General features: G+C 37.4%; 2 protein-coding genes across 4 annotated transcripts; both read left to right on the top strand.

The window, feature by feature from the left end:
* Positions 1-8,774: 8,774 nt before the first annotated feature.
* DUSP19 (dual specificity phosphatase 19) lies at positions 8,775-27,054 on the top strand (the record flags this gene model as incomplete). Of its 3 annotated transcripts, XM_079710287.1 has the most annotated exons (4): positions 8,775-9,000; positions 13,975-14,021; positions 21,069-21,221; positions 26,759-27,054. In XM_079710287.1, the coding sequence occupies 4 exons, from the start codon at positions 8,775-8,777 to the stop codon at positions 27,011-27,013; spliced, it is 681 nt and encodes a 226-aa protein (XP_079566413.1). The 3 variants fall into 3 exon arrangements, with proteins under 3 accessions (XP_079566413.1, XP_079566414.1, XP_079566415.1); XM_079710288.1 differs by lacking the exon at positions 21,069-21,221; XM_079710289.1 differs by lacking the exon at positions 26,759-27,054 and having other exon boundaries at positions 21,187-21,219.
* Positions 27,055-48,960: 21,906 nt separating this feature from the next.
* Positions 48,961-85,059, top strand: NUP35 (nucleoporin 35; the record flags this gene model as incomplete). The annotated part of the gene is made up of 9 exons (XM_079710125.1): positions 48,961-49,006; positions 52,101-52,271; positions 54,262-54,389; positions 57,197-57,257; positions 78,229-78,370; positions 81,410-81,479; positions 82,665-82,793; positions 83,848-84,012; positions 84,982-85,059. Exons 1-9 carry the CDS (start codon positions 48,967-48,969, stop codon positions 85,057-85,059), a joined length of 984 nt encoding a protein of 327 aa, XP_079566251.1. The 5' UTR covers positions 48,961-48,966.
* Between the last annotated feature and the right edge of the window lie 37,851 nt (positions 85,060-122,910).

Below are 122,910 nucleotides of genomic sequence, written 5' to 3'. Positions count from 1 at the left end.
CACAGTTTTTTCATAAAAATAATCATGTAAAGCTTCTTAATTTTTTTTTAAAAATGCTGCCGTTTTCCAACTGAAGTATCATGTAGTTTTAGAGCTGGGATAAGTTCTTCAGCTGAAAAGCAATAAAATCAAAAACTGATATCAGCAAAAAAGCTGGTAATATAATCTTTATTCCCTGACTTTCACTTTAGTGCTCTTCTCACACTGCTTTCTTGAATTTCAGTACTGAAAGATTTGTGAAATTTGTATTTTCCCCTCAAATTCACCAATTGAATATGCCTTATTGCTCATGTTAAATACTTATTTATAATGTATTAAATCCAAGTCTTTACATCTTGATCTTTTAAACCAAAAAGTAACAGGACTTAACTATCATAGAATGAGATACCTCTCCAAGAACAGAAAAAAATCCTTTCACTCTATGTAGTCTCATCCTAAAGTAATTAACATAGTTTTGAATACACATTGTTTACAAAGAATGAGCGCTTTCTCCTATGTGCATAGGTGTAGTGATTCTAGTTTCTACTATTCATCATCATAGAATATCTGTAGGGATATTCCCAGAGAAATATTTATTCTTTTTTTTAATATAAATTGATTGATTGATTGATTTTTGGCTGCGTTGGGTCTTCGTTGCTGCACGCGGGTTAATTGATTAGCAGCGAGCAGGGGCTACTCTTGGTTGCGGTGCTCGGGCTTCTCATTGCGGCGACTGCTCTTCTTGCAGAGCACGGACTCTACGCGCATGGGCTTCAGTAGTTGTGGCACGTGGGCTCAGTAGTTGTAGCACGTGGGCTTAGTTGCTCTGTGGCATGTGGGATCATCCTGGACCAGGACTTGAACCTGTGTCCCCTCCATTGGCAGGCGGATTCTTAACCACTGCGCCACCAGGGAAGTCCCCAGAGAAATATTCTTTAGGAACATTTCTAGGGGAAAAAAAGTTATGTGGAACTCCTGACTCAATTGAGAGAGGATTGAAGATAAAAATATGACATGTCATTTTGCTTTGGACCAATTCGTCGTCCAGCTAAATGTTGACACTAAGATTCATTTTTAGGGGAAGTACTATGGCTTTGTAATTCATCCATCTAAAAATCCAGGAAAATAGATGGTTTCCTTAATAAACTGGATCATGTAACGTAAGATCCAAATGTTTTATAAACTTCTTGACCATTTTTCTGTTGTTTGCTTATTCCAGTGCTTTGGAAAACATATTCAGTTAGCTTTATCACTGATCATGTTTTTTTGGTTGACATAAAATTACTTATTTCATTTTATTTTATTTATTTACTTTTTTGGCCATGCTATGTGGCTTGTGGGATCTTAATTCCCCTACCAGGGATCAAATCCAGGCCCTGGCAGTGAAAGCTCCAAGTCCTAACCACTGGACCACCAGGGAGTTCTCAATGTTACTTCTTTTAAATTTCAAGATAGACTCTTTTGTATTTTTATTTTTGTAAATATTTATTTATTTTATTATTTATTTCTTTAGGCTGCTCTGGGTCTTAGTTGTGGCATGCAGGCGGGATCTAGCTCCCCAACCAGAGATGGAACCCGGGCCCCCTACATTGGAAGTGCAGAGTCTCACCCACTGGACCACCAGGGAAGTCCCTTTAGTATTTTAAATGTTCTAGGATTTTATTAACTTAGTTGACATGATCCATATTATTCCTGATTTAAAATAATTTGGTCATGTTTCTTCTCAGTTTTTTATCATTTTAAATAAAATGCCACATATATTTTATTTTTTCCCTTTTTTATAATTAATGTAGTTAAAGATGTTTAAAGAAGAATAACTTCCTGACAGAAAGTGAGGAGGTCAACATTCCTTGAGGTTACACCCTGGAATGGAATTTTCTGTCATTGACAACCTAGCACTTTCTGAATATGACCTCTGTCTGCCCCCACTTCCAATCTATTAAATCCCTTTAATCTCTCTAATTTGACAGCTGTCCCTACCACTTTATTGAGGCTCTTCTATGTAAAATCATCATGATTTCATTTTATTGTGTCAAATTATCTCGTCTTGGTTCTCTGTATCCTGGCTTCTCTGTAATTTTTTTTTTTTTTTTTTTGCGGTACGCGGGCCTCTCACCGTTGTGGCCTCTCACCGTTGTGTCCTCTCCCGTTGCCGAGCAACAGGCTCCGGACGCTCAGGCCCAGCGTCCATGGCCCACGAGCCCAGCCGCCCCGCGGTGTGTGGGATCCTCCCGGACCGGGTCACGAACCCGTATCCCGTGCATCGGCAGGCGGACTCTCAACCACTGCGCCACCAGGGAATCCCTCTGCAATTTTTTATACATTTTTTAAACTCTATTTAGCCTTTGATTATATGGCCCAGGTTTTCTACGGGCTCCTATAACTTCTCCTTATGTGATTTTTTTTTTTCATGTTTCACTTGCTTTTTAGGTCCCCAAGATTTGTCCCCCAGGATGTTGTCCTTGGCTGGGCTTTCTCTAAACTGACTCCTTTGAGAAATTCATTTCTTCTCTTTAAGCCATCACCTGTACATGAATGATCTCAACTCAACTCAGATATTCTGGCTTCACTCACTCACTCACTCATCCGTCTGTGAAATATTTATTAAATTCTTACATTGTGGCAGGCTCTAAGTAAATAAATTGTGTTCCTCAACACTCTGTAAAAATACAACTCATAACCCTCTAGAGAGGTTATGAGACTAACTAGAAACTGTGACTAGCTAGAAACTGTGAAGTCATCTTTGATGAGCCTCTTTCTTCAATTCCTATATTCATTCTTTCATTAACTTTCATTTATTTTTAAAAAGTACCTTTTGAGAGATCAGTTTTTCTTATGGGCTTCAACATAATCCAAGTTGCCACGTCCCTTATACCTTGGTTGTTATCTTTGCTTCCTAATTGGTCCCCTATTTTCTTCAGCTTGTACAGTAATATTTCTTATTGTATCACTCTTACTGTTCATAAACATTACAAGCTCAAACATCTCCACCTGGTTTTTGAGGCTTACATAATCTAGACCTAGCATACCATGTAAATTGTATTCCCAAGAAGCACCTTTCTTAAACAGCCAGAAAGTTTCCCCCAAAATATGTATTATTTTCACTTCTATGTTCTTGCTAATACTGGTTTTCTTATTCTGTGATTTATTTTTTTCTCTGTTGATGTTTTTCCCCTCCCAAATGGAACTATAAGCTCTTAGAAATCAGGATATATTTTTAACTGTTATTGAATTTTATCTATTCCAAAATGCACATTTTTTTCACACTATTAACTTCCCTGAAGTCAAGATGCATCTTAATTAACATCAATGATGTCAAACATTGTAACAATGTAATTGGCAGTACTTCCTCTTTCCTGGTGTTACATAAAATAATGGTGTGTCTTATAATCAATGGTATCTTAAATTTAATGAAATACCATTTTTTGGTAACTTCACAGCCGTTGGTGTAGTATTAAGCTCATTGCAGATACTCCATAAATGGTTGTTGCTTAATTTAGTTCCTGGTTATATGGTTTTGAACCACAGACATGGCTGCAATAAAGATAACCTGCATATCCAGCATGTTACTAATTTCAAAAATGAAAGCAAAAATAGGTTTTTTTTTTCGGAGTGGAGGTAGAAAATATAAAAAGGAATTAGACAAGTGTGTGGCACCTACTTTTTAAAAAATGTATATCACAAAAGATTGAACTTTGAATTTCTGAATTATATCCTAAGCTCTTTTGCTCCAGACTTTGGAAAAGACCTCACTTGTTTTGGGCTATATGAGATCCTTAAATATCATCACAGACATACAAATAATTAATATTTGGAAGGAAATACAGAAAGTTCTTGCTTCTGTTTTGTTGCTTCTTTTGTATTATTACTATAACCATGCATACATAAGCAAACTATGTTTTGTAATCAAAATGCTCCAGTAACAAATTCATATGAGACATTGTATTCATAAAGAAAATTTGCATTCAAACTTGTTTTAACTGAACTAATTTTTTTAAAAGATGTCTTTAAAAAGACTGCAAAGGGAGCAGTGTTATAACCATGCAAGGAATTTGGTTTTTTTCTGTATTCATTTCAGGCTGTGTCTGTGTTCTCAGTAAAATGCAGAATTGAGACTACTAACTCAGCCAAAAATTGCAATGCAAAATGGATTTTTAATTATTTATAAATATTTTTTACCCATATAAATCATATCTGAGATGATAAAGATTAAATATTTCCATGGTGATTTTATTATGTGATATGTCAGAATGTGTAAATGTAGTGGGATGAACGTGGGCCTTGGGATCCAACACATCTGAGATTGAGTACAAGAGTCACTGCTTACTAGCTCTTTGCATTTCAATTACAGTTGACCCTTGAACAATGCAAGGTTAGGAGTACTGAGCCACCAAGTAGTCAATAATCTGAGTGTAACTTTACAGTTGGCCCTCCGTATCCATAGTTCCATATCCAGGGATTCAACCAACCTTGAATTGTATAGTACTATAGTACAGTATTCATTGACAAAAATCTGTGTATAAGGGGGCCCTTGTAATTCAAAGCTGTATTGTTCAACAGTCAACTATACTTTATCCAAAAGTGAGATTCTTGTGATGCTTAGAGATACTAGGAAAATGCATAGCATTTGGCATAGACACTTTAAATCTGTTAAGAGAGAGAAATTATATGGTGGGCATGGGAACAAATTCCAGGATATATTCAATTCACACGTTCCCCTTTTCCCTAGACCCCTTAGTCCTTGTAAGGATGTGCTCCCTCTTCCAGGACAATCCTTTACCAAACCTGTCCCAGGATAAGCAATGCCTCTCCCATGGGTGGGCTCCTACCCTCTTCCTCTGGCCTGGGTCTCCTAATGGTTTGTTTCTTCTATTTCTCCTGCCAGAACTCCAACTCTTCTGCACTCAGGCTAGCTTAATGAAAAGGAATTTTTCCCTTAAAGGACTTTTTAGATAACCATATAATGCAGTAGAACAAGCATTAGATACTAAGTTAAGAGACCAGGGACAATGAGTGATGTGACATTGGGCAAATCAGTTTACTTCTCTGGACCTTGGCTCCTCTTCTGTAAAATGAACAGCTGAGTGGGATAGAGTCTAAGAATCAGCATGTTAGTATCCAATGCTATTGCAGGCATGTTAGTATTACAGTATTATAAGCAGGGACTGCAGCTATCAATCTGTAATCAACAATTCTACTCATCCATTACAGAGATGTGGTGCAAAGAACATGGCTTTTTGAGTAAGATGGAACTGTGTTCAACCATCTTTGCTACTAGAACCTAACAAACAAATATAAACTCTGTGTCCAAAAATGAAACTAACTTGCACATTAAATGCCCTGCTCTGTAAAAATGTGGTAGATATTACTGCCCTCACTGGGTTGTCATGAAGATTGAATCAAATAATGTTTGTTTAGTGCTGGGACATAGCATCTGGTCGCGCTGAGGAGGCCTTTAATCTAGTGTAAGAGCTCAGTCTCCATCTCACCCATCACTATCAGCAGCATATGACACAGCTGATCACACTGTCCTTCTTGAAACACTTTATTTATACCCTCAAACTTCTCTTTCTTTTCCTCCTACTTCCCAGATCTCTCCTTCTTTGTCTCCTTTGCTGGATCCTTCTCACCTTCCTGACCCCTAAATGAGGGCACATATCAGGCTTCTCTATCAACCTTCACTACTAGATCATCTCATTCAGAGTCATGGCTTTAATTGGCATCTTTAAGCTGATTACTCCAGAACTTACATCTCCAGCAGAGATCTCTTCTATGAAGTCCAGATTCATAAGTATAGCTTCCCACTTGACATTTCCATTTGGTAGACTAATAGGCATATTAAACTTAACATGTCCCAAACTGAACTTTTCATCTCCACACCATTCCTTTCTTGGTAAATGGAAAATCTACTTTTCAGTTGCTCAGGCCAAAAAACTTTGGAATTATCCTAATTTTCCCCACATCTGTCTACTAACAAATCCTCTTGGCTTGGCTCTCATATATATCTAGCACCTGACTATGTCTTCCCTCCCCCTCTACAGCCATTCTAGCCCAAGTAACTGCTGTCTTCCATCTGGGCCAATGTAATAGCCTCCTGACAAATCTCCCTGTTTCCATTTTCCCCCCTCTCCTCACAGCAGCCAGGAAGATCCTTTTGAAGCATAAGCATAGTACCATGTCACTTATCACAGATTGGGTATCTCTAGAAGTGACTGAGGTCGTGTTTAGCGTGCAAGACTTTTTCAAGGAGTGCTTTTGGGATCAACATTTGTAGAAGGGAATGGAAGGGTCAGGAGTGGACAGAAGTCGAGAGGCTATGCAGGCCCAATGACAGTCTTGGCCAACCACAAGTTGCCCTTTGAAGCTGGAAGGGCCCTTTAAAGTTGTCTCAAGTTGGGCTAAGATAGCCAGGCCTTTATATTCCCTCATCAATCAGTCTTGGTTATGGTCTGTTCCATGAAGGGTACTACCTCAGGCAAGGCAGCCCTCTGTAGCCGAGGCAGTCCCTGAAGGGATCATTACCAGTCAGCCAGCAGCACTCCCAGACAGCAGGTATTCATTGAAGGGGGAAATGGGTAGCACAACACAGGATCCACCACTCCTCTGTTCTCTCTGGTGGCTTCCGATCTCACTCAGAATAAAATCCAAAGTCTTTACCATTTCTCTCTGACCTCCTCCTCTCCCACTACTCTTCCCTTCAGTCACCCTCTGAAGCCACATTTGCCACCTGGCAGTTTCTTAAACCTCCCCAACTCTTACCTCTCACCAGTATACTCCTGTCTTAGCACTTGTGATTCCTTCCACTTGCAAAGCTCTTCTCCCAGGTATCTACAGAGCTGGCTCCTGCACTTCATTCAAGTCTCTGTTCAAATTTCACTTTATCAGAGGAGACTTCTCTCACCAACCTATAGTAAATAGCACACTGCCCTTTCACTCTATTACCTTATTTCACTTAGTTTTTCTTTTTAGCTCTTATTTCATGACCTAACATAGTTATATTATATTTGATTTATTTATTGACCATCCATGTCCTCCCTCCATTTGGATATAAGTTCCAGAAGAGAAGGGACTTTGTTTTTATTCATTGTTGTATCACCAGGGACTGTAACAGTGCCTGGCACATGGTAGATGCTCAATAAATATTTGTTAACTACAACTATTTTGGGGGCAGGGAGTATTCCATAGTAAACAAGAGCTAAGGCATTGGATGGAAACAAACCTAAATTTTACCTGTGGGTCTAAACTTATGATCTGTGAAATGTAAGATATGTTATTTGCACTCTCTGCATTTGAGTTCCCTCAGCTATAAAATGTAGATGATGTAATACTATATACATAATAAATTTGTGGTGAGAGCAAATGGGATAATGTGTGTAAAACATCATTAAGCACCTGACATATAACGCTAAGAATCTAAAAACTGCTTATAAGCACAGGACCTAGCATGTAGTATGTGCTCAATAGCTGGTAAATTTTTTGATCATTTTATGATCAAAATTTATCATTTTGTGATAAATACATGGAATGATATATGAGAGTTAGAGTTGTTTTTGATGAACACGTGATGGTTTAAATGATGCAAAAAAGTTCTTCAGTTCTTCATTTTAGAATGCTCTGTAGCTAGTCTGGGCTGATTTATCACTCTTTTCAATATGGAGAAATTTGGTTTATTTTAAGTCAGTTTCAGCAACAACAAAAATTTTAATAAATTGTTGTGAATAAGTGTTCTCTAAGTGCAGCTTCACTTTATACATGTGTTTATACATTGTGTCTAAGCCCATATAAAATTGCATTTTATTTTAAGTGGGGTAAGAAAATTTTCTATTTAAAGGAATCTTGTGACTTCTTTGGTAAAACACATCATCCTTTTCTAATAAAAATCGTTCTATAATTGATCTATTTTGTAAACTTGGATGTTTGCACCCCCAATTTCTGAAACTATTTATGAAAAGACTTGCGGCCAATGCCTCTCATAAAGAGTGTATATTTATTGCATGAAGACTTCTTCTGCAGTTTTACTGATAATGAAAATGTAGGCGAGAAGTCAGGGGAAAAAATGTACTAAGCTCTTATTAACCTGCAATATAGGAACATAATTAGAAAATTACTTTCGCAGGTTTTATTTAAATTGTTACCTTACAAGCCTGCACAACAGTTTTTTGTTTATGTTTTTAATCTAGTAAATGTTCCTCTTGGCAGTAACATCAGAAAGAAAGAGTGTGAAACACATAGGAAGCGAGGAATAACTTTCAAAGTCTTCTGTAGCCCCCCGGATTAGCCTAAAAGCAGGCGGGCAAGCACGGTTCTGCACCGTAGGAAGGTTTGCATTGTGACTCCGCAGCTGTACTAGAGCGGGAGGGATACCCAGGTCACCACAAGCAACACCGATCGAACATATCCAGAAAACCACTGCTTTTAAGGAGAGAGGAAATATCAGGCTTCTCTCCCATTAAGTCTTATATTTTATCATTGGGTGTGAATAATAAAGCTAGCTTTAAATAGCAACAGTAAGAAAACTCTTTGAAGGGTAATTAATTTTCGACCAACCGGAAGGAGAAACAGCATCCAATCGGCGCCCGTTTCTCAGTGGCCAATCAGATTTCCCCTTACATTGCGGCGCTGGGAAAAACGTAGCTGGACCCTCGTGACTCCCGGCGTGTGGCTGATACAGTTACCTGCAGGACAGTGAACCACTGAGGCTGCATTTGTTACTTGAACATTAAGAGACTAGAAGTTCGGTCGTTCACTGTGCTGGCTGGATTTGCTTGTGTTTGTTCTTAGCCACTGCTCATGTAATGCACTCCCTTAACCAGGAAATTAAGGCATTCTCCCGGAATAATCTCAGGAAGCAATGCACCAGGGTGACAACGCTAACTGGAAAGAAAATTATAGAAACATGGAAAGATGCCAGAATTCATGTTGTGGAAGAAGTAGAGCCGAGCAGTGGGGAAGGATGTGGTTATGTGCAGGACCTTAGCTTGGACCTGCAAGTTGGTGTTATTAAGCCATGGTTGCTCCTGGGTGAGTATATTGATTTGCCACTAAGTTATTGAGTTCATTTAACTATATTAGTTAACGTTTTCTTCCCTAATAATAATAGTCTGTACTATCAGCTAAACTGCTGGAAAATTGAAATGTTTCCTTTTGGAAACATTTCCTTTTGGAAATGGAATATGGATATGGAACTTACACAGGCTAGCTACACTAGCTAGTCAGGGATGTTTCTGCTCCACTAAATAAATAAGAGGCATAGATTCTAGTAACACAAAGCACCTGATATTTGAATTTTCTAAAAGCTTTCTTCCTGTTTTAATAACTTCTCTGGAGGGTAACACATTGATGTTGTATTTTCTTGGATAATAAAAGGATATAGCCTTAAAGATTATCAAAGTAAAAAGAATGCTTTTATTAGGCAAAACTACAAGTGACAGGGGTTGAAGTTATAGAAAAGTTAATACTTCAAAAGGCAAATGTTTTTTTCCCTGCTCTGGGGTTGCAAACCATATGGAGTGCTTGCCTCCTGTGGCCACATCTGTTCATGGTGTCTGTTTTTGGAGTGTTAAGGAGAAGGTGGACTGATATTTTATAGCTATGAATCTGATGGTTTATGGTTTCTTGTATTATGGAAAATACAGATTCCCTACACAAAGCATAATCCACAAATAACAAATGAAGCACAGTTATAAAAGTACAAACTTGTTAGCTTGGCAAGAATATGATATGGTATTCTTAAAAAATAGTCAACAGTATTTTAAGTAGGTTTGAATTATTTTTCATTGTGAATAGAGAAATTAAGACTTGGAAAAATCAGTGATTTGTTAGTATTTATACAGCCAAGCCCCTCCTGAGTAAAAAGAGCACTGAATTGGGTGTTAGAAATGACCAGGTATTATGTGGAGTGCACATAGCATCTCACTCCTTTTAAAAACTCTGTGAAGCAGGGATCATCAGCTCCATTTTACAGATGGGAACTGGACTTAAGATTGGTTAAGTAACTTGCACAAGCTCAAGTCTGATACACTCCTGCTCTCCACTGTTACATAGACTGACTCAGGGAGTCCAGGCTTTTAGCCATGCTCTACGTATAACTAGATGAGCTAGTGAAAGTCATTTATTCTCTTTGGTCCTCCAAAAAAACCATCTGTAAAGCTGAAGTAACAGTATGTGCTTATCTTATAGGGTTGTCCTGAAGTTGGAAAAGGTTTTTGAAACATATCAATTGCAGTATACATATGAGTTGTTATTGTATTATGTATTATATGAATTGTTACATGACCTGTCTTTTCACCAAATAAATATATCCAATTAGTTTCTGCAGCCCCGTGAAAAAATGAAGTGGGTCATTTAGCTAGTCTGGAAGGTGCACCCAGGATTTGCACAACATTTCTAGAAGAGGAAATATATCAAGGCACATGTTTTGGTTATTTGGCTTCCATTGTAGTAATAATGGTTTAAAATAATTATGGTAGAATTTAAAAATATCATTCACCCTTTCAGAGTTTTCATGAACTTCGCTTATTTTTTTATCTAGACTTATGCAAAGTGAGCTGATCAAGGTAGTGTTCTCAGATTGGCATTGGAGCCCTTCCAGGATCTTGAGCGAGTGCTGGGAGGGACTTCTGAGACTAGTCCTTATATGGTCGCCTCTTTGGACCAGGAAATGGGATAATTTCATCAGGTACAACCTCCTTTCTTCTGAGAGGTAGATAGACCTTCTTCTGCCCAGTTACAAGCGACTTATTCCGAGGGCCCTATGGATGGTTACATCTAAAGTTCTTCCACGTGAATGATGCAGGGGTTGTTTCTAGGTTGCTTCAAAGAGCTTCCTTCATCTGTTCAAAGCAACACTGCTCCCACCTAGCACTACATGAAATTAAATTTTGTTTTGGGTGGGAAATAAAGAAAATAGAAAGCTGTCAAAATATAATGTCTTTTTTAGTTAGCTCATAAATTCACCCAAGCTTTTGCATTTCAAAAATCTTACATAGGCCCTTGAACTACCTAACAAGTTGATAAAAGACCTTAGTCAGTGAATATTTTTGTCCTAGGTTTTGCAAATTATATTTTTACAACAAAAATCACTAGGACTTTTCTTATATCCAACTTGATCTGTAAAAGTGAAAAATTCCATTTCTCTTGGGTAAAAAGGTACAATTATTTCTTGTTGTATCCATCCTGTTAAGAAGTCCCAACTGGTGACATTTTGAGATCTTTGCTTCAATTCTAGGTGAAAATCTTGGGATCCTTTATAAGGTTGTAGAGGATTTCTGATATCCTGGAAGCCCAGTATTTTTAGGAGGCAAATAATACATTAAATTTGTAAAGCTCTTTATTTTGTAAATTTCTTTCACAAATATTATTTTACCTTATCCTTATAGGAATTTATGCTCCTATTTCTATCCATTTATGAATTTTCCTACAAATTTTTCCTACAAATTTTTTCCTAAAAATTCCTACAAATTTTCTCAAAACATTTCTCTTTGGAATATTATTTATTTCCCTTTTCAGTAATGTAATAATATCTTTTTGGCTTATTTCGGTAATAATTTTTTTGTTTAATTTTTTGATGATGAAAATAGAGATTTGTAAATCAGGACATGCTGTACCAGAATTTATGCAGTATTTAGTATTTTCATAAAAAAAGATCTCTTAAAATAGAAACAGGATTCTGGAGATCTTACGTAGCCTGTTTTTTATGATACATATATTATGATTGAACTTGTTAGAAGTCCCAACTCCAGTAGCACGTAATATACTTTCTAAATCAGTTACTTCATCTGTAATATTTCCTTAATAATTCTTGGCCAAGGTCTTGAATATTAGTGGTTTGTGTCAACGTAAAATATAACTGTAATTTATTATTATTATTAGACTTCTTTCTTTAGTTGTAGTCCTATTCATCAACTTCTTTTTCTGTTATTTAAAAAATTGCCATACTGTTAAAATTGATTTGCTATTCAGTTTTATTAAGTTTAACACAATTATAGGTTCATGTTGCCACTGTTAAAATCATAAAATTATTAAAATTGATATTTGTTTTAAAATCTCGATTAAGATAGTTTATAAAAGGATAACATCCTACTTTTTCAAAACAAAGGTTTAAATAACACATTGTTATAATGATTTATTTCTTTTAATGATGTGTTTTTCCAACAAAATTTTAACGCAAGACTGCAACACAAAGCAATCATTTAAAATTGGAGAAAAGTTGATATTTATATCTAGAATTTAGAGAGAATTAATGTGAATTAATTGAATACTACCAAGTATTAGATGAAACATACAAGCCAATTACCTGAAGTCCATTTGTGCTGACTAAAATTATTCCCCCACACTATTAACACTCATGTAATTTTCCTATTGTTTGAAAAGGCAGTGATACAAGTTGATTTTTGGTCTCAAGAACACTAAATTTGTATCAATATGTTCATATTCTGGAAGTCATTTTCAAAATATAGCAGCCAATTCTGGAATATAACCAACCTGTTCTGTTTGGTGTGTGTGTGTATTTAATGGAAATAATGAAAGTATACAGGTTTGATAAATATAATAATGACAGTTTTGGGTAAAAAAAGAAAGAATTTCATTCATGCATGTTTCTTTTTCTTTTTTTTTTGCTATTTTAAGAAATAGGCAGTGTAGAATTATTCTTTAAAAGATAATATGCATATTAAACCACCAAATTTCAGTTAACTGATTTGAACCCATTTCTCCTCCTGGAGATGAATAGGACTTCCTACAGAAAACTGATAAATTATTTTTAAATTATGAAGTATTTCAAATGTGTAAAAAATTACAGACTACACTATAACAGACAATTACATATCCACCATCCAGCTTTAACAAATGTTAATATTTTGATAGGCTAACTTTTAAGTAAAGTTGAATGTTGACTCAGTAAGGAGCCTGTGAGCTTCGTATTACCAAGAGAATATTGGCCAACCAGCATACTTGCTGGCCTTCCACCTACCTAAAATCACATAATAGAAGCTGGCAGATTTCCCAGGTGGATAAGGTGAGAGAACTGTTGTTTATAGAAATGGAATCTAATTCAAGAAAGTAAAATACTTGAAATCTTAATATAATAAATGCCCTATTTTTTCAGTTGTGTCACTCACTTTATTTTAACTAGTTGTTCTCATGTATAATAACCTTGCTTATTACCTAGAGTCATTTGCTAAGCGTGAGAGATCTAGAAAGCCAACTTTGACAGGAAGAAACTGGAAAAGGATACAGCCCTAGTGGTACACAGAACGTGGGTGGAATTCAATAGACCAGCAGTGTTTTCTCTAAGCTACTGGGTGTTCCCAGACCAGCTCGCACTAAATCATTTTGTGGGTGTCTTTTTTAAAATATCCTTTTTTAAGTTACAAAATAAATAGATATTTATTGTAAAAAGTACACATGAGCATAAAGAAAAAAGTCACCTATAATCCTACTGTTAACATTTTATTCTGTATACTTCCTGTCCATTTTTAAGCATATACATAGTTTTTGTTTTTACAAAAATGGTTGATGTTTTGTAACCTGCTTTTATCACATAATATATTGAGAATATATTTCCATGCCATAAATATTCTTCTGTGTTTCTCATTTCAAAGGGCTGTATATATTTTCACTACATAATTGTACTGTCTTTAATATAACCCAACCCCCATCATTGGGTTTGGTTGGTTTTTTTGTTTATTTTGTTTTTATAGAGTTTATTTTGTATTACAGACAACACTGTGAAGAACATCCTGATAGCTAATCTTTGCAATATCCAGGACTTGTAGGAAGAATTCCTAGAAGTCGGATTTCAGAGTCTAAGAGTATATACAAAATGAATATTTTTTGATGAATATTCCTGAATTATATTTCAGAAAGTTGGACTGAGGTCCTCCCAAGTTGCATTTCTTAAAATAAATGAATAGTTAACAGAGTTGTTGCAAAAATCAGATTAAAAGTCAGAATGATTATTTTTATATTCAAGGTGATGTTATTTATTTCTTATAGGGTCACAAGATGCTGCTCATGATCTGGATACACTGAAAAAGCACAAGGTAAAAAGAAATGCTTCAGGTCTGGCACTGTGCATAGGAAGTATTTTAATTGTTACATTTATTTAGGAAAAACTGCATAGGTCCATTTCAGAGTTGGATTGGTGAGATTTGGCTATCATTTTAATAAAGTTACAAAAATTATTGCACTTAATTCAAATATGTGGATTTGTAATCCATCTTTCCAGTTTTATTTTCTCTCAATCTCCCTTTACATTTCCTCATGAACCTGACTTTGGAGGCACTTCTTCCCGCCTCTGCTTATGTAGTTCCTCTGTGTGGAACAGACCTTCCCCTCTTCTCTTCTTGTCCAAGATCTACCCATGCCTTGAGTCCCAACTCACATACCACTTCTTCCCCAATGCTATCTCTTCCCACATTCCCCCACACAACTGTTGTGATTTATTACTTATTTCAATATTTACTGAAAAAAAAATTTATCCATCTACTATTTTGTTAAGCACGATTTCAGGGTCATGGAATTGCTGTGGTTTGAGGAATGCAACAGGTTCTTGTTCACATGAAGTTTATGATTTGAGGGGCAGAGAGGGAAGAAAGACAAATAAGCAGCTACAGTAAAGTGTATTGTATGTGTTGATGGGGATGTGCAGGTGCTGTTGGAGAGCAAAGGAGATGATGCCCTGAACCCATGTTTGTCTGGGTTGGGTTGGCGATTGTAAGATCAGGGAAGTCTTCCTGGAGGAAATAATACTGAAGTTTTTCTCTGAAGGGGGTGAGGAGGGAACAGACAGAAAAGTGTTCAGATAGAAGAAATGGCTCTGTGAAGGCCCAGAGACAAGGGAAAGGCTGATGCTTTCAGGAACAGAAAAGAAGTTTAGTAACCCTAGAATAGAGAGTGTGAGAAAGAAGGGTACCAAGAGACAAGGCCAGAGAAGTAAGCATGAGTCAGATCACAAAAGTCCTTGTAAGCCAGAGTAAACTGTTTGGAATTGATACAAAAGACAGTGGAAAGCCTTTGAAAAGCTTTATGGAGGGAAATAACAGGATCAAATTTGCATTTTAGAAAGATGGCTGGTTAGAGGCAGTGTGGAAAATAGGTTGGAAGGTTGCTCAAGCTAGAGATGGGAAGACTAGTTTTGAGGCTGTTGCAGCAATCTGAAAAAAGATGATGGTAGCTTAGGTTAGGATTCAGTGGGGGTAGGGAGAAGTGGATGGATTTGAGGGTTTTTTAAGAGGGTAGAATTCTCAAAAGTTAATGATTGACTACTTGCAGGACAGAGTAGAATGGGGGGTGAAGTTGAGAAAGAAGGAGGAGTCAGAGGTGATATTCAGCTTTCTTGGGTTACTAAGTAGGGTCGGTGTCGTCCCATGAGATAGGGAACAAAGCAGGGAGGAGCAGGTTTTGCAGGAAAAATAATGAGCTTAATTTTGAATAATTTAAGTTTCAGATGCCGTGGATAATCTCAGTAATGTTATTCAATAGACAGTGTGGGTATATGGGGTCTGAAGTTCAGGAGAGAGGTAAAAATAGAGATTCACGAATCTTCAGCTTATAAGTAGTGATTTAAGTTGTTGGAGTAGATGAAATCACCTGGGGCAAGGTGAGCAGAGAAGAAGGCCTACACCAGAACCCTGAGTAATACCGACCTATAGGGAATAGTCAAAGGAAGAAGAATCTGCAGTGGGAAAGGAGGTACTGTAAGAGTTTGTAGGAAAGTAAAAAAATTGTGGTGTCATGGAAGCCAAAGCAGAGAGTCCTGTGGAGGATAGAGTCAGCGGTGTCAGATGCTGCCGAAAGTTTAAGTATTGTTGGGACTGAATTACAACAGTTGGACTTTGAAACAAAGAAGTTGTTAGTGACTTTAGTGGGAACAGTTTCATTTGAATTGGAGGCCCAAGCCAGATTTCTAAAGATTGAGAGGTGGAGGAAATGATCACACCAAAACAGGGGAGAAGAGCGCAGGAAGACCCATAGGTGATGAGATCAAAAGAGGGAGATGGGAGAGTTTTGAGCGTGTATAAAGCTGATGGTAGAGAAAGGAATTGAAAATACAGGAAAGCAAGAATTGTGGCTAGAGGGCCAAGAAAGTAGGAGGCAGTGTGACCCCAAACACAGGTGCCAGAATGAGCCTCGTAAAGGATGTGGGAGCACATCATGCTCTGTATTAAGAAGGTAGAAGGAAAGGGTGAATGCAGGTGTAGGCAAAGTTGTTAAATTTGAGGATAAGATTTGATGGAAAGGGTTCCTATGTGATGACTTGTCTCTTACTGTAAAATGGAAAGTGAGGTGATCTACTGGGAGTTGGGAAGAGATGGTAGGATTGAAAGTTATTAGGAGAGTAGGGAAGGTTTGAAAGAGCTGATACGGGGAATGCGGGAGAGAGCCTACTTGGGAAATATAGTTGCTAAGCATCACTAAGCTTCAGGAGAGGTTGGCTCCGTGAACTAGTGGTGGCATGAACTGCAGTATTGTGTGCATTTTTTCCAGCAGTGCCTAGCAGTCTGGGTATAGAGGGGACTTTACCAGTCAGGTGCAGGGGAGGTAGACCATGGACTATAATCTGAATAACAAAGGAAGGGAAGGCAAGAGGGGGCTGATAGATAAAAATAGAAAGATCAAGGAGTTGATGGTTTTTGTGAGGTGTAGAGGGAATAACTGAGTGGAAGATGGAAGGATAAGAGTGGGATACCTGAGTTAATGGTATCAGAGCTGGATCAGTCCTGGGCATTGGTCTTGCAGAGGTGGTGAAGGAGAGTGGTGATGAAGGTCATTGGCGATGAGGTCGTCAGGGACCTGTTAAACCCAAGTGGAAATTGATGTCACCCAGGATAATGGTAGGACATGGGGTAGGACTCAGAAAACTGAGGGTCAGGTGCCCAAGGAATGCAGGGTATAAGGTGGAATAATCAACCTGTATGAATCTCAGAGAGCAAGGAGTTTTACTGGAGGGTGGAAAAGGAGTGATTTGAAAGAGGCAGGGAGCAGCCAAAAGAATGCAACCCTGCCTCTCACCTGCGATGTAAGTGGGCTGCTAGGCCCCTTTCTAGTTGCAGGAGACATAGAAATGAACAAGCAGTAGGGTCCTTAATTTTAAAATATATTTTCAGATGAGAATAAATTTTCTGAAAGATCTGAAACAAGGCAGTGAGAGGAGGGGCGGGGGGATAGGCCTCTGAGGGTATTATATTTCAGCTGAGACCTTAGGACACAGTCCGCTGTGCTTAAATCAGGGAAAGAGCCCTTAAGGCTGAAAGAACAGCAAACATGGAGGCTCTTGCAAGGAACAAGTTCAGTATGTGTTCCTCCCTTCTGGTCTCATAACACTTTGTTCTTCTCCTGTAGCTCTTAGCACCTCTACTTTTTATTATTACTGTCAGTGAACATGTTTTCCCCTCTATTATTCAGCAGACTTCTAGAGGATTAGAGACCCTGTTCTATTCACCTTTCATCCCACAGCTCTGAGAAAAAAATTTGATTAAATTGAGGCTGAAAATTTTATGTGATAAACACTTGCAATTAATTTCTTCAAGGAAATAAATACTAACCAATTCATTAACTAATTTGATATGTTTACTTGTCAGTGTACTTATTTGTGTTTAAACCGGACTCCCCTTGTTTTATTATAATAATAACTGCCTGACAATAAGAGACAATGGCCTGAAATTGCATAAGGATATGAGAATGACTGTATATCCTGATAGGAACCCTCTTAGATCAATATTTCAATATAAGTAGAACATGTTTTAGAGTCTTGCTTACATGAATAAATTAATATTTCTCAGGGTAAAAATGAAAATTAGAAAAACTGATAATTTTTTCATTGGCAAGTGTTTTATTATCTAGCCCCTGTTATGATACACTAGTTCAAATTCACTTTCATCCTGGTGATGTGAACCCAGCTGCTGTTTAAAAGATCATTCTGTCTTTGTATAAAAGATCCTGTTAGATGTCTGGAAGAAGCAAAAGTAAGCTGAGCAGCTGAATAGAGGGTTTCTACAAAAACTTAAGGATGCTGTAAAACAAAATTATTGATTTAAATGCATGACACATTTCAAAAGGATTTCTTGGGGTTTAAGTAGAGTGCAATAACTAATAGAAAATCTCTTGTGGCAGATCATTTCAGAAATTTCTATAGGAATTTCATTATAATGTTTAGATACGGTAATAATAGTTGTTTTATTAGTAAGGTACTCATTGAGTGCCTGGTGTATGCCCAATAAAGCGTGAAGGAGGATAGAAAACTAAGTGTAACGTAAAATGTTCCATGTTGTTGACTGCAGCACTGTTTATAGTAGCAAATCTATTGAAAACAACCCATATTTCCATAAGTAGGGAATTGGTTAAATGACCAATAGTCCACCCTCATGATGGAATACTATATAGCTTTTTAAAAGAACAAAAAAAAAAAGGTCTCTAGATACTGATATGAAAAGATCTCTAGGACATTTTAAAAAATTAATTAATTAACTTATGGCTGTGTTGGGCCTTCATTGTTGCACGTGGGCTTTCTCTAGTTGTGGCGAGTGGGGGCTACTCTTCGTTGCGGTGCGCGGGCTTCTCATTGCGCTGGCTTCTCTTGTTGCAGAGCACGGGCTCTAGGTGCGCAGGCTTCAGTAGTTGTGATGTGTGGGCTCAGTAGTTGTGGCTCGCAGGCTCTAGAGCACAGGCTCAGTAGTTGTGGCACACGGCCTTATTGCTCCGAGGCATGTGGGATCTTCCCGGACCAAGGCTTGAACCCATGTCCCCCTGCATTGGCAGGTCCAGGACATTTTTAAATGGGGGAAAAAACCCAAGGTGTTGCCTTTGTGTAAGAAAGGGAGTACATAAAATATTTGCATAAAGATACTCTAAAAGAATATACAAGAAACCAACAAAGATGGTTACCATATGGGTGGGAGATGGTGCAGTGGAAAGAGACAGGGTGAGAGCAAGACTTCTTAATGTTTCTTTTTTTTTTAATAATGTTGTGATTTTTGAACTAGTTCAAAAGATACTTTTTTGATAATGCCTAAATGTGAGGATTAAGTGAGTTAACCTGTATGCCTAGCACATACTACGTACACAGTAAAGGGGTATTCTTATTATCCCTATTATAAAGGGCCTCACAAGGTCAACCATTGTTAAGACCTCTGTAACTGCATTTTGGAAATATGCTTGATTACTAGAAGGGTTTTAGGCTAGGTCCCCATCACCACCACCACCATGACCTGAGACTCAGTACAGTTCTTTTCAAGCATGATCATTCAATCAATATATATGTAAGTTGCATTTCCAAGCAGCTAAACTACCTAGATATTGGGTAGTTTAATGATCCACAATATTTGTAAAGCACTTTTACCTTTCAATAAGTTTTCCCAAGATTCTCATTGGGTCGTCTTTGTAATCCTGTGATGTATAGGGAAGCTATATAGATACAGATATATTCTGTAAGTGGTCAGACCTCATTTTTGGTCTTTTGGGAATGCAGAATATAGTTCTAAAGGTAAGGCAAACACATCAATATTATAAAACATTGGCACATCTATTAATTCAGGGCAGAATCATGTAGTCCTGGCCAGAAGTCCACTTGGAGTGAGAGAGTAGCTTGGCACAGTCAGGTGGGACTTCACTGGGGAAAGCAGAAGGACATTTCAGACTGTATCTTCTAAAACTGTTCTTCCCTTCTTTCTAGGTTCTTCCATCTCCTCTCTAAGATTCTCTCTTGAGAAGATTTGAGGTTTTTTTCTGTTGTCTTCTTTCCACAAGGCAGTTAAGTTAGTAAATAGCCTGTGGCCTTCTCTTCATGAGGCCTAGTTCCCTGAGTGTCTTAATCAATACTCTTTTGACTGTGGACCACAGAAACCTGAGCAAGGAAAGAGAATGTGTGTGATGGTTTAGGGGGCTCTCTGGAACCTGAGGGAAGAGAGTGGCCATGCCAGAGAATAGAAGGCCATCCAGGACAGCCTCTCTCTCCCACTGGCACGTGGCCCCTATCTGCACATCTGTGTTGTTCTCTTTTGGGAGCAGAGATCTTTCAGCTTCCCTGAGCACTTAATAGAAAACGGCTGTTCTTAAATCTCCCGAGTTTGTGGATCATTCTAGCTGTCTCACACACCTATTTTTTAAATTCCTTGAGATAATCTGCTCAGTCTAGCTTAAGTCAGGTGTCCACCCGAAACCAGTTAGCTGTGCTGAGGGAAGGAGTGGGACACGGCCAGAGTCATAGCTGGGAGGGTAATGGGGGCAAGAGAGGCAGGCTGGACAAGTACTCTAAAATATGGTGAGATACAAGAAAATACCAAAGTCAGGCAAACCCTAAGATCCAAACTAAGAGAGAGAATAAGTTCAGTGAGAAGCATGTCCTGATAAGAAACAGGGACTTATATTTCTGGTCTATTTAGCCTTTGGATTCTCTTAATAGACTTTCCACGTGGCTCCTTCCATTTGCTTGGTGGACTCCAGGAAAGGAGCCTGAATGTATAGATGGATGAGGAGGTTGCTTATGTGTGCCATTTAAAAGAAAATCTTTCATGACCATCCCACCTTTCAACCAGACTAATTCATCAGAATTTCTGGGTTTGAGACCCTGTGGCATTGATATTTTTAAAAAGCTTACTGGTGGTTCTAATGTGCAGCCACACTTGAGAACCACTGTACTTACAAAGAATACAAGAGGAAAATAGGGAAATAATTATTGAAAGGGATGCACTTCCCTTACGTAAGTTTTTATATGGACATTAATTGATTTATTCAATAAATATTTTAAGTACTTTCTGTGCTAAGGTCACAGCTCACTCACAGTGCTTACTTACAATAGTGAGTAAGCTAAACCTGGTCCCTGCCCTCATGGAGTTTCTAGTACAGTGAGGGAGATAAACAGTCTCTCAGTGGTAAGGGCTATAATGAAGCAAGTAGAGGGTGCTTTGGGGGTATATAGAAATAGCACTTCTGGTAAGGCATGAGGCAGTCAGAAAAGGCTTCCTGAAGGAAGTGTTATTGAGTCATGCTTAAATTGTTTATTCTTGTTACAGCTCTCAACATCTCAGTCTCTGTTTAATTAACCTAATTCATGAGAATTTAAAAAAATCATCCTTTTTTTTCTCTTTAAGGTGACTCATATTCTCAATGTTGCATATGGAGTTGAAAATGCTTTCCTCAGTGACTTTGTATATAAGAGTATTTCTATATTGGATCTACCTGAGACCAATATCCTGTCTTATTTTCCAGAATGTTTTGAATTTATTGAACAAGCAAAAATGAAGGTAAGTTTTTTTTTTTAAATTAATTAATTTATTATTTATTTTTAGTTGCATTGGGCCTTTGTTGCTGTGCACAGGCTTTCTCTGTTTGCGGCGAGTGAGGGCTACTCTTCATTGTGGTGCACGGGCTTCTCATTGCAGTGGCTTCTCTTGCTGTGGAGCACGGGCTCTAGGTGCATGGGCTTCAGCATTTATGGCACACGGGCTCAGTAGTTGTGGCTCGCGGACTCAGTAGTTGTGGCTCGCGGGCTCCATAGTGCAGGCTCAGTAGTTGTGGTGCACGGGCTTAGCTGCTCCGTCACATGTGGGATCTTCCCGGACCAGGGCTCGAACCCGTGTTCCCTGCATTGGCAGGCGGGTTCTTAACCACTATGCCACCAGGGAAGTCCGTAAGTTTTGTTTTGATCCACAGTTCTTCGAAAGCAGATATTTAAAAATATGGGTCCATTATCCAATATTTATTCTTTCTGTAATGAATATGTAAAGAACAATTATGAAATTTCCCCTTCAACAATATTTCATTAATTCCTAGTTTTCCAGTTGCTCTTTTTTCAGTGAAATATTTACTTTTAACTTTAATTTCTCATCTTCCTATGCCTTCCTGAGAAATATTCGGATTTCAAATTTTCTGCTTACTGAATTTCCCTGTGTACATAGGTATTGCATTGGCCCAAAAGTTCTTTCCAGTTTTTTGTAAGATGTTATGGAAAAACCCGAACTAACTTTTTGGCCAGCCCAGTACTCAGGTTTCCTTTGATAGTTTCTAACCACCTGCCCTCTGACCACTTTGCAAGGTAATCAGGTGGACTGTGGGATAGAGGCTGCTCTAGTCCTGTTAGTGTATTTATGAAGATTAATATTCCTGAGATTGTATAAAAATGCTGATCAGAAGCTGTCCATTGGTTCTCTGACTTTAGAAGACCAACAGAAAATACAATACTTCAATCTTGGTACTGATCCAAGGCAGGGCTTCTAGGCTGGCTGTTACCAATAATTATACCTTGAAATGACATCATTTTTAGTCAGTATATAATTCTTACAAAATTTATGTTAGATAAATAGATGGGAATGTAGAAGCACTTACAGAGAAAAGTTAACTGTCCTGGAGCACCTGACAATTAATGACAGTTAATAGAATCCAGCTTAATTAAATTCTGATGGTCTCCCTTCTACCTTATCTCTTTCCCTCTCTCTCTTCCTTCCTTTCATTTAGTAATATTTATTGAGTGCCTTAGGTGCCCAGCACTCTTCTCGATACCTTCCTCTAGATTACCGGAAAAATGTAACACTATTCTACCTTATTTAATAGCAGATATTTGGATGAAAGAAAAGGAGGAGGTTTTCTAATTCAGAGCCTAGTATTGGCCAGTCTGTTCTCTTGTGAAAAATTTTACAAACTCTAGATTGTCACATTCCAGTGTGCCAGCTAACAGTGTTAGAAATAAAAGTGACAATGTTTCTGTATTAGCTGCTTTCCTAAAGAGATGTAGAATATACATTAGATGGTAAAGGAAAAATGTAGACATCATCCATATTCATATTAGAAGATATGCACATGTTGCAAGTAAAAAGTGAAATGGGTAATAGTTAATAAAAATGGTCCTTAGTTTGGGTTTCCCAAAAAACAGAACCTGAGCCAAGGATTAAGAGCTGATGCTTCATCTGAGAGGTGCAATCCCTAGGCAGTGAGAGGGAGAAGAAAAGGAAGTGACTCAGGTAAGGATGAGAAGCAGTGTAAGATGATGCATTTACCTTGCTGAGCACAACTGCACAATGAGCTGACAGCGAAATAGCTGGGTACTTGGTAGGGTGGTACCCAAGACATCCCCAGGCAGGGAGTCCAAAGAAACTGCACCTCAGTACAGATTTTGGGAGGGAGGGAAGAGAGAGAATTTATCTGCCTGGCCATCTGTCAGCTCCTGTTTCCTATTGGTCAAAGTTTACCCATGGACAGGTAACTAACCTCACAATTCCAGGTTGTAGCACCCCACCCCTTCAGTGGCCACCTTGAAGCCAAACCCAATGCCCTGCGGTGTGACTTGCCATCCAAGTTCAGAAGAAGCAAGAGAATCCAGACCTCAGGGTGTACCTGTCTATGCAGAGCCTGCCATCGGGGAAGAGCCAGGTGTTCTTAGGCAAGCAGAACTTAATAGGCCTAAAGGCACAGTAGGCAGTCAGCCACAGAAGTTGTAGTGGAGGTGGAGCAAGCTGAGGGTGAGATGATGGCATCAAAGGAATCCGAAGAGATGCATAAAATGTTTCTGCTACAAGATGTATTTGAATTCTGTAATATGTTCTAATTTCTCAAGCCTTATGTTTTTTACTGAAATCTTAACCTCAGCCAATATTTCCTTACCCTGAAAACTCTTTATTGTTTAGATTAATACATATTTAGTTTTAGCAATAGAATTCTTGAATTTTCTTCATTTTTTTCTTGAAGAGATCTCTTCATGATTTGCCTATTATATATGCATGTATTATTAAATGTGATTACTCAGTGAATTGCATATTTCAAAACTACCTTTCTAGGTCCTAGTTTGTTGTTTCCATCTTTTTATATACAGCTGCCAGATGGAATGTCTTCCATTTTCCCATGTCTTTCCTCATTTCTCTCTGTACTTATAAAACCCTGTTTGTTTGGTTTCTCTGTCCTTCCTCTATCTCTGCCTAATGCATGATTTGTCAGGTTTATGCCCAAAGGGACAGAAATACACATGAGAGGGAAGTAGTAAGGTAACCTCCATAGCCTCAAGAGTTCTTTTAGGAATATTTACTTGACCCCCTTTTTTTATGTGCAAAAGGTTTTGTTTGTTAGTATGAAAATGTGTATTTGATATTCCATGTTTACTTTGTTATTTATAAGATGTGATTTTAAAAACATGTAATTTATAACATTGTAGAAAAATTGGAAAATATAGATAGGTAAAAATTAAGGTCACCCACTTCCACCATATAGATATAACCACTGTTAGTATTTTAATATATTTTTCTATATATCAAAAGACCTGAACTTGACTAAGTTCATCTGTCAAAAAATATGAATTACTTACTCTGAGAAGATACAAGGGATGTATATTGCTGCCCTTAAGGAGCTGGCAATCTAATTGAAAGGCTATTCATAACAACACGAGAACAAAGCAAGCTGCGTAAAATGGAAATACTATAACATAATTCCTATCTGCCCATAGCAAAATGGTGATTTGATTTTTTTAAGAGAACGTTTTCTCAGAAATGCAGAACGAAATTAATTTGTTTGCTTAGCAAACATTTATGGAATACCTACTATGTGCCCAAAATTGTACTAAGTATTAGGCATACAAAGATGGATGGATATTCCTCCTGCCCTCCTCTCACGCAGAGAGAGACAGCCTTCTTAGAACAGAAGCCAAAGTTAGCTGGACCAAGGAAGGAGCAAAGGCCTTTCAAGCAGAGGACAACAGCAAGTGCAAAAGAAAAAATTTCTTTATAAATGATTTAATTGTCACTACTTTGAGTTCTGGACAGGGGATATGAAGCTAGTAGCTTGTTTGGAAATACTTTCAAGGGCAATATGATACCCAAGGAATAATAAAAGATAAATAGGTAAATTCAAAGGCTGTAGAAACTAACAGAAAAGTAGCTGTTATATAAAGAATGTAAGAGGGAGGAAAATACTAACATTTTTAAACATTAGCTAAAACTGATTGCACCGTGTATAAGATTGAAAATAAAGCTAGTTTCATTTTCAAAAGCGTATGTAAGGATCATAAAATAGAGATAACTAGTATAGAGTCAGGAAACATTAAAAATGACATGAGGGCACCTCTTATTAAGCTTATGATTCCAAGTTTCTTTGGAATATCTAATTTGTTTTGAGTTAAAAGAAGTTCATTAATAGTTTTCATTGGTTACTGTAATATGATTTTAAAATGTCTTAAGTCTCATAAAAAAGCCATTGTACAAAGTGAGAAAAATTCTGTATATGTAGAGTGAATATTTGCGTTTTGCTTTTCTTGTACAGGAAGTTAATATCTGGAAATGACTCTGAAATATATAAATATAAATAGACAATCTTATTTACAAGGCAGAAATAGAGACAGACGTAGAGAACAAACGTATGGATACCAAGGGGGGAGCATGGTTGGGATGAATTGGGAGATTGGTATTGACATATATACACTATTGATACTATGTGTAAAATAGATAACTAATGAGAACCTACTGTATAGCACAGGGAACTCTACTCAGTGCTCTGTGGTGACCTAAATGGGAGGGAAATCCAAAAAAGAGGGGATATATATATATACATATAGCTGATTTCACTGGTGCAGTAGAAACCAACACAACATTGTAAAGCAATTATACTCCAATAAAAATTTTTTTAAAAAAGGAAAAAAGAAAAAAATATATAAAAACAATTGAAATTGTCTTTTTGATATGAGGATTTAAAATATTAACTAATTTTCTTGTGAATCATCTGTGTTTCTTGAAATGAATTACACTTGCAAATTTGTTACAATAGACCTAGGAAAGGAATTTTGCAATAGATTTATGCATCTAAGAAAACTACCTTGTAAAAGTAAAATAATCCAATAAGCCATAAACATAGCATTGTTAATGTGTGCTTTGGACAGAGAATTTTCAGTTGTAAGGTTTTTTCCCCCTTTCCCTGTTCCCATCTTTCTTGTGTCGTAAGAAAAGAAGAATCAAGAAATGAAGTAATTAAAATGTTTGGTTCTGTTGGGTGTGCTCACTGTTCTCTACATTTCATTTAGATCATTAACTTTTTAAAGGCCTGAGATAAGCTAACCTGTATCAATGCTGATCCATCAGATCTATCACATTCATTATTAACGCAATATTACCCCCATCAGCATTGGCCTTGCACTGTGTCCCTTTTCACTTGTGAAGTATCATTTGCAAGTTACCTGAAACGTTTTTCATTTATTGACCTCATGCTGGTGTCTCATTACCTTTTCCACTTCACATTGTCGTGAGCTATTTGTGTCACCATTTTACTACCTCATAAGTTTAACTATTTTTTAAGTCACTTCCCTCCAGAATAAAATATATCCAAGGGAAGAAAATTTTTTCTTTACTGATCATTTTACACATAGATTTCTAAGCCAGTGATACTAGTTTCTTCATGGGAGCACCTAGAATGTCTCGAGCTTTCTGTTTAGTTTACGATTATGGTTTTATTTATATTTCCACATATATTCCCTATGATTTTTCTCTTATTTATAGACTTGTGGCTACTAAGTTACTAGGCTTTTATGTGTACTTTACTAGATTACTTCAGTTTAATAAAAGATAGTTTCAGAATTCCAAATATATCATCAAAGCATTTCAATTCTGGGAGGTGGGAAGAGAAGGTGTTGGTTAATTGATTGATTTTTCCCATTCATTCCCTACAATGAATTGTATTTTGATGATTGAATAGATTGAATCAAATAAATCGATGAAGTGAATATTTTTATTTTATAATTTTCAGTAGTATAAGATTATATTATAGTCTCTCTTAAATGAATAATGAAGATTTTTGTTTGGTTTTATTATAGGATGGAGTGGTTCTTGTTCACTGTAATGCAGGAGTTTCCAGGGCTGCTGCAATTATAATAGGCTTCCTAATGAATTCTGAAGAAATCTCATTTACCAGTGCTTTTTCTTTGGTGAAAAATGCAAGACCTTCCATATGTCCAAATGCTGGTTTTGTGGAGCAGCTTCATACATATCAAGAGGGCAAAGAAAGCAATAAGTGTGATAAAATACAGGAATTAGAAGAAACAACAGTGCCTGAGTTACATTCTAGCTGATGATGGACAACTGTAATTTCTGAGTTGGTCTCTAGAGCCACCTTTCCCCTTTTTGAGAGTAAACTAGTAGAAACTTCCTTTTCTCATGTTTTTTTTCAAGTGGAAATAGAGGTCAATTGATTGTCCTAAGTTAGGGTATAAATAAATTTTTAAAATTCTATCATGTTTTCTTTAGTATTATAATGTGTGATTAAATGCTGCTTTGATTTGCTAAGGGAAAATAACAATGTATTACCAATAATTCATTTCTGTAGAAAGAAAAGGTTTAAATTTAAAATTTATATTAAAGCATGAAAGATTAAATTAGTTGATTAAAACTTTTGGTAGGTTTCTATTCCAGCAACTGTTTCCATGAAGGAAAAAACTTGAAGTGCTACTTGACTTACTATTTCAGAGGGAGGTAAATTTCTTTGTGAAGAATTTAAGATTAAAAAACAATACCTTAAACCTCCCAAAAGAGGTAACCAAAATCTGAAGGTTTACACAATATTTATATAGTAGTTACGATATTCACAAGATTTTTATGTCCTTTTATGAAAATGTACCCACTTTTCATTTTGATTCTTTAATTTAACTGTATTCCCTGTGTTTATTTTTAAAGTTTTTTGTATAGCTATTCTCTCTTACTTTATTGTGAGCTTATGGTTCTTTTATTAGGTGATTAGTCTCTTACATTGTATGCTTTTTATTCTGGGTCCCTAGCATTCTATTTTTGGGTCTGACATCATAATTTTCTGATCTCCTTGGATCTGTGGGAAAGTGTTTTATACTAAAAAATCATTTTTAAAATGTGGTTTGATTAATGATCTGTTTTCTAGTTCAGTATTCTACTAGGGAACATATTTTTAAGGAAAGAACAGTTATGGTTTTGTAAGAAATTTTACATACATTTTTAAAAAGCCCAAAATCATTTACAATTTTATTTCTGGCCAGAGGCTTTGATTAGTTTTTTTTTTTTTTTACTAAGTCTCCATATTAGCAAGGCTGAACTCTGTACATTATGAATTTGCTTAAAGATATTCTTTTAATTATTCAAAATAAAATGTACTTAAAATTAATTATAATAATTAAGGTAGAATTTATTTAATAGCTTTCAAGTAGACTTTCAAGACTTAGAAAATATCATTGCCCTCTAGATTTTATTAAGAAAGTCCTGAGCTCTTCTTAATTACACATTATAGAGAGCAAGCATTTTCCTATACATAATTTGGAAAGTGCACACTGAGCACATCTGTGCATTTGAGAAAGCAGGCTTTCTTATGCTGCCAGGAGCAAAAAGTAGAGGTGATAAATGCAAATTATGTTTCAAGATTGCTTATAGTCTGACAAGATGCCATCATATGCAAAGCTATGAACTTTGCTTCTATTAAGAAGCAGCATAAATGTAATCAACCTTCTGTGAGCTGTTTGAAACCTAACAAGGCAGACAGAATCCTCTTAAATATGAAACTGGTGTATAATACTGTCTTTATGGTCAATATTGCTGAGGGTTTGCTGGGTGAACCTTTTTCATTCACATGAAAGCATTTATTTAAATACATTTTCCTTTGTTATTGGTATTTAGTTTTCAGCCATTAAATGTTGTGAATATGAAGCCTTAAATTGAACTTATTCCTTCTGGATAGTTTATTATTTTTGTCTGTAGTTTGCATAGTTTTTTCCTGTAGTGATCTGGTTACAGTACAATCATGTATCTTCTGTATCATCTACAGAAGTGCTTTGAGCATCAATTTTGTTTTCTCTTAAATCATAATAGTTTGCTGTATGTAAAATAAATCAGTAAAGGTAATTGTCTTTTAAATTAGGGGTACTATGTAAGGCAATGATGGGTCATACATGGAGCATGTTTATTGGGCTTCTCATGGATATGTCACTGTGTCATACCTAGTTATTTATAAAAAGGGACTTTATCATTATGATTCTCTGTCTCACATATTATAAACACATCTCAAATATACATCTGTTTCAAGGGAGTGGAACAAGTATTTCAAGGATTTTTGGCCTCTATTTTAAAATAGATTTTCCTATTTTAGAAAGTCCCCCTCAACGGTAATTTCTCCAAAGATTCTGGAATGTAACAAGTATAAATCAGAGTATTGTCTTAAAACCTTACCCAGTGAATTAACTCAATGAATTAACACCTTTATAAGCAAAACCACAATACATTAAAAAAAAAAAAAACAGAAATGTAGCACAGTGAATTAATTGATTTTGCCAGGTGACTTTAACTAGTTGCTTTTTCTGCCCAAATCATCCTGAACATATTTAGTCACCCTGTAGTTATTTAAGAATTTAAAGCAGAAGATTTTAAAGTTTTATATTCTTGTGATACATACAATGGCATTTTATGATTAACACATTTATGGTTCGTTTCCTTTGATATAATTTTAAAAAAGCTTATAGTTAAGCTTTTCTACTTCAAGTGAAACTTTGACTTACCGTTTTGTATCCATATTTATAACGTGCCCCTTATTGTTTCTAGGTATTGATATACTTTAATAAAAATAATAAATTTACTATTTCTCCCATTAATATCTTTAATTCTTTGAGGTTATTTGTTTTAAAAGACTTAACAATTATTTGATGTCAAATCCTGGATTAAACAAATCTGTTGGCAAAACACAAAATTATACATTTTGGAATTTAGTTTAAGGTCTGTGGAAATTTGATCCTCCAGCCACCTCAAGAAGTGAAAAGCTAAAGTTAGATCTTCTAATTGGAATTACTGTAGATAAATTGGCAGTGAAAATTCAATAGAATATTCTAGTAGTTTAAGTCAAGAGATACTGAATTACTCTCAGATTAAACTGAGATTTACTATCTTAGTAAAGCCTTCCCTGACCACCTTATTTCAAATTGCTCCCATCCCTAACACTTATATCTACCTTTCCTGTTTTATTTACTGCATATCCCTAATTATCACCAAAATTATATATATATATATATATATATATACATTTTTTTTTTTTTTTTTTTTGCAGTACGCAGGCCTCTCACTGTTGTGGCCTCTCCCGTTGTGGAGCACAGGCTCTAGACGCGCAGGCTCAGCGGCCATGGCTCACGGGCCTAGCCGCTCCGCGGCATGTGGGATCTTCCTGGACCGGGGCACGAACCCATGTCCCCTGCCTTGGCAGGTGGACTCTCAACCACTGCGCCACCAGGGAAGCCCCAAAATTATATATTTTATTTATTTTGTTGCTTTTCCCATCAAAACTTGGGCTCCCCATGAGGGCAGAGATTTTTACTATGTTGTTTATCTATGCTAGTGTGTATCCCATAACAGGCATTCAAAAATTGCTTGTTAGAAGGAAGGGAGGGAGGGGGGAAGGAAGGGAAAAACATTGATGCATGTTGTTGTGCCAGCTTAATGGTACCTACTGCAGATCACAGTTCATGCTCCAGCAAATGAACCACAATGTACATCTGTAGCCATGTCTGACAGCGCATGAGGGTGACAGCAGGGAATATTAGGTCTGAAACAGGATCCAAATAGGACCCTACGCAGCAGAAAACACGAGTACCCTTTTTAATTTCTGAATAATTTTCTTCCTCCCTTCCTTTCTTTCCTTCTTTCTTTCTTTCTTTTTCTTTTTTTTTTTTTTTGCAACACCGCACAGCTTGCAGGATCTTAGTTCCTCGACTAGGGATTGAACCTGTGCCCCTGGCAGTGGAAGCATGGAGTCCTAACCACTACACCACTAGGGAAGTCCCTCTGAATAATTTTCTACCAGAATTATTTCAAAATTAAAAAGCTGATCAAACAACCAGCAAGAGTATTCAGTATATGGTATTTTGCTTTCACTCAGATATGAAAGAATAATGGCTTATGTGCCAATTATCCATTCATTGTCTCAGCTCCAAATCCACTCTTCATTGTGTCTATGAAAAGGAAGATGGGCCATTTAAATATCTTTCCTTCAACAGCCGGTGTGATGTTGAGCTTTGTCAGTAGAAGGTGCTGTGTGTTGGAGAGCCCTTTCAGGAGGAAGGAGCATTTCCACTGGCTTGGTGTGCTCTCGAGGCAGGCTCCTGCAGTTCAGACAGCCTCCTACAGTGCTCACAGCTTCTCCACCACCTAGTCCTGGGAGCCAGGCTTCTTCAGCACTTGGCTCCTATAGCACCCAGTGGGAGCAGCTTTCCTGGATAATGCCCTGGGGTGGTTTTATAGCAGAGTGCCTATGATGAGACACCTCCCTGTCAACAGTTTTGCCTGGCATCCTAGAGGGTGGATTTCCAGCAAGTTCTTCCATATCTCTGCCATTCAGTGAACCATAGCTTCACTCTGCAACAACATCCAGATTTCAACCCTGGGAGTCTTCTTCCTTGAACACACATCCCCAGGGGTGGTGGCTGCTCCTTATATCTGCTATTCCTATTTTGTTTACTTCTTCCTTTCTTACCAATCCCTCATTACTCCAATCCTATTATGGTTAATAAACTTTTATATCAAGCTTTTCTGGCCCAAGTTATTGTGTGGTTTATCTCTCCTGATGGACCCAGACTGTCTAGCCTATAATTTACAGTCAAATTTTTTAATAATTGTCCTTGTGGAGTGTTTCTGTTAGCAGGTCAAGCTATGTTACAGCCATGCAGATTATGTAATAAAAGCTGAAATGGCAACTGATGTTGTCGGTAATTTTTTGAGAGTCTAATTCTATCAATATAAACAGTGTTCAGTGTAAAGTATAAACACAATGACCTGATTTTGTTAATGCTTCTTGTCTACAGAGTGATGAATTTTTCAAAGTTAAAAAAAACCACACAAATGTGCAATTTGCTATTGTTCTTGTGTTTTCACCCACTCTTCCCATTTGTATATCATACCAGCAGGAGAGGAAATTGCTTTCATTGCTTGCAAGGAGTTCCCACTCCCCTCTTTCCACAGTTCAGTTATTCTACTAAATTTGTGAATCTACTTAATAATAGTTGTAATTAGTGCTAATGCAACTTCATGAACTCTTGGGGGTAAATGAAGACAGCTAATGTCTCACCACTAGAGATTTGTTTATATTTACCTTTTATAAAAGCAAATGCAAGCTTTTATAAGTGCTCACAAACAAAAAGTTCCCTATATTTTCCCCAGGATTGGCATACAGCTTGCTGTGTATAATTTATAGCATTCTCCCTTTCCCCTTTAAAAAGTCTGGTATAATAATTGCCTATCTTCAGTTTTATGACACTCTAACAGAATGTCTTTTTTTTTTTTTTTTTTTTTTTTTTTTTTTTTGCGGTACGCGGGCCTCTCACTGTTGTGGCCACTCCCATTGCAGAGCACAGGCTCCGGACGCGCAGGCTCAGCGGCCATGGCTCACGGGCCCAGCCGCTCCGCGGCATGTAGGATCTTCCCAGACCGGGGCACGAACCCGTATCCCCTGCATCGGCAGGCGGACTCTCAACCACTGCGCCACCAGGGAAGCCCCCAGAATGTCTTAAATATGACTGATCTTGCTTTGGGAATATCATTAGCAGTTTTCCTCAGTATTTCTTCAACGCATAAAAAGAACTTTTTTTCATACTCAGGGGCTCCCCTGAAGACTCTACTTTTTTATGCAACAACTATTTTTTTAACATCTTTATTGGAGTATAACTGCTTTATAATGTTGTGTTAGTTTCTGCTGTATAACAAAATGAATCAGCTATACATATACATACATCCCCATATCTCCTCCCTCTTGCTTCTCCCTCCCACCCTCCCTATCCCACACCTTTAGGTGGTCACAAATAAGCAACAACTATTTATTGATCATCTACTACATGTCAGACACTGTGCTAGGTGCTGGGGATATGATGATAAGCAAAAACAGTAAAAAATCCCTGCCCCCATGGATCTTGCATTCAAAGTAACACCACAGTGTAATAACCAGACATATCTGCATTGCTCTCTCAGTCTTCTGCTGGTTAGATTTTACCCTGTTTTAAAATGTCTGAACCACGGAGGGCTTTCTTAGGAGAGATGGGCAAATGACCAAGGGCAGAGTTTTCTAAGGATCTCCCAACACGACTGCTCCTCGTTCTACTGAAGTAAATAGCAGCCGTAAGAAGAAGTGCAAAAACTCCTCCTCACTAGCATCTACCTACAATGATACAATAAATACCAAAGTTTAAAGAAAACAATTTCCTAGAAATCACTAGAAAAAATGTTGTCTACAGATACCAATTGTATATTCTTTTTGTTATATGACAGAGCCCTAAAATCATATTTTAAAAACTTCCTTCCCCAACGTGCAGCCTATTTTTTTTAGTTTTCATCAAGCTACACACACACACACACACACATTCCTTTTATAAGTGATTTTCAAAAGACCTTTATTCTTTTTTTTTTCCTTTTTGGCCGCGTCACGTGGCATGTGGGTTATTAGTTCCCCAGCCAGGGATTGAACCTGCACCCCCTGCATTGGAAGCACAGAGTCTTAACCACTGGACCACCAGGGAAGTCCCAAAAGACCTTTATACTTTAAAAATATTAATCAAGCTGATATTTAAGGAAATAATTTATACTCTTTTCTGTTCTGTCAAGGTATAGAGTCCTTGGATGACTGTATCTGTATGGGTAAACTGTTAACTATCCTCACAAGAAAGTTGAAAGAATTAGCAATTGAATGTTTATAAAGTTTTTTGTTTCTTTGAAAGTTGTTGCAATTATTATTACAATAGGATTAAGTTGCAAATATTGAAGAAGTTACAGTGATAGCACCTAGCTTAGTAGTGGGCACTTGATTTAAATAAAAAATTGATGTACATTTCCAAATGATGAGTAGCTTAGGGATAAAATTTTCTCACTATATAGTCCATATCCTCGGAATAGGTTAAGCACTTATTTGTATTTCAAGAAGACTCTTTTTTTTTTCAGTAAGCGTTACAATTCTCATTAATTCCAGACAAAAGAAGCATTCATTGAAACTTTACTTAAGAAGTAAATTTCCTTTTCAGTAGAGTTAAGAAATTGGGAAATCACTAGAATTCAATTCTGTGATCTCTCCATTCTGCAAGGATGGACAGCTGTGGACCTTGTTCACAAATAATACAACAAGCTGGCCAAATGCCACAAGTGTATGGCTCCTTGACATTGCAAATTCATGGTCAAGTTGAGGCTCAACTCCACTCAGACCAGTCAGTGATTGGTCTTCCCATTGCAATACTTTGGTCAGAGGAACCTGGAGCAATTAAAGTCATTCTCTTTTATTATCTGTTAACTTGATATCATCTCTCCTAATCAATGGCTCTACAACTGAACTGTATGAAAATGTGTTTTCTAAAACTGTATAGTGCTATACTAATAATATTATTATTTTGTTATTCTAAATTGGTCAGGAAAAACCTTTTAGTCATTCTGTACATACTTCGGAAACTTCTCTGCTTTTGTAAAATATATGTTGACAGCACAGGATGTGTTAGTCCTCCCCTGTAACACAGAATGTACCAGCCTTTCCTGATTCTGTAGCACAGAGTGTACTAGGTTTCTCCTAGCCCATAGCACAGGGTGTATCAGTCTTCCCTCAGTCTATAGTATGGAGTATTCTAATCCTCCCCCAGTCTATAGGATAGTCCCTTGAATTATCTTTACTTTAAATAATAAAGTGTTAAATTGTATAATATAATTCATAGTTAATGAACATGCAGATATTCCAAACAACAAAAAAGTTTTTTGTTATTAGTGTTAGAATTTTATTTTCTCTTGTAATTTATAGACGCTCATACAATGCAACCCAAAGTAGACTTAGAGCTAATACTCTTAATAAATGCTCTTAATAAATATTGGGCTTCTTAGGACTATTGGGTTATGCTTAGTACTACATACATACTATTTGAATGGATCTCAAATAGGATAAACTGAAAGAAATACACACCAGGACACATCATAATTAATCTTCTGACAACTAAAGGCAAAGAAAAATCCTTGAAAGCAGACAGAGAAAACACCTTTGTTATAATAGAAAAGCAATTTGAATGACAACAAATTTCTCTTCATAAGTCATGGAGGCCAGAAGGACATGGCATCATATTTTTCAAAAGCTGAAAGAGAAAAACTGTCAACCTCAAATCCCATAGCCACCAAAAACATCCTCTAAGAAGAGAAAATCAAGACATTCTCAGATGAAGGAAAACTAAGAAGTTTTGACCAACTGAACTACCCTAAAAGATTGGCTTAAAATGATTTCTCTGAACAGAAACAAAATGATAAAAGAAGAAACCTCAGGAAAAAAGAATATGATAAAAATATGAGTGAATACAATAAACTTCCCTTCTCCTCTTGAGTTTCTACATTATATTTCATGGTCAAAGACAAAATTATATCAAAATCTGATATGCTTCTAAATATATGTAGAGAAACAATTTAAAACAATTATATTATAAATGGGTGAGGGTAATAGCTACTTTTGCCTGATAAAATGGTGGACTTTACTGATTGATTTTCAAATGTTGAGCCAAGGCATAAAGGTTTCTATAGTTCATTTAAAATGGTAAATTATGACAAAATTTAACACCCATTTAGCATACTCCCAGAAAAATTTTAAAAAAAGAGAAAACGTTCTCAACTTGGTAAAGAGCAGCCATAAAAAAAACCCCTATGGCTAACATTATACTTAACGGTGAAGGGCTAAATGCTTTCCTGCTAAGACTGGCAACAAGGCAAGGATGTGCATTCTCACTATTTCTTCAACATATTGCTGCAATTTCTAGCCAGAGCAATAAATCAAAAAGAGGAAATTAAAGGTATACAGATCAGAGAGGAAGAAATAAAAGTGTTCCTTTTGCAGACAGCACTATTGTCTACATAGAAAGTTCCTAGGAATCTACAAAAATCTATAATTAATAAGTGACTTCAGGAAGGTTGCAGGATACCAGATACATATAGTAAAGTCAATTATTTTTCTACATACTAGCAATGAACACTTGGTCACCAAAATTAAAAATACAATATTAGTTACAATCACTCCAGGGTGGGGAGAGGGAGAGAGAGAGAGGGAATGTGATAGAGGAGAAATACTTAGTTGTAAATGTAACAAAACATGTATAGGACTTATATGCCCAAAACTATAGAATGCTGATGAAAGAAATCAAAGATCTAAATAAATGGAGAAATACACTGTCTTCGTGAATTGAAAACTCACCATAGTAAAGATGTCAATTGTCCCCAAGTTAATATACAAGTTTAATGCAATTCCTGTCAAAATTCCAGCAAAAATTTTTATAGATATAGATAAGATTATTCTAAAATGTATATGGAAAGGCAAAGAACAAGAATAGCTACAACAGGGCCTCCCTGGTGGCGCAGTGGTTGAGAGTCCGCCTGCCGATGCAGGGGACACGGGTTCGTGCCCCGGTCCGGGAAGATCCCACATGCTGCGGAGCGGCTGGGCCTGTGAGCCATGGCCGCTGAGCCTGCGCGTCCGGAGCCTGTGCTCCGCAACGGGAGAGGCCACGGCAGTGAGAGGCCCGCGTACCGCAAAAAAAAAAAAAAAAAAAAGAATAACTACAACAATTTTGAAAAAGAAGAATAAGGTATACGTTATATAAAGTACTAGCTATAGTAGTATTTATGGCATAGCTAAAAGACATTATACAGCTACAGTGATCAAGACTGTGTAATATTGGCAGAGAGACACATTGATCAATGGAACAGAATAGAGAACCCAGTACTATACTCATGCAAACACTCTAATTTTTAACACAAGTTCAAAAGCAATTCAATGGAGGAAAGATAGCCTTTCAACAAATGCTGCTGGAGCAATTGGACATCTGGATTTCTGTAGGGAAAGAAAAAAAGAAAAAGAACCTTGATGTAATCTCATACCTTCAACAAAAAATTAACTCAAAATGGAGTATACACTTAAATGTAAAAGTATAAAACGTCTAGAAAAAAATAGGAGGACATGTTTGGGCTCCAGGGCTAGGCAAAAAGTTCTTGGACTTGACACCAAACTCGTGACCCATAAAAGGAAAAATTTATAAATTGGACTTAATCAAAATAAAAAATTCTGCTCTATGAAAGCCCTTGTTAAGAGGATGAAAAGATAAGCTACAGAGTGGAAGAAAATATTTGCAAACCACATATCCAAAAAAAAAAGACTGGTATATAGAACATATTAAAAACCTCTCAAAACTCAATAGTTAAAAATCCATTTAATTAGAAAATGAACAAAAGACATGAAGAGATATTTTACAGAAAAGGATACACATATGGCAAATAAGCACAGGATAAGATGTTCAACATCATTAGCCATCAGAGAAGTGCAAGTTAAAATCACAACCAGATATCACTACATACTTATTGGAATGGGGTATTTTTTGCTTGTTTTGTTTTGCTTTGTTTTGTTTTTAGAAAATTGTTTCCATACCTTATTTTATTTTATATTTTATTATTTTTTGGCTGTGTTGGGTCTTCATTGCTGCGTGCGGCCTTTCTCTAGTTGCGGCGATCGGGGGCTTCTCTTGTGGAGCATGGGCTCTAAGTGTGGGGCTTCCATAGTTGCAGCACGCGGGCTCAGTATTCGCAGTTCACGGCCTCTAGGACGCGCGGCCTTCAGTAGTTGTGATGCGTGGGCTCTAGAGCACAGGCTCAGTAGTTGTGGCGCACATACTCCGTGGCATGTGGGATCTTCCCAGACCAGGGATCAAACCCGTGTCCCACTGATAGGCAGATTCTTAAGCACTGCACCACCAGGGAAGTCCTTGGAATGGTTAAAATGAAAAATTGTGACCACACCAAATGTTGGTAGGGATGTGGAGAAACTGAATCACTTATATGTTGCTGGTGGGGTTTTAAAATGGTACAGCCACTCTGGAAAACAGTTTGGCAGTTTCTTTAAAAAGTAACTATGCAACAATCATATGACCAAGTAACTGCAATCCTGGGCATTTTCCCCAGGAAACAGATGATGTATATTAATACAAAAACCTGTGAATCGATATTAATAGCAGTTTTGTTTGTAGTATCCCAAACTGGAAACAACCTAGATGTTCTTCCATGAAGGTATGTTTAACCAAACTGTGGTGCATCCACACCATGGAATATTTATTACTCAGCAATAAAAAGGAACGAACTATTGATACCTGCAAAAGCCTGGATGAATCTCCAGAAAATTATGCTGAGTGAAAAAGCCAATCCCCAAATATTAACACTGTGTTATTCCATTAATACAGCGTTCTGATATGTTGTATTACATATGTATCTACAAAATTATAGAAATGGAGAACACATTAGTGGTTGTCAGGGGTTAAGAAGGTGGTTGCAACAGAGGGGAAGTGGGCGTGGTTATAAAAAGGCAACAGGAGAGATCCTTGTGAAAATAGAAATATCCCGTATCTTGATGTATCAATATTCAGTATCCTGGTTGTGACATTGTACTATATAGTTTGGCAAGATGGTACCATTTGGGGAAAGCCAGGTAAGGGGTATAGAGCATCTCTCTGCATTATATTTTACTTCTTGTGAATCTACAAACATCTCAAGATAACAAAGTTTAATTTAATAAAAACCTTAACAAAAACCTCCAAGTACCTGACTTCATGAAGCTTACAAGCAGGAGGGGATAGATAATAGTTTTAAAATTACAGAAGTATATAATTCAAATCATAACCTTGTCTAGTTATAAGGGAAAACTTTCCTGACTTTTGAGTGACGTTTGAGACCAGTGCTGAAAGATAAGTAGGAGTTAACTAAGCGTGGGGGAGTGGGTTGTTGAAGATCTTCCAGAACTGAGGGAAGAACACATGTAAAGACCCAGGGATGGGAAAGAGCATGACACGTTGGAGTAATGGGAAGAAGGCTGAGAGGCTGGAGCGGTGAACAAGAGGATGTGAGCTGGTGTCAGATGAGACTGAGTGGTTAGTCCAGATCAAGCAAAGGCTTGTGGGCAGTTTCAGGATTTTGGTCTTTTAGAGCAGTGGAAGAAATGGAAAGACTTTAAGCAGGAGAGCAATTTGCTTAGAATGTTATTTTTAAAGGATAACTCTAGCTGTGCTTTGGGGCGTGGAAGCTAATTCCAGGTATCAGATGGTAAAGCTGGGATTTGGTGAAAGCAGTAAAAGTGGAAAGAAGTGGATGCACTTGAAAGGTATTTAGGAGGTAGAATTCACAGGATTGGATTGCTGTTGTAAGGAGGTTTTAAAGACCATTTCAAGATTTCATTCATTAAAAGCTAGATAGCTGGTGGTGCCATTCTCTGAGATAAATATTCAGGTTTTACATAAAAGACCACAAGTTTGGCTTTTTATATTTGATTTTGAAGTGCCTTTGAGATACCCAAGTGGAGATGTCTCAGAAATTAGGGAGAATTTCAAAGAGTGTTTACTGTGAACTAATGCTGAAAATCTTGGATTTAGCCTTATGGAGGTCTTTGGTGACCCTGGCAAGAGCTGTCTGGTGAATTAATTGGGGAAGAAGACAAGTTAGTGTGTTAAAAGCTATGTAGTAAGCTGAATGACATATAGGAGCATTAGGATAAATTTCAGTTATTGAATGTATATTATATATAATATATATCACTGGGTGAATAAGTCAATGCATTGTAGCTACTATTATTTCCACTATTCAGATTAAAAAACTAAGTCCTAGAGATGTTAATGTCATATAACTATTAAGTATTTAAAGTCAAGATTTGTACCTGTCCTCAGCAAAATGCTACTTCTCTAAATGAAGACATTATCAAGTAAGGGAAGATTAATTTTTTCATTGATTTTTCACTCTCATTTTTTCACATAAGCTGGGACAGAATGTATGACCTTTGAATACCCTAGAATTTAGGCTTATTGATTTAAAAAAAGAATTTAATTATGGAAAATGTCAAAATACACAAAATTGTAAAGAATACCATAATCAATTAGCCATCAACAATTATCAAGTCATGGCTTTTCTTGTTTAAAGGATACCCTCAGCTGTCATGCTCCTCCCCTGCTTCTGCTCTCCCTTATCCCAGTAGATTATTTCAAGGAAAATCCCAGACAAAGATTTTTCTAAAGTCAATCCTATTTTTTTTTTCGGTGTTGCCCATTTTTCCTGCTGAAACTTCCATGGGGCTTTCAAATAACTGATTAAGCCTATCTGATAGTTCAAATATAAAAGCAGAAAATAAAATTTTATTTATAAGATATTTATACTTATAAAATATAATATATAACACCTGAAAGTTATGTTTTTTTTTCTAAATTAAATTTTTTTTTTTTTTTTTTTTTAGTTTCTGCTTTATAACAAAGTGAATCAGTCATACATATACATCTGTTCCCACATCCCTTCCCTCATGCATCTCCCTCCCTCCCACCCTCCCCATCCCACCCCTCCAGGCAGTCACAAAGCACCCAGCTGATCTCCCTGTGCTACGCGGCTGCTTCCCACTATCTATCTACCTTACGTTTGGTAGTGTATATATGTCCATGCCTCTCTTTCGCTTTGTCACAGCAGTTTTTTAGAGCAGTTTTACATTCATAGCAAAATTGAACAATAGGTACAGAGATTTCCCATAAACCTCTGCTCCCAAACATGGTTAGCCTCCTCCTTTATCAACATCTCCCTCCTTTATCAACAATGGTGCACTTGTTACAAGTGGTGAAACTACACTGAAATATCATTATCACCCCAAATCCGTAGTTTACATTAATTTGTATTCACTCTCGGTGTTCTACATTCTATGGGTTTGAACAAATTCATAATGACATGTATCCACCATTATAGTATCATACAGAATAGTCTCACTTCCCTAAAAATCCACCATGTTCTGCCTATTCATCCCTCCCTCCCAAAGTTATGCAAGTTTTGATGTTACCTTTTAACTTCCAACCAGTGATAAAAACCATTTAATTGATTAAAAGACGAGTCAGCTAAACTGATGTATCTTTTGATGTTTCATAGACCCTTTCTGCCAGCTGTTTATTGTAATGAAATGATCAGAAAAAACTCATAAGTTTCCAAATGTATTATTTATTTTAACTTATAAAGACACAGCTTTGGTCATCACTACTTATAGCAGTGAGATAATGCTGATAATAAATAATGGATTTGTATTTTTCTGGGTACAATCCCTACACCTTAAACACCACGAAGCTCTTTTGGAGATCACTTGTCCATGGGCCCTAGGAAATCATGATTCCTCTGTGTGCTTTATGTGACATCACAGTCTACGTGACAGACAGCCCATGCTACACCAGCTGCCAAAGGCTGAAATGATCAGAAAAATAGTGAGAAGATGTCGCCTCTCCTAGCTCTCTTTACAAAGGTGACAAACTCTATTCTTTCTCTAAATTCTTACCAAAGGTGGATACTGTTTTTCTTCACTTCAATTAAAAACATTCTTTGTTTTTATTTTTAAAATAGTCTAGGAGTGGGATTTAAGAATTTAGGTTTATATACAAATACTGCATATTAATAGACATTTATAAATAGGTTGATGAGTATTCAGTATGTATGATAGATACACAGCGGTTTGACTGAAAACATATAAAATATATTGAAAATAAATAAATTTTGAGATTTCACATATTTCTCACTTTTAAAAAATTTGTTTTGTGTTTAGAAGAAAGTTGAAATATATATAGCCCAGAGCTAATTTTCAGGTTGGACTCTCTATAGCCCTAGGTACTTTACCCAAGTGTTTCAGGGGTTACTTGGAGATGACAGTTGACAGTTTGGGGGTAAGAACACTGAGTTAGTGGGTCTTGCATTTATCCTGTTTTTTTTTTCCCCAACCAGAGTGGTTCTGTTGTATGTATTAAATATCTGCACAATACCTTGTTAAGTGAAAGCATTCTCCATCTAAGCTTGAAAATCAGTGGTCTACAAAAATAGCACTTTGATGGAATCATGTCACTGGAAGGCAGCATTCAGGGAACCACAAATCCAGAATAGAAATAGGGAACAGGTGTTCCACTTTATGTGACATTTTATTTACTATGTTCAGAAAAGAAAGTAGGAAAACAAGTATTTCAGTTAAGATAATAATATTCATGTACAGAAGACTATGATGAACTTGCAATATTTCTATAGAGTGTAGTTTAACAAGAAACACAAAAAAATGAAATGGTGCCATACAACGTTACTCAGTCAAGATAATCCAAGTTATAAAAATCTCATTTTGGGCTTCCCTGGTGGCGCAGTGGTTGAGAGTCCACCTGCCAATGCAGGGGACACGGGTTCGTGCCCCGGTCCGGGAAGATCCCACATTCTGCAGAGTGGCTGGGCCCGTGAGCCATGGCCGCTGAGCCTGTGCGTCCGGAGCCTGTGCTCCACAACGGGAGAGGCCACAACAGTGAGAGGCCTGCGTACCGCAAAAAAAAAAAAAAAAATCTCATTTTACCAGAAAAAGGATAAACAGAACTACAAATAGGTCTTCATTGTATAATATATATAATAAGCTCTTCTAATAGAATTAATGTGCAAAATTATTATTTTAAACATCTGAAAACATGCAACATTGCATCAAATATGTTATATCAGATAATTACATTTTATTCAATGTTTATTATTATTTATTTAGAGCTTATCATTAATTTGTTCATTTATTTACTTTTTCAACATAAATTTATTGTAAAGTGATAGAAATACAGAATAGAAAAAGTTATGATCCTGTCCTCAAGAAAATTCATCTAACGGGCCTGAAAAGAAAACTTACAAAACAACTACCTTGGAGAAAATGAGTTGCAGAAATGTGTTGTACATTTTGAAATGAAATGATGATTGAGGGCTGGCAGGGCTGGCAGGGCTGGGGCAAGTTTCATGGTGGAAGAGAGCTGCTACTTGTGAGAAGGACGGGGGTTTGCAAATTGCGGTGGAAAGCAAAGGGATCCTAGGCAGGAAGATTGCTGTGAGCAAGGAATACAGTGTGAAGATCTTTCACAAGAGGCTGAAGGCTTGCAAGGGGGAATGATGGGAGAATTGATTGGAGCAGAAGGTTAGGGTGAGAGGGTGAAGAGACTATTTTCGAAGCCATGGTTCTCAACCTCCCTTAGTGAAGGCAGGGTGACAATGTATATTCCTTTTAGGGTACCTATTGAAATTACTAAAAAAGATGCTCCTACCCTCCTGTCTCAGTTTTTTTTGGGCGGTTATAACACAATACCACAGACTGGGGGACTTATAAACAACAGAAATTTATTTCTTCACAGTTCTGGAAGCTGGGAAGTTCAAGATCAAGGCACCAGCAGATTTGGTGTCTGGTGACAGCCTGCTTCCGGCTTACAGACTTGTTGCTTGTTGCTATATCCTCACATGGCCAAAGGGGTTGGGGAGCTCTCTGGGAACTCTTTTTTTTTTTTTAAATAAATTTATTTACTTATTTATTTTTGGGCTGCGTGGGGTCTTCGTTGCTGCACGCAGGCTTTCTCTTGTTGTGGTGAGCGGGGGCTACTCTTCGTTGTGGTGCACGGGCTTCTCATTGCCATGGCTTCTCTTGTTGTGGAGCATGGGCTCTAGCTGCGTGGGCTTCAGTAGTTGTGGCGTGCGGGGTCAGTAGCGTGGCTCACGGGGTCTAGAGCGCAAGCTCAGTAGGTGTGACGAACGGGGTTAGTTGCCCCGCAGCATGTGGGATCTTCCCGGACCAGGGCTTGAACCTGTGTTCCCTCCATTGGCAGGCGGATTCTTAACCACTGCGCCACCAGGGAAGCCCATGGTAACTTTTTTATAAGGACACTAATATCATTCATGAGGACTCTACCCTCGTGACCTAACCACTTCCCAAAGTCCCCACCCCCAAATAACATCATACTGGGGGTTAGGATTTCCAACCTATGAACTTTGGGGGACACAAATATTCAGTCTATAGCACTTTCCACCCCAAGAGATTCTTTATTTAAAAAAAAATTTTTTTGCGCTTCCCTGGTGGCGCAGTGGTTGAGAGTCCGCCTGCCGATGCAGGGGACATGGGTTCGTGCCCCGGTTCGGGAAGATCCCACATGCCGCGGAGCGGCTGGGCCCGTGAGCCATGGCCGCTGAGCCTGCGCGTCTGGAGCCTGTGCTCCGCAATGGGAGAGGCCACAACAGTGAGAGGCCCGCGTACCGCAAAAAAAAAAAAAAAAAAAAAAAAAATTTTTTTTTGTATGCAGCCGGTCTTAGTTGTGGCACGTGGGATCTTCATTGAGGCATGGAGGATCTTTCATTGCAGCACGTGGGCTCTTGGTTGCAGCGCCCGGGCTTGTCTCTTGTTGTGGTGTGTGGGTTTTTCTTTCTCTATTTGTGGTGCGCGGGCTCCAGGGAGCCTGGACTCTGTAGTTTGCGGCACTCAGGCTCTCTCGTTGAGGCACGTGAGCTCAGTAGTTGTGGTGCGCCAGCTCAGTTGCCCCGTGCACGGCATGTGGGATCTTAGTTCCCCGACCAGGGATCGAACCTGCATCCCCTGCGTTGGAAGGTGGATTCTTTATCACTGGACCACTGGGGAAGTCCTCCCATCCCCACCCACAAGAGTTTCTGATTTTCCTCTTCCATTGCTGCTTGGGTAAGAATGTATATAGTGTAATGGAGGACACTATTGGTTGGCAAGTGCTGCACACGTGAAGTTTGTGGCGTTGAAGAAAATGAGGCTGCTGTAGGGAAGAGGAAGTCAGTGAGGGTTTTGGACAGCTGACTAATGTGTACAAGGAAGGGAGCATTGGCTAGTGGTGTGTTAGATTTGGTGGGAGAGACTGAAGGCAGGGGGATTTTAAGAGTTGACTGCAATTGTCTAGGCTTTGAGGAGAGAGAAAGAATAGGACTTGGTATTTGAATGTTTGATGGAAGGGAAGGTGGAAGCCAGGAAAAGCAAAGTGGACCAGGCACTGTACTAAGCATAACCACCTTTCAAAGTAGGTATTGTTTCTATTTTACACAAAATAAAATCTATAGAGATGTATTACTAATTGAAGTAATACAGGATTTAAGTGGGAAAGTTAGCCTTCGAATTCAGGTCCGTCTTACTTTACTTTTTTTTTTTTTGTGGTACGCAGGCCTCTCACCGTTGTGGCCTCTTCTGTTGCGAAGCACAGGTTCCGGACGCGCAGGCTCAGCGGTCAGGGCTCACGGGCCCAGCCGCTCCGCATGTGGGATCCTCCCAAACCGGGGCACGAACCCGTGTCCCCTGCATCAGCAGGCAGACTCAACCACTGCGCCACCAGGGAAGCCCTTGTCTTACTTTAGATTCTGCTCTAACATGCTGTGCTTTTAATTTTGGATTTCTGAGACTAATAGAAAAAGGGACAACTGGAATGGGGCTGATCTTAGGTATAAGATGAGTTTGTTTTTGAGGTTTGATGTGTTGGTAGATTGTTCATCAAGCATCTGGAAAAGTATCATTTGGCTTAGAGAGAGCTGGGACATACAATATTGGGGAGTTTTTTCATAGATGTGACAACTGATGAGGACTCCAAGAGAGACTATAAAGAATTGAAGAAGAGAGAGAGGTCAAGGGCTTGACTACTACTAATGAAGTGTCCAGGTTAGAATGAAGTAGGATCAGGTATAGAAAAGCCAGAAAAAGAATAGAAAGTTATGAGGTGAAACAGGAAGTGTAGTACCACCCAAAACAAGGAAAACACTGTATAGAGTAAAAGATTGTCAAAGCTGTTGAATACTGCAGATGTCAAGGAGACAGGCTTAATCTAGCCATTAGGAGAAAAATAGTTGGGGTCAGTAGTTTCAGAAGAGGATTCACACAGGAGGCAGTGTGTAATGAATTAAACAATAAGATGGTGAAGTTAGGGAAATAGATCATCTACTAAAGTCTGTAGTCTTTTATTTTGAGATCTTGAGAAAGAAAATGTGAGAGGAATTAGTGTACGGTCGCTAGAAAAAAGAGCAGTGTCTAGGGAAGGATTTTTATCGGGAAAAAGGGGCATCTTTTTACTCCTGTAAAGAAAGAGACAATTGAAAGAGTAAAAGTTCGAAAGGCAAGCGAAGAAAGGAAAATGACTTTCTTAAAGGAGAAAAAAGTTTTAATTTGAAGAATACTAAAAATAGTAAGTAACTCCTATAATCAACCACTAAAAATTATATAAGGTAAATTGAAGGCCCTTCTTAAGTCCTCTAATTTACAAACCCCTCTCCCATTTTACCTTCCCTGTTAATAGTTTGGCACAAATGTATTCTCGGTTTTTCCTTTATTTAAACAAGCATCTGCCTTTCTCTTTGCATCTGTTCCCAAAAGTATACTTTTTGTTAAATTAAAATAAAATGATGCTGTATAATGTTTTCAAATTGCTTCTTTCATATCAATCATGGAGATTTTTCTAGGTCAATACACACAGTCACATATCAAATCCATCTTATTCTTTTTAACTGGGGCATAATGTTCTTTTGTTTGGCTAGACCATAATTTATATCAAAATCCCTTCATTGATGAACATTTTTTGGTACATTATTTCTAGAAAGCAGGTTGCTGGGTGTGGTGGGCTGAATGGAGCCTCCAAAGATATCCACACTCTAATCTCAGGAATCTATGAATGTTACTTTGCAGATATGATTATTAACTTAATCACTGCAACTGGATATTGCAATGGGGAGATTATCCTGGATTATTTGTGTAGGCCCTAAATGTAATTACAAATGTCCTTATAAGAGGGAGGCAGAGGGAGATTTTACTATAGAAGAAAAAGGCCATGTAATGACAGAAGCAGAGAGAAGCAGTGTCAGAGAGATAGAAGATACTATGCCACTGGCTTTGAAGCAGGAGGAAAAGGCCAAAAGCCAAGTAATATAGTTAGCCTTCGGAAGTTAGAAAAGGCAAGGAAACAGATTCTCTGCGGAGCCTCCCGAAGAAACCAGCCTTGCTGAAACCTTGATTTTAATCCTATAATACTCATTTCAGATTTCTGGCCACCAGAGCTATAAAAGATAAATTTGTGTTGGTTTAAGCCACCAATTTTGTAGTAATTCAGTATGACTTCATCTGAACTTGATTCCATCTGCAGAGACCCTATTTCCAAATAAGGTCATATTCATATGTATTGGAGGTTAGGACTTTCACATATATTTGGGGGGACACAGTTCAACCCATACACCTGTTAAAGAAAAAGTCAATTCATCTGTAAATGGTTTTACATTTTGATTTCTGGGAACTTGTCATTTAATGCTGGAATTATTATTGCCTCACAGAAATTTCAAAATTCTTGGCTGGATTTGGGATTTCAGGAAATCCCAGAGGGAATAGGGAGGATGGGTGGGTATTTTGAGGATAATGAGTTTGGTATGGATCAGAGAGCGTCTCAGAGTATATACATGTAGCACATCACTTTTATAAAATTAGTGAGCAAAACAAAACAACATATTTTTTCCTTTCATTTATTCTTGTTTGTTTTTTAATTTTTATTATTGGAGTATAGTTGATTAACAATGTTGTGTTAGTTTCAGGTGTACAGCAAAGTGATTCAGTTATACATATACATGTATAAGCTCTTTTTCAAATTCTTTTCCCATTTAGGTTATTACAGAGTACTGAGCAGAGTTCCCTGTGCTATACAGTAGGTCCTTGTTGGTTATCTATTTTGTTTTATTTTATTTTATTTTTGGCCGCCCCACACAGCCTGTGGGATCTTAATTGCCCAACCAGGGATTGAACCTGTGCCCTCTGCGGTGAAAGCACAGAGTCCTAACCACTGGACCGCTCGGGAATTCCCTATTTTATTTTATTTTTTATTTTTTTATTTTTTTGACTTAAACATCCAGCTTATTTATTTATTTATTTATTTAGATGTTGGGGGTAGGAGTTTATTAATTAATCAATTTATTTTTGCTGTGTTGGGTCTTCGTTTCTGTGCGAGGGCTTTCTCTAGTTGTGGCAAGCGGGGGCCACTCTTCATCGTGGTGCGCGGGCCTCTCACTATTGCGGCCTCTCGTGGAGCACAGGCTCCAGACGTGCAGGCTCAGTACTTGTGGCTCACGGGCCTACCCGCTCCGCGCATGTGGGATCCTCCCAGACCAGGGCTCGAACCCGTGTCCCCTGCATTAGCAGGCAGACTCTCAACCACTGCGCCACCAGGGAAGCCCCTCCCTATCTATTTTAAATATAGCAGTGTGTACATGTCAATCCCAAATTCCCAGTCTATCCCTCGACCCCCACCCTTTCCCCCCGGTTACCATAAATTTGTTCTCTAAGCCTGTTTCTGTCTTTTAAATAAGTTCATTTTTATCATTTTTTTTGATTCCTCATATAAGCGGTATCATATGATACTTGTCTTTCTCTGATTTACTTCGCTTAGTATGGTAATCTTCAGGTCCATCCATGTTGCTGCAAATTGTGAAATAACATTTTCACACACACATATATAGAATATGTGTGTGATATTTGAATACGCTCTAAAGAAAGGTAGCAAAGTAGGGGGAGGAGGACAGCAGGGACGGCATAGGGAGGAACACACAGGATTCTGCAGTGTGGTGAGTTCACGGGTGTTTATTATTAGCCTTCATTATTTAATACCTTTTGCATGTATTAATATATAATAAAACAGCAAGTATGAGTTACGCTTTAATGTAAAATTGTGCCTATATAACACAAACTTTTAAAAAATGGCATAGAGGTGGTAGAAAATATGTTTTGAGAATTGAGTTTCACGCAACTAAGGCCGGAAATCTACATTGGAAAGCGGCACCATCTGTTTCTTCAGGCCAACTTTTCCAGGAGGTACTTGGAAAAACTGACGGATGACAGAGCACTGGGTAAACTCACACTATTATGAAATCGTGAGTAAAATAACTTGTGCTTCTAGAAAACTCAAGCACCAAAAAATCAGGAGGCTCACAACAGCAGAAAAATTCCCAGAACCGCAGTTTCCACATTGTTTCAACACCCTACCAGTAAATACCCTCTCGGAGATGTTGCGTCTTCGAAAAGACTGTTTTCCTATTCCAAAATGGCGGCTCCGGCGCCAGAACTTAGGTATAGCGCATGTCCGGAAGTTACGCAACCCCATAAGGTAGCGCGCCCCTATCCGTGGGGAGAATTTCCGCCATTTTTGAAAATCGGGGAGGTGCAGGGCCAAGTGTCGCCGCTGCTGCGATGGCAGCGTTTGCTGTGGAACCCCAGGTGCCCACGTTAGGTGAGTAAAAAACTGCTTTTCCTCCCTAGCACTGCAGTGCACACTGTAATCTTGGAAGCGGGCAAGCCTGAAACGCAGTAGTCATAGGGCTCTCGTCTGCTAATTTCAGCCGCAGAGGGGCAGCCTCTGGCTCGCACCCAACTTCTTAGTCTGCCCCCTACTCGAGGAGTCTATACCCAGCCGCTACCAAGGCGGCTCCGGGAAAATGCGGGCCCCGAGGAGGGCGAAGAAACAGCGGTCTTGTGGTGACTAAGCTGTTTTGTGCCCCCATACGCCGGAGCCAGACCTATCCATACCTGGGACTCCGCCAGCGCGGGAGACGTGATGCTAGGTTCCGGGATCCGGGGAAGCGTTGGTGGGAAGGAACTCACCTGTGAACACCTGGGTGGGCAGTGCCCTGGAGTGTGGTTACCTTTCACCGCTGTTTGGTCACCTAGGCTTCTAGTTCCTGTTTGATTCCTTCCTTCTCCCGGGCTTTGCAGAAGAAATCTGTTTTTAATGGAAGCTTGAATCGTGCGACATTTAATTAACCAGGTGATGCAGCCATTGAGATATTAGCCTTAATAGGAAGCCAGGAGTTCGCTCGATTCCCCCCGCCTTTATCTTGGGAAAATGACTAAGTGCTGTAGGAGGTCTTTTCCTCTAATCGGTCACGTCATGATTTTTTTTTTTTTTAATTCATTACCATTATTTAATGGGGGGGCATTGCTGAGATGTGTTGTCTTCAGAAAATCTTGCCAAGTTAGCAGGATGTCGATTTTTGTGTGTGTGTGTGTCTGCTGAGTTTTGGGATTTGTGAGAATCGTTGAATATCTTAGAACAGAAAATAAATCGTCTACTGTCATAGAGGTGTATTTGAAAGTTCGCTTACAACTTTATGAGTTTGAAAGGAGAGCAAGCAGGATATGTATCTGTAGAATGAGTTTTATTAGAGTTGAAGGATATATAATGCTTGCCATGTTTTGTGCAAAATAAGTTTGAGAATAGAGTAACTTGTTTTAGCATTAGTTATAAAAAAAACTAAATGCATAATATCAACAGAGATACTCGGCTACATTTAAAGTTGGTCTAAGTATTATGTCTTGTATTATTTTAGAGGTCAAAAAACTTTTCATTTCCAGTTAAAAAGTTTTCTACTCAACAAAAACATTTTGGAGTGTATGTTTTTTTGGGTTACAAATATGAATAAACCTCTGGTCAGAAATCTGACATTAGTTGTATTAATTGTTCAAGTCCACATATTGCAGATATTCCAGACGAGGAATAAACATTTTCCCAGCACCTAATGGTACAGTAAAACTAATGGTTACTTCAACAAACAATGCTAGCTGAGTAAGACACCGTACTTAACATGTTAGGAGTACAGGACTGAAGTGGAATTTAAGACTTGCCAGATCCATTGGTATAGCTCTCTAAGTGAAAGGGTTGGGTGGTAAGTGACAGTTGAGTTAAGAGCCCTTTGTGCCCTCCTCACTCTGCTGCTTTCTACTGTATCACAATATACATTCGGATGTGTCAGAAATTTTCTTGACTTTATTATTACTATACTTGCCATATATGTATTTTTTTTTCTTTTGGGGCTGGGAGAGTGAAGGTAGTTGGTGGTACCTAAAGCTTTGTAATACATTTATTACTATGGGTTTATAAATATATGGTCATAATATGCTTTTGTTTAGACTTTTGGTTTGATTTTAGTGGTATGTTCTTTGGAAATATGTAATAGTACTGTGGTAACATCATAACTAGCACTTCGAAGTAATTACAATGTAATATAGCTCTTCACGCCTTATTTCAGTATTTGCTTTATTCTTTTCCTGAATTTCTTTTCCTTTTTCCTTTTTTATGTGTTTGCATTGTTAATATCTAGGTCTACTATGATTAGAAATAAGAGGAAGAGTAAATAATTGACAGCATTTGGATAGCAAGAAACACATTTTTGAGGCTGTTTAGAAGTTAAGCAATAGTTAATAAAGGTAATATAAATAACATACCAAATGTTTGACCTTTCTGAGTACCATGAATCACATTCAGGCTTGTCATATAGTTGAAAAATTAAATTTTCATAAGCAGAAATTGCAAATTCTACATGTACACATCAGTCCCTCAGGTTTGGCTATTGTAAGATACTATTAGAATAATAATAAATAATATTTGGTGAATACTTACTGTATATTAGGCACTTGAGATAAGTGCTTTACTTGCTGTAAGTCTAATCAAAGCTCTGTGGGTGGGTACTACAGTTATGTCCATTTTGCTGAGACTGGAACCGAGGTCTCTTGACTCCAGAGCCCGTGTTTTCCTTACTGGGCTATTTTGTTCTGAAATTAGAGGAGGTTATAGCTTCCTTATTTTCATAGTTGGAATAGTAATAATACTTACCCTATAAATTGTGAAAAAAAATTTTGAATTGATGATTGTGAAGTATCAGTTCTTAAGTTGGTTTTATGTTGGGGAGACTTTTATTGGTTTTCCTAACTTTAAAATGAATGGTTTTAAAAATGACCCAAAACATAACCTTTCCAAATCTTTTCAATATCATTCTTAATTGGTATGCTAATCATCACATTATTTCATATGTGCTTTAATGTGTGCGTGATTACACTTTTATTACAAAAATGACTGACAGTTGTATATGGGGAAAGAAAAACGGGACATACTGCACGCTAAACCTATTGTGTTTGATTTGCTTAGACTTTGTGTAGCTAGTGCACCTTGTTCTTGTTTTCGGTTGTTACATAGTAGAAGCTGATCCAGAAATGGAAAGAAGTTATTCTTTATGTATTAGGAATTTTATTTTTTAGATAATAAGCTAAAATTTTAAAATTTAAAAGTAGGTGTTGATTCTTAAATCTGTGAAGTAATGTAAACAAAAACAGCTGTCAAATATTATTTGGTTAATACAAAATGTTTCACATTTTTCTAGAAATAATTTTTATTGGTTTTTAAAATAATAAAATTAACTATGGTTCTGTAATATTTAACAGTTTTGATTAAATTCTCAAAATTGTTTATGCTGCATTCTTGCATCTTTTTGTTAGATATTGTTACATTAAAGTCCTTTCTTTGTATTTTTTTATTTTCTGATTTCATTTAGGATCTGAACCAATGATGCTGGGTTCACCCACGTCTCCAAAGCCAGGGGTTAATGCCCAGTTCCTACCTGGATTTTTAATGGGGGATTTGCCAGCTCCAGTGACTCCACAACCTCGATCAATTAGTGGCCCTTCAGTAGGAGTAATGGAAATGAGATCACCTTTACTTGCAGGTAGGTAAATTGCTTAAAATAGTTTTATAGTACTATCAATACATGTACAAGAATTTTTAAAAGGGTAGTGGTGCAGCGTTCACCCTCAAACCACATTTATTTAAAAAAATTAAGCAGTGTCTCTATTTTTTATTTTAAGATTATTAGAATAGAGGTGTAAGCAATATGTTACTATAATTCCAAGAACCACTCACTAAAAATATGCATACTACATTTTATTCAATCTAAGATGCCATTGATTGTAAAACTCACCATTATTATTTATTTATTTTTTTTGGTGGTACGCGGGCCTCTCACTGTTGTGGCCTCTCCTGTTGCGGAGCACAGGCTCCGGACGCGCAGTCTCAGTGGCCATGGCTCACGGGCCCAGCTGCTCCGCGGCATGTGGGATCTTCCCGGACCGGGGCAAGAACCCGTGTCCCGTGCATCGGCAGGCGGTCTCTCAAACACTGCGCCACCAGGGAAGCCCAAACTCACCATTATTTTAAGTACCACTAAGAAAGAAAAACACTAAATATGATACAACACCATTTGCCAATTTTTGTAAATTATCCCTGTTTCAGAGATGTTAAAGTGTGTGTGGGTGGGGGGAGGGGAATATGGTCGTTTAACTTCAGCTGAATTCAATTTAAATAATTCATCTTAAATATAATAATAGCAAATAGTCAAAAGAAGTGTAATTTGAAAATCTGTAGATATGAATTCTACTTCTAGTCATAGTGAATTAAGAGTCTCACTTATAGTGTGTTTAGTGAAAGGACTTACTCCACAAACTATGATTTGCAGTTGCAGCACAAAATGTTATGTAAATAAAACATATCTTTTACAGGACTCTTTTAGCAAACAAATATTGGAAAAGCTAACTTGGAAGTTTTGACTGTGAGTAGTGAGAGCTACAAAAATGGTAGAATTCCAAATGTGAGCTAATATCCTTTTAATAGATGTTTAAATGAACATTCTTCTTACTTTAATTGTCCTTAAGGTATTATTTTGGTTAAAGTGGTTTATTATCACTTTTTTTTTTTTTTAGGATTGATCAGGGAGAATTATAAATTATATTTGAAGTGATTCACTTAAGAATGTTATTCTGGACAGATTTTTGTTTTTTACATATTTCAAGTGTATTATTTTATTACCGTAGCTACCATATATTGAGTGTTTATGAGTCAGGCAGTATGCTAAGCATTTTATATGTTATTTTCATTCTTTTATCAGTCTTAAAGGGTAGTTAGTAGTATCCTCCAAAAGAGGAAACTGAGGCTAAATGCAGTATAGAACTTGCTGAAGCTCACTGGCTAGTGACAGCAGGAGGTTAAAGCCCAGGTCAGTCTTCTTCTATAGCCTGTGCTCTAATCTAAATACCTTATGCTGTACTGTCCAGGCTCAGACATTAGTCTTGCAGAGGGCCTGGACTGCTTCGCTACTTGGCATTGTTGATTCTCTGACTTAACGAAGATCCCTTTGTATCCCCCAAAGTTGGTCCTTTTCCTGTATGTTTATTATGTACTTAAATATATTTCTACTGTGAGAAACATGAATAGGAATTTGACAGTCAAATTCCACATTAGGAGATTATATTCAAGTATATACAAACTGGAGCTATTCAAGTGAGAAATAGGATCAAATTTTGTATTGAAATGTTAAGCACCTTGTAGAGAAAACAAAAGTTGCATGTGTTTACTAAAAGCTAAAATTTCTGTTTACTTATTCTGGAACCTTTTATTCAAAGTGCAGTCTATGGATCACCAACATTGGCGTCACTGGGAGCTTGTTAGAATTCATAGTCTCAGACTCCATCTCACATGATCTGAGACATAACCTGAATTTTAACAAGATGCCCAGGTGATTCTTCTGTGTATTAAGATTTGAGAAGTACTGGGAAACAGGAATTTAAGTCATTATTTTAAAAATATTAATTTAAAAGATCTTACCAGAAAGTTGGAGGATTTCTTTATTTTCTCACCTGTTTATATTTTTTGTACATTGTTAGGTGGGTCACCACCACAGCCAGTTGTACCAGCTCATAAAGATAAAAGTGGAGCTCCACCAGTTAGAAGTATATATGATGACATTTCCAGCCCAGGACTTGGATCAACACCTTTAACTTCAAGAAGACAGGTGATACACATATCCTCATTCAGGACCATACATACCCTTATTTCATGTTTTTATGTGGTTATACAGGGAGGGTCAGTAATTTGAAGTGTTTGCCTGAGGTCTGTTTTAGTGTAACTCTATTGCACAGAATAAGCATTAGGGACAGTTATCCTAGAGTCTAATTAAATTGTGTTTATCATGAAATGTACTTAAAAATGTAATAGAACTTAGATAATTTTCTCGTATAGATAATTCTGTGGTTTTTAAAGGTGTGCCTATTCACCTGTCCATGCCCCCAACCTCCTTAATAAACATGTAGAAATGGGGCTTCCCTGGTGGCGCAGTGGTTGAGATTCCGCCTGCCGATGCAGGGGACATGGGTTCTTGCCCCGGTCTGGGAAGATCCCACATGCCACGGAGCGGCTAGGCCCGTGAGCCATGGCCGCTGAGCCTGCGCGTCCGGAGCCTGTGCTCCGCAACAGGAGAGGCCACAACAGTGAGAGGCCTGCGTACTGCCAAAAAAACACAAAAAACCAAAAAACAAACCAAAAAAAACCCATGTAGAAATGATTACCATTTAAATTGTTCATTGCTTAAAAAGTTCAATATTTATACATAATTTTGTGAAAGAACAAGTGAAGATTCAGGGTTTATCAGATCTAAGGCACCTTGTAATGATTTGAGGTCTTTATTTTAGGGATGGTTTTATTAATATAAGACCAATATCCTTTTAGAGCTGTGTTCACTGTTTACTTATTTCACTGAAAACGCTTCCTCCTGCATGTTTATGAGCTGATGGTTTAGTGTGTTCCTGGTGTTGATGTTCTGATGGTGATGTTAAGTTTCGGTTGGTGTAAATGTAGGTGTTCTGATGGTGATGTTAAGTTTCGGTTGGTGTAGATGTAGGTGTTCTGATGGTGTTATTTTCAGTCAGATTATACAAGGTAGAGATTCTCTGTTTTAATGGTACTGATAGCACAAAAAAGTATGTAATACTTATGAAGTACCTACAGTGCACATGGCCTGATCTTATAACTTCTCATGTATTGTTTCATTTAATCCTCACAATGAATCTGTGAGGTAGCTCTTATGAGCTTTATTTTATCATTGAGGAAACTAGGACACCGAAAGCCTAAGTAATTTGTCAAGGGTAAGGCAGCTAGTCCAGCAGAGCCAGATTTTAAACCTAGCAATCTTGAATCTAGAGCCAGTGTTTACAAGAGCAATGTTCTGCTAATACATACTGCTGTGATTACTCTTGATTGTCAGTTGAAAGGTAGTGTGGATATTTCTTTTAAGTAGGAAGTTTAGTAGCTTTTATAGTCAGAAGTTTTCTCTCCTATTACTATTATGCCTAGAAGGATATGTAAACAAAGTGTATCAGCTAAACTGGTAAGTTCTTTGTATAACAACATTTCTGCTGTTTGATTTGGAGAAATATTTTATGGCCTTTCCCTAAATCAAATATAGCATATTTGTTGGCAAGTTTAAGAAAAGTAGAAATATCTTTCAGTAAATTTTGATTATAGGCTTGATATGCATGGCATACTAGGCCTGTTTGTCAAGCAAGGCAAAATTAATTCATTGTGTTAAACAGATTACTTTCTTTTTCCAACACTTCTACACGTGCCCTCCTGTCGAGTGTAGTAGCTACTAGCCAAGTGTGGCTGTTGACACTTGAAATGTGGCTAGTCCTATACTGAATTGAGATATACATGCGTACTGTAAAATTAACAACTGCTTGTGTGGCTTGTGTTATATGTGTACAGTGATGTTATAAACTTAAATATGTCCAGAATATTCTGGTCTGGAGTATTTTTCTAAAGGTTGATAGATAAATCTGCTGTTTAGTTTGATATGAGGATCTCTGGCTTATAAGTTTATGCCAGTTTTAATTACTTCTCTCAATATATGAAAAGATAGGTAGTTCATAGTTATTGCTATGTTCAAAATGTTTAAAAATCTTGTGGGTCATAATTTGTAGAGAAAGTTTTTGATTTGAAAGTTGGTAAGAATATTATTAAAGTCCAAATTAGTTTTGCCGCCTGACACTTCGGTCAACCTCTCTCTAATCAGGAAAGAAGTTATCATTAAGAATAGAACAATGCATTTTGTATCCCTCCTAACAATCTCTCAGCATTTGGTCTGGTTACTGGATAATAGCCAGATTTTAGATTTTCTTAGTTTAGTCAGAATCTGTTAAAAAAAATTTTTCTCTATATGTTTACTTCTAGAGAAAGAGTCTGTTTCTCATTCTGGATTAGATATTTCTGTTTTTGTTTATAGAAGGACTTTTAACTACTTTAATCTCTAATTTTCTCACATTTAAAGGAATTAGTCTTTGTTACTTTCTACTAGTAAAGGCAGAGATATGCTGTCTTTTACTGTGTAGACTGATTTGAATCTATAGTATTTCATGGTTTGTAAATGTCAATTTAGAAATATAGTTTTGCCATCTTTCTATTTTTCAATGTGAACTTGATGATTTGAGGAATCACCATTACCTCTGTCATTTCAAATACTGTATCTTAGGAACTAAAAACAAATAGCAGTGTTACTGTCTACTAAAAATAATGTCTTTTTACCTAATGCAAGTTTTCTTATATTAAACATATAATATGCTAACAAGTCTGGCATTTTAGATTAATACTGTTCAGCTTAAAAAAAGAAAACAACTTAGTACTCTTCAATTGTGAGCTAATAGGCATTTCCAATACCTGGTAGACATTCAGTTGTCTGTTGAATGTAGTTTTTCAACACTTATTGTGTTTGTGTTATGGTTAGAACTTTGCATTTTTACTTTAACACTTTCTTCTGTTTTCACGTAGGCAAACATTTCAGTAATGCAGAGTCCTCTTGTCGGAGTTATGACAACTACTCCTGGAACAGGTAAGCAATGCCTTTTAGCACCAATGACTATTCTTTACTCTTTGAATGAAGATAATATAAGACCTTTGTTGGTCATTGCCAAAATTTTGTCTTTTATGTTTCAAACTTGGAGACTTTCTCAAATGTCAATAACTTCCTTCAGCAAGGAAATATTTATTTGTATATTATTCTTTTCTGAACTTATAGATAAGATGTGATATTTTACTGAAAAATATTAAAAAATTTAAAAATTATGTATTTAATAGTGTCTCCTGAATTGTTAAAAACTGTAATTTTAAAAAAAGTAGTTGCAATTGAGAAGAAGAAGAATTCAGAGCCTGAATAATAAAGATGTTTTGAGAGATATTAGTGTGTAGCTATAAATCTAAATGTCATTGACTACAAACAGCCACTGATTATATCTCATTTTTCTTTAAGATTAATGGTTTTTTTTATCACGGTTAGCATCATCATAAGCACAGCTCTTCTAACATATTTATATATTTATAATCTATCAAATGTTCATTCAGTAAATATTTGAGCACGTAACCAAGTATCAGGCCTTGGGAAACTGAACAAAATAGATAATCTTTGCCTTTATGGAGCTTACATTTATTTATAGAATTCACATTTATAAGTAAAATAGTTTGTTAGAAGGTAATGTATTTTATGGAGGAAAATTAAACGGCAAAGGGAAGTAAGGAGTGAGGGCTTATATTAACTAAGGTAGTGTATTAGTTTTCTTTTGCTGCCATAACATATTACCACAAATTTAAAAGTGGCTTAAACAGTTCAGTGTACTGTTTTACAGTTCTGGAGGTGAGAAATCTGAAATGGGTCTCAGTGGGCTAAAATCAGGGCATTGGTAGGCTATCTTAATTTATGGAGGCTCTAGGGAAGAATCTGTTTTCTGCCTTTTCCATCTTCTAGAGGCTGCCCACATTTGTTTGTGGTCCCCTTCCTCCATCTTTAAAGCCAGCAACATTGTATCTCTGACCATTCTTCTGCAGTCAAGTCTCCCTCTCTCTCTTTTAAGGACTCTTGTGAATACTTGGAGCCCTTCTGGATAATCCAGGATAATCTCCCTATTTTAAGGTCAGCTGATTAGCAATCTTAACATCTGCAACGTTAATTCTCTTTTGCCATGTAATGTAACACTCCCAGGTTCCAGGGATAAGGACATGGACATCTTGGGGTGAGGGGAAGCATTATTCTGCTTACTACAAATAGTTATAGGAAAAGTAACATTTGCTTAAAAACATTTAGGGCAAGTTTTCTAACCAGAGGAGATAGCAAGTACAAAGGTACTGAGGTGGGATTGTGTCTGGGGTGTTCAAACAAGTATAAAGAAGTTACTGTGAAATGGAGTGAGTGAGGGGGCGAATAATAGGAGGTGAGGTCAGAGAGGTAATGTGGGCTGATGCAACAAGGCTTTGTAGGTCATCATAACAGTCGGTCTTTACCCAGAAAAGGTGGAAAAAAATAGGATGAGGCTGGTCCTGTGATGTGAATAGACTTTGAAATAAGGAACAGAGTGGAAGCAAGGAGACCATACAGTTGGCTACTGCAGTAGTCCAGGTGAGAGATGGTGGTGGCTTAGACATAAAGGAAGGCAGGAAAGAAGGAAAGGAGGAACAACAGCAAAAACAGACGGAACAAAAGAAACAATAGCAAGACAGTAGGTTTAAATGAACCAAATGGACAATTACATAAAACGAAATGTGCTAAACACTCCTGTTTAAAGGCAAGATGGTAACAAAAGTAATATCCAATGACAAGTTAGATCTTTTTATCCTGCAAATCTTGATTTCTTCAAGCAATCTGAGTCATCATGGCAGTGTTCTTAAAGTCTAGATTTCTACTACTGGTTTGTTCAAGGCTATTTCTATTATGTTCCTCAAGTTCCTTCCAGCCTCCACCCACTGCCCTATTCGAAAGTCATTTCCACACTTTTAGGTATTTGTTACGGCAGCACCCCTTTTGGTACCAAAATCTGTATTAGTTTTAAATTGTTGCCATAACAAATTACCACAAACTTAGTGGCTTAAAACAACACACATTTATTACATCATAGTTTCTAAAGGTCAGATGTCTGGGCACAGCTTGGTTCTTTGCTTTAGAGGTCAGGTGTTAGCAGGGCTCTGTTCTTTTCTGGAAGCTCTGTGAATGAATCTGCATCCAGGTCGTTGGCCAAATTCAGTTCCATGTCGTTGTAGGAATGAGGTCTCTGTTTCTTTGCTGGCTGTCACCTGTAGGTTGTTTTCAGCTTCTAGAGGCTGCCCTCATTCCTTGGCTTATGGTTCCCCTTCTGTCTTCAAAGACAGCAATGGCAGATCAAGTCCTTTTCTATGATTTGAATCTCTCTGATCTCTCTCTTCTGTTGTATCTCTGATTTGACTTTTCTGCCATCTGCTGCTGTTAAGAGCTCATTTGATTACTTTGGACTCACTGGAATAATCCAGGGTAATTCTTTAAGATCAGCTGATAAATAACCTAATTCTGTCTGTAAAGTCCCTTCACAGCAATACCTGGATTAGAGTTTGATTGAATTACCAATCAATCAAACCAGGGGACAGAAGATTTGGGGTGATGTCTTTAGATTTCTGTCTGCCACATACATATAATGGTGAAAAATCTAGGATGTCACCTCTGTCTCAGTTACATACTTGAGGTGAAATGTTCTAGGGGAATTAGTTCAGGTTTTAACAATCCTAATTTGATCAAATAGGCAGATGACAGTGCTCTGTTATGTGATAATGCTTTGCTACGTGACTATTTGTTATAATATTGACTATTCGGTTGAGTCAGTAAGTGATCCCAGAGACACTGAAGATGCAAAAGCACATAATGTTAAGTAATGTATTTTATGCTTTAAAGGATCTCTTAGTTGCCTGAAAAGCATGCATTATAATATTCTGATTGCTGTCAAGTGGAAGAGTACAGGATTAAAGTTAATTAAACCTCCTTTTGTTAATTTATTTTTACTAATTCTGTAACTTCTATGAGGTTTTTGTAATTGTAGAAATCATATGTGAAAATATAAGAACTATGATAGGAAAAGATACCTGTCATAAATTGGCCACTGGGAGCCACTGCTGCTTCTTATTTGAGTTTAAGGAATTTATGTAAAGTCTTAATGGGGCATAAGTGAAAAAGAATACTTTCTTTTTTTTAAGAATACTTTTGAAAAGATGTGATAGACATGAGTACTGTCATGCATGATCAATACCTAAAGAAGATGTGGAAAAAGGGAGTTGAGAAAATTGAGGTAGAAAATGAAGACTTTTCACTTAGAGCTATTTTTATTTTATTTTATTTTATTTTATTTTATTTTATTTTATTATTTATTTATTATTTATTTATTTATTTATTCATTCATTCATTTATTTATTTATGGCTGTGTTGGGTCTTCGTTTCTGTGCGAGGGCTTTCTCTAGTTGCGGCGATTGGGGGCCACTCACTGTCGCAGCCTCTCTTGTTGCGGAGCACAAGCTCCAGACGCGCAAGCTCAGTAGTTGTGGCTCACGGGCCTAGTTGCTCCGTGGCATGTGGGATCTTCCCAGACCAGAGCTCGAACCCGTGTCCCCTGCATTGGCAGGCAGATTCTCAACCACTGCACCACCAGGGAAGCCCTAGAGCTATTTTTTAAACTCTTATATTTAGTGTTAATAAATGAAAATTTCTTGTATGATTTGTAAATTTTAACTTTCTGAGATTGACACCTTTTATAAAGAGACATCACAGGATTTAATGGCATGAGTTGCTATTTTATGCTTAGGTCTTTGTATCCAAAAGTGACTTTGGTTAGTTTATAATTCTGAAACTGAGGTTAAAAATCCCTTTTAGAATCTTATTTTTGGTGTAGAAAAAGCTTGGTCATATAACAAAGTGGGAAATCTAGATTAAAGAATTTCAAAAACTTTTTTCAGCCATTATCGCCTCTGATAAACAATACTGAATGTTTGCCCTCTCTTTCCCCTTCCTCACCCCTCAATTTTCTTCTGCTGCTATTTAAATATTCCTCTACTTTTCACCCTATTTTTATTTAAAAAAATTATTTTTATTTTTTTCTTTAGGTTTTTTTTTAATATCTTTACTGGAGTACAATTGCTTTACAATGTTGTGTTAGTTTCTGCTGTATAACAAAGTGAATCAGCTATACATATACATATATCCCCATATCCCTCCCTCTTGTGTCTCCCTCCCATCCTCCCTATCCCACCCCTCTAGGTGGTCACAAAGCACCCAGCTGATCTCCCCATGTGATGCAGCTGCTTCCCACTGCTATCTATTTTACATTTGTTAGTGTATATATGTCAGTGCCAGTCTCTCACTTCATCCCAGCTTACCCTCCCCCACCCCCATGTCCTCAAATCCATTCTCTATGTCTGCATCTCTATTCCAGTCCTGCCCCTAGGTTCAGCGAAACATTTGTTTTTTTTTTTTTTTAGATTCCATATATATGTGTTAACATACGGTATTTGTTTTTCTCTTTCTGACTTACTTCACTCTGTATGACAGACAGAGTCCATCTACCTCACTACAAGTAACTCAGTTTCGTTTCTTTTTATGGCTGAGTAATATTCTGTTGTATATATGTGCCATATCTTCTTTATCCACTCATCTGTTGATGGACACTTAGGTTGCTTCCATGTCCTGGCTATTGTAAATAGTGCTTCAGTGAACATTTTGGTACATGACTCTTTTTGAATTATGGTTTTCTCAAGGTGTATGCCCAGTAGTGGGATTGCTGGGGCATATGGTAGTTCTATTTTTAGTATTTTAAGGAACCTCCATACTGTTCTCCATAGTGGCTGTATCAATTTACATTCCCACCAACAGTGCAAGAGGGTTCCCTTTTCTCCATACCCTCTCCAGCATTTATTGTTTGCAGATTTTTTGATGATGGCCGTTCTGACTGGTGTGAGGTGTTACCTTGCTGTAGTTTTGATTTGCATTTCTCTAATGATTAGTGATGTTGAGCATCCTTTCATGTGTTTGTTGACAATCTGTATATTTACTTTGGAGAAAAGTCTATTTAGATTTTCTGCCCATCTGTGGACTGGGTTGTTTGTGTTTTTTTTGATATTGAGCTTCATGAGCTGTTTGTATATTTTGGAGGTTAATCCTTTGTCAGTTGCTTCATTTGCAGATATTTTCTCCCATTCTGAGGGTTGTCTTTTCGTCTTGTTTTTGGTTTCCTTTGCTCTGCAAAAGCTTTTAAGTTTCATTAAGTCCCATTTGTTTATTTTTGTTTTTATTTTCATTTCTCTAAGAGCTGGGTCAAAAAGGATCTTGCTGTGATTTATGTCAAAGAGTGTTCTTCCTATGTTTTTCTCTAAGAGTTTTATGTGTCTGGCCTTACATTTAGGTCTTTAATCCATTTTGAGTTTATTTTTGTGTATGGTGTTAGGGAGTGTTCCAATTTCATTTTACATGTAGCTGTCCAGTTTTCCCAGCACCACTTATTGAAGAGGCTGTCTTTTCTCCATTGTATATTCTTGCCTCCTTTATCAAAGATAAGGTGACCATATGTGGGTGGGTTTATCTCTGGGCTTTCTATCCTGTTCCATTGATCTATATTTCTGTTTTTGTGCCAGTACCATACTGCTTGATTACTGTAGCTTTGTAGTATAGTCTGAAGTCAGGGAGCCTGATTTCTCCTGCTCCGTTTTTCTCTCTCAAGATTTCTTTGGCTATTCAGGGTCTTTTGTGTTTCCATACAAATTGTGAAATTTTTTGTTCTAGTTCTGTAAAAAATGCCATTGGTAATTTGATAGGGATTGCCTTGAATCTGTAGATTGCCTTGGGTAGTATAGTCATTTTCACAATGTTGATTCTTCTAATCCAAGAACATGGTATATATCTCCATCTGTTTGTATCATCTTTAATTTCTTTCATCAGTGTTTTATAGATTTCTGCATACAGGTCTTTTGTCTCCTTACGTAGGGTTATTCCTAGGTATTTTGTTCTTTTTCTTGCAATGGTAAATGGGAGTGTTTCCTTAATTTCTCTTTCAGATTTTTCATGATTAGTGTATAGGAATGTAAGAGATTTCTGTGCATTGATTTTGTATCCTGCAACTTTACCAAATTCATTGATTAGCTCTAGTAGTTTTCTAGTAGCATCTTCAGGATTCTCTATGTATAGTATCATGTTACATGCAAACAGTGACAGCTTTACTTCTCTTCTGATTTGGACTCCTTTTATTTCTTTTTCTTCTCTGATTGCTGTGGCTAAAACCTCCAAAACTATGTTGAATAACAGGGGTGAGACTGGACATCCTTGTCTTGTTCCTGATTTTACAGGAAATGGTTTCAGTTTTTCACCATTGAGAACCTTGCTGGCTGTGGGTCTGTCATATATGGCCTTTATTATGTTGAGGTAAGTACTCTATGTGCCTAGTTTCTGGAGAGTTTTTATCATAAATGGGTGTTGAATTTTGTCAAAAGCTTTTTCTGCATCTATTGAGATTATCATATGGCTTTTATCTTTCAGTTTGTTAATATGGTGTATCACATTGATTGATTAACGTATATTGAAGAATGCTTGCATTCCTAGGATAAACTCCACTTGATCATGGTGTATGATCTTTTTAATGTGCTGTTGGATTCTGTTTGCTAGTATTTTGTTGAGGATTTTTGCATCTGTGTTCATCAGTGATATTGGTCTGTAGTGGTTTTGGTATCAGGGTGATGGTGGCCTCATAGAATGAGTTTGGGAGTGTTCCTCCTTCTGCTATATTTTTAAGAGTTTCAGAAGGATAAGTGTTAGCTATTCTCTAAATGTGTGATAGAATTTGCCTGTGAAGCCATCTGGTCCTGGCCTTTTGTTTGTAGGAAGATTTTTAATCAGTTTCCATTTCAGTGCTTGTGATTGGTCTGTTCATATTTTCTATTTCTTCCAGGTTCAGTCTTGGAAGGTTGTGCTTTTCTAAGAATTTGTCCATTTCTTCCAGGTTGTCCATTTTATTGGCATATAGTTGCTTGTAATCTCTCAAGATCCTTTGTATTTCTGCAGTGTCAGTTGTTACTTCTACTTTTTCATTTCTAATTCTGTTGAATCTATTTGTGTCTTCTCTTTTTTTTTCTTGATGAGTCTGGCTAGTGGTTTATCAATTTTGTGTATCTTCTCAAATAACCAGCTTTTAGTTTTATTGATCTTTGCTATTGTTTCCTTCATTTCTTTTTCATTTATTTCTGATTTCTTTCCTCCTGCTGACTTTGAGGTTTTTTTTGTTCTTCTTTCTCTAATTGCTGTAAGTGTAAGGTTAGGTTGTTTATATGAGATGTTTGTTTCTTGAGGTAGGATTGTATTGCTGTAAACTTCCCTTTTAGAACTGCTTTTGCTGCATCCCATAGGTTTTGGGTCATCGTGTTTTCATTGTCATTTGTTTCTAGGTATTTTTTGATTTCCTCTTTGATTTCTTCAGTGATCTCTTGGTTATTAAGTAGTGTATTGTTTAGTCTCCATGAGTTTGTATCTTTTACAGTTTTTTCCTGTAACTGATACCTAGTCTCATAGCATTGTGGTTGGAAAAGATACTTGATACGATTTCAATTTTCTTGAATTTACCTAGGCTTGATTTGTGACCCAAGATATGATCTATCCTGGAGAATGTTCCATGAGCACTTGAGAAGAAAGTGTATTCTGTTGTTTTTGGATGGAATGTCCTATAAATATCAATTAAGTCCATCTTGTTTAATGTGTCATTTAAAGCTTGTGTTTCCTTATTTATTTTCATTTTGGATGATCTGTCCGTTGGTGAAAGTGGGGTGTTAAAGTCCCCTACTATGATTGTGTTACTGTCGATTTCCCCTTTTATGGCTGTTAGCAATTGCCTTATGTATTGTGGTGCTCCTATGTTGGGTGCATAAATATTTATAATTATAATATCTTCTTCTTGGATTGATCCTTTGGTCATTAAGTAGTGCCCTTCTTTGTCTCTTGTAATGGTCTTTATTTTAAAGTCTATTTTGTCTAGTATGAGAATTGCTACTCCAGCTTCATTTTGATTTCCATTTGCATGGAATATCTTTTTCCATTCCCTCACTTTGAGTCTTTCTGTGTCCCTAGGTCTGAAGTGGGTCTCTTGTAGACAGCATATATACGGGTTTTGTTTTTGTATCCATTCAGCCAGTCTATGTCTTTTGGTTTGAGCATTTAATCCATTTACATTTAAGGTAATTATTGATATGTATGTTCCTATTCCCATTTTCTTAATTGTTTTGTATTTGTTTTTCTAGGCCTTTTCCTTCTCTTGTGTTTCCTGCCTAGAGAAGTTTCTTTAACATTTTTTGTAAATCTGGTTTGGTGGTGCTGAATTCTCTTAGCTTTTGCTTGTCTGTAAAGGTTTTAATTTCTCCATCGAATCTGAATGAGATCCTTGCTGGGTAGAGTAATCTTGGTTGTAGGTTTTTCTCCTTCATCACTTTAAATATGTCCTGCCACTCCCTTCTGGCTTGCAGAGTTTCTGCTGAAAGATCAGCTGTTAACCTTATGGGGATTCCCTTGTATGTTATTTGTTGCTTTTCCCTTGCTGCTTTTAGTATTTTTTCTTTGTATTTAATTTTTGATAGTTTGATTAATATATGTCTTGGCACGTTTCTCCTCGGATTTATCCTGTATGGAACTCTCGGCACTTCCTGGAGTTGATTGACTACTTCCTTTCCCATGTTAGGGAAGTTTTCAACTATAATCTCTTCAAATATTTTCTCAGTCCCTTTCTTTTTCTCTTCTTCTTCTGGGACCCCTATAATTTGAATGTTGGTGCGTTTAATGTTGTCCCAGAGGTCTTTGAGATTGTCCTCAATTCTTTTCATTCTTTTTTCTTTATTCTGCTCTGCTGTAGTTATTTCCACTATTTTATCTTCCAGGTCACTTATCCGTTCTTCTGCCTCAGTTATTCTGCTATTGATTCCGTCTAGAGAATTTTAAATTTCCTTTATTGTGTTGTTCATCATTGTTTGTTTGCTCTTTATTTCTTCTAGGTCCTTGTTAAACGTTTCTTGTAATTTCTCCATTCTGTTTCCAAGATTTTGGATCATCTTTCTTATCATTACTCTGAATTCTTTTCCAGGTAGACTGCCGATTTCTTGTTTATTTGTTTGGTCTGGTGGGTTTTTACCTTCTTCATCTGCTGCACATTTCTCTGGCTTCCCATTTTGCTTAACTTACTGTGCTTGGGGTCTCCTTTTCGCAGGCTGTACATTCATAGTTCCTGTCGTTTCTGGTGTCTGCCCCCAGTGGGTAAGGTTGGTTCAGTGGCTTGTGTAGGCTTCTGGTGGAGGGGACTGTGTTCTGGTGGGTGGGGCTGTATCTTGTCTTTCTGGTGGGCAGGACTGCGTCCGGTGGTGTGTTTTGGGATGTCTGTAACCTTATGATTTTAGGCAGCCTCTCTGCCAATGGGCGGGGTTGTGTTCCTGTCTTGCTAGTTGTTTGTCATGGGGTGTCCAGCACTGGAGCTTGCTGGCCGTTAGGTGGAGCTGGGTCTTAGTGTTGAGACGGAGATCTCCGGGGGAGCTCTTACTGATTGATATTACGTGGGGCCCAGAGGTCTCTGGCGGTCCAGTATCCTGAACTTGGCTCTCCCACCTCAGAGGCTCAGGCCTGACACCAGTCTGGAACACCAAGACCCTGTCAGCCACATGGCTCAGAAGAAAAGGGAGAAAAAGACAAAGAAAATAAGTGAATAAATAAATAAAATAAAGTAATTAAAGTAAAAAAATTTTTAAAAAGTATTCAAATAAAAAAGTAATTAAAAAAAAAGAGAGCAACCAAAGCAATAAACAAATCCATGAATGGTAACAAGAAGTAAAAACTATACTAAGATAAACATAGAAATCAGAAACAAGTCAGTTGCAGGCAGCAAACCCCAAGGGTACAGCTGCTCCCGAAGTCCACCACCTCAATTTTGGGTTGATTCGTTGCCTCTTTAGGTATTCCCCAGATGCAGGGTACCTCAGGTTGATTGTGGGATTTATTCTGCTGCTCCTGAGGCTGCTGGGAGAAATTTCCCTTTCTCTTCTTTGTCTGCACAGCTCCTGGGCTTCAGCTTTGGTTTTCACCCCACGCTGCATGTAGGTTGCCCTCAGGCTTCTGTTCCTGCTCAGACAGGACAGGGTTAAAGCAGGGGATGATTAGGGGGCTCTTGCTCATTCAGGCCGGGGTGGGGGGGTGTAGGGGTAAGGTAGTTAGTGACAGAGACCGTGACATTGCCACAGCCTGAGGCGTGCCGTGTGTTCTCCCAGGGAAGTTGTCCCTGGATCATGGGACCCTGGTAGTGGTGGGCTGCACAGGCTCCGGAGGGGGTGGGGGTAGTGACCTGTGCTTGCACACAGGCTTCTTGGTGGCTGCAGCAGCAGCGTTAGCATTTCCTGCCCGTCTCTGGTGTCTGCTCTGATAGCTGCGGCTCATGCAGTTTCTGGAGCTGGTTTAGGCGGTGCTCTGAATCCCGTCTCCTTGCACACTCCATAACAATGGTCTTTTGCCTCTTAGGCAGCTCCATACTTTTTCCCGGACTCCCTCCTGGCTAGCTGTGGCTCACTGGCCCCCTTCAGGCTGTGTTCACGCAGCCAATTGCAGTCCGCTCCCTGGGATGTGACCTCCCAAGCCCGAGGCTCAGCTCTCAGCCCCCACCCACCCTGGCTGGTGAGCAGACAATCCTCTCGGGCTGGTCCGCACCGATCTTCTGTGTGAGAACCTCTCCACTTTGCCCTCTGCACCCCTGTTGCTGCGTTCTCCTCCGTGCCTCTGAAGCTCCCCTCCCCTGCCCTCTCCACCAGTGAAGGAGCTTCCTAGTGTGTGGAAACCTTCCCTCCTTCACGGCTCCCTCCCACTGGTGCAGGTCCCGTCCCTATTCTTTTGTCTCTGTTTTTTCTTTTTTCTTTTGCCCTACCCAGGTACGTGGGGAGTTTCTTGCCTTTTGGGAGGTCTGAGGTCTTCTGCCAGCGTTCAGTAGGTGTTCTGTAGGAGTTGTTCCACATGTAGATGTATTTCTGATGTATTTGTGGGGAGGAAGATGATCTCCACATCTTACTCCTCTGCCATCTTGAAGGTCCACCTTTCATCCTATTTTTAATTAAAAAAATTTTTTTTCTTGAGAAGTCCTTTCATTTATCTATCAGCTCTCTTCTCAGGTGGTATACCACTTATATGTACTGAACTAGAATCCTTATTTGTGTTAGCATATTATTAATGGGGTAAGTGTGATATTTTGATTATAGTCATTTTTGGCTGCTTTTGTTGATGCCAGGAACTCAGAATTCTGATAGTGTTCCCAGAAGGCGGATAAAGGACTAATCTATCTGTGAGGAACCTTTCCCTGACACTTCTTTTTCTGATCTGGGTTAGCTGTTACTTGTATGCGCTCCTATAAAGCTCTCTCTGCTAGGTTCTTATCTTTCTCCATTACTGGGTTATGAGCTAAAGGGCAGAGATTCCTTCTGTTTATCTTCATTGTTTACCTGTGACAGAGCTGGGTATAAAGGGACCTCAGTAAATGTTGGTTGACTGAACAGATGGATGGATGTAAGTTGTGAGTTGAATGGTGGCCCCCAAAATGATATGTTCACATTCTAACTCCTGGAACCTTGAATATTGCTTATGTGGCCAAAACATGATTAAGTTAAGGATCTTGAAAGGGGTAGCTCTCAAGGACAGTTTAGTGAGTTAAGGAGAGAGGAAAAGAGGGGAAGAGAATCCTGGTAATTACCTGGATGGGCCCTAAATCCAATCACAAGTGTTCTTAGAGGCACAGGGAAATTTGACACAAACAGGAAAGACACAGAGGAGAAGGTGATATGAAGTGAGGCAAACTTTGGTGGTGTAGCCATAAGCCAATGAACACTAAAACTTACCAGTGTCACCAGAAGCTACAGGGGCCAGCAATGAATTATTTCTTAGTGCCTTTAACAGGCGTTTGACTCTGCTGAAAACTTATTCTTGTACTTCTGGCCTCCAGAACTGTGGGAGAATAAATTTCTGTTGTTTTAAGCCACCCAGTTTGTGGTAGTTTGTCACAACAGACAGAGGAAACTCATGTATGTATATTGTGTTTTGAGGCAATGACATCCCCAAACCAAATGATGATTGGAATATTTGTGTCCATCTTGGCATGGCGTAGTTTTTCTTTGATAATATTGAGTCACCACTAGCCTTAATCTAGATTATATTGGTTTCTTATTGCTGCTGAAACAAATTATCACAGATTATAATGGCTTAAAACAACTCAAATTTATTATCTTAAAATTCTGGAAGCCAGAAGTCTGGAATGGGTCTCAGTGGGCTAAAATCAAGGTATTAGTAGGGCTTCATTCTTTTCTGAAGGCTCTAGGGGAGAATCTTGGGTTTTTTCCCTGTTTTCCAGCTTCTAGAAGCTGCCCATATTTCTTGGCTCCTGGCTCCTGGCTCCCTACCATCTTCAATGCCTGCGATGGCTAGTTGAGTCTTCATTTCACATCATTCTTCCCCCCCCCCCCCATTTATGGATTCTTGTGATTGTGTTGGGTTCACTCTGTTAATCCAGCATCATCTTCTTGTTTAAGATGAGATGATTAGCAATCTTAGTTCCATAGCATCCTTAATTCTTCTTTACCATGTACTATAACGTATTCACAGCTTCTGGGTATTAGGACATGGACATCTTTGGGGGACCATTTTCTGCCTACCACATAAAGTTTTTAAAATTAGTCACCAAAATTTATTTAGTTTCATGCCAGACTAGCCATAGTGCCATTTATTGGTCTCTAATTTTGGTGGGATAATATTTTGTATTTTAGTCAAAAGAATAAATGCAGATTGTTTAAAAAAGTCAAATAGTACTTAAATACTTATAATGAAATGCAGCAGTCTTTAGCTTTATTCCTCACGACTAGCCAGTCCAGATCTTAGAGCTATTCCTTTTGGAATTTACCTCCACTTAACTAAGATGCTGTATTAGCTTTCTGTTGTCACTGTGACATATTATCATGAATTTAGTGGCTTAAAACAACTCGGATTTATTCTCTTACAGTTCTAGAAGTCAGAAGTCCAAAATCAATTTCACTGGGCTAAAGTCAGGTGTTGATAAGACTGGTTCCTTCTATAGGCCCTAGAGAGAATCCATTTCCCTGCTGTTTTTTGTTTTGTTTTTTCCAGTTCTTAGTGGCTACCTATATTCTTTGGTTTGTGGCCCCGTCTTTCATCTTCAAAGTATATTGTATCACTCCAGTCTCTTTCCATCATCATATCACCTCTCTTGTAAGGACAGTAGTGGATATCTTGGGGGTCCACCTGAATAATCCTGGTTAATCTCAAGATCCTTAATCATAAATGCAAAATCTCTTTTGCTATATAAGGTAACATTCATAGGTTCCAGGGATTAGGATGTAGTCATCTTGGAGGGCCATTACTTAGTCAACTGTATATGATTATATTGCTAATTCTTTTTTTTTTTTTTTGGTGTTTTTTAAAAAAAATTATTTATTTTTGGCTGCGTTGGGTCTTCGTTGCTGCACATGGGCTTTCTCTTTTGGTGATCAGGGGCTACTCTTCGTTGTAGTGTGAAGTCTTCTCATTGCGGTGGCTTCTCTTGTTGCAGAGCATGGGCTCTAGGCATGTGAACTACAGTAGTTGTGGCATGTGGGCTCAGTAGTTGTGGCACACGGGTTTAGTGGCTCTGCAGCATGTGGGATCTTCCCGGACCAGGGCTTGAACCCGTGTCCCTTGCATTGGCAGGTGGATTCTTAACCACTGAGCCACCAGGGAAGTCCTATTGCTAATTCTTTATTTTCATTTTTAATATTGCTATATTTATCTTAATGTAGGGGAGATAAGATATAATTATCTTCAATTACCTTATCTGAATATAATTAAAATATATCAAACTTTATTCCTTTGTCAGTGTATTATTATGATTATGTAAGCACTGTTTAGTTTTGCACCAAGTAGTATTATTATAATGTATTCTTCCTGTAAAATGTTAATTTTTCATTAGTTAATAATTTCTTTTTTCCATTTGTCTAATTTTTCTATGTGCTATTTGCTCATATTTTAAGCAAATATTCTGCTATGATACATATCTATCTTTTTAAAAATGCTGAAACATAGTTTCAAAAACATCTTTGTTTTGTTTTAAACTTAGAACTTGTCATTCTCAGCTTCTTTTTTGGCTGTTTCCTGTATCAGCATGATGTACAGCTATCATCTTAGGACTTGCCTTAGCAAGTTTCCAGAGTTGAGCTATTTTTCCTAGTTAACATGTTTTCTTCTCAGTTTATTTCCTAATTTTGGTGAAGAACATATATGAGTAGCTTTCTAAGAAAGCTTGCATGGGAAATTAAATTTAAGACCTTAAGTTTGAAATGCTTTTTATCTCCCTTAAAATGGATTGCTAGTTTAACCAAGTATAGAATTCTAGGTTGGAATTTTGGAGGCATTATTTCTTTGCCTTCTAGCTTCTAGTGTTCTGCAGAAGTCATTTGTAGTGATGATTCCTGAGTTATTGTATGGGGATTGGTTTCAAAAAATTTAAGATCTCTGTTGGGTTAGTGTTTTCAGTTTCACAAATGTGCCTTGGTCTGGGACTTCCATTTATTTTTCTGGGGAATTGGAGGATCCTTTAAATCAAGACACTTACCCTGAGTTCTGGGAAACTTCCCTGTATTTGATAATAGCTTTCCCTTTGTTTTGTCTGTTCCCTCTTTCTGGAATTTCTTCTGTTTGTGAGCACTGCAAATATTTCTAAATTTCTACTTTTTCTCTGTGCGAGTGCGTTTTATATCTGTATGCTACTTTCTGCAAGATGTCCACAATCTCAATTTCCAACACATCTAATAATTTTTTATTTTATTTTATTTTAATTTCCAGTAACCTTTTTTTTGTTGTTGCCCTCTTAATGTACTTAAAATGTAGCATCCTCTTCTTGTTTCATGGGTAAAATAACTTATCAGTGAGGTTCATGTTGGTCTTTTATTCCTGCTCATATTGTCTGTTTCCTTCTAGTTCTTTTTTTTTTTTTCTCTCTCTTTTTTTTTTTTTTTTTTTCACCTCTTCTGTCTTTCTTGGTGAAATGAGGCACTAAAAAGCTACTTGGAATCCATGTATGTATGTGTATTAACAATGGTAGGAAGGGGGAAATTGGTGGAGAGAGGCTGTTTTGTTTCTTTTTGGGCTTCACTGTAGGAGGATTGGACAGTTAGGTAGATTTTTGTTTGGAAAAATCTCTGATTTTAGCATATATAGGTCTTTCTCTTAAGTTTCCCAAAGAAGAATTCTGTAATATTCAGTCTTAATGTCTAAGCTGGTGTTCTGAATATAGAAAGGGAGAAGTCTTCATTTCTTTTTTTTTTTTAGTTTTTAAAATTTTGAAAATTAAAAAAAATTTTAATCTTTATTGGAGTATAGTTGCTTTACAATGTTGTGTTAGTCTCTGCTGTGCAGCAAAGTGAATCAGTTTTACTTATACATATATCCACTCTTTTTTAGATTTCTTTCCCATTTAGGTCACCACAGAGCATTGAGTAGCGTTCCCTGTGCTATACAGTAGGTGTTCATTAGTTATCTATTTTATACATAGTAGTGTGTATATGTCAATCCCAATCTTCCAATTCATACCATTCTCCCCTTGGTAACCATGAGTTTGTTCTCTACATCTGTGACTCTATTTCTGCTTTGCAAATAAGTTCATCTGTACCATTTTTCTAGATTGTAAATGTAAGTGTAAGTGATATTATACAATATTTGTTTTTCTCTTTCTGACTTCACTCTGTCTGACAATCTCTGGGTCCATCCACGTCTCTGTAAATGGAACTATTTCATTCCTTTTTATGGCTGTGTAATATTCCATTGTATATATGTACCACATCTTTTTTATCCATTCCTCTGACAATGGGCATTTAGGTTGCTTCCATGTCTTGGCTATTGTTAATAGTGCTGCAAGGAACATTGGGGTGCATGCATCCATTTGAATTCTGGTTTTATCTGGATATATGCCTAAGGGTGGAATTGCTGGGTCATATGGTAACTCTAATTTTAGTTTTTTAAGGAACCTTCATACTTTTCTCCATAGTGGCTGTACCAGTTTACATTCCCACCAACAGTGTAGGAGGGTTCCCTTTTTTCCATACCCTAGGAGAAGTCTTCTTTTCAATATGCAGATTTTCACTTATTCTCTTACATAGTTTTTCTCCACTGTGACTGGACCCACTGAGTCTTGAGCCATTGAGATTCCTTTTCCTCAGGGACTAAAGCCTTGGTCTTTTGGGGGTGGAGTGGCTGGGTAAGATGAGGAAGGGCTTGCCATTTCATCCCATATTATACACTCTTAAACTAGTTTTCCTTGATTTCAACGAGGAGCCTCTTTCACACCTTTCACATTTTCTGTGTTCTCCAAAACCTGGGACTTTCTAGATTGACTGTCATTAGGTGTCTGACAGGGCTTAGAGATGAATACAAGTGTTCAGTTCGCCATATTGTTTTGGTTATTGTTGTATTCATTGTTCAATATTATTCTGGGTACAAAGAGTTTGTCAAACTGAAGAGTCTAAGGAATCAGTACCTACAAGATAACTCTCTCTTCAGGTGCCAGCTGCAAGTTTGGGGGTCCCCAGGACCACCCTCACTTCAGACCTGCTGGCTGCAAATTCAAGCTTTCCCAAGCCCACTCTAAGGTTGGATAATTCACTGGAAAGATTCAGGACCCACTGAAAGTGCTATACTTACGGTTACAGTTTTATTATAGAGAAAGCAGACAAATTAGAACCACCTAAAGAAAGAGATGCGTAGGCTGAAAACAAGAACTTCCGTGACGTGTTACCCTCCTGGCATTGATATATGCCACTATGTACAGTATTGGCAAGTAGGAAGCTCACTGGAGCCTCCATGTCCTGAGTTTTTATTGGCGTTTCATTACATACAAATGACTGATTGAATCACTGATCAAGTGGCTGAACTCAATCTCCATCCCTTCTGCCCAGAGGTGGCCTTTTTTATAACAGAGATGGTCTTCATGGTTGGTCTTTATGGCGTGACCTACCCTCAGCAAGAGTCACCTTGTTATCATAAACTGTCAGGTGCTCTTGAGGTTGAGGGGCCTGCCACGAGTAACGAAAACACTCTTGTTGCTGGGGAAATTCCTAGGGTTTAGAGGTTGTCTCCCAGGAACCTGACAAAGGCCAGACATCTCTCTGGGCTGAGACCAAATTCTTTATTATACATTGTGCTACATTGTTTCATGGTAAGAAGGTAACAACACTGCCAGGAACCTCTTTTTCTCCCAAGTTTCATATGGCATGTATCTGTTTAAAATTCCTACTCTTTTTATCTCTTTTATTTTCATTTAGGTTAGTTGTCTATTTTGAAATAATTGAATCTGGTCTTTAATTGAAGACATTTTCATAAAGGGTAATAAGTTCTTTTGCCCTCCACTTCAGTCTGATCTTAAGAAGACGGAGTAGTGATTCACAAAGGGAGACACATTACAGTTCAGTTTGATGTGGTTTGCTAGGCACACTTTATTTTCATCTTATAAAGCATTGCATGTGAGTACTAGAAGTCTGATTGAAAGGAAGTAAAATCAGTGAAGCAATGAAACATTAACAAGGTGGGGGGCAATTATGCTAAAGTTATGTAAATTGTTTTAGATTATGTATAAGTAATTATGTTTTTCAGAGTAGTTGACAGGGCAAAATTAGATTGCTTATTCGTTTGAGACTTAATTTTGATTTGTTTTATTTTTAAAAGTCATAATGGTAGTCTCATTTTGAGACTTCCATTTAATTTCTTGCTTGAAGGTTATTACATGATGTAGCAGAACTAAATTGTACCTTCTTAATGGTAATGCAGAACATAAAAATTTTGAATTGGCTTTAGGTTTTATACTAGAATGCCTTTTACCATCTTTTTTGTGTTGAAGGCATGTCTTTGTAGTAAGAGCTAAACTTATTTAAGCTTATCTTTTGCGTGCTTCTCTTTATTTCCTAAAGGGGTAGTTGATAAGTTGGTTGATTAGCAGACACTTGTCAAAGTGGGGTGTTTCATTTTAAATCAGCCTCATTTTAGAAATGTTTTGTACCTATTAAATGCATCCGTGGTGATGAGGAAAAGAAGAATTGCTAGGAAAAATAAAAATTGCTAGATGTATTATAACATGTATGCAGTTTGACATTCTTTTTAGTTATTTACTTCGTATTGTCTCTTTTAAGCATGAACTCAATTTTAAAATTAGATACATCTATACGATTGAGCCATGTAATGTACTAGGATTTCATGTCCATCTTGTATATCTTTTTGTTTTCTCTAGAGTTAATAACTGTTACATACTTTCTTTTGCTTGATTACTATTGTAAAAATATTTGAATATTTGTTTCTCATTGCTAAATTCTTTTTTGTTTGGTTACTCAACAACTGAACATAAGCAGTCAGTTTTGAGCATCTTTGTTTTCTAGTAGGTCTAGGATAGTGTTCTGAATTAAATAGATTCTTTAATAAGCCTAGTAGATCTGAGGTGATCGGAAATGTATTTTTTTTTCCCTTAAGGAAAGGCTACATTAATGGGTTAAATTAGGTTAATTCTGATCTCTAAATTTGACTCCAGATGAAGTAAAGGGATTCAAGTTGTGTGGCATAAAGAATTAAGAATTTTGAAATCCTTAGATGACCATATTTTTCCTCTTTAGTTAGAATCACATTGTTGCATTGTAGTTTTTACTTGATTGATGCCTTTGGCTTTTAATTCTGTTGAGGGTATAGTTTTGGTTTAGTACTGTTCAGAGGCAAGAGAATGGACACCATTCCTGGAAGTCTTTTATTTTAGGTTTGACTGAATATATTTGTGCTGTTGATGCAAAAGAATAATTGTACCAAGTGCATCATTTATAGTATTGAAGTTATATTTTGTTAAAACAGTTAACTTTTGTGAGTTCTTGTCTACCTAAAGTTTCATTTGATTCTTGGAGTAACATGTAAGTCTTCTGTCACAGGTTAATTTATGGATATAATAAAGGGAAACTAACATTTAGTAGAGTTAATGAGATGTAATTGACATTGTGTAAGTTTAAAGTATACAGTGTGTTGATTTGATACACACTGTGGTCATTTTGATATTACAAAATGACCATAGTGTCTTAGCTGACATTTTTCATCATGTCACTTAATTACCATTTCTTTTTTTGTGGTGAGAACCTTTAGATCTACTCTCTTAGCAGCTTTTAAGTATATAATACAGTATTATTAGAGGTAATCACAATGCTGTACTTTAGATCCCCAGAACTTATTCATCTTATGACTGGACGTTTGTACCCTTTGACCAACAACTCCCCATATCCCCCAGCCTCCGGCCCCTGGTAGCCACAAGTCTACTCCTTCTGTTAGTTCTGCCTTTCTTACATTCCACATATAAGTGAGGTGATAGAGTATTTGTCTTTCTCTGTCTGACTTCTTTCACTTATCATCATGAACATCATGCCCTCAACATCCATCCACACTGTAGGAAATGGCAGGACTTCCTTCTTTTTCATGGCTGAATAACATTCCATTGTATATACGTGCCACATCTTCTTATCCATTCATCTATTAATGGACCTTTAGATTGTATCCATATCTTGGCTCTTGTGAATAGTGCTGCATTGAATATGGGAGTGCAGATATCTGAGATCCTGTTTTCATTTTCTTTGGATATATGCTCGGAAGTGGGACTGCTAGATCATATGGTAGCTCTATTTTTAATGTTTTTGAGGAACCTCTATACTATTTTCCATAGTGTGTGCAACAACTTTATTGTCCCACCAACATTGCACAAGGATTCCTTTTTCTCCAAATCTTCACCAACACTTATCTCTTTTTTTTTTTTTGATGATAGCTGTTGATGAGGTGATATCTCATTTTGGTTTTGATTTGCACTTTCCTGATGATTAGTGATATTGAGCACCTTTTTTTTTGTACCTGTTAGCCATTTGTATGTCTTTGGAAAATGTGTATTTAGTTCCTCTGCCCAATTTTTTATTGGATTGATTTTGTTTTTGTTTTTTTTTTTGCTATTGAATTATATGAGTTTCTTATTTATTTTGGATATTAACCCTTATGTATATACATGTTCCTTTTCACCCTTCTCTTTATTATTTTTTTCCTGTAAGATTTTCTGTTTTCTAACGTACTAGGCATTTACTTGTCTTTCTTCCACTAGAATTTAAGCTCTAATAGAGGTTTTTTCCCCCTTTGGTCTAACTTCTTCATTACTGTATCTTTAATACCTAGAATAATGCTTGGTATAGATTTAAGTGCTGAAAAAATATTTCTTGTATATGAATCATTATTACTACTCCAAAGATGAAAAGAAATAGTCTCTGCTTCTCAGAAATGTGTGGTCTCAGTAGGACAGAGCCTCTGAGATAAAATGAACACGTAAAGTGTTTAGCTTGACATGTTGAACATGAAGTACTCATTAATTGGTAATTATTGTTGAAGAATAAGAAAAGGAAGAACAGAATCAGACATTTCAGATAGAAATGACCTGAATAAAAGAAAACTGCGTTCACATCTTAGGGACTAGGGTAGATACTGTTTAGGGGTATATTGAAAAAATGAGGTTGGAACTATATTGTGGAGACCAATCAAGACATTTGGATTTTGTTTTGTGTGTAATGAGGAGTTACTGAATCTTTTTAAGGCAGAGGTGTCATAATGAAAGTGGTAGGTTTGGAATATGAGTCCAACAGAAGTCCTTGAGGTTGAGTGGAGAGCCTTCTGCTGTAACTTAACTGGAAATTAATAAAACATTTAGCAAATTTATAATAAATAATAAAACACTTGCAAAATTATAAATTATGCTCAAATTTTAATGACTTCCTCTCAAATTGTGTGGTAGTATATAATTATCATTTGATTATAGTGTGTATTTTGAATTATTTATGGAATTGCCAACTTTTAATATACTTTTCCATTTAAAATTAAAGCTTTGATATTTTAAATCAAGATGTTTATATTGGTAACTAACTTACTAAATATACTAATATAGGGCAAAGTATGTTTAGTCCAGCAAACATTGGTCAACCACGAAAGACAACATTATCTCCTGCCCAGTTGGATCCTTTTTATACTCAAGGAGATTCTTTGACATCTGAAGATCACCTCGATGACACTTGGGTGACTGTGTTCGGGTAAGGTTTCTAGATTATTTACTTAAAAAAAAAAAAAGCCCTAACATTTTCTAATGAGTATTACCAAACATATTAAAAAACTAAAACAGTTGCACAGCAAACACCCATATGTACCCACCACCTAGATTCTGCAGTTGTTAACAGTTAGCTACATTTGTTTTATCTACCATTAATTTATCTTTTTTGTTGTTGGTATATTTCAGAGTAAGTTGCAGACATCAGTACATACCATCTTGACATTTCAGCATATATATTATTAAGTAATGTTTGATTTTTAATAGTTTTTCCATCATTTATCTGTATGCCTCTTCTCAGGTTATCTTCTCTTCAGCATATTTGCTGGATATTGGAAGAGGGTTGTCCCTTTAGACTTAGGAAGCTCCTTTCTCTCTTTGTTGTGACTGTGTCTATGCTTATATTGGACTGAACCAGTTTTGAATTAACAGATTGAATTTCATTTGTATATATATGCATGCTATGTCACAGGGTTGATACTTTCTAGCTACAGAATATTGAATATTAATAGAAATTGTGCATGACAGTCCTAGATGCATTTGAATAGAGTTTTAGATCTAATAAAGTACTTTAAAGCATCTTAGAGATCATACTGCATCATTTACATATGAGAAACCTGAGGTATAGACAGATTAAGTGATTTACTCAGAGGCTTACATCTAGTTATTAGTAAAGCTTCATTGAAAACCCAGGTCTTTTATTTTCATGCTGTGATTGTTTATACTGTACTACATAAGGTTGGTTTCTGAAAGTGTGATGTCATACTGTTACTGGACCTTACTATATTTAGTTTTGGGGTTAAAAAAATATAAAAACATATGAACTCCTTGAAGGAAGAACAATGCACAGTAAATATTAGTGGACTTTATATATTCAATTTATTTAAAATTCAGAAGAATGTGTAAGAATATGGTGAAAAGTTTTCCTTCCCACTTTTTCCCCCAGATAGGTTTTCTCCCTTGTAAGGCAGCAATTGCCACCTGTTTTTTTTTTGGTACGTGGGCCTGTCACTGTTGTGGCCTCTCCCATTGTGGAGCACAGGCTCTGGACGTGCAGGCTCAGTGGCCATTGCTCACGGGCCCAGCCGCTCCATGGCATGTGGGATCTTCCTGGACCGGGGCACGAACCCATGTTCCCTGCATCAGCAGGCGGACTCAACCACTGCGCCACCAGGGAAGCCCGCCACCTGTTTTTTGTGTAACCTTTCAGAGAGATTCTTTGTTACTGATTCTGTTTAGGTAATAAGCAGGGTCATTGCTTTCCCTTGTTCTCCAGAAAGCGCATGCTCAGCCATATGTCCATAGCAGTTGGGCTGACTGCTGCTGCTTCTTTTTTTTTCTTCCCTTTTATGTGTTTAAATTTTTGTATTCTCTTGTGAAGTAAGTGGCTGTATGTTTTTGAATGTGTCTGTCCACTCTCAAGTGTTTTTCAGGTTCAGTAGTAATGGTGTCATTTTTAAGATTCCTCAGTAATTGGATAAATTACTTGAAGTACTTCTGTTAGCCCTTCATTTTTAAGAAGTACACTTTCCCAGCTATTTATTTTCTATTGGTTTTATGTTTCGGTAACCCTGCATATAAGTTTAATTGCAAGAACAGAAACATTTTCTTCTAAGGGATAAAATATTTTATTTTGATTATTTATAGGGAAGTACATGTAAAATACATTATATATCTTCTTCCTTTGATAATTTAACTTTTTCCTGCTGACTCAGGGTCATCATGAAATATCATTTATTGTTGTAGGGTGATTCTTTGACAGGATATTGGACTGCTTGCTTCTACTCAGAGTGGTCCTAGACTCTTGGAATTATGTTTTATTTCTCAAGTGCCTGCATCACTTGCAACCATTATTTCTCCCTTTCGTTTTAATTTTTTTTTAGTTCTGCTTTGTAGGCACCCTGACTCATTTGTTGTTTTTCTTTGGGATTAGAAATCTTACATCCAAATTTACATAACATAAAATAAATTTCCAATGCTGAATGCAGTGAGTATTTTAGTCACATAGATTTTAACGTGTGGAGTTTCTCATTTATTTATTTTTTTTTTTTTTTGTGGTATGCGGGCCTCTCACTGTTGTGGCCTCTCCCGTTGCGGAGCACAGGCTCCGGATGCGCAGGCTCAGCAGCCATGGCTCACGGGCCCAGCCGCTCCGCGGCATATGGGATCCTCCCAGACCGGGGCACGAACCCGTATCCCCTGCATCAGCAGGCGGACTCTCAACCACTGCGCCACCAGGGAGGCCCTCTCATTTATTTTTATAACTTACATTTTTTCCTTTAGGGTTCTAATCCAAGCTCCAGATAACTGAAGTTACTGGTTAAGGAAACTCCAGATTTTCAAGCTGAAAATAGCTTTATTATTTGGACTATAAAAGTTTTATATCTCATTGTAATATTCAAAGCATACAGAACTTTATAAAGAAGAAAGTAAAAATCACTTAAAATTTTCCCATACAGAGATATGGCTATTAAAATTTTGGTAACAATCCTTTTAATTGATTGTTTACCATTGATATTGGTTCTGATTTTATTTTTGTTTCAGGAATACATTTCTGAATTTTCAGGTAGTGCTCAATATATATTGATATGATTCTATATAATTTAAAGTTCTTTCCCCTTTAATAAGCATAGTAGTATATCGCAACATTTCCCTTTCTCTCTCTCTCTCTCATGCATATGCGCACACGCACGCACACACCCACACCCACCCATGTAAAATAAGTTATTTACAGAACTGTAACCTCATAGTACTTTTCTAAGGATTATGATAATGACAGAGTAGAAGGTGGAATTAGGGCCTGGAGAAAAGTGGCTGAGTCAAAACTAATTTTAACATAATTTGCTTTTGGGTAATGGGCAAATGAATAGATTTAGCTAATATAGGGGAAAATAGGATGATCAGGGTCTCTTATTAATGTACTAGACGGTTAGGGGGAGTTTATCGTGAAACACTTGTAAGGTAATTTGCATTTGTATTATCGAAGTTGACTGTTCAGACAACTTTTTGTCCCCCCAAACCCCAGGTTTCCTCAAGCATCTGCTTCCTATATATTATTACAATTTGCACAGTATGGAAATATCTTAAAACATGTGGTAAGTCTTAATTCTTTTCATTTCAAGATTTAGGCTGAGGAAAGATAACCTGTGAATTGAGGGAAAACTTTGCTGCTGAATGTTGTCTGTTTTTTTTCCAAACTTAAAAATTTTTCTTTTTTTTTTGCGGCACACGGGCCTCTCACCGTTGTGGCCTCTCCCATTGCAGAGCACAGGCTCCGGATGTGCAGGCATAGCGGCCATGGCTCACGGGCCCAGCCGCTCCGCGGCATGTGGGATCCTCCCACACCAGGGCACAAACCCGTGTCCCCTGCATCGGCAGGTGGACCCTCAACCACTGTGCCACCAGGGAAGCCCAAAAATTTTTCTTTTTTTTTGAAGTTTTCATAGGATGTATCTATCTCTTGGAGCTTGGAAGGCTGGTAGTTGCATAGTATTTGATAAAAAGGGATAAAGAGAGAAGATAAGAGAGTGAGAGTTTCAGGCTTCTCCCTTTTAAAAATAGTTCACAGTCTCTTAAAAAAGATCATGCCAAGTTTTCCAATTTGAGCTTGTTTTATTGGGGATAAAGGAAAAGGGAGATGTTTCTAACTTAGAAATCTTAGAGCTTTTTTAGCTTGCAAGTTATAAATAACAAATCTTTTTTCTATTACTAGAAATTGACAACTATGCAAAATCAGATTGATGAATACAGTTTTTAAAAAATTTCATAGCAAGTGTTGATAAGCCCTTTTTATAAGAAACATTATCTTTTGAGAATTACTTTGCTTTCAGAGAATATTTGTCACATATTCTTTTTTTTTTTTTTTTTGCGGTACGTGGGCCTCTCACTGTTGTGGCCTCTCCCTTTGCGGAGCACAGGCTCCGGACGCGCAGGCTCAATGGCCATGGCTCATGGGCCCAGCCGCTCCGTGGCATGTGGGACCTTCCTGGACCGGGACACGAACCTGTGTCCCCTGCATCGGTAGGCGGACTCTCAACCACTGCGCCACCAGGGAAGCCCTGTCACATATTCTTTATATAAGAGATTTGAGAACTATTGAAACGTACTGAAATTGTTTAATAGGATTTTTGTTGAATCCTAGTATATAGCTTTTTACAGGGCATCAAATAAAAAGTGGAAGCAGATTTATTTCATATGTTTCTGTTTTCTAATAGAACTCATTAAGTTTAAATTTTATATACTTTGTATTTTAATTTAAGAGAAAACTTCATTTTTTGCAGATGTCTAACACAGGAAATTGGATGCACATTCGTTATCAGTCTAAACTGCAGGCCCGGAAAGCTTTAAGCAAAGATGGGAGAATTTTTGGAGAGTCCATCATGATTGGTGTAAAACCATGTATAGATAAAGTAAGTTATTGCTGATGTAAGGAAAGCAGTTTAATTTATATGTAGTGCACAAGTCTAAGTACTAACATTGGTTATGTCACTTTGCTTCACTGTGTCTCTTATTTTTTAAAATGTGATGGATGATGTTACAGCACTCTTTTATGGTAAGTCAAAGATATTTAGTCACAAGACTTTAGAGATAATACATCCCAACCCCTTCACTTTTACAGATAAAGAGGCCAAGAAGACTTAGGTAACTTACCCAGAGTTGTTAAGGTGAAGCCTGCATTCTAAGTCTTTTAACTTTTAACCCATTCCCTTTTTTGTGCAAAGCAACATCAAATTCTTTACCTCAAAGGAGTGGTGCTATTTCAGAATGAAATATTTCATATGAATGGTAACAGGGTTAACTTCTAAAAGCTGAAGCTTTTTATTAGTCATTTCTACTTTAAAATATTATTATATATTTGTATACTGGTAAAATAATACTGGGCACAATTTAAACTTCGTGGCTTGTAAAATCATGATCATTCTTTAAGTAAATATATGTGAACTTCTGCTACCTACCAGGCACTGTGCTTGGGACTTATGTATACACACTAGTGCACGAAGCAGACATGGCTCCTGTTACCATAATCTAGAATCACTGAGTAGTTGTGTAATTATTACGTTGTGCTGTAGCAGACGTATGCAGAGGCTAGAGGAAAATTTGGGGTTACTGGATACTAAAAAGCACTGGAGTTTGATGCCCCACACCCCTCAGGTTCCCTAAGAATTCCTTTCTTTTCTTACTGATTTTCTGTAGCGTTTGTTAGGAGATTCTTACTCTTGAGAGTCTATAGTTTTCTTGAGGATATTTGAGGTCATTCAAGTGAGATTTCTGGTTGAGCATTAGATCTCATATGCTAGCTAAGAAGCACATATTGTTTTGTCAACCCTAAAGTTATTTGAAAGTTTAATTAGATTAAATGAAGTACGCTACTTTTAATGAAGTTTTCTTTGTAAGTAGGACATAATAATGGATGATATGTATTATGCTAATAAACAGAGAAGTTCTTTGTCTTTATTTCTCTAGAGCGTTATGGAAAACAGTGACAGGTGTGCTTTATCATCTCCATCCGTTGCCTTTACACCACCAATCAAAACCTTAGGTACACCAACCCAACCTGGAAGTACTCCTAGGATTTCTACCATGAGACCTCTTGCTACAGCATACAAAGCTTCTACTAGTGACTATCAGGTATTTTAAAGATTGGATAAAAGAATATACTTTAAGGGGTGCAGTGCTTAGCATGTTTAACTTTTTCATTGGATTGATTTGTATGCCATTAAATATTTCCTACTGAAGTTGATTGGCTTGATGAAACCTATAAACTTTGCGTTTTTAAATTTTCTATTTTAAAAATTAGAATTTTAGCTAGTTGGAAATTTATCTTGAATTTTAAAAACAATTCTTTGCCATTTTAAAAAACATTTTGAGAGTTAATTAGTTTAGTTTTTTCTAAGGTATGTTGCATACATAAAAAGTTTCTCTTGTGGACATCTCTGGCATGAGGGAATGTTAAATCCCTCTTAAGTTGATACGTAAATTTGATGGTGTCGCAAATGAAGAACCTCAGGTTGGAAGTAGCTTTGGTTATCAAAAGAAAACATTGTCTAGTCCCCATTTCAAAACTTCTTATTTCAAAAAAGTTTAAAGGAAAAGTTCATTATATTCATTGACGAATGCTAGAAGTATTATGACTATCATTCAGTATGTTATTGTCGCCTGCTTAATTAGCCAGGAGTTCTGAACTTGCCTAGCTGCAGACACAGCTCCTGAGATAGCAAATAAAACACTTTAGTAGGGCAATTTGACTTCCCTTGAAATTTGGGGATCATTCTAGAACTGGTCTAATTTTTCCTTTTAGTTTTTTTTTTTTTTAAACCAGTATTTTAAAGTCCTTATCTCTTTTAGCTTTTGTGTTGTTTGTTCAGTTTACTCATTTAAGGAGCAGATGTACTTTGCCTTGCCAAAGGAATACAATTTTGTTATTCTTAAAAGCATAAGGATGTTCTAAGCAAGCCTATATTTTAATTTTTAAATATACAATTTATTGCTGCAAATCCACTTTAGTGTTTGGCACTTTTAAATTAGCCGTTAACTGAAGAATTGACTATGATACTAAAGAAACCATAACTTTACAATTGTGTGTGTTTTTTTTAATAGGTTATTTCTGACAGACAAACACCAAAAAAAGATGAAAGTCTTGTATCCAAAGCAATGGAATACATGTTTGGCTGGTAACACAGTAAGAGCTAAGAACTCAGCTACAAAGGAGGAGGTTTTGCCACAATAAGCAGACTTAGCAGGGTGTTGCTGGGTTTCCTTCGGTTAGTTATATAACCACTCTTGGCAGTATCGTGTAGCTGTCTCACACTTCCTTTAGAAGCCTTTTTCTTGAAGGATACAGCCTATTTGTAGCTCGCACTTTAAACGATGCTTGAGATACATTTTGAAGAAACAAAAAATCCCTGTATATAAGATTTTGTGCTTTCTGTGATAGTGCATGCTTAAGTGCAAAAAACTCATTGATTATTGTAAATTATGTACTTGAGTTTGTAGTGAGGCTTTGTAGTCTTCATGAGTTGGTGAGGTGAATTTCATGAAGGGTAACTGTACAGCTGATTATAACAAGACACAAAGATTATAATTAATTTGAATTATGGTCTTTTAATTTAGATGGTATTTAATATTTTAATGATCCTTGTTTATATGTCCTGTCATGGATTGTCATCTTTCAGTCTTGTAAAACCAACACAATCTTTTAAAAAACCTACTGAAGTTTCTTGATAATAAACTTGTCAGTTATATGTATTGAGCAGTTTTTGAAAGGGTGATTTATTAATTAGTACAAGAAGTTTGAAGTCTTCGCAGAAATAGAGAAAATATGTCATGAACCTCCATCCACCTGTAATCCAGCTTTAATAACCATATAACCATCACTATTTTCTTAATTTCTAATATCCAGTCCTTTTAAAAATTTCCCAATTGCTTCCAAAATTCGTTGAATTTTATGTTTGGTTTGTTTGAGTCTCTGTCGAGACTAGGTCTGCACGGTGTGTTTGGTTTTGTCTTTGGAGTGTCTTGAAGTTTAAGCTAGAGTTCCCCTGCTCTTCCCACTGTTCAGGACCCCATGATTTGTTGAAGGAACCATGTGAGTTGCCTACAGAGTGTACCACAGACTGAATTTGATCTAAACAAGCATAGCTTTCTTGTTTAACTAGTTCTGTCATTTGTTCCATATCCTAGAAGTGATATCTAGAGAAGGTTAATTAGATTCTGTAATCTCATTTTTTTGAGCAAGAATACTTGATAGTAGTATGGTGTACTTTATGTTAAACCATGAGGCATTTAGTTCTGGTTGTCCCACTTTTAATGGTCCTCAGGTTGTTCATTGGGCATGTGGGCAAAAGCCAAACACCATCACTGGAAAGTTCCCCATAAACTTTTTACATAATGTATTTAAAAGCATGCATTAGGGCCTCCCTGGTGGCGCAGTGGTTGAGAGTCCGCCTGCCGATGCAGGGGATACGGGTTCGTGCCCCGGTCTGGGAGGATCCCATATGCCGCGGAGCGGCTGGGCCCGTGAGCCATGGCTGCTGAGCCTGCGCATCCGGAGCCTGTGCTCCGCAACGGGAGAGGCCACAACAGTGAGAGGCCCGCATACCACAAAAAAAAAAAAAAAAAAAAAAAAAAAAAAAAAAAAAAAAAAAAAAAAGCATGCATTAATGATACTTGCCTGAATCAGTTATTTCATTAAGATTTTCAAAATGAGGATTTTCCAAACCTGTCATTCCTGTTGCATTTAGTAGTTGGAATTCTTTCATATACAAGAAACTTGTTCCATCCATCCATTAGGGCTATTTGGTTATCATGGAATACATTCATACCAGGATAGCAGGATAAATATTTAATTCGTTTCCTTTATCAGTTTTCAGAGTTATTTTTGGTGCCCTGGCAACCTCCACTGCTGTCCTGAGTTAAAATTTTTTTTCCTTTGGTGTCACTATGTGCTTACTGGCCTTTTTTTTTTTTTTCTTTTTTTAATTCACTGTTTCAGTCACTTGCAGTCATCACTCTTTTATTCAGATTATCCTCTTTGGCCAGTGAGAACCTCATCAATCTGGCACTTGTATGAAAAGGAGGTTTTAATTGACATGGTATTTCACCATAATGTATCTAGGTAATCTGCATCTTTCTTTATTTTTAATACATATCTATAAAGAATAACTAAAGTAACACATTGTATAGAAGGTTTTGATATCCTTTTTAAATCACAGCAAACTACCATTGAAGACTTGTTTAGTTCTCTGAGATGAAGTGAAACTAAGGAATGTACTTGCATGGATGAAAATCCATTTATCATTACATTTATAGAGTACTTTTCATCTGAAACTTTTAAAGTCTTTTCCACCTTAAAATAGTATATTTTATATCCTGTTTCCTTACATACAGAACTCAATTATTCAAAGTAGATCTGGATACTTTTCCTATTAAACTGTTGGATTTGTATTTGAGTTATACACATTTTTGTAAAAGGGCTGTGGGTTTTATTTTTGAGAGGGCATTTTATTTCTGTAAACCTCTGTGGAGCATGAAGTTTTGCTTTCTGGCTAAAAATTTTTGTTCGCTATGTTTGGGTTCGTTATTTTTACCCAATATCGTATCTTACCTGTCTTGTATCCATCACATCCTTTATTTAAAAAGAGCCAGGAAATACATAAATATATCAAACTAACACTTTGTATACCTCAGACTTGTACAATGTTATATGTCAGTTGTATCTCAACTTAAAAAATACAATAAAACTAACGAAAATACAAAACAAAAGTAAAAGCCAGGAAAATCTGAGGAAACAAACTGCCACATTTTCCAATACTATACAAAAACAGTAGAATCTGTGAAGCTGGAAAAGTTACCTTGAAATAAGCCTCATTTTAAAGTTTAGAAAAGCTGATTTCACACAAAAATAAGTAACTAACATAAAACTGTAGTCATGGGACTTCCCTGTGGTGGTGCGGTGGTTAGGAATCTGCCTGTCAGTGCAGGGGACATGGGTTTGAGCCCTTGTCTGGGAGGATCCCATGTACCGCAGAGCAACTAAGCCCATGTGCCACAACTACTGAGCCTGTGCTCTACAGCCTGTGAGCCACAACTACTGAGACCACATGCCACAACTACTGAAGCCCACGTGCCTAGAGCCTGTGCTCCGCAACAAGAGAAGCCACCGCAATGAGAAGCCCGTGCACCGCAACCAAGAGTAGCCCCCGCTCGCCACAACTAGAGAAAGCCTGCGTGCAGCAACAAAGACCCAATGCAGCCAAAACTAAAAAAAAAAAAAAGTATAGTCATGCAAAGTTGTTAAAAAAAAATAAAGAGGATAATGAACAAAATTTCCCATAGACATTGAAAGCACACCAGAAAGGCGTGCATATAAAATAGATAAAAATTATGACCTGTTATTTAAAAATAGGTTCTAAGATGTTTTGGAAATGCTGCAAAATATGAAAGGATACTAAAAATCAGAATTTGAAGAACTTGGGAAAATACTAGAAATAAAGGAAAAAAATTTAGAAATGAAGACTAAACGAGAATACACACAAAAGTAGATGAACAACAGATAATGCCTTATGGAAATACAGTGTAAAAAAGGATGATCGCTTTAGAAATCAGAAAAGGTATAGAAAGGATTTATAGAAAAATGACATTTTAGAGATTAAAAAAATATAGATAGTGAACAAAACTGTATGAAGAATACTTTGCTGAAAAAGAATATTTGGAGCTATATACTGGAAGAACATCTTGTCTACCTAAGAATATTTTCCCAGATATAAACTGGGTTTGGCTATCTAGACGAAAACAGTGACTTAGAAAAGCAAGACTTAAGTACAGTACTGTGCCGGGAGAAAATGATACATTTAAGATATTTGCGGGAAAAAAATGTGAGCAGATTTTATATCTAAGAAAACGGATCTTTTAAAAAATTGAGGTAGCAGTGGTTTATAATCTGTGTTTTATGTGTACAACATTGTAACTTGACTTCTGTATGCTCACCACCAAAAGTCTAGTTTCCATGTAGTTGACCGTATTTGCACATTTCCCCTTCCCCCACCCCCTTTCCCCTGTGGTAACCACCAGTCTGTTCTCTGCATCTACATGTATGTTTTGTTTGTTTGTTTGTTTTTTGGTTTTTTGCGGTACGTGGGCCTCTCACTGTCGTGGCCTCTCCTGTTGCAGAGCACAGGCTCCGGATGCGCAGGCTCAGTGGCCATGGCTCACGGGCCCAGCCGCTCCGCAGCATGTGGGATCTTTCCAGACCGGGGCACGAACCTGTGTCCCCTGCATCAGCAGGCGGACTCTCAACCACTGCGCCACCAGGGAAGCCCTACATGTATGTTTTTGATGGAACTGATTTTTAAGTAAAAGTCATTGCTCAGACATATCAATATGCAAGAATTCAGGAAATGTTTCCTTTGAACGCTTCCTGAGAAGTGGACTAGAGAATGTGCTCAGACAAGCTAAATAACTAGGAAGATGTTGACATAAAGTCTGTGGTGAGCATTAATTTTGACATCACATCACTAGACCAAAGTGCTGACCAGGTTTATTGCTTGAAGCTCAGCCCATTGGGTGGATTTTCCCCTCATCACTGTCATTCAAGTCCACTCTGAATCTAATATGGCAGCAGTCAGGTTTTGGCTTACAGCAGCATATCAAGCTGATCTGTCTGAATCAAGCCTGGATTTTTTTCTCCTTTCAGCTGATGGTAGTGAACTCAAGTCATAGACTGTGAGTTGAGGGAGAGGTTTTAGGTGTCTTGGAGGTGAGTGACATGGGCTTCTGGGTCACCTTGTCATGAAACTGGGAGCCTGTGGACCTCATTGTGCCCCAACCTGAATGTGCCATAGGTTACAGTTACGCTGGCCCAGTCTCAGGGCTTTGTGGATCTGACGGTACTGAGCTTATGAGGGATAGCTGTGGTCATGTATTTCATACGCTCTGATGTAATTGATGATTAGGTGTTAAGTCACTTGTCCCAGTGCCCTGTCTCACTCTGGGCTCCACTAGAATCTTCTAAGTAATCTGAGAAATGGGTTGAAGCACTTTCTCATTGGTATTGGGTTGTCTCCAAAATCCAGAAGCCTACCAAAAAGAGATTTACCAAGTGCTGTGTCTCTTTTTTAACGGTAAGAGGAGCAAGATGCAATAATTTATCCTTTAGGAAGAGGTGTCTTAGCGTGCCCCAGACCACTGGACTCATAACTTCACCAATGTGATAAACCTGAATTTTTGTGGTTTACCTTCTACCCTCTGGCATACATGTACCTTACCAGAATGTCCAGAGTATTTGCCACTTATTTCTTGCAGGTTCAGTGAACATGATGCCATCAATGTAGTGGATCAGCACAATGTTCAAATGATCAAGAGTTCTCTGACTGTATATTGTGACTGGCCTACTGTGAGACAGACATGGGCTAAGGTTCTGTCTCCTGGCTTCCTTATGACCCCACTTTTAACAGGAACCATGAGAACATTTTGATTCATCATGTCAACTAAGACCCTGAATTTAACAGCCCTTGGAAATATCACTGTATTCCTCTTCTTCAGTGCACTCTGAAAACTGAGGAAGACTTGCTGTGGCATTGAAAATTACTTCCTCAGTTGGAGGTGGGAGAAACTAAAATACTTTCTGTATCTTTTTGAGTTTTCCTTCTTTTCACTCTCTTTTTCCTTTAAGTCTTTATTTCTTGTATTTATTCAGTCTTGTGTGCCTTCTGGTTTAGTCTTCATTTTGAAGTGATTTTTCCTTTGGTTTTTGATTCTTTTCTGAATTCTGTACATCATTTTTAGGTTTCTAATTCTGATTTATGTTGTTATTTCATGCTTGTATCATTTTATTGATGTCTTTTAGCTCAGTTTGAAGCAGAAGTTTATGGGTTTGATCTTTTTAGGCTTATGTCTTTCTGGCGTGCTTTCATTGTCTATAGGGATGTCATTCTCTTTTTTTCTCATAATAACTTTGTATGGGATTTGACCTCACTACTTTGGTCTTGCTCATTTTTATATGAAATGAGTTTTCCTGAAATTTAAGAAAGGGTAAGGTTCTAGGAAGCCTTGCTAACTTCACAGTGGTTCCTTTTGTGTGTATGTGTGCAGAGTTGTTGGATGTTTTTGTAGATGAAGAACTATGTTTGTTATCAACTATACTTTTTGGCAATTAGAGTGAAATGTAGAAATGTTTTTAGGAGATGAAGTTCTGCAAAGAAACCGTTGTTGGCTAAAAAGATAGTAATTTCTAGCTTGAAAGTTTGTGGTTAAATTCCGTCATTCCCTTCTGAAATGTTTTGCCTTTTCTCCAAAATGTCTTAATCAGGTTGTATAAAGTGTTGTAAATCTAAAGAGCACTTTTCCTTTCCTTCCTTCCTCTTGCTGCCTGATCCTAACTCTTTTAAAGTTCTTATCATTCGTCAAATGTTTATTTTGTCTTATTCATTATGCTAGTTGCTAGAGATTGAGCAGAAATAAAGCATGGGACTTTGATCTTTTTTCTGGGACTCAAGATGATTAATTTACTTAGTGTTCCCCTTATTCCTCTGCCAGTTTTTACTCTTGTTTACCCAGTTACCTTAGTCTCACTGCCTTTCTTGATTCTCCAGCCCCTATCTTCTCCCACACTATGAAGAAAGAATAATAGGAAAATAGAAAGATACTAGAAAAAAAAACTAAAAACTTCCATTGCGTTTTGATTTTTAAAACAAAGTTTAATTTTGATACACAGCTTTATTCATCTTCTAACATGCAAGTAAAGGAAAGTTTATGGCCATAAACAAATCTTGAGCTAGATGACACTGTGTTCTGATTGTATTTTTTTCAGCTTTGTGTTTTCCAGCTCATCTGTTTCTCAGATTTCCAGTGTAACTTGAATGGCAAATGCTCTGTGTATTTCTTCCCTTCTGTTCATAATACTGGATACTCTTATGTTATGATAGTAGGGAGAAAGGTGAGTCTCTGTTTCTCCAACTTCCTGTGAATTGGTTGGCAATAGCTCTGTGATTTAGGGCATGAAGACACTCCTGTGAATTACAAAGTTAGCCTTAAATATGAATACTCTTTTAAACCACAAGTACTTTCCAATACATTTTTTTATCCCTATAATAAGTAGGAATAGACTAAAAGTAAAATACACTAGTATATGTTGTGCACACATTGTAGGTTCAGAGAGGCTTGAAAAGGGCTGAGAATTCTATTTGATGTAGAAAGCTGATTGAAGTTAAAGTTCTTAATGAACTTGTAAGACTTTTGGATGTTAATGAAGCAAAAGTGTAGGTATTGTGACTCAGATCCAGTTTTAGAAATTCACCTCACATTAGTAAATAAGTTGAATCAAAGTTATTTTAACTTAAAAAATGTGACTAGGTCATTAAAAGGAAATGACTCAAGGTGAAAATAATCCCTCCGACATAATTTTAAATAGCTTTCCAAAGTGGATATCTATCTGATACTCATTTTCTTGACTCAGTGTCCTTACATTAATTTCAGTAAGCATTCTGATATCCTATGCAGTTCACATTACTGTACTACTAATTGGTTGATTAAAAGATAGTGGTTAGGGGCCTCCCTGATGGCTCAATGGTTAAGAATCCACCTGCCAATGCAGGGGACGTGTGTTCTAGCCCTGGTCCGGGAAGATCCCACATGCCACGGTGCAACTAAGCCCGTGCGCCACAACTACTGAGCCTGTGCTCTAGAGCCCATGAGCCACAACTGCTGAGCCCATGAGCCACAACTACTGAAGCCTGCACAGCTAGAGCCTCTGCTCTGCAACGGGAGAAGCCACTGCAATGAGAAGCCCGTGCACCGCAATGAAGAGTAGCCCCCGCTCGCTGCAACTAGAGAAAGCCCACACGCAGCAATGAAGACCCAATACAGCCAAAAATAAAACTAAAAAAAAAAAATTTATATATTAGAAAAGTAGTGGTTAAAGTTACTGGAATCTTAGAATTTTCTTTTTATAAAGATTAAAAGCATAGATTTTGGACTGAGACTATTTTTAAGTCCTGTCTGTCTGATAACTGTATAACCTTGGACAAGTTACTTAACCTTTTTGTGCCTCAGCCTCATCATCTATAAAATGGTGATAATGATAGTATATTCTTTATAGGATTGTTAGGATTAAAGGAATGAATATATATAAATCCATAAGAATAGTGTCTGGCATGCACTAAGCATCCATTAAACATTATGTAGTTAATATGTTTGTTAATTACCCTTATTAAAAAAATGAGTATGCCATGGATTAAAGATGGGTGCAAACTTTTGACATTCCTCCCCATTGAGCCGCAGGATCTATTTCTCCTTGTGTATGTGTGTGTGTGTGTGTGTTTAACCAATATAGTACAGGGGAAGTGATGCTATGCCAGTTCCAGAACTAGCCTGTAGGAGGACCAGCAACTTCCACCTTGGTCTCTTGAAGTCCTGATCTGCCAGGTAAGCAGACCCATCACCCTGTGGGAGAAATATGGAAAGGGCCTGAGACTACATGGAATGGGAAAAGGACTTAGCTAAACTAAGCCTTCTAGTTGACCAAGGCACCAAGTATGTGAGTGAGGCTCTCACAGACCCTTCCACAGAGCCCAGCTGCCAGCTCAGTATCACTGGGAGTCCATTCATAACACATGGAACAGAATTACCCAGCCAAAACTTGTGTGAATTCCTGATTCACAAGATTGTGAGATATAAAAATAAATGATGGTTGTTTCAAGCTACTGAGTTTTAGGGAGGTAGGTTATGGAGCAGTTGGAACAGAAGGTAAGAACACAGAACATATGTCTTGCCTAAAATCACATAGAAATATACTGATAGCAACTGGACAGAAACGCAGATTCTTTAGAGTGCAGTGTTGTGGAATTATAGTGTATTTTCTTTAAAACTTAGGTTGTTTGATTTTTAAATCATTTAAGATGCACTGGAGTTGAGAAGTGTTTTAAATGAATCTCCTGGGTTCTAATTGCAGCTCTAGAAATATCTACTGTGTAATAGAATATTTGAAAAGAAAATATTAAAAACAACATAAAGCAAATGAGTTATTTTTGATCATATAAAGTTTCTTAAAAATTAACAATATACAAAGGATCATCTCAACATAAATCACTACACATGTTTGTTCATTGTGAATATTTAAACATCATTAAAGTTTGATGAATTCCTCATATAAATAGTTATTTTGTTTGTGCCAGCACTTAATCTAGGTTTAGGCATAGGGAAATTCTTGGGACAAAAAGGCTTCTCTGGCCCAGGACACATATGCGTGCTTTAGCTCCAAGTCTCTGCAATCTGTGAGAAACCTTAGGGCAGTGTGTGCTGGAGTAGAGATATTGACACTGGGAAGGGACTTAGAACTTTTTTCTGAGGTGGGTCAGTGAAACAGGTGTCTTTGGAGCTTGTGGAGAACTTTTTTCTGAGGTGGGTCAGTGAAACAGGTGTCTTTGGAGCCTGTGGGTCGTATCTTAAATTATCAGGTTATTTCTTGATTAAGCAGTAGAGATATTTTATAAATTTAAGCCATCTGTCTCTTCCTGGCTGTTTCTTATAAGTTGCTATAAGTCTTGCAGAGGTAGTTTTTGAAGCGTAATTTCAAAGTGGAATTTAAGTAGTTAGATTTTTTATTGTTGAAGACATCGTTTGTGTTCCTAATACTTCAGAAACATATTTAACTTAAACTACCTCCATCTTGTGGTGACTGTCAGAAGTGTCCAAAATGAAAAGGCTTTAGAGTAAACTTTAAAAACAGAACCTGGAAAATCTGAGATAAAAAGGCATTGCTGTATTTAAGCTTTTGGAAATAAAGACGACTTCTTTTTTACATCTTTGTTTCTTCTTGTCTTTTTTTGAGGTTTTGATGTTAGTCTTACTGTACATCTTTGCTTTTATCACAAAGGATCAAAAATATTTTTTAGAGGGAATGGACAGGTATAAATGTCATTTTTTTTCGAAGTTTTCTTTTGAACCAGAATAAAAGGAATATTGATCTTGATGAATTAAAATATGGAAACACTGAGTAATGTCATTGATTTAAAAAGGAGAAATTAGTAAGGATCAAGGAGATAATTCAGTATTTCAGGCACTCTATGACAGTTTACATGACCTACAAAAAACATAGAACGTATATGTGTAACTTCATCCATCAGTCAACATTTGGAAAACTTTGTTCAACAACCAATTCAAGTAATATTTATTGAGCTCCTAATGTGTACTACAGCCTTGGGATACATCAGAGGAATAAAGACACTCTTGTGGACCTAATATTCCAGCAGAAAGATACAGCAAGAAATAATCATAGTAAATAAGTTGTAGTGTAAGTTAAAGGGTAAGAAATGCTATGGGGAAAAAACAATCAATACTGGAGTATCAAGGCACTGATGGTAGCCCTCATTAAGAAGATGAGATCTGAGCAAAGACTTGATGGGGATGAAATTTTTAGAGTGGAATCTGGGGAAGAACCTCTGGCAGAGGAAACAACAAGGACAAAGGCAGGAATTTGCCTGGTGTGTTCAGGGAGCAACATGGAGGAAGCCAGGGCTGCGTGAGCAAGGGAAGTGTAGGAGGAAAGAGGTCAGAAGTAGTAGAGGCTCAGATCACACAGGATCTTATAGACCTTTTAGGACGTACCCTTTTCTTTATGGTAGACACAGTAATGGTCCCCAAAGACGTCAGTGTCCTAATCCCTAGAGCCTGTGACTATGTTACATTACATGGCAAGGGGAACTATGCAGATGTGTTAAGGGTATGGACCTTGACAACAGGTAAACATGAAAAGATGCTCAACATCACTAATCACCAGGGAAATGCAAATCAAACCACAGATATCATCTCACACCTGTTACAATGGTTATTATCAAAAAGACAATAAATTACAAGTGTTGGCGAGGATGTGGAGAAAACAAAATCCGTGTGCATCATTGGTGGGAATGGGAATGGAAATGGGTGCAGCCACTATGGAAAACATTATGGAGGTCCCCCCAAAATTAAAAATAGAACTACAGTATGATCCAGCAATTCCACTTACAGGTATTTATCTGAAGAAAACAAAAACACTAACGAGATATGTGCACTCCTATATTTATTGCAGCACTATTTACAATATCCATGATGTGGAAACAACCTTGCAGCATTATTTACAATATCCATGATGTGGAAACAACCTAAGTGTCCATTGACAGATGAGTGGGTAAAGAAATTGTGGGGGATATATATATATATATATATATATATATATATATATATATATATAATGGAATATTATTCAGCCATAAAAAGAATGAAATCTTGCCATTTGTGGCAACATGGATGGAACTTGAGGGCATTATGCTAAGTGAAATAAGCCAGATGGGGAAGACAAATACTGTATGATCTCACTTATATGTGGAATGTAAAAACAAACAAAACAACAAAAAACCAAAACCTAGCTCATAGATTCAGAGAACAGATTGGTGGTTGCCAGAGGTTGGACGTGGGAGGGCAAAATGGGTGAAGAGAGTCAAAAGGTACAAACTTCCAGTTATAAAATAAATAAGTCGTGGGGATGTAATGTACATTTACAGTTAATACTACAGTTAATTATACTGTATTGCATATTTGAAAGTTGCTGAAAGAGTAGATCTTAAAAGTTACCACAAGAAAAATAATTTCGTTTACCTGTGTGTGGTGATGGATGTTACCTAGGTTTATTAGTGTGAATCTTTCACAATAAATACATTATGTCATACACAAACTAATGTTCTATGTCAATCGTACCTCAATTAAAAAAAAGAAACCAAACAAACAAACAAAAGGGTGTGGCCCTTGAGATGGGAAGCGTATCACTGATGGTTCAGGTGGGCCCAATCTAATCAATTAGCCTTTAAGCTCAGAGGATCCCCTCCTTCTCCGAAGTCCGAGATAGAGCCTCTGGAATCTGAGAGGAGCCCTCAGCTGACAGCCAGAAAGGAATGGAGACGTCAGTCCTACAACTGGCTTCTGGCAACAACCAGAATGAGCAAGGAAACAGATTCTCTCCTAGAACCTTCCAAAAGGAGCACCTCCCTTGAGTTTTGGCCTTGTAAGGCTCTGAGAATCATCTGAGCTCACTGGACTTCTGACCTATTAGAGCTGTAAGGTAATAAATTTCCACTGTTTTAAGCCACTAAATTTGTGATAATTTGATTTGGCAGTAATAGAAAACTAATACACCCTGAGTGAAACAGCAATTGGATACTTTTTAGTAGGGGAGTATCATGATAGAACATGTCCTTTTTACTAATTATGTAAATTTCTGTGTTCTCTTGACAGCACAAGTGGTTTTTACAATTAATCTCTCTCTAAGGGTAATCACCTTTCGGCTTTGGTAGTTGAAAGTTGAGTAATTTATACCCTTGATTTCAGACACTATTTTGACGGTTTGAAAAGCCTTTTACATTTTCTGAATTTCATCATTAATATATATTTCTTTTCCAGGAAATCCAGATTAACATGATCTGGAACAATTAAATGAATTTAAAGGTACTTCATTCATTTAGGGAAAAATGATACCTATTATCTATAGCAAAGCCAAGCTTGAATTGTCTCTGAAGCCAATCTTAATCCTCTCCTTCCCTTTTTTTCCCTGTTTTTTTACATTTTTTTCTTCCCATAAACTAAGTTTTTGATAAAACCAAAGTTACTAAAGATTAAGAGAAGAATAAAAAGCTATTAAGATTGTCCTTAAGCTCCTGTCTCAATGTTTCTTAAAATTTGGGTACATTTTCCACAGCATTCCATTTTGGCTGTCTCAGGCAGAAGCAGCATATGAGTTTTGTGAGTCAGTCCTAAGTAAATAACTGTTTGTTTTCTACATTTGTACAGAATAATAGCTCAGTAAAACCTAACTTCATTTGAGGCATCACATTTCAGGTTGGGACCACAGAGCTTCTCCATAAGCTATGGATAAGAAGTTGTAGTTTGTTTTTTTTTTCTTTTTTTGTTTAAGAAGTTGTAGTACTAAGAGAATATGACAAAGGAAAACCTCTAGGCCAACGTGCAGGAAGACCCAAAATGGGACTTAGAAGAAACTAATAGAATGTTCTTCAAAAGTGGTTTCCTCAAAATCATCTGTATTCAATATAGTATACACCTTGATGGAAGCTAATCCTCTATTGTGCTTTTGTGTTTCAAAATAAATTGACCAACTCGGTGCACTAGAAGGGCACTAGCTTTAAAAAAATATTTTAAAGTGATAGAACTATAATGCATAAGCATTCTTAGGGAGAAACTCCCATCTCTCTGGAGAGGAACGAATTTAATCCTTTTTTTTTTTTTTTGTGGTAAAGTGCTGGGCACAATAGATGTGCTGCTTCCACAGCTTTCTTTTTTTTAAAAAAATTATTTTATTTTTGGCTACTTTGGGTCTTTGTTGCTGCACGCGGGCTTTCTCTAGCTGCCGTGAACGGGGGCCACTCTTCTTTGCGGTGTGCGGGGTTCTTATTGTGGTGAAGCATGGGCTCTAGATGCACGGGCTTCAGTAGTTGTGGCATGTGGGCTCGGTAGTTGTGGCTCATAGGCTCTAGAGCGCAGGCTCAGTAGTTGTGGTGCACGAGCTTAGTTGCTCCGCGGCATGTGGGGTCTTCCCAGACCAGAGCTCGAACCTGTGTCCCCTGCATTGGCAGGGGGATTCTTAACCACTGTGCCACCAGGGAAGCCCTCCACAGCTTTCTAAACTAAAAAAGGTGAAGTTGCTTTACCTAGGATTTGCTTATGCATTGTAAATTGCACCAAACACTAAGGCACTTGGTTCTCTAAGGGTCAAAAGCCTGGTCACACCAAATCTTTAGCATGATACAATTTCTTATAGCAGCAAGTTCCTATTCCTACTGAAACCCTAACTCCAATGTAACATTGTCAGATTTAAGTTAAATCTACAAATTAAGACTTTAGTAGGTTGCCCTTCTAATTCAGTCCTAGGGACACCATGATCAATTACCTATGCCAAAGATATATATTTATGCCAAATTATTCTGATTAATGCTTTGACTTTACAACCCTTTATGGCAACCACATCAACCTGTTTTTCGCAATTCAGTGTTGCGACTCGGTCCCTGTCACTCTGCCACTACCCCTACTAAATTCAAGGAGCATGGTTCAGTGGCAGCAGTTTGCTCTGTCTTTCCTGGCTTGCAAAGAACAGCCACCACAGAGCTTTGAGGATGGTGGGATTCCCCTCATGAATGTATATTGCACAGTCTTAATGAAAGGAGTGTCCTCTGGACCCTTCCAGGGGATATATATTTAGGGGGTAGATGAGCAAGTCTCATATGATAAATTCACTCTAACATTCCAATCTACCTAAGCCTTTGGAGATCTTCCTCTTCAGATTCTCCAAAGTGTTGTCTGGGGACCCCTGGGGGTTGCTGAGAGCCTTGCTTAGTATCCGTGAACTCAAAACTTTTTCGTAATAATTAGACATTATTTGCCTTTTCCATTCTTACATGAGTACGCAGTGGAGTTTTTCAGAGGCTACATGATATGTGGCGGTAATATCTCTATGAAGGCTAATGGAATGTGTGATTGTGTATGCTTGTGTTTTAAATTTGGGGACAGGGGTGTTCTCAATAATTTCTAAGAGTGTAAAGGGGTCCTGGGACTAAGTGTGAGAACCAATGCACTATAATATTTCAAGGAAGTTCTCATTTCACCTTTATTTAGTGTGAGCTGCCTTTGATTTCATAGGTTTTTCTCAGTTGTATTTTTAATTGTACTGATTTCTGCCATAATATTTAGTTTTTTATTCCATTTGCTCTAGGTTTTTTTCCCTGGCTTCTTAAAGTAGAGCTTAAGCTATTGTTTTTAGATCTTTCTTCTTTTCTAATATAGGCACTTAATGCCATACATTTTTCTTTAAGTATTGCTTTAGCTGTATTCTACACAGTTTAAAATGTTGGATTTTAATTTTCATGTAGTTCAAAATATTTAAAAATTTCCCTTGAGACTTCCTCTTTGACTTATTTATTTAGAAATGCATTGCTTATTTTCCACATATTTGAGGATTTTTCAGACTCCTTTCTGTTATTGATTTCTAGTTAGTTCTGTTATGGTTTGAAAAATGTAATTTTATGATTTCTATCTTTTGAAATTTGATACTGTTTGTTTTATGGCCTTGAAGATGATCTATATTGTTGTATGTTCTGTATGCACTTGGAAATAATTGGGAATAGACCATATATTAGAATGTTTCAGAATAATACAAAAGAAATGGCGTATGCAATGGTAGATAGATCACAAAAGAGCCCAGTTATTCACCTTATCCCCTCCACCTCCCCACAATGTGACTTTGCAGTTTCTTGCATTGCAGGGTGGGGTCCATTTCTCTGCTCCTTGAGTCTGGAATGGTGTAGTCAGTTGCTTTGGTTAATGGAGTCAATGGAAATGATGGTATAAAAGTCCCAAGTCTAGGTATCAAGGACCCTTGCAGTCTTGTTTCTCTTGCAACAACCCTGCCATCACCGTAAAAGCAAGCCTAGGTTAGCCTAGAGGAGGATGAGAGAGTAGGTAGAACAAAGTTGGGTCATCCCAGGTATTTTGAATCAACCCAAGCCTGGCCCAGATCAGAACTGCCTGCCTGACCTACAGCTGATGACAGAGGTATGAGTGAGGCTAGCTGAAACCAGGACTGCCCGGCTTACCGACAAAGAGGAGAAACAATAAATGGTTGTTATTTAAGATTCTAAGTTTGGGGATAGTTTATTAAACTGCAGCATTATTGTGATAACTGATAATTGACACATGGTCTAAGCCTAAACTTATTTACTCAGCATGTTTATGTGGAAACATATATATAGACCTTAAAAAAGAGTTATGGACTAAGGTAATGAAATTCAAAGTATCACAAATTTTGTGGTTACAGAAGCTCACGATTCCTCCCAAAGGCACATCTCTCCCTCATTCCACCTTTGATTACCTGCATCCATAAAAAAAGATATCCTATTCAGTAATGCTTTTAGAAATAATACCTATTTCCCAAACAGAGAAATGAAAGACCGTTTAGTGTAATGATTCAGAGTGTGCACTCTGGAGACAGATCCTTCCACCCACTAGCTATATGATCTTGGGGGATGGTACTAGTGTCTACCACATGGGGTTGTTGAAAAAATGAAATGAATTAATGTATATAAAGTGCTTATAATAGTGCATGGCAAGTAGTAACTACAGTTGACCCTTGAACAAGAAGGGCTTGTACTTCGCGGGTCCACTTATACATGGACTTTCTTCCACTAAATACAACACATACTACAGCAGGACACCATCTGAGGTTGGTCAAATTCGTGGATGTGGAACTGCGGATACCGAGGGCCCACTGAAAAGTTATACCCAGGTCTACTACGTGGCAGGTTGGTGCCCTTAACCCTAGAGTAGTTCAAGGGTCAGCTGTATTATATAAGTAAATGTTAAGCAAGCTATTCTTAGTTTTATAAAGTGCAGACTTCCTATTAGTGGGAAATTACAAAGTTTATGCACTTAAAACATTACTTCATAAAGAGGTTAGTCTTCAAGAAATAATTATTTTTTAGTAAGTTTGATAAATCTTAATGTGCTTGAAATATTTTATTCCATTTCTAATCACAGCACTCAAAATGCTACTGAGACTTACTTGTTGGTAGAGAGTGGGGAGCAGGCAGTAGAACAGTAATAGCACTTACAGATCAGTTCACAGAACAAGTATGCATTCTGTTAAATGTTCTAAAGCAGCCTTCCCTGAGTGATTTTAGCACCATAGAAGTTTGAGGTCAGCAATTTTGTGACTGTACAAAGAAAAACGAACCCTTGTAACTTTAAAAACACCCTTAAAGTTTTCGCTTTGGTTTTTTGCTGGGCATAATGCTAATTATATTACCATTTAACTATAAGGCCCTTTGCATCCTGCTAAGAATAGTGATATTTGAGGCTCCTAAAATAGTTATTTACATTTATATTAAGCTTAATAGATGTGGCTTTAAGGTTTTTTTTTTTTTTTTTTTTGAAAAAAACACAGTCTGTGTAAAAGAGATTATTCCAGAGTGGGGAAAAATATTTTTGTAGGGATTAGAATGCGAAGGGTCAGAAGAAAATATAACTGTGTTATGTAAGTATATATGTTTACATTTGTACTTTGGTCCTTTCCAAAAAAGCATTTGAATACACACACACACACACACACACACACACACACATTACAGGATAAAAATTATTTAAATGGAACATCAACTGAAGAACATAAATAGGAAATTGTTTCTTCCTTTCATCTCTTCCCTCCCTTTTTCCTTGTTTTTCTGTTTCAGAATTTTTTGCATAGATTACAAAGTCAGATGTTATAGGAAAGCTGATATCAACAAATTAATAATGAGGAGACTATATTAGTTCTGAGAAATGGCTGACCCATCTGGAGGTTGAACTACCTAAGCAAAGCAGAATTTTCAGGACCAAAAAGTCCTCAATAGATATAATAAATTATATTATATTAATATCTATCTAATCTATCTATCTAATATGCAGTTAACTCCAATCCACTGACTACTCTTTGGGATGAAATTGCATCGGAGCAAAAGTGTTGGGGAATCCTGTAGTCTCTTTAATGTAGACTGTATAGAACTCTTCTCTATAGGGCACATATTTCTAGTTACAACAGTCATGTTTTCCAAATACAAAGTCTCCTTTGGGCAGTGCTGGATAGAAACTATAATTAATCTCATATGCTGAGAAACAGAGGCAAAAAAAGGTATTTATTTAATTAGAGTTGAGTCACAAAAAGGTTTTAATTTTTATCTTTCAATAGACTGTATAAATGGTTTCATGGTAAATAATACTTTAGAGAATTTAAAAATGAATATTTAAATGGTCTCACAGTTAAGAAATCAAAAGCAAGCGACAAATTCATAGGAAAGGAGAATGTTGGAATGCTAGCTTTCTAATCTGTTTAATGTGGTTAGTTTCTGAAGAAGTGAAAGTCCATCTTGGAAGGATTTTGGAGTTCATAGACAGAAAGCACTTGAAGATGGAGAAAACAAGCACAGGAAAACATATGAAGTAGACTCTAGTGACAGTTATAATGGCCCAGATACCATAGAGTATCTCAGATTTAGGAACTTCTGGTCTGGCTCCAGATTTGGGAGGATGCAAGAAATATTATAATCTGATGAGGTACAGAAGGGCCCAGAACATCTGAGATGATCCCTAAGACAGAGCCTAAGAGGGAGAGCAGAAGCCTTATAAACCAATTGGGATGTATGAGTAATAAACATTAATTTGGAAATTTGAGAAGAATTTTGTTCGGCAGAATTCTTGGGGACTTGTCTTTTAAAAAAAGGTGTTATCCTGGGGAATGAACCCCTTATCCTGTGAGGCTGGTAAGAAGGGTCATAATTTGAAAACATACAGACACTGTGAAGAAAGTTTAATAATGGCCATGTATGTGGCACTTTAGGAGGAGAGATAAATATTAAGAAGAATTTTAGGCAACATTCTGTGTGATGTGTTAGGTAAAACTTACCCTGTAGTGCCCCTTTCAGGAAAACTCTGGTAAATGTATTATTTTTCAAGTCTCGTGCAATACTTATTTTTTGTTTTTTGTTTGATAAGCATGGCTTCATGGAAGCTCCATTATACTTAGATTATGAGTATATCTCCTCTTACCTATGGTTATCCAGTATATTTCCTTTTAAAGAAATTGTTCTTCCCTCTAAAAACTTGACATGTACACCAAGAATTCTCTAGGAGATGAAAAGTTATTTCTCAAAATTTGGGGTAGGAATACAAAATATTAATTCATTTCTTTAAAAAAAGAATAGATCATTATCTCTTCTACAGACACCTACTGCCTAACACTCTACATCTAACTCCTTTTCATGGGCATGCTGTTTGTATAAATGAAATAAAACACACTTTATACAAACAAAATTCTTGTAGTTTTCTAGATAACTGGTATCATAACCCCTCTCTATTTAAAAAAATTGGGATCTATTTCATCACCCTATATTACTAGTGTAATGAAATACTTTCATTTAATGTTCTCATATCCCCCCCAGTCCACAACCGTAGATTGAGTAGTGTTGGAGAAAAAGTCCCTGAGGTCTAGTAGAGGGACATGTTGTAGACTGTTAGCCACTGTATATAAGAAAGCTCTAAGCAGCCAATTAAATTAGTTCAAGTATGAAAGTGGCAAGCAAAATCTTCATCATTATTTGGTGATTGCAGTAAGGAGAATCTGTAATTTTCAAAGGCTACCTAAAATCAATGCCAAAGTGAAGATCAATGCTAGTCATAGCCCTGAAAATGCAGCACAGTCCTATGGCTCCCTTTCTATAACAAATGTTTTATTATGCCTCCCTTCCTTACTTAACATGGAATTCATAGATAATTTAAAAATTTACACACACAAATTTAGGAAAATAAATATAATGCCCTAATTGTAATAGCAAAAGGAATAGAAACAAAATAATATGTAATAAACATGTATTCCAGTATGTAAATCCATGAGCACAATTACACTGGAAGACATGATGATGTCATGAAGGGTTTGCATGTATACCGAGGAGCACACTGAATGAAATAGCTAACAATGCAGGTTGTATTGTACTGATACATTGAGGAAGCATGATTGATGAAGGTATAATTTTCCAAAATGATGAGCAGTTCTTGGTTAAGTTCTGAATTAAAAAAACACGTTTTGCTTGATTATGTAGTACCATGTATATGATCATTGCATAAAAGAATGCAAAAAATATTTTGTATTAAAAAAAAGAAAAAAAATACTTTGTATTTACATGTAAAATGGAATTAGTTTCTAGGCCTAAGTAATTATAAACAGGTTTTTACCTACACAAATCATGTGGGTTGTCATTTCATACTTAATTTGTGTAGTCCTGGTCCTCATATTGTGGTGTATCTGGCATGTCTGACCCCCACCCATTAAATGCCACTTGTGTCCCTTCCAATCATTTTGACAACCAAAAACATCCCCACTAACCACCCACTACCTACTAACTAACTAACAAACTAACTAACATACTCACCAACTACCCAGTAACTACTAAAAAAGTAGTCCTGTCTTTGTTGAAAACATTGTTGGTAGGAAGAGTATGAATACATCAATTGCTTGTATTGTATGACTCCTACAAACAATAGGCTCCTCTTGATGGTTTTAACAGGGCTAATTTTCTCTTTTTGACTTTTTCATATACTAGGAACTGACTATCTTTAGGTCTTTAGATATTGCATCCTCTAAATGCAGCCAGTTTCTGAAAACTTCTGATAAAACCCCATCTCCTGGAAGTGTTTGTGAAAAGGTTTCATAGATAACTAATCATAAAATAAAACCTCAGTGTGGTAGGCAGAATAATGGCCCCCCAAAATGTCCATGTCCTAATCCCCAGAACCTATGAATATGCTACTTTACTTGGCAAAAGGGACTTTGCAGATATGATAGAAGTAGGGATTTCGATTATTCTGGATTATCTGATTGGTCCCAATGTGATCACAAAGGTGGTAATAAGTGAAAGAGGGAGGCCAGAATATAAAGGGTCAGAGTCAGAGGGAGATTTGAAGATGCTGCTCTGCTGGCTTTGAAGACTGAAGAAGGGACCATGAAGTAAGTAATGCAAGGTGCCCTCTAGCAGCTGGAATAGGCAAGGAAGCTAATTCTCCCTTGGAAATTCCAGAATAAATGCAGTGCCGCTGACACCTTGATTTTAGCCCAGTAAGACCCATTTTGGACTTCTGACCTCTGGAATTGTAAGATAATAATTTCATGTTGCTTTAAGTCATATACTCACTGATTCCACCTTAACCTCAAAGTCAAACAGCTGCATCCATACCCACAACTGTCTTTAGTTGCTGAGTACAGTTTACTTTAATTGGACTTTCCCTGTTTGTTGGGATTCAGCACCAATTCCAAACTGAACAGGCAAGCCAGATATAATGGTAGTTATGCTTTTCTTTTCCGAAGCAGGTATATCTCAGAATGAGAAATATGGCTGCTCTTGTTTCTTGCTTCTTATAATAGCCATTAGGAAACATTCAAGCATAATTCGAATGAAGTAACATAGCTTTCTTTATAGACAGACTTTATTACAAAGTAACATAGTTTTCTTTATAGACAGACTTTATTAACAGCATTCAAATTAGCTTCATTGGGTCAGGGACTGTTTTATTTAACTCTGTATCCTCAGTCCCTCACAGAGTACATAGCATAGAGTAGGTTTTGAATGGATGAATGAATGAATGAATGGGTGTTATTTATAGCTCATCAGGGAAGTGTCTGCCTTCTAGTATCTCAGCACATCACAAACTTATTTCTCTGAAATTATTTAATGCTCTTCTCTAGGTTTTAGAGAGATTATATATAAAACCAGTCGATTTGAACAATATGTTTTATTTACAGTCTTAAATTTGCTGTTAGGTCTCCTTACGTGATTTTTCTTTTCCTTTGAGCCTCTGCTTTTCTCCATTTTCCCTTTTCTCCTTGAAATGACCCATTCTTAGGGCTACAAATATTTCCTCTTTGTGGTTGATTTTAAAGCACAAGTATTAATAGAAAAATTCCACTGATAAGATTAAACATTAAAAACTACAATAAAATATAAAGTTTGGGGTTGTTATAGACCCAATATTATAAAGTTTCTCCTGTTATACAATTTAAAACTTGTTTGTTCATTATAAAAAATTTATATTAGTACCTTACCATTCTACCTAATCTCCAATATATTTGTAGTTTAGCTAAAAAGATCCATGTTCCCACATCGCAAAAACACATTTAGCACAAATGAATTGACTCCTTCCTTCATAGAACCACTCTGTATGATTAATGAATTAGTCTATTAAACCTTGAATTGAAGAGGAACAATCATTGGAGCAAATATTTTTGATCCATTTGGTACAATGTTAACTCTCAAGCAAGCCTCTTTGGTGAAGCTATATTTTCATATAATGTTTTCAGTGTGTTATTTGACAAGAAGAAAAATTCTCAGCAAGGTCATGGTACATGAGTATTGATAAGCATTGAAGGCCTAACAACATTGGCTGTCAAACCTGTGTATATTAATGTGAATTAATGAGGTTTTCTTCTCCCAAGAGGAAAATAGGTTGTCATAGGTTAAACAATGATGAGCAAAACACGGGCAATGTCAGCTTGATAGAAAGCCTTCAATTTAGAAGAGTGACCTTTAAAAGGGAATGCATAAATAATCTCAACATAATCACTTGGTACAATATTTTGGGTTTACAGTTAGGTAGCAATAAAGTATATTTATTGATTTGATTTTTAAAAATTTTGCCCTTTGGGAAATCACCTCAGTACAGAATTAAAACAAAAAGACATTGATGACAAGAAAATATGAACAACTGAAACAGTCATAGAATGAAATACTGGTTTGAAAAAGTCACCCTTTTAAAAGACATACTACTGTGGAAAGGCAAGTATTTTCAACTCAGCTCCAAATTACACAGAGCAAGTAGAAAGTAGTTGTTGATGTGGAGCTATTAAACCAATATATTTTTATCATTAGTAATCCCTAGTTCCAAGTTGATCCAAGGCTTCTGTTGCTTAGAATCGTGCAAAGAGGATTCAGATCGCATATTTTCTTCTATAATATAGCAAAGATAACCATTCCTCCATCCAGACTGAGCATTAGGCTTAGTTCCCCAAAAGAAAGGAGAATGTCATGCTCTGGAAGACTCTGCCAGAGGAAAGTGGGAGACCTGTTTCTTCTGGTTCCAGAACATGTGAGAAAGACCTCTGTCTGACTTCTCTTCTCCAGGCTGATAAATTTCTAAGAAAGCAAAAAAAAAAAAAAAAAAGGAAAGAAAAGAGTAGCTTTTGTACATTCTCCTTTTGGAATGTTGTCATGAGGCTGCCACTCAGGGTGGCTCTGTGTCAGCATGGGAGACAGTTGTGTGGCCATGGTTGAGGAAGTGGATGGAAAGATGAGTCTGGGGCAACATTCCTGGTTCCCATGATCCAACTGTATCTGGAAGGGACCTTGCTGAGAACTTGCTCAAAGTGGTTTGCTGCACTGGTAGGTGATGCTGGACACTCATTGGGAGTCACCTCCAGACTCCATGAAGACATCTGCACAGCAGGCAAAGTGTGATAAGGGGCTGAGTTGCTGAGGGTGGGCGGAGGTGGGGAGAGTCTCACTAGAGAGTCTCACTAGACCATGTTTGAGTAAAGATAGGGGAACTTGTATTCTTCAGTCATACAATTTGTCACACCTGGATCACATCCGCCATCCTCAGCACAAGAATGGCAGGCTACATGGAAGGGATAATCCCTTGAATTCTGTAATCTTTCCCATATACTCAGATGTCAGCTTGGGAAGAGGAGAGTGAGAAGACCAGCTCTGATAAGGAGCTAAACTGTGAGTTGATTGAATATTTTTACATTATAGAGACTATTTAAACTGGAACTGTTAATTGGAAGTTTTTAGATAAATCTCTGTCATCTCACTTCTCCCCAAATGGGATGGAATATTGAGAAGAGTATTAAATGAGTTACAGAAAATAGAGAAATTAGACTTTTCTTTGCTCATTTCAGGGGCCATGTAAATTTGAGAATTTGCTAGTGAATTTGCTGTACTTCTCCCCACTCTCAACCCCCTTCACTTTCAGATGATATTCTAGCTTCCTTTTTCACTAAGAAAATGGAAGAAATCCAAAAGAACATCCACAAGTTTCCATTACTACAAATACTCACCTACAGACTTCTGTGACCATATAGTCTATTTTCACTTCATAACTATAGAGAAATTGTTTGCTGTGTCATCCATGGGCACCACCTCTGCTAGGACACTAGATCCTGTCCCTTCTTGCAACAATTCTCACTTCTTTTTTGAGTCATCAATTCTTTCCTTGCTATGGATTATTCCATCATAAAACAAACATGGTGCTATATCTGTCCTGTCTCAGTCAGTTTTAGCTGCTGTAACAAACTATCATAGACTGGATGACTTAAAAAACAAAGATTTATTTCTCACAGTTCTGGAGGCTGGGAAATTCAAGATCAAGGTACTGGCAGGTCTAGTGTCTGGAGAGGGCCCAATTCCTGGTTTGTAGATGGCCATCTTCTTGCTGAGAACTCACGTGGTGGAGAGCAGAAAGAAAGAGGGAGAGAGAGAGAATGCAAGATCTCAGCGTTTCTTACAAGGACACTAGTCCTATCATGAGGGTTCTATCCTCATGACCTAGTTACCTCCCAAAGGACCCACCTCCTAATAGCATTACACTGCGGGTTAGGATTTCAATATTTGCATTTGGTGGGCAGGGCGGAGAGGGGGACATAAATATTTAGTCATGCCCATTGGAAAAAAAACCAACAAAACAACAAAAACAACAACACTATTACATCCCCTTAATGCAATTTCATCCCCTCCAGTCCCATATCTTTTCTTTCTTTACACCAAAACTTCTCAAATACCTCTAATTTCTCTCACAGTTATTTTTAAACATGCTGCAATATGTTTTCACCTCAAACATTCCACTGAAACTGCTTTCATGGAGGTAACCAATGACGCCCATGTTACTAAAATGCGATGGTTAACCCTCCGTCTTCATCTGATTTGACCCGTCAGCAGCATTTGGCACAGTTGATCTTTCTCTTTTCTTCTTTCTCTTACATTAACGGCTGCCCTCCTCTCATTCTCTTTTGTTGGCACCTCCTCATCTTACAACTTCTCAGTGATGTAAGTCCTAAGAATTCAGTGCTTGAATGTCTTCTCTTTTCTAGCTACACTTATTCCCTTTGTGATCACACCAAGTCTCATGATTTCTAATATTATTCTTCTGCTGGCATCCACATTTTTTGTCCAACATGAAACTGTTTTCTGAACACCTAACGCCTACAGTAAATTGCCTATTCACCAACTCCACTGGGATATCTAATACACATCTCAAACTTACCATGCCCAAATGAAGCTCCTCCTTCTCAGGTGATGATAGCTCCATCCTATGGTTATTCAGACCAGAGAGACTTGGAGTCATCCTTGGCTCCTCCTTTTCTCTCAAGATTCATATCAAACCCATCAACAATTCCTAGAATCCAGATCTTTCTCACTATCTTCACCACCACCATTTCCCACTATTTCCACCTTTGTCTTCCTAGAGTCTATTCTTAATATAACCAGAATGATGCTTTTGAGTGTGGGGTCATGTTACTCCTCTGCTCAAAACCCTTCAGTGGCTCCCTGTGTCCCTCAGAGTAAAAGCTAACACTCTTACCCTGGTCCCTAGGCACATACGTAGTCTTCCAGCCCCCTCTCTCCCACCTCTTTACCTCATCTTCTATTACTTTCCCCCTTGTTTACTCTGTTCAACCTCACTGGTTTCCTGTTTTTCAAACACACCAGGCACATTCTGATAGGGCTTTTGCATTTGCTGTTCTCTCTGTCTAGAAAGCTCTAACCTTAATATCTGCATGACTCAAACTCACACCCTATTTGTTTTTATTTCTCAAATGTCGCATTCTCAGTGGCACCTTCTCTGACTACCCTATTTAAAATTGCAATCTCCAACCCCCCTAATCTGACATTCCCTATCCATTTTCTGGCTTTGTTTTTCACCATAGCTTTTATGACCTTCTCATATCCTCTGCAACTTATTTATTTTATTTTTAATAGCGTTCTACCTTATTTTTAGTAGTTGTGTAACTATGTCAAGAAATAGAGGTTGACTGTAATTTGCTAAAGACAGAGCATTCAGTTCACAGCTAGACAAGGGCAAGGCTAAGTACACCTGGAAAGAACTCTGTTATCTGAGACAGTGTGAAGAAACATAGAATCTGTTTCATGGGCAACTAGTAGAGGGAAATTTCCAGGGGATCTAAGGAATACCATTTGTTTATACAGATGTAAAACAAGAAGTGAGAGACCTCATGCAGAAACCTCTGCTGTCTTCATTCTACCTGGGCTAATTAAATTCATATTTACTGCAAATTTAAGTTTATTGTCCTGTTCTAGGAGTGAGAGTCCTATAGAAGTCCTATGCTCCATTTTATTAGTGATATCATACTCCATCTAGACCAGGGCATAGGAGGTAGTGAGGACTACAGCTAAGACTCACCAAACCACAGTGGTTCTCCAAAATTAGTGTGGGTAAGAATCACTAGGAATAGGCTGGGGGGTGGAGAGGCTTGTTAAAAATGCACAACATTTCCTGGCTGTACCATAAGTCCCTCTGAACCAGGAGGTTTGGGGGCTGGTTTTGTAGCCTGAAGTTTTAACATGCTGCTATGGTGATTCTGATGTAGGTGGTTCACCTACCTTCCTTTGTGAAACTGTCCCATTGATTATTATTGCAGAATTGAATAATGTAGTCAGAAGAACTCTGAAAGAAATTTCTAGAGAATTTTATGTTTTGGTAGAACTTCGAAGGAGTCAGGGATCCAGATGGCATTATTTCTTTTTTCTGTTGATTATTATTATTTTTTTTATAAGAGCAGATGAGGAAATTGAATAGCTGGAGACACTGATGATGCCAGAAATCTGGATTTCACTTCTTGTATTACTGTTCATAAAGTTGGAACAACAGAGTCCTAGCAAGGGATTAAGTTTATTTTACAAACACCGAAAGAATCTGTTGGACTGAAAACTAGCACCTGATCAAAGTCAATATTTGAGATGGAGAGAGAAATTCCTGTGAAGACTAAAACTAGAAATTATGTAGTTTAAGAGAAAAGGAAGCTGCATAGTAGAGAGTATTTGTGAAATAACAAAACATTAGACCTTTCTTTTGTTTGAATTATTTACAACAAGTATATAATGCTTTTGTAGTAAAATATTTAAACGAATACACAGATAACTAAGAAAATAAGCACAGACCGCATTTCTGGTCAAGTGGAACAGTTACAGGGACGTGAAAGTTACCTAAGTTTTGGTTTGCTGACATGGCAACCCAGGTAGGAGCTGCTCCATCTTGGGCCTAGATAATTATTTCAACATGCTGTTTCTCAAATTCCTTCAGCTTACAATATCCAGTATGCCAAGGTGCCATATTTGGGGGTAGCATGTCCTGAGCCCTGTCAAAGACATTTCAACTCTGGAGGCTTTCTATCCCATTTAACTAGATAGGAGAGCATTCTTATCCCAACTAACTAGATGATTGAATTATCAAGTTGCTCAATCTCTCTGGACTTTATTTGCTCATCCACGAAATCACAGAAGTGCATTGTATGATCTATATAAGACTCCTACCTTAAAAACAAATTTATGAAATTGAAATATGCATCTTTAAAATTAACTTGCAGCTCAGAGACAGACTGTATTTCTGTTTCCTTGCCAATCAATTTAAAAAATATATAATCTTCATTAAAATGAGACTATTGGATATTAAAATTCCAATTGTATTTTTATTTTATTTTTTATTTTTTTGTTTTTTTAATTAATTAATTTATTTTTGCGGTACGTGGGCCTCTCACTGTTGTGGCCTCTTCCATTGCGGAGCACAGGCTCCGGACGTGCAGGCTCAGCGGCCATGGCTCATGGGCCCAGCCGCTCCGCGGCATATGGGATCTTCCCGGACCAGGGCACGAACCCGTGTCCCCTGCATCGGCAGGCGGACTCTCAACCACTGCGCCACCAGGGAAGCCTTCCAATTGTATTTTTAAGGAGAATCTATGTATCTTACTGAGATTTTTAAAATTTTTGGCCTCAGGTTTTAGCTTGTTGATTTTGACTTTTCTATTTCACTTTTGAACACTCAATTCTACATATACCCTTTGTATTTTAATAAAATTAAACTAAATTATGTTACTTCACGTAGGAATGAACAAGCAAATAAACAGTAGATAGCCACATATTTCAGTAGATTAAACTGAGCTGAAAATCCCTAATGCTGGCACTATAATAGGCTATTGATCTCAGATTGCATTTTTTCTGTTTCTCTATAATTGAATTTTGTTCCCAAATGAAAGAGCGTGTTCATTTTCAGGTTGCATTTCGTGAAACAAAAACTGCATCTGGGATCAGTTTGATCACGTGCTCAATGGAGGACTAAGGCTTTCATTGAGTTAAGCATGGAACACTGTGACTATTAAGAAAAAATGTACACCACCTTCCTGGAAGAAATTTTTTTCCAAAAGAGCTAAAATTTAGATCTTTACTGTTTAAAAAATTCTACATAATTATACCCATAAATCAGAATGTATGCAAAACTAAAGAACTTTCTTCTATGAGTGAAAACTAATGGAAGATACGCTGTAATCGCATAAATTAACCCATTTATAGGAACTAAAAGAAATTGAAACTAAAGGAAATAATTTAAAAATAAAAGGATTTTTGGGCTTCCCTGGTGGCGCAGTGGTTGAGAGTCTGCCTGCCGATGCAGGGGACACGGGTTCATGCCCCGGTCCGGGAAGATCCCACATGCCGCGGAGCGGCTGGGCCCATGAGCCATGGCCACTGAGCCTGCGTGTCCGGAGCCTGTGCTCCGCAACGGGACAGGCCACAACAGTGAGAGGCCCGCGTACCGCAAAAAAAAAAAAAAAAAAAAAAAAAAAAAGGATTTTTAAGTAGAAAATAGTTGTCTGCCAAAACTAGATGTGATTTTCTGTCTTAAGCTAGATCTTCCTTTGATTTTTTAATAGTAATGAGATGGAAATTTTAGGAAGCTAAGAGAGACAGATTATCTTTGTATGCCCTTTATTCTGTCACTTGCAATGCTCCCAGTAATATTCAGATATTATTCACACCACTTTGTCCTCTACCTGAAGGTGACAGTCTTCAACTGTCCAGCATGTACGTCCTGTGTCCCAAAGTTCTTAATTTGTTCTTTGGTGATTGTGTGCAGATAATGGAGGGTCTGATTTGCATCCAATGACCTGTATAGGGCACAGGGTTACTGTTGAAACAAAGTGGGGGTGTTTCTGACCGTTTTTATTACTTTCTCTTAGTGAGGGAGGGGAGAGACATGTCAATGGTGAAATTCAATTACAGAACATTCACTCTCAGGACTCATTGTTCAGGCCTCTGGGAGAACTTCCCTACTTCTCTTGCCCGAAGTCCTTGAAACAAAATGTTGTGAAGGTTGTGCGTTGTGGTGTTGTTCACATTGGAAAGGACACATCTTCAAGGCATGGGGAGAATGCTAACAGAGGAAACACTTAAGTGAGAAGAAAGACAAATGGACTTATCAAATCCTTCCTAGTGGACAGCATGAATGCAGAAGATCCAAGCAGTGCCTAGTGCCCTTTTCTTGTTTCACTTCGTGTTCCAATGTTTGGGTTTGGAAGTACTCATGAGTTAATGAAGTATTCTCAGCGGTTGCACATGGTGACTGAGGAATATTTTGCAATGGTAAACAATTTGTTTTATTCTTAAATTCGTATGCTTTTATGTTTAGATATAATATGCATTAAGTATGATACCACATTGACAACTAGATGGCTATTGAAGGCTAGCATTGGGAACAGTTTTATTTTTCTAAAGTATTTAATAATATTAATTAAATTTTTAAAAAGTTAAACAAATCTATTGACTTTAATTTCTATTTACAAATTAGTTCCATTAATAATTATACCTTTTAATTTTGAGAAATAGTTTTGAATATTTTATTATTTTTTTTAAAGTGTTTCCCTTTTAATGTTTAGCAATTTTCATGACATGTGAATAGTATTCTAAGCTGTTAAATGGTAGAATGGGAACTGCCTTGTCCTGTGACTTTATTTTTATATATAAATTTATTTATTTATTTTTGCCTGTGTTGGGTCTTCGTTTCTGTGGGAGGGCTTTCTCTAGTTGCGGCGAGCGGGGGCCACTCTTCATCACCGTGCGCGGGCCTCTCACTCTCTCGGCCTCTCTTGTTGCGAAGTACAGGCTCCAGATGCGCAGGCTCAGTAGCTTTGGCTCACGGGCCCAGTTGCTCTGTGGCATGTGGGATCTTCCCAGACCAGGGTTCGAACCCGTGTCCCCTGCATTGGCAGGCAGATTCTCAACCACTGTGCCACCAGGGAAGCCCTGAGTTTTGAATATTTTAAATGAAAATAAATTATCTGAAGATATATGAGGAATAATTTAATTTTTTAACATTAACTCACATTTTTATACAAATATATCCACATTTGAATCCTTTGAAAACAATTACATTTACTTTTTAATTCCTTAAATCATTGGGGATGAGTACATCAAGATTGTGATAAAAATAGAAAAAAGTGGAGTTTTACTTTTTAAGCACTTCACTTGAAAGTGAAGTTCAGGAAAGAAGAAAATAGGGAAAAAAAGGAATAGAAAATTTACAATGAGGCAGTTTGCTTAAATTTTTAAAAGCTAGAAACAAAGCAAAAACTTTCTTTTGAGTGTGACCCATATAAAAATCATGAGTAGGATTATACATTTTTATTGAATGATAATTTAATTATTGGCCAAAGCAAGGCAAATGAGCAAGAAAAATATTCTCATCAAATCCACAATTTGAATAGGTGGTATGAAATCCCTGAAACTTCATATTCTTTATTAAATACAGATGGATTTAATTACTGGTTAAAATGATGAGAATGTATGTTAGCTTCCAATTGTACTAGTGTCCGGGTTCCTCAAACGTTAAGGATGGCTCTTTCTATCCCTTCTGTTATCTCTAAGCTCACTCCTTTCAGGCTTTTGTCCCCATGACTTCCCTGAAACTACACCAGATGAGACTGCGAATATCCTGCCCCTTCCTAATTCCATGGTCAACTCTCAGTCCTCATCTTACTTGGTTTAGCAGCAGCTAATACAGTGGATCAATCACTCCCCTCCCCTTGATACACGTTTTTATTTTCTCCTAAGACAGCATACTTTCTTGTTTTCATTCTAACTTATTGATTAATCCTTCTCAGTCTCTTTTTCTCTCTGTATTCTTAAGCCTGCAGCGCCCCAGTGCTCAGTCCTCAACCGTCTCCTCTGTGTCTGCTCTCATTCCTTAGGTGAGCTCATCTATTCTCATGCTTTTAAACACCATTTTTGCTGCCAACTTCCAAATTTATATCTCCCCTCCAGCTTTTCTCCTGAACTTCATATTCAAATATTCAACAGCTTAATTGACATCTCTCCTCGGGTGTCTATGTCATACTTAAAATGTCCGAAATTGAACTGCTTATACTACCCCAAAAGTTGATCCCTCTGCAGTTCTATCTCAACTAATGAATGATAGCTCTAGCCTTCTGGTTGCTCAGGCCAAGCAACCTGAAGTCAGTTTTTGACTTCCCTCATTCTCTTATACTCCTCACCTTCTTATCCCTCAGAAAATCCTGCTAACTCTATTTTCAAAATATATCAAGAATCCAACCAATTCCTATTATCTCCATTGTTACCACCTTGTTCTACCCTACTTTCATCTTTCACTGCATTAGTCTCCTGTTTCTACCCTTGCCCTCTGTGGTAGTTTAAAATATATTCACAAACTCTGACTCTTCAAAAGATAGAGTCTAACCCTCTCTCTCTGAATGTGGACTGGACTTAGAAACTTTTTTCTGATAAACAGAATAAAGCAAAAGTGACGGTGTGCATCTTCTGAGAACTGGGTCATAGAGGACATTGCAGTTTCAGCCTCTTTCTCTTGGATCACTTCCTCTGGGGGAAACCAGCTGCCATGCTCTGAGGACTCTCAAACAACCCTCTGGAGAAACCCCATGTCAAGGAACTGAAGCTTCTTACCAATACCCAACAGGGAACTGAGACCTCTTGCCAGCAGCTGTGTGGGTCAGACTCTTGGAAATGAATCCTCTGGCCCCAGTAGAGCCTTGTGATGACTGTAGCCCCAGCTGATATCTCAACTGTGAGAGATGAGAGACCCTGAGGCAGAATGACCCAACTTAGCTGCTTCCAAATTCCTGACCCACAGAAACTGAGAAACAATAAATGCTTATTGTTTTAAGCTGCTATATCTTTTGGAAATTTATGTAGAAATAGATAACTAATACACCTTCTTTTAATCTATTCTCAAAACAGCAACCACATGGATGCTTTAAAAATATATCAGATCATGTCATTCCACTTCTCACAGCTGGGCAATGGCTCCCCAGTTTCCTTAAGGTAAAACCCAAAGTCTTTAATGGCTGTTATGGACTGAAGGTGTCCCCCAAAAGTCTTGTGTTGAAACCCTACTCCCTGATGTCATGGTATTGGGAGATGGGGTCTTTGGAGGTAATTAGGCTTAGATGTCGTTATAAGAAGAGGATTAGTGCCCTTATAGGAGCCCTGAAAGAGCTTACTTCTCTCTGCCATGAGAGGATACAAGGAGAAGACATCATCTGAGAAACAGGAAGTGAGGCTTCACCAGACACTGAGTCTGGCAGCACCTTCATCTTGGAGTTCTCAGTCTCCAGGACTGTGAGAAATAAATGTTTGCTGTTTAAGGCATCCGGTCCATGGTATTTTTGTAGCAACCTGACCAGACTAAAACAATGACCCACAAGATCCTACAGGATGTGACCACTTCTCCCACTCTGTTTCCTCACTGACCTCACCTCCCCCTTATCCCCCTCACTTATTCAGCTCTAGCCACCCTGTTCTCTTTGATGTTCCTCAAACATCCTAGGGATACTCCCACCTTAGAGCCTTTGTACTTGTGGTTCCTGCCAAATGGAAAGCTTAGATATCTGCACAGCTAACTCCTTTATTTTCTTCACATCTGCTCAAATGTTACTGTTGCAATGAGGTATACTCTGACCACATTATTTATTTAAAATTGCACCCCTATCCCTACTCTGGGACTCAGCATGCCATTGATCCTGCCTTAACATATGGTATAATTTACTTTTTTATGTTTATGTTATGTACTGCTTATTGTTTTACTGTTTCTCTCTCCAAAGAGCAGAAATCTTTGCCTATTTTGTTCATTTATTGATATATCCCAAGTACCTAAAATAGTGCCTGGCCAATAGCAGGTGCTCAATGTATATTTGTTGACTGATTTCCTCTTTCTGGAGTCTCACTTTTTAAGTACTTCCTTTAATACCAGAACCCACTTAATTTAAAGCACTGAATCCTGAGGATTGTATGACCCATTTGAAGCTTTTGAAGGATATATGCAAACTTCATGAACATGGCCTTCATCATTCATTCATTCAACAAATATCTTTTTCTTGAGTTTATATTAAATGACAGGCATTTTGCTTTGTCCTGGGAATACAAGCATAAATAAATCATAGCTGTAGTCTAAAGAAAATTACAGTTGAATAAGAAGGAAAAGACAACAAACAGTTCATGATAAGAGATGGGATAGGGTGGTAATAGTAATTAGTTTGGATTTAAATATGTTAAATTAATGGTGCTTTTGGGATATCCAGGTAGAGATAAATGGGTCTGGAATTTATGAGAGAGGTTTGGGCAAGACATGTAGATTTGGTGTCATTGTCATATAGGAAGTGAATAAGTTCTCTCAGGAAGAATGTACATAGTGGAAAAAGGAGATTAAGAGTCTAATTTTGTAAAACATTTATAGTGGGAGAGAATATAGTTAAAGGGGTTGTTTCTTTTCATTCTGGACATAAGGTAGTATTGCATTTCTCTAACCCCCGTGAAGTTATGGCCATACAACTTGCTTTGGTCAATGGAATGTGAGCAGAAATGATGTGTATCACTCCTTGGGAGAAGCTTTAAGAGGCAATACAGGGGTCAGCTGGTTCCCTTTTCCTTGCCCTGATGATATAAAATGTGTTGAGATGGAACCTCCGTCACCTTGATTCCCTGAGTGATTATCAATATTGAAGCCCCTTAAGACCTGTCCTGGACTTGTAGTGTGAGTGAGGAATATATTTTGTTGGGTTGTGCCAGTGTTTTGTTCATTATCATACTATAACCTGGTCTGTCCTAATGATTCAGAGAGGGTTTAAAGAAAAGAAGACTTTCAGGGAGATTAGGAAAGAATGATGAGAGAAGTTTTCAAGAAGATAAAAATATCAAATGCTTCATTGCAAAATAGAGATTGAAAAATGTTCATTTGATTTGGCATTTAGGAAGTCATTTGTAATTTTGCAATTTGTAAGTTGTGCAATGTGAAAAAAACACAGTCCTTTTCAAATAGTTAACAATTTAAGAAAAATATTCAGGTCTGGACTGCAGGAAAATTGAGGTTCTTACTGTTGCCCTTCCTTGCCTCTCATTTACTTTGCAAATATCAGCAATTGGCTTATGAGTCCACCAATTTCTCCTTCCTCTTTTCCCTGATCACTTTGAACTTACGTATCTTCATACTCCTTCCTTCTTTCCCTCCTTCCTAGCTCTGTTGGGGCCCTTTAGATTCTATAACAGCTTCCTCCATCTTTTCTTAGTAGAACTTCTTAAAAGAGAAGCATGTAATTTTAATTGACATTTCTTCACCTCTTCAGCCTATTGCAAACTGACTTTTGACCTCATCGATCTAGTGAAATGGCTTGTGCCAAGGAGATTTTTCATAAAAAACACATATAATTAGTCTTTAAACCTTCTGCATAAATCTCTTTAATTTTGTATTAGGACACACTGCACGATTATTAGCTGAGTAGTTCATTTTGTCTTAGCCAGAGAGAAAATTGAACCTGTCAGTCAAACTGCATGGAATAAGAACTAACATATTTTTATTAGCAGTAAACAGAAACTTGTACAATAACAATATTTTTGTGTCACTTGAAATATTACCATTGGTTTCAGGTTTTGAAAATATGCAAGGTGATTTCTGTCCTTGTCTATGTTAGTTGGGATTTTGATTGCAGGCAGCTTACCTTTCATTTTTTTCCCTTCTGGCTTACGGTCACAGTACTTGAGCACAATATAAAGAAGACTTGTTCAATTTGAGACATCTCTGTAGTAATGCAGTAACATTACAAAATAACATTTTCCCCCTCTTTACAGATGGAAACTCAAAGAGGAGGATAAATTGCCACATTCACATTGCCACAGGGTATGAGTGTGGGTTTACTCAAATCTAGGTTTTCTGACTCCAAATTTAGAGCTGTTTTACTATCTCCAGCTGCTTAGATGCAATGCATGCACATAAGTAACAACATAGATACGTGACTCTTCAAAGGAAATTAATTTTTTAAATGGGCATTTTTATTCAAACATTACAAGACCATACATTTCTCTTAACTTTAAGTTATTGTGGTGCCTTGTTGAAATCTTATTTGTTGAATGAGTTTAGATATTAAATGAGTTTAGGTTGGCAATAAAGGGCTGTTGTGCACTTTGATATTCTGCTGCATCACTCTTCTCTGAACAGACATGGTTACGTTGTCTTTAACAAAGAAATGGATGTTTGATACTCTTTAGCAGTGAGAAGAGGTTAAAGAAGTTTGGGTAGAAATGGTGAGCAGAGTAACTGGATATGATTGTTAACTTAGATATAGCCACCAGACTGTTGATTTAAGTTTGTCTGTCCTAAAATATTCATGACAAAATTTTGTTAGCAACTCTGGCTCATTTATCTATGTCTATGAATCTACAAAACAGTACTCTATCTGTAAGGCTGTTATGTATATGATTAACATCTAGGCTCTTTAGATGATTTTTAAAACTAAAGTAATAGATATGTGAACACCAGATTAGAAAACCTGGCTTTGCTTTTCCCAGTTCAAATTTATATTAATAAAAACCTTCTCAAAGGCAGCCTCCTTGAAAATATGCACAGACTACTGGAAACACTCAAGACAATAAGATTAAGAAGATTAATTAGCTGACTCAGCAAGAAAAGGAATTCAGGGAATTTGGTTCTAGAAGGGAACTAGAACAAGCAAACAAGGTGAGCAACCATTTGTTGGAAGAATTAGAAGTTTTTAGTTTCAGGCGTATTTAAATTGGGAAAGAGTGAGGTTTTTTTCCCAGGAGCTAAGAGAATGATCAAAAGCCTGGAGCTAAAAGGATATTACATGTGGAAAACAATGAAGCCAACTGCCTCACTGGAGGAGGTGGACAGGTGCAGTAAGGCTAGATTGTAGAGGCTACTATACATGTTGGAATGAATGTTGAATGCAGCAAAGAGCTGTTGAAGTTTCTTTCTTTCCCCATTTTATTTAAATATAATTGACATACAGCAATATGTTTTTTTTTTCTTTTTTTATGTGTCTCACTCTTTTCTTCCAGCTTTATTAAGGTATGATTGACAAATTAAAATTATATTACTTAGGTTTTCCCTGGTGGAGCAGTGGTTGAGAGTCCGCCTGCCGATGCAGGGGACACGGGTTCATGCCCCAGTCCGGGAAGATCCCACATGCCGCGGAGAGGCTGGGCCCGTGAGTCATGACAACTGAGCGTGCTCATCCGGAGCCTGTGCTCCACAACGGAAGAGGCCACTACAGTGAGAGGCCCGTGTACTGCAAAAAAAAAAAAAAAAAAAAAAAAAAAAAATATATATATATATATATATATATATATATTACTTAGGTTGTACAATGTGGTTTCTTTCCTTTTTAAGATGCACAGTAACATGATATACCATTTTTTTTGTTTCATGTATTGGGTTGGCCAAAAGGTTCATTCGGATTTTTCCATAAAAGCTTACAGAAACCCAAAGGAACTTTTTGGCCAACCCAATATATGTATCTATCTATCTATCTATCTCTCTATATATATATTTGTTAACATCTTTATTGGAGTATAATTACTTTACAATGGTGTGTTAGCTTCTGCTTTATAACAAAGTGAATCAGTTATACATATACATATATCCCCATATGTCTTCCCTCTTGCATCTCCCTCCCTCCCACCCTCCCTATCCCACCCCTCTAGCTGGTCACAAAGCACCGAGCTGATCTCCTTGTGCTATGCAGCTGCTTCCCACTAGCTATCTATTTTACATTTGATAGTGTATATATGTCCATGCCACTCTCTCACTTTGTCTCAGCTTACCCTTCCCCCTCCCCGTATCCTCAAGTCCATTCTCTACATCTGAGTCTTTATTCCTGTCTTGCCCTTAGGTTCTTCAGAAACATTTTGTTTTTTGTTTTTTTAGATTCCATATATATGTGTTAGCATACGGTATTTGTTTTTCCTTTCTGACTTACTTCACTCTGTATGACAGACTCTAGGTCCATCCACCTCACTACAAATAACTCAATTTCATTTCTTTTTATGGCTGAGTAATATTCCATTGTATATATGTGCCACATCTTCTTTATCCATTCATCTGTTGATGGACACTTAGGTTGCTTCCATGTCCTGGCTATTGTAAATAGAGCTGCAGTGAACATTGTGGTACATGACTCTTTTTTTTCTTTTTTTGCATTACGCGGGCCCCTCACTGTTGTGGCTTCTCCCGTTGCGGAGCACAGGCTCCGGACGTGCAGGCTCAGCAGCCATGGCTCACGGGCCCAGCTGCTCCACGGCATGTGGGATCCTCCTGGACTGGGGCACGAACCAGTGTCCCCTGCATCAGTAGGCGGACTCTCAACCACTGCGCCACCAGGGAAGCCCCATGACTCTTTTTGAATTATGGTTTTCTCAGGGTATATGCCCAGTAGTGGGATTGCTAGGTCATATGATAGTTCTATTTTTAGTTTTTTAAGGAACCTCCATACAGTTCTCCATAGTGGCTGTATCAATTTACATTCCCACCAACAATGCAAGAGGGTTCCCTATATTCGACACCCTCTCCAGCATTTATTGTTTGTAGATTTTTGGATGATGGCCATTCTGAACGGTGTGAGATGATATCTCATTGTAGTTTGATTTGCATTTCTCTAATGATTAATGATGTTGAGCATTCTTTCATGTGTTTGTTGGCAATCTGTCTTCTTTGGAGAAATGTCTATTTAGGTCTTCTGCCCATTTTTGGATTGGATTGTTTGTTTTTTTGATATTGAGCTGCATGAGCTGCTTGTATGTTTGGAGATTAATCCTTTGTCAGTTGCTTCATTTGCAAATATTTTCTCCCATTCTGAGGGTTGTCTTTTGGTTTTTTTATGGTTTCATTTGCTGTGCAAAAGCTTTTAAGTTTCATTAGGTCCCATTTGTTTATTTTTGTTTTTATTTCCATTTCTCTAGGAGGTGGGTCCAAAAGGATCTTGCTGTGATTTATGTCATAGAGTGTTCTGCCTATGTTTTCCTCTAAGAGTTTGATAGTGTCTGGCCTTGCATTTAGGTCTTTAATCCATTTTGAGTTTATTTTTGTGAATGGTGT

This window comes from Hyperoodon ampullatus (genome assembly GCF_949752795.1).
Source record: "Hyperoodon ampullatus genome assembly, chromosome: 8".
Classification (NCBI taxonomy): Eukaryota; Metazoa; Chordata; class Mammalia; order Artiodactyla; family Ziphiidae; genus Hyperoodon; species Hyperoodon ampullatus.
This window is presented reverse-complemented; position numbering and strand designations above follow the sequence as displayed.